This window comes from Onychomys torridus, chromosome 9 (assembly GCF_903995425.1).
Source record: "Onychomys torridus chromosome 9, mOncTor1.1, whole genome shotgun sequence".
Lineage (NCBI taxonomy): Eukaryota > Metazoa > Chordata > Mammalia > Rodentia > Cricetidae > Onychomys > Onychomys torridus.
In genome coordinates this window covers 69630810-69774988 of record NC_050451.1, presented here as the reverse complement: position 1 = coordinate 69774988, position 144179 = coordinate 69630810, and positions in this window count along the sequence as shown.

The following is a 144179-nucleotide window of genomic DNA, read 5'->3' as shown; positions in this document are numbered from 1 at the left end:
CTACTCTTGCAAGACTCCTGAAAAATGCTTACATCCTTCTCCTGCTTGTCAGGTAATATGATATCCTTCTGAGGTCTTTGATGTGGTTGAAGACTAGATAGATATAATTTCCTCAGTTATGATAAAAGATACGTTAGATATAAAACCTTAGACTCATAAATATAAGATAGATAGGATATCTTCTTTAATATTGTAACTGTAATTCTTGCTTGATAATTGTTTTGTTATATGTAATTGTACTATGTAAAAGTTAAAACCTTCCTTAAAAAAAAGAAAAGGGGAAGTGCTGTGGATATCGCTCTTTGTAAATAAAGTTCTGATTGGCCAGTGGCCAGGCAGGAAGTATAGGCAGGACAAGAGAGAAGAGAATTCTGGGAAGTAGAAGGTTGGAGAGAGACACCACCAGCCGCCGCCATGAAAAGCAACATGTAAAGACACTGGTAAGCCACAAGCCATGTGGCAAAGTATAGACTAACAGAAATGGGTTAATTTAAAAGAGAAGAAGTAGATAACAAGCAGCCTGCCACAGCCATACAGTTTCTAAACAATGTAAGTCTCTGTGTGTTTTCTTGGTTGGGTCTGAGCGACTGTGGGACTGGCGGGTAAGAGAGATTTGTCCTGACTGGGCCAGGCAGGAAAACTCTAACTACATAGAGTAGTCTTGATTCTGAGACAAAGTGGATCAGACAGAGCTCATGAGCATTGTGTGGGATGAAAGCATGTGCAGAGCAGTGTGCATGTTGAATACATGACCAAGGCTGTAGAAAAGTCACATGAAACAACATGGGTGAGGCTATGCCCCAAGCATTTCATTTTCATTGTGTTTGACTGTGAATTAATTTTTGGTTTTTGCAAATTCAATGAGCTTACAGTTGTCAGTTCTGTTTCACAACTTCCTGTGATTTAGAATGTCTGTCTGTAAGGAAATAAAAATGGGAGGGTTTCATTTGCAGCAAGAGTAATTTGTCTGCCTTGGTATCAGTCTATGCCCCTCTACTTTGCAGAACCCTCATTTGGAAGAATGGCTGTTTTACATTTTTGAAGGGAACTATACTGATTCTTTTAAAGATAAGACTGCCCTATCTCCTAAAACGATTTTATGTTTTATTAACTTCTATTTTATTTCAATTGGTATTCTTCCTTTATATTGTTTCCCAGGTATTATTACATTAGTACTCTTTCTTTCATAATGTATATTCTTCTATATTATCTCCCAAACTCCTATGGTCATGACCACCATACTTGGGAATATTTGAATGAATATTTGAATAGTCTTCCGAAGACTATTAGTTCTGACTGAAGAAGCTGCTTCATTTGAAGTTGCCTGCCTCCTGCCACTTCAAATGATAATCAACTATCAAAAGACTCCCTCCAGGAATGTCATTGAGATGAACAGCTAGATGCAAGGAAAGTTTCCCGTACCCTCAGAATAACTGATAGACCTGAATTTAACTCACAGAATGATGACTCACTACCTTTGGAGAACTAAATCATCGTGAAGTCCCCATTTCTAGATGAGAGCTGCAATTACACTTGCAGACTCCACAATCACAGTAGTTTTCTAGATAACACAACAAAGATAAACATATAGGTTTACTACAATTAGTAAGATACTTAGAAGATAACCACGAAGGATTTTTTTTCTTAAAACATCAACATAATAGCTTCCTTTCTCCTTTCCCTTTAGAATGTAGAAAAGGAAATAAATATTTTTTTTAAAAAAAGCACTGTGTTTCTCTAGGGGAGCTTAAAAGATCTCACCAGAATGGCTTCTGGCACTGTCGTATAGATGCACAGAAAAAAGTAACTGAAATTCTAGAGTATGTTGTAGAGTTTCACTCACTATTGAGTTTTGCAAACTTTGTCTTCGTTCTACAGGAGCACAAAGAAGTAAACAATGTTCCTAGAATTTCTCAAGATCATCCACATTTCAAAGTATCAAGCTGAGGGAAAATAATACATTTTAAATGATGTCTTTTGTCTAATGGTTCTCAATCTAGCTTCATATTAAAAATCACCTGTGACATCCTATACATACTGCCTCTAATGCTGTACCTGAAGAGAATCTAGTTTAAGATGTCTCAGGCATGGATTCTTTTTAATGGAATACTTTGGTTGTTCTTAATGCACATCCACGCTTAAGAAGCATTGAGTTAGTGAATAACTTGGGAGATGTTCAGTCTTTTCTTGATTGAGAACTTTAACTTAGGACAGGTCTTGGTCCCATTGCCTGGGGGCCTCCCAAACCGTTCAAGTTAATAAACTGTCTCACTTATCCAGAGGGCCTGATCCAGTTGGGGGCTCCTTAGCTATTGTTTCATAGTTGATGTGTTTCCACTAGTTTGGCTATTTGTCCCTCTGCTTTTTCCAATCATGATTTTAACAATTCTTGTTCATACAACCCCTCCTCTTTCACCTGGGGCCTATGCAGGGACACTTTGCACAGCGTGGACGAAGGGAGGAGGGGACTGGACCAGCCTTGATTGAATCTACTAGGCTGTGATGAATTCCCGGGGAAGTCCTTGCCTTGGAGGAGATGGGAATGGGCTTTGGGCTGCGGGGAGGGCAACAAGGGAGCTGGAGGAGGGAGGACAGGGGAATCCATGGCTGATATGTAAAATTAAATTTAATTATAAAATAAATTTTTTAAAAAAGAACTTTAACTTAGTATAGTTTATTATTTATTATTGTATTTGGATTCAAGTATTATCATAAATGATAATGTGTGAAACCTGACTTAATTCATAAAGCCTCAGGATATAAATATTAGCTTTGCAAAGACTACTGCATTCTTTTTTTGCTATTTGTATTTAGGTTGATGGATCTTTGCCTTTCCTGATCACCTATCTCAAGTAATTTAATTTTTCTACTTATAGTTTTAATATTAATAAAACATATCCTGAGTAAAATGGTATCAGCCATCACATGCCATTAGGAAGAGATTTAGAGTTTGTTTCTTTCATGGCAACTTCCAAACTTTGATCATAATGGTCTCCCTGTGCTCCAACCAAACGTCCTTCCTAGACCAGATAGCTTTGTGTCACTCATTTATCTAATACTGACCACAAAAAAAAATTCTCTTTCTCAGCATTCTAGTGTGTGATCAGTGCCTTCCTAATGGGAAGATCACTTGCAGTGACGCAGAGTTCTCTTGCCCTTGGATTCAGCAGCACACCACTTTCTCCATCATGTTTTTTACCTAGTCTTAACCTGTAGGAAATAATCATGTTTCTGGATGTTTCACTTGCCCTTTCTAGACATTCTTTACCAGGCCAATTGTTTCTTCCTTAGGCCAAGACTTATTGCTTATACTACTGTGTTCCACAGAGATGCTAGCTCGCCTATTATTTTGTCTGCTTCTCACCTTCTATAAAGGTTGATTTTCAGTTGTGTTTTCAATTAAAAATTACTGTCACATCAACACATCTATGCCTCCACTTACTTGGCTACTATACAGTTGCCAGAGTTTACAAAATATGCCATATGTGCTAACAACCTTCAACTTGAGAGTCCTAAAAGCAGTGAAAGTGTTCAAACAAAACAACAGTCTTCTTTAAATGACTCCGTGGAGATCAGACAGGCTTTAATCAGTAAGTCTAAGCCTGGAGCATCCCAAATGCCTTCCAGGAATTTGTCTTTTTCTTGTTTAAAATTAATTGAACTTGCCAAACATTGTACTTCAAAATCATAAACTGTCTTCATTTATTAATGTTTATATCATTGACCTTTAAATAAAAATTTGAGGAAAGCAAAGGTATAAATTCTAGAATGTGTCTGTTTCTTAATTTGAAAAAAATACTTTGTTTCAATATTACAGAAGGAAGTTAAATTCATTCAGCCTGTTGGAAAGGTAAAATATAAAATAAATATATTTACATAAATTTTTACATTTATTTTCTATGCTTTTCCAAGTAACCACACTAGGATTCTTTCTATAATAAACAGCATCAGAACAACAGCAGTCATCACGATAACTCACTAGCCAATTTTACATATACTTACTGTGGGGTTTATGTGTGTGCTCATATGCATGAAAATTTATGTGTGTGTGTGTGTGTGTGTGTGTGTGTGTGTGTGTGTGTGGTGGATCAGCACATAACAAAGAATGATTTAAAATTCATCAATTATAAATAGAAAAATTAGCAAGCTACATTTTTTTCAGTATATATACTGAGTATGACACATTGGCTATAACCCTTGACTTCTGGTATCTTCTAAAAATACACTAAAATGAAAATACTCCCTCACCCTTTTAAAATATTTGATTCATATTACTCTATTCACAAAACTCTATATGCAAATATGTTGTGTGTTGAAAAATGTAATTAAGTAAACCATGGATAATCATAATATTTCCCCACTGATGAGCCATTATACTCTAATATACTACAGTATCAAGTTATTATCACTGAAATAAGAATTTAGCAAGAAGAAACCAAACATGGGTTATGGAATAATCAAATAGATAATATTAAACTATTCTGTCTCATCTTCCAATGTAATTTACTGAGTTTTCTGATAAATATTAATATTAATATTGGCTTTCAGACTTAATGATTTCATTACAATAGTCATTAATACAACATTGAAATTCACCGTGAAATGTAAACTTGATTTAAGATATTCAAACTGCACAATTAGCCAATTATTGTTCTTGAAAGGACATACATGCAGAAGGCATATTTTGTCACTTCCTCTTTGTCTTATGAAGACCCACATCTTTATCCTAATGTACTGTGTCTCTTGTCATCGGTGTGACTGATGCAGACTTAGCAGGACTCTTTACCCCTTTGTATTTCACTACTGCTATAAAAAATGACTCGTGAACACACAAAGCTTTCTAATTTTCCATAAATAATCAAAGTGGTGCCTTTACTCTGTGATTCCCTTTATACAACATTGCAGGTGCCTTTCTAATTGACAATGTGATGGCTAGGAGGTATCTGTCAATGTAGCCTGTGAGATATAATGTGTAGACAGATATTTAATTTAATGACTGCTAGCTTTCTGGCTGTACATCCTAGCAGTCTTACTACTCAAAATAAAATTTAAAAAATGCTTTTTTAGTCAAATGCATTTGCTGGCATTTCTAGGTAGTCATTATTTCTTGACCAAGTCAATTGTTGCATTTACACAAGTGCTTTCCCTGGAATGATTATAATCTAAATCTGCCTTCCTGGTTGATGGGCTACAATTACTTTTGGTATTTGTAGACATGTATCTAGAAGAATTTTTTTCATTACTTTTATTTTACATTATGTTATGTGTATTGATGTTGTACCTTCATATATGTCTATGCACCACTTACATGCTGATAACTGTGAATGCCAGAAGTAGGGAATCAGATACCATGGGAGTTTGATTACAGACCATGATAAACTGTCATGTGGGTGCTGGGAACTAAACCCAGGTCCTTTAGAAAAGCAGTCAGTGCCCATAAACTCTGAACCATGTCTTCCACCCAGAGGAGTTTATTAGTTTGGATATTCCTAAAGTAAATTTCACTTCAGATGGTGTAGATTATTCTTGCCTGGCTAAACAATTATTTCTTTGTTATTTTCTAATTCTAGTACATATGCTGATGAAAGTACCAATTTTTATTTGTTTAAATACCAAATTAAAAAATAACACATGAATAATTAATAAGTAAATGAACACCATAAGCGTATTCTTTCATAGTTCTATTTTTTATATCAGTCTTGAAAACAGGGTATGTCTTGCTGATTGATAAAGCAAAGTCTTAGCATGTGCAAGGTCCTGGGTTCATACATATATATGCCCACACAGATACACACACACACACACACACACACACACAATGAAACATCTTCAGGAAACAACTATTTGATCTCACAAACTATCTGTAGATCTTGAAATTGTGGTTTTTATTGTATTTATAGATACTATTGTTAAATAATCTATATTTTGTATTACAGAGTCCCTACCACATGGTGCCAGATGCAGGATTTGAAGGCAGAATGGTGCTCAAAAAAGCAGTTGAAAATTTATGCTTTGGGTAGCATTGAGGAAGCTACTGAGGTACTAAGGGTACTAAGGGTAAATCTCTGGACATCAACAAAGTCATCACTTGGAGGGACTCTGGCCAGCTCAAGCATGGCAAGCATGGATCTTGCCATCTTTACCCTTATCTCACATACCCCCTACCTTGCTAAAAACCATTAAATTACATTCCTAAAGATAGCCATCAAGGTGTATTCCCTTATTTGACCACTTCCTCTTCCTGAGGATAATTACCAAGTTCCAGATATCAAAGTACTGAAGTCCAGCAATCAAAAGCCACATTTGGTACATTTAATTAATATGCCCAATTAAAATTAAACACCTCATCTCATCCTAACAAGGGCTTTCTCATTTTACCTTTGTAAACTTCCATTTGCCTATATGTCATGTCTGACTCCTCTCTATCAAGGACAGTCTTTGTCCCTCTAGGACAAACACCTCCCCCTCCTTTCTCTTGTCCAGCTTCCCTTCTCCCTCATCCCCTATCTCCTTTACCATTGTATCCTAGTCCATTCTAACTCAGACCCCCCCCCCTTCTTCTCTTCTTAAAAATTACATCTGCAAGGTCCTTTGCTGCTGTTTTTCTGCCAGAGTCAGAAAGAAGCCACTTTAACTTTTCTTCACTGCTTAATAAATGATTTTGCCTAGAAAACAGGTGTTTGTGTGGTTTGTGTCTAATCCACAGTCTGGGAGAGAACATCTGCTGTGTAGGAGTCCCCTTCCCCACTCATTCACATCTAGGAACTGAAATCAGTCCGTGGCCTCTCTTGTCAAGATTCATGTCCAGTAAATATTTTATTCATGCCTTTGTCTTAGGAAATGGTGGTGTTCTCTTCTGTCTTCTCATTCAGGATGCTGTTGTTTGCCTGATTTGTTTGAATGTTTGCTTTATAAATACCAAAAGTCTTTCCAGTATCAAATGGGGGAAAATATAATAACTGGCTTTGGTTACTGTCAAGCACACCATTCTCTTGCAATACCATAGAGGGAAATAGAAAACACCTCAGTTTGAAGCCATTGCTACATGTTGAATAGTAAGCTTGACTCTGGCAAACCTTTCTGCTAGTCTCTGTTGTTTTGAACAAATTGGAAAAAGAATACTAAAATTGTTTGAAATTATTTATTTTTATTACCATTCTTTAAGTTCTTACAATTTTATAAGAAAAATTAAGTAATAAGGAAATGTTTAAGAAGGAATGAGCCTTTTCTGAAAATTAAATTAGTTTAAATCATTACAAGTTATTATAGCATAGGTGGTGAGTCTAAGGTCAAGGATTTCACTCTAGCTGACACATAGGACTATGATGATGGTAGTCTGTAAAATATTCCTATCTGGGAGTCTGCAGATAAGGCCAGAATTCACTCCCACCCTCAGCTCACTCAGATTTGCACTTGAAGATGGATGGCATTCCCCAGGAGGATGGGTTTATTTTCTACTTTGTCTACTCAGAGAAGAAGCTTTGTGGCAAAACATATAAATACTCCATGTATTTATTTAGATCTTTCTTTACAGTCAGAATATGAAAATGATTATCAACCATAAATGTACTAAGATTTTCCAAATAGTCTTCAAAAATACCTACACACACACACACACACACACACACACACACACACACACACACACACACTTGTGCGTGCATGTCCATGCGCATGTGTGTGTGTGTTTCTTTTGGAACAATCTAACTCTCCAGAAAATCAATAATAGCCACATTTGAACTGAGAGTCTTGGTGTGTTTAGAGTGGATAATTTTGTGTGAGACTTTGTAAAGTAGAAATGTTGGTAGTTCTACTACCCTCTAGACTGGATCATATATGATCTTTAACCATGTTGCCATCCTTATTACTGTAATACTTAAAGCTACAATGGCGATGATTTGAAACTACCATGCTATTTGATGGTTAAATAAAATTTTCATTTTTGGGGGGCACCTTGTCATGTACCCTTGATTAGCTGTGGATCCTTGGAACTTGCTCTTTGGATCAGGGTGGCCTCAAACTCACAGAGCTCAACCTGCCTCTGCCTGTGCTGAGTGCTAGGACAAAATGTGTGTACCATTACACCTGGCTTAATTTATTTAATTGTGCATAATGTAGACATACATGCATGTCTATTGCTGAGAATTTATATATTTCATAAGCATATGTTTTATACATAAAAATATATTCATGTGCACATGCATATATATATATGCATATATATATATATATATATGCATGTATCTAGGATAGCTGTCTCTGTATATAGATGTATATTTCTCTTGCAATTGGTATTAGTGGAAATCATGCTATAATTCTGTGTCTTGTACACTAGCATGAGGTATCCCTTAAATGAAAAATTAATCAAAGGCTACAGAGCACAAAATAATAATTAGACATACACTCATATATAATCAACATGTTTCTATTAGGATGCTTTCCTCTGAAAAATCAATTCTTTCAGTCATAGAGAGAAATTCCATGTTTAAAATAGATATAGTATGTATTTTAAGAAAGATTCTACCTAAATATTCTACAAAAGTAAACTACAGGTATCTAATTAGAACAACTTAAACAACAACAACAATAACAACAACAACAAAAAAAACCTCTAACATTCAAACCACTTTGAATGATAGCTACATTTGTCTAAATCCCCTAATAGACAGAATGAATTGATGGCCTTATATGAATAATTTAGAAATTATGTGAATTTCTGTAGAGTAATCTTTTACATTCGTTTATTTTGCAGATGCTGAGAACCAAACCAGGCTCATGCTCACGTTTTTAAGACTAATTATGGTTTGTGGTATGTGCATGTGTGAGTGACTGCAGGTGTTCATGTGTAACACATGAGTGTCTGATAACTGTGAAGGTGAGAAGTTTATGCCAACTATCATGAAACTGGAGTTCCAGGAGGAGGTGATGAGCCAACATTTGGATGTTGGAAACCAAACCTTGGACCTCAGCAAAAGAAACAAGTGCTCTCAATATCTGAGCCATCACTTCAGCACCTTATATTTTCACCATGAGCTCTAGAGTAACTGATACATAAACACGAACTATCTTTGTCTATATGCATACCTACCAAATAGTATATCATACAAAATAAGATCTGTGTTTAATTGACAGGATCTTAGATTAATTTACAGGAAAAGCTGAATTTACATTCTCAACTTCATGTAAAGTGTTGTAACTGTAGTTAATTACAAAAGTTGGTTCCACTGAAAATACCATGATTCATTTAATACATCAATCAATGATAGGAAGAACTTTAGAAATGTTCTGAATAAATCCAAGTAGAGAAAATCATAGCCAATCATGCATAAGGAAAATCTGCTCCAATCATTCATGAATGTTAAATGTCAACAGTGATGGATATTTATACACAAAGGAGGGAAAGGTGGAACAGTGGTATTATGGATCAGAGTTTTTGAAAGTGACATTGATGTGTTATGACAGATGAAAGAAATAGTAAAAAAAATTGAAATAGGTTAAAAAGTTAAAAAAAAAAAAGAACAGAAGGAATTTGCACCAAGTTCTCTAGGCAAAAGCAAGAAGGTCAACAGAGTCATTTCTTCATGAATAAAAATCATTTGTCAATTATACAGAGCCCTGCTTTCCATGCAATATCCAAGGGATGAATGCATAGCCCTGGAGGAAAAATACTGTTTCCAAAACTCCACCAGTCAGTTATTTTAACTAATCATGTACAACAGAAAATGACTAATTTTTGACAATCCTCTGGACATGATTTCTAATCAAAGCTATCCCTTGGGTTAAGTCTAGTTTGAAAATAGATGCAATTTTGCTCTTCTAAATTATTCAAGAATATTAATAAATTTATAAGAAATGAGATCATACAGGAATCAGCACAATTTAAACATATAGGAGTGAAGCATAACCATGACACTCCTGACCTCATATTTTTGTGCTTTATTCATTATAACAAAGGATAATATTCCTAACAGTATTAAGGGAGATCAGAACACTACAAATACAAAGAAGATAAAATAAACTTATAAGAAGCATCTTCCTCCTTATGCTACATCTCATTCTGAGAAGGGACTGAGTAAATCTGAATAATTCACAAATCTTTATGTATCATATATACTATCATTTTTTATTCATTATAAATAGTGGTTGTATAAGCTAGAAATTGTTCATGGCATGCTTTTTAAAATTAGCTCACTCTCAAAACACCTCTTGGTGGAACATATGATTGTGTATGTGTGAGATATTTATACCTTTGTGAATTAAATTCAAATTTTGTGAGTTTCACTTACTGGACAATAATTTATCAATAAGTAAGTAGCAGAAATATATTAAAAACCTATGATGCTGTATATTATAACATACTAAAATAGTGCCAATATCACAATCTCTAAAAGATTAATTGAGAAGAAAGGTAAGTCAAACTCATGCATATTCACTCAGTAAAAAAATGCCTTTCTGTTGGAAAATGATTACTTTTTAATAAACCAATCAAAATAACTAGAAAGGCTGTGTGTCATAAATTTTAAGTAAATTAAAGAATTTTTTACTAAGTTTACTAATTTAAACTAAGATGCAATTCATATTTTGGAAAACTTAAATTTGAAAGAAAATAAAAACTGATAGTGTAATTTAGTTTAGCCTCTGGGACTTCAATTCACTGGTGCCTTGTGCTAGCTAACAGTATCCACCTGAGTAAGTGGATCCTTTGGTAAACAGTGCAAATCAAGTGTCTTGGAATATATCACTCACCTTTCTATGGACATGGTGAAGTACCATGACCAAGGCAGCTTACAGGAGGAAGAGTGTGCTAGGTTTGTGGGACAGGAGGATGAGAGTCCGTCACCAACATAGCTGGGATACATGGCAGCAGGAAGACATGGTAGTTGGAGCAGGAATAAGTGGGGAGTTCTCATCTTGAGCCACAGAAAAAGGAGTGAGAGAGAGAGAGAGAGAAGAGAGATAGGAAGAGAGAAAGGGAGGGAGGGAGGGAGGGAGGGAGGGAGGGAGAGTATGGGAGGGAGTACACTGGAAAAGATTGGGACGTTTGAAACTTCAAAGTCCCACCCCAAGGTGGTACTTCCAATGAGGCCATACCTGCTAGATATTCCCTAAAGGCACTACCAACAAGGGGCCAAGTGTTCAAACACATGGAGTATTCCTACACATGGAATATTCGATAATAGTCAAGTCATATAGCAAAATTCCCACGTAGATTCCCCTATATGTTTCCATCAAGTAAAAACAATCCACTTGTCTTTACATCAGGAATCCATTCATTTCCAAGAGAAGGTATAATCAATATTACCCAATAGCTTGTGTCTAAATATACTGGGGACTGTCCTTAAAGACCTAAAACTACTTCTGAATGATTCAAATAAGTTTATTATGTCGTTCTGTCTACACATTGTGTTCTAAGGATAACTGCTTCAACTCTCATATCACAACAGGCAAGTAGGTTTTCCGTAGATGTGCATTCGCTATAGGGTCTTGCCTTGGGAAGTGAGCTGACACAAAGAGATGAAGATCATTTTCACCAAGGTAGTGTTGGAAGCCGACCACTGCCTTGTAAAGTGAAAGGGGTTAGATCCTGCTTTCTGGTTATAAGAATGCAGCAGCAAAGGATGTTCCCTATATATGGTTCTCTGTAATATCCAGGCCTCATCATCAAGAAATCCAAGTTTGGGAAAAAAAATTATTTTAAAGAGGAAATATTCTAGGGCTGGTAAGATGGCTCAGCCAGTAAGGGTGCCTGCGACCAAGTCTGACAAGCTGGGTTTGAACTCAAGGACCTACGTGGTGGAAGGAGAGAGCCACCAATGTCTACAAACTGACCTCTGACCTCCACACACTCCATGGTACATGTGCATGCACACAAATACATAGATAAATGATTATTTTTAAAACTTGAAAAGAGTTATTCCATCGACTGCAACATTTTTATATAGGGATGTAGCCTAAATAAGTCTTTGGAGGTACCCAAAATGTTCTATTTTCTTCAAGAAGTAACATTACGTATTTGTCACATGTAAGTCAAAATGATAACTCCCTAGAGCAACTGGAACTTGAAAATATGTAAAGGCAGCATGAAAAAACAGCACTTACAAATGTGATGTTCAGAGGAGGACACATTCTGGCACAAACTTGCAGCATCCAGGTTGCATTGCCTTTGACCTCTGACCAGCTGCTGGCCAGCCTCTCATGGTTTTCAGGTGCTTTCTATTCACAAAGGACTTCTTCATCTGCTCTCTTTGTCATTTGTTTTCAGCAGGATCCCCTAATCTTTGGTGCATCTAATGTATACATTCCAAGAGGTCAGGATTGTCAATGCAATGGTTCTGCTAAGTCTGGGGACCCAGTATTTTAAAGAAAACTGCTAATTGCATTTCTACCTGATGTAACCAGCAATTACAGATTACTCAGCAGCTACTGAAAGTGTATTTTTTAAAAAGCTCTTAAAGGTTGTTAAAAGAAAAAAAAAAAAAGCAACTTAATGAAATAAGGCAGTTGTTCAAATGTTTTTCAAATACTCTTTCTCTGAGTATCCATTATGACAGATTCAGATGCTGACAAGAATTCTGTGCTGCAAAGCCATCAAGGGTGTTATCACTTTTCATAGATCTCGTTGAAACTTTGTAGTCCATTATTGCACTTGGACGTGTTTCATTATATCCATTTTTGGGAGCAACAGTCAAGGGAATTGAATACAGCTGTGAGAAAAACCTCTTTCTGTGTCAAAGCATGAATCCCATGAAACCTGCTTTGTGACCATCACAATCAATACCATGATTATTAGGTGAGACTCTCAAGGCAAGTCCTGTTTTCCTAAAATGTTCTTCTGAGATGATTCTGGTAGCTTCATCTAACAAGAAAACTTGAATTAAAATCATATCTCTGGGTTCCTGACAATAAAATATTCCTGTACAAAAATCAGTGGGAAAAATAGTAGTGGTGTATCAGTAAATGGCTCTCTCTTACTTGCATCTGTGACATGGAAAAGTAAGTATATCTTAAATTTATAATATTGCTCTTAAAATACATTAATGAATTCTCCCTCAGTGTGAAATCATTCTTCATAACACTTGGCTCCAGCATAGGGCTATGATAAAGTACCATGGATGCATACACAAATATTTTTGTCCAAAATCAATCCCCAGAATTAAAACTTCCACAAATATGTAGATAGGTATAGATAGTGGATATTATTCTATATTGACAAACTGTTACAGTACACAAGTTGGGAAGAACAAGCATGGCAGATGAGGATTTTATTGACTTACTAGTATTTAAACTAGTATCTTTTGATTCCCTCTGAACCTATGGAATCATAAGGTAAGGCATTATGTATTGTAAGCACTAAGCATATCCTTTGTAAATAAATTATTCTGACCCTGTCCCCTGTATTTATCAATTAATGCAAAGATAATAAAACAAAGGGAGAGAAGCAGGGAGAGAAAACTGAAAATTTCTACAGCAAAAACTTAATAAAATCTAAATTACAAGTCATGTTATATTTCTTTTAAGTTAATATGACAATGTGAATAAACAAGTAAAAATAGAATGGCGATGTGAGCAGGTTTCAACCCAGAAATGGCTTTTTTTGAGAGGGGCATGTACTTCCAGTCCTTTGTGGAGCTTTTTTCTAAGACCAGATCACCGGATCATATGATGCTTGCTGGGATTGCATACACTTACCCCAATCTGGATTCTTTCTATATCCACAGCACACTTGTAGACAGATCTTACTGCTGACACCAGCTTTCTCCTACATGGTGATGCCTCTTCCCTCATCCAAGCCCTAAGTTTTCTATCTTAAAAGTCCCTCCTTTTACTAATTTTGCCATAACACCAGACTCACAACTTTAATCTACTAATAGATTAATACATATATACTGGTTTGATTAATTCTTGTATTTCCCTTTCCTTAACCACTCTAAAAGAAAATTTTTATTTTAATAGATGTGTATATATGTGTGTATAGTAACAGGTTGAGATTCATAAGAACTTGATTACTGGAAGTTTAGATTTTAATCCTTTTCTTGTCTAGGGATTGGTTTATAATCATTCATAGTAAATTAAGGACAAAAGCAGACAGCAAACCATTGGAACCTTTTACTGCAATTTGAAGAAGTAACACTGTATCCATTTTATTTTTTCAGAAATACTAAATATTTTTAACAGAGTCTGGTGTTCTGTACATATCTTTCTTCATTATTTCATGCTTACAGGAACTAAACATAGTATGTGTATTCAGATTTCCTCTAGAAAGAAAAGCAAAGAGAGTTTCTGTGCATGTCTGTGGATGGGTTCTGAAGTTTACTGATGGACTACTAGTGCTGAAGTATGCATGTATTGTTCAAAATATCCTTCCTGAGTGGTCAGGTCAGCAGTATATTTCAATGTGTTTTTTTTTTCTGTTCTGTATATGTGGGTGTATATAGAATCCTGTTTATTGCAAGGCATTGCATGGTAACATACAGAGACCTAGTCCCAAGAATTGCAGGCAGAGTCAGCAAACTAAGGACCAAGGGCAGCTGATAGCATAGTGTGTAGGCCACATGGATTAAAGAAGCCCCACTCACACTTGGGAGATATTTGGCTTTACTCAGGCTAATGATCTTTAAAACGTTATTTCATCCAATGTTAATAAATAAATATATAAAATAAGGAGGGAAAACTTAACAAAATTTGCTTTCAAGTAAATTGACCATTTAGCAAAGACATTTAGAATAACACATTAAAATAAGAAATATAAATCTCTATAGTTTACCCATCACTCCTGGAGTCACTGTCCTTTCTTTGTTTATATGTGATTGTCTGACTCATGCTGGTTTTATTCTAACAAGCTTCTTTTAATGCTTTTGCAAAACCAGTCTTCCTGGAGCACATTCTTTCAGTTTTGGTCGTCTGAGAAAGCCCTCAGTTCTCTACTAATTGTAAAGGTTGATTTCATAGAGTGAAGAAGTATAGACTGATATTTTATTTTGTCATTATCAACAATTAATTCTCAACATACTACTGTCCAGCTTGCATGCTTTCTGGGAAACAGTCAGAATGCTCTCCTCTAAAGATCATCCAGCACACACATCTCCCAGGTTCTTTCAACACTTTCCTTACCTTTGATTTTCTGAAAATTGGAAGTATCAGGTTTCCAACTTTAATCCTGCTCATATTACCTTAGCTTCTGGTAGACTATGGTGTAGTGTTTAATCTTAAGTTAGGAGAAATTCTCTTCTTACAGCTTCAGATATTTCTTACTTTCTCTACTCCTCCTTCTCTTCCTGTTTTGTGTATTTGCCCATCTGATAATTGTCTTAAATTTCTGGGTATTCTGTTCTGTATTTCCATCTTTTTCTGTTGGACTTTAAGTTTAGGGACTTTCAAATAAGATATACTCAGAACAAGAGATCAGCCCCTCAATAGAGTCAAGCTAATACCCCCATCAATGGCATTCTTCATATCTGTTGTGCTGTTATTTCTGATATTTATTTTTGGTTTCCCAGCACTTCCATCTGTTTGCTTACACTGCCCATCTGTGCTTGCATGCTGTCTACTTTGCCCGTCAGAGCCCTTAGCATATTAATCACAGGTGGTTTAAACCCCCATCTGATCATTTCAACAACCCTGCTTTTTCTGAGTCAGGTTCAGTTGCTTTCTTTGTACCCACAAACTGTGCTTTTGGACTTTTAATGTGCAGTGTTATTTTTCTCTCTGGAGTTGATGGAGTTGCTGCACACTGACCTCAGTATGAAGTTGTAAGAGTCCAAAGAGAAGAATCATTCTATAAACCTGTTATCAGGTTTCAGTCTTCTAGTGAGAATTTGCTTTGGACTGTGAGCCTCACATCAGCTTCTCAGAGCACTCCCTACCTTTAGGTGAGAGAGGATGGCCACAGTGGAATGGGTTTAGATATTTCCCTTCCCAGAGATCAATGCTACTCTGATAAAGCCCTAGCAATTTTGCTCTGCTAAACTAGCTCCTCTTGAAGGCACAGTTCCTTCCTAAGAGGAGAGATTGTTCAGTGGGTGGGTGTGCACTTGCTGTTCTTGCAAAGGACTGATATTTGGTTCTCAGTACCTACCTGGTGGCTCACAACTATCTGTTACTGCAGTGCTAGGGAACCTGAATGGTCCATTAAAAATATCAGCTATGAGTTCCATCTTGTGGAACAGACTTTACATTCTACCAGAAATTATTTAGTTATTCCTATAACTCTCATGTCACTATCTCTCCAGTGGATGCATCTTGCTGGGTTGGCCATTACAGTAACTCACAGGGTCCACAACTGGAAATGACTGTGTATTCCTTTTCTCCCTCTAGTAGCAGAAATAGAATCATCTGGCCTATGAAGGCTAACTTGAGGATGATTCTTCCAGATTACTGACATCTTCATCTCTTTATGTTCTATGATGCAAGTATGTGGTGTCTTTAGCAAGAGTGCTTTATCATCAAGGTCTGGAGGGTAAGCAAGAGCAAGGACAATAGACTTTGATGTTTTTACTTGGGGAAAGGTAGTATGGGACCCAGCTGACCAACAACACAAAAAGAGGTTGCTTCTTTGAAAGCCCATGGTGTCTGAGAGACATTATAAAGTAACTATTTTAAAGCTGTTTTTATGTATGTATTACATATATAAAACCCATTAATATTATATATGTAGATATTTTATTGAATTTCTATGGCAGTAGGTTTCCCCAAGGCTTTTTCAAAGGTCCTTAATATTGGTAATCCCTCCCTGTACTCCTTTTTCTACTCTTCCTTTCCATCACTCATCTATTTAACCCTTCCTGTTCCATTATCCTCCTTTTCCCCTTCATATAACTTATGCTTTCTTCCATTGAGTCCCACCCTCCCAGCACCAACCCTTACTAATTTTCTGACTTCTGCGGGCACTTAACTTAAACACACATATCTAAAATCTCAAATTTAACATTCACATATGAGGAAAAAATGTGGTAGCTTTCATTGTGTCTGGGTTACCTCACTCAGTATAAATATTCCTAACTCTATGCATGAGACCTAGGGGAGAGCTGTGAACTTAATATTGATTCTCTGCAGATTAGCACAGTATTAAACCATCCCCCGAGTTCTTATTATAATATTCATAGATCAGTGTACTTCAACTTTCCTTCATAGGAGCTTCTCTCTCTAGAAAATGGCAACTAATGAAGAGACCTACCACTGGTCAAGTGCAAAGAATAAGGGACTATGTAAGGCTCAGACCTGAGTGGGATCCTCAATATATCATACCCTCTCAACAAGGAAAGGGGACCATAAAGATGGTAAGAACAAGGAGAAATAAACATCTACAGAGAAACAGTGTTTTCTGAACATGATAGATCTGCTATGCACATGCCATTACAATGGCTATGACTGCATGCCTACAGTCTACAAAGGTCTACAAAAGATCAAGCCAGCCAAAATTCCATCATGGAATGAAAAGGAGATCATGAGGCCTTACTCTTATTTGGGAAACTACTGGGAATTGATGGCTGCTAGGGGAGTGGGAAAAAGTTTTGCTCAGTGATGCAAACCTTTTAAGTGCTGCACATGTTCCAGAAGATTTATGTTCCTACATTTATCAGGTGGCACTAAGTAGACTCTGTGGTGTGTGTGTGTGTGTGTGTGTGTGTGTGCGTGTGTGTGTGTGTGTGTGTGTGTATGTGTGTGTGTGTACAGGGAGAGAGAGAGAGAGAGAGAGAGAGAGAGAGAGAGAGAGAGAGAGAGAGAACATTGTTATGACATAAATGTGTGGTAGGGTTAATACAAGAGGAGTTAGAGAGGAGGCCATAGAAGGTGGATTTGATTAAACACATACTATGCATGCATAAAACTCTCAACAAAAAAGGTGAGGATGTTTTGATGTATTTTAGAAGCTTTAGTTCCCTCTATTCTTTGACAGACAACAAGAGGATATTTACCAACCATTCACTGTAAAACATGCCAGAGTTCCAGATCACAAAGCTCATGTTGAGGGATAGGGAGGATCCTTTCTGACTAGGTTTTCTTCAAAAATTGAGTTATATTATTTTTTTTGCATTTCACATCTATCAATATCGCAGTTGTGGTCCTGATTTCATGGAAAGTCTTGCTTCAGAGCTCTGCTGTAGGAAGGTTTGGTTTTCAGTTCCTGCCTGTTAGTGTCTCCAGTTAAAGAGAAGCAGCAGTTTACCCCGCGACCTCACTTTTCTGAAACCTTGAAGAACTGTGGGATTTTCCACTCTTGCCTCTTTTACTTGTTTGGGATCAAAGGAGATTTCATAGCTTCTTGTATGTCAGACCCAAACCAGAAGCTAAAAATGGTTTTTGTGTGTCAAATCCAACTAGACTTGAAGATTGAATATATGAATTTTAAGCAACTAATATTTGTCAGATACTATGTCAAATCTATGAGTAACAGAAGTATTTAATTCATCCTTATAACTAAACAGTGAGGAAACTGGCTTCACTTTACAATTGAGGATATTAAAGCTTACAGTATCAACTCATATATCAAATGACAAAATTATAATTTAAATTTAAGTCAAAATCAAACTGTTAGTAAATTGTCTTTTGGCTGTAAGAGAAAGAACGAAAAGAAGAGTGAACGATGCAGAAGAAGAAAGGGAGGAGGGAAAAGAGAGAGTAGGTTTCTTTAAAAAAATATTTACAAACAGCCATTGATTTTATTCCATGAAAATAAAGATATGATTATCATGTTTTCAAAGCCAAATAGAGTTTATTCCAAACTTTTGTGTAGTGCACATCTTCTTGTAGAATAGAATTGTGGTTATCAGTAAATATATGAAAAACTTTGGGAATTTTCTTCTCTCAGACTGTGAGAAAACAAAAGGACATTTCATGTTTGAGTTAGACATGGCATTGTCCCAGTGATGTACAATCTTATCACCAGAAATGTGATGAGAAAAAAGCGCCTGTCCTCCATGCCTTCCTGGTTTAACGTTGGAGAGCTGGTGTTTTATCACCACTCCAAGATGGTGTCATCATTTATGTATATAAGAATTACTCAGGTAAATGTCAGTCCAGTTAAGGCCAAGAGGCCTGTACACTCTATAAATCATGGAATAAACGCTCACCACCATTTCTTTACCTTGAGCAACATGATCCCTGAAAGGAAGGGGAAAAATAGCTGTAAAGCCAGGAAAATGAAAAGAGACAGTTGAGTGAAAATGCACAGGCAGTTTCTGCCAATCTACTTTATTGTGAGTCATTTTGTAATGTTTTATTCCCCATATGTGTTTGTTGAAAGTTGCATATAACCAGTGCTCTGCTTATCATCAAGGCAGTGAATATAGTAAGAAAGCTATCTCAGGCTAGCAGGGTTCTAAATGTTGGAAACAAAATCTGTTTAAGGAAAAACATTATTTTTGAAGTTTGTCCTCTGCTGTTAAAGCATTAATAAAAGTGGGAATACACCTCACTTATTTAAATCAGAAGAGTACACAACTGTCATTCCAATAATGGGCCATATAATTATATGGGAAAGATCATATAACAGAACTCAGAAGTCACTGTGCAATTTCTCTCTGACCAAAGAAGAAAAAAAAAAAAAAAAACTGTTTCAATAGAAAAACTAACACTTGTTCAAACTGATTGTGTAATGGGAAAGTAGGTTAGGTTAATAGCTGCAATTATTTAGAGACAACTGTATTGGGTTTTTGACCCCTTATATTCACATTTTTTGTTTTGTTTTGTTTTGTTTTGTTTGTTTTTGTTATATATATATTTTTTAAGCAGGTTTCTCTATGTAGCTTTGGAGTCTTTCCTGGAACTCTACTTTCTGTAGACCAGGCTGCCTTTAAACTCACAGAGATCCGCCTACCTCTGCCTCCTGAGTACTGGGATTGAAATATTATCAGGATTACAAAGCAGACACTTAATATAAGTCATATTCCATGAAAATGCTTTTAACTACTAAATGACAGATGTTGAAATATATCCTACCTAATGCTTAACATGTATAAACATACATCATCAGCTTATTTCTAATACTAACTTTCAAATTCTATTAACTATTTTTAAATGTTTCTTTTGCTATGTGGTTATAAAAAGACATACAAAGTGAATATAAAGCCGATTGGTGATAGTGCATCCCTTTAATTAATTTAAGAATTAACTCTAATTTTTCTTAATCATGGCTGTGAAGCCTTACAGTGATCATGGTGGCAAGTCAACTGGAGAAATGATACACTGTAATACCATTTCAGTGATAAAGTTCAGGTTATTTTCTTATGAATGAAGAATATATATTCTGAAGGTTTTTCAAAACTTTAATAAGTGAAACTTCCCTCAATGAAATTCCGAAGGAGAGAAAATATCCTGCCATGTCTTAAACTAGAAAACATATGAGAAAAATCACATCCAAATAACATTTTATGGTAATTTGCCATATGATTTATTTTATTAGTTGTTATTGTTGTTAGTTTCTTCCTGTTCCTAATTCATGCATTCAGTTGCATCATGTGTGTATACACATGAAAAGAAGGTAATGCATATTACAAATATATATATGAATGTGTGTATATATATATATATAAAATCTCAGTATTTTCAAAAATATGGTTGAGGGGAGTCTTGGAAATGATCTCCATAAATAAATGAAATAACCATAATCAAGTTTCACATACCAAAACTAAAAATCATTAATCATTTCAGATATAAACAGGAATGCACATAATCTAATAAGCATATTATAAACATTTTAGTACTTATATGGTTTAATAGTATTAGATATAATCATGTTAACTTCTACAAAAAAGACAGGTAATTAAGCTGTTCATGAGGTTGTGTGGTAGATGATGTCCTCTCCATGCTTATGAGAAAAAAAGCTGGCACTTGTCTATAAAACTGAGTAAGTAATACAAACTATATCCCAAACATCATTTGAGATAATCTATATACAGACATAAAATGAAAACAAACATGAATATTATATACTACATTGGCATGAATATAAAAATTACTGCCCATGAAACTGTCTATCATTTTTAAAATAGTGAAACAAAGTATAATGAACAGAACCATGGAAAATGGAGGTTTACATATGAACACATTTAAATAATTTAAATGTGTAGGATAAACCAAAGAGCTTTGAAACTGTTGGCATAATAATTTATGTATTTTACAAACAACCATAAGACATCACTACACATTTCATAAGGATGGGTGGAAAAATTATCAGTGGACACTGAAAAAAAAATAGCAATGAAGTATCAAAGAAACAATAAAGTTAACTAGCATAGACCGGAATTAAGGCCTGTGACCAACTCAATTTGTTGCATTACAATACAAAAAGAGAGTTTTCAACAGACTTTGTCACAACGTACTATGTATGTTTCAATGTGAAAACATAGTTCAAAAGAACTATAATTGAAATAGTGATCACTGGGACCTAAGAGTCATAGTTTTGAAAGATGAAATTGATAAATTTGGCTTCTTCCAAATCGCATGATTAAAGCAACTACCTAACTTCAAACAAATGTGTTGTGTTCATTGGCAACATTCAATTTCTCCTGCTGTTATGATAATGGGTTCTGAGATTTATGGGCTTGGTCATTAATTCTTTATAACAAGAGAGGATTTTTTGTTGTTGTTGTTGATGTTTTTGTTTGTTTGTTTCATCTCCTTTTTACCTTTTCATGTCAGTAAAATTTACTCAAAATCAATTAAAAATTATTTTTTATTGTGATATGCCCTCCCAGTCAAGCTAGATGCATCAAGAAGAATCTGATTTGGAGGAGAGAAGATCTAATTCAGTTCATCAGGCTAATTGTACGACATATTATTTTAACAAATCTCTACAAATGAATGTAAATGTATCACAAACCCACACAAATTCTCACAAACTTAATTAAAAATTCATAGGACAGAAATTTCGAAGTAAGACTCTAGTCTGTGTATTCTAACATTTTATTACAATTGTTATATATTAATAGTGGAGTATTACCCTTAAACAGTGTGAATCACCACACACAAACTGTTGAAAGCTCTTAACTGGTTGGAAAGAAATTCTGCACTGTCTTCTAATACTTGTTTCTCAACCGATCCCATATTTGTCCCTTTCTTCATACTTAAATAGGTTTCAAATTAAGACTTAGAAGACAGAAAATGAGTCTCATATCTACTCTATTGATGTTTCCTTTAGTTTAACTATGCTTCTTCTCTGATAATTAAATCCCTGCTGTTGTTTTAAACTTAAGTGCTTCTACATCTACCTAGAAACAATTATGTAGTTGAAAGTCACAAACTCTTATCTTGTGCATATATCTGAATTTATTCATAACACTTCTGTTAAACAAAATATATTGTCCTTGTGTTGCAGACATGAAAATATTTATCTCTACTTGTTTATAGCATTTTAACACATTATTATGCAGAAACTGTATGTTTGTAAGTCCTGGATAAAATTTTCTTCCATCCTTACCTCTTGATTTCTTTCTTTGCATATCATAAATTTACTGAATAATAGAATGATAACAGTTTAACATTGTAATATCTCACAAATATACCTGTAAATTCTTGTTAGTTGTGATAGTTTATATGTTGTAAATTTCTCCTTTTTGTTATGTTAAGAATGAGATAGCAAAACTTGTCAGGGACAAAATTTAAGATGGTAAATAAATTAATACATAATGAAACAAATAATAGAATGAGAGGAATTAGATAAAGATAAAGATAGATAGATGATGTTAGATAGACAGGCAGATAGATAGATAGATAGATAGATAGATAGATAGATAGATAGTTATCCATCATCTATCAAAGGTAAGAGTAGCAACACAGAGGCATCAATACAACAGAAACCACACCTACAAGTTGGCATAAACCCTGGAAAGTTTTCATAAAGATTATGAATCAGGAATTGTGGTATATTAGGTACTTGCACTGAAGAGTACAGTTCATTTGAAACTACAAATGTATATTATTTTATCCCCATTTTTTTGAGATTACAATAAAATTATAACACTCCTACTTTCATTTCTTCCCTTTCAACACTCCCATATACCCTTCCCCAATCTGTGTCAAATCCTTGGCATCTTTTTCCACTACTTGTTATTTCATGCATATATGCATGTATATATACATTTAAATTCCTAAATATAACCTGTGGAGTGCATATACTGTAACTTATATGTATAATTTCTGGAATGGTTATTTGACACTAGACAAACAATTGATGTGTTCTTCCCTGGAGAAAACCACCTCCCAGCTTTCTTCAGTTGTCTATAGATCTTTGTATAAGGTTTTGGGCTTTTCCTTGTCTACTTTGGTATGTTCACATCCAGTTTACAATTGGACATGCATAATGATGAGACTTTTGGGATACAGCTTCTGATATTGATAGCAGACAAAAAATCTCACATCATACTCTTGGATCCCCTTGCTATTACATCTATCTGCTCATCGTTCTGCAATATTCCCTGAATCTAGGTAAGGGAGTTTTGGTAGGTGTAACCACTAGGACTAGGTTCCACAGCTCTACATCTTACTTGTAGTTTTCTGTAATAGTCTCAATCTGTTTCAAAGAGAAGTTTCTTTGGTGAATGTTGAAGACTACAGTTATCTATGGGTATAAGGATAAATGTTTACAGATTGCTATTGGGAATGGTGCTAGGTTAGTAAAGTAGTGGTTGTAGAATCTTCAATAACCATTATTTCAGAAGCACTGATTAAATAGCTAGGTCTAAAGAATTATAGTTTCCCTCTTGTAAATCTTGTCTTAAGTTGAGATTTCTTGACTATAGCCAATCACGTGTGCCACTACTGCATCCTTGGGGTTACCTTGCCATGTTGCTCATTGATGTGGCTCATAAGCATCAATGCTAGGTAAGACCCTCATTTAGTCCTTTTCAAGTAAGACAAAAGCTAGGTTTCAGAGGGAAAATTTCAGCTCGAGAGTCTCTGGGTCATGTTTTATCAGTGTGTGGTGTCATCAGCAATAGAGACATGACTTCTATCTCTGGGCACAACCAAGGGCAACAACAATAGGCTGTATGTTTTGTGACTCTCTTTGACACCACTGGTCATATACTCCAAAAAGTGACTTTAGATTCATTCAAGTAGGAGAGATGATTGAGTATTTTCTTTTAATTTGTCATACACAAGTGAACTGGAATTCATTACATTGTGAATGCAATCTTTACTTGATAATTGTTCATGTTGTGTACAGTCTTACTGTGTTAAAGTTAAAACCCTCAATTTTTTTTTTTTTTTTTGGTTTCGATGAAAAGGAGAAATGTTGTAGAATATGATTTCAAGGTGCGTTACTTTTGTTTATGCTCTGAAATATTTGTTTAATGATGCAAAGATGTGTTTGGTTAAATAAAATTAACCCGTGGTCAGGAGGCTGCATCAGAAACTAGCTGACAGCAAGAGGTAGGGAAAAGCCAGGTGAAGAGTCTTTAAGAAGGGGCTAGGAGATGCATGAGGGCCTTTTGGAGGACATGAGGTTGGGAGCTGAGCTACTTGCCATTCAGCATCTCTGAAGAGCAAAATCCCACCTTAAAAAAAAACTCAAAAGAGTGTTTTTCATGTCTATTGTTTGTTTGTTTGATTGAATGATCGTTTTAGGTGGTCATTTGCTCTTGAAGGAAGCACTATCATCTCAGATAAGAAAAATTCATTAAAACTGTATAAATATGATTATACAAGGAATTACTTATCCTCTTTGTATACGTGATACAATGTAGTAGGAATCTTAAAAGTACTTGTTAATGAAACTCAAACCCGAGGCCAGTTATTGGGGTGAATGCTGGAAGATCAGAGAAGCAGAACAAGCCACAGCTATCTCACCTTGCTAGTTCCTCAGGTGATCCAGTTTCCTCAGACTGGAAGCTTCTGAGTCCTCCTCCACATGAATCTCAGCTGAACTGTGTTGCTCCAAAGCTTAACTAACTATATGCTTTTTCCCCTTTACTTCCTGGTCCTCATGCCTTATATACCTTTTTCTTTCTGCCCCCACTCCCTGGGATTAAAGGCGTGGGTCACCATGCTTAGCTGTTTCTAAAGTGTCCTTGAACTCAGAGATCTGGCTAGCTCTGCTTCCCAAGTGCTGGGATTAAAGGTGTGTACCACCACCGCCCAACTTCTGTTATGGCTTACTCTTCCCATTTTCTAGCCACCATTTTTGGCTTTGTTCTAGTGGCTGTCTGTTCTCTGACCCCAGATATGTTTATTTCAGGGAACACACAATATTTTGGGGAACACAATACCCACCACATTTCCCCTGTTTTTGTCTAAAATTAAAAAAAGGTTATAACTAATACAAGAAAAATCATATCCAATAAGTATATACAATATACACAGTCAAGATTACATTAATGATGTCTAGTCCATTAACATTTGACAGATTCAGGTGAAAAACAACATTATCTATAATAATGTCCAGTCCAGTAACATTTGATAAAACTCAGACAAAAATTTTTCATTACTTATCCTATCTTTTCTTTTCATAATAGATTCAGTAGTCTACCTTTTGTCATTTTTATATCTTCTCCTCTTTTTAAAGTAGATTCAGTGATCTACCCATTTATCCTATTATTTCTTTATCTTTTTTCTCAGGGTAGATTCAGTGATCTACCTCATATCTATTTTCTCTTTTTCCTTTTCTTTTTTTTAACAAATCCTCTGAATCTAATTTTCATGTTCACCTTTTTTCCTGACCATTAACAATTAACAACTTGTAACCAATCATCATAAACAATGACAATATCCAAAACTCATTAAACGACCAAAAACTTCCCATCCCACCTTTTGGAGATGTGGGTGTCGTCTTCTTAAAATTACTTCCATCTTTAGGGGATCCTGAAAAGAAAATTTCTGGGTTAATTGTCAAGTCCTGTATCATTTGTCCCGCCACTGCATAGTGAGAAAGTGCAGGGCTTTGTTTCAAGTCCTTGTTCAGGAGGTCTGTCAGGCTGGATCATCTCAGACAATCATCTCAAAATTGTCCTGAGCAGTTTGTAGTCCAGAGTCGATCTTTCCATGGTGTTAATGGCTTTACCATAGTCCATGTGGCATCATCATTGTGGAGTCCCATCATCCTTTTGAAGGTTTCAAAGTCACTGTTAGGCATGATCATGGTTCCCTTTAGATTTTTTTTTTTTTTTTTTTTTTTTTTGTGCCTCCTCTGTGGTTTGGAGCAATCACAGTCTGATAAATGTCTGTCTCTTGGAACCATGAACGTTCTTCCCTAGAAGAGAAAATCTTCACAGCAATTTTTTCCCCAGCATTTCTCTTGCCAACCTTTTCCAAACTGACCTTTGTCTATGCTTTCTTGTAACAATACAACAAAAGACAGAAAATTTCTAGTGGCCTAGATCTTCAGCTAAAATTACTTTCTTATGCCAAAAAGTCTGTTGAAAAATGAGTAGCAGAAGAAGGGGCACACTTGAAAGAGGAGAAACAATCCTGATTTGAGAACTGAATTTAAAAATGTTAACAATCACAAACTGATAAAAGGTACAAAACGTTGAAAACCTTAGATGAGGATTGTTGGCTTAAATCTTCCAGTTCTCACTCTGTCCTGCACATGAGCATGGAGATAGATAAAAGATTTAACTTAGGTTTAGAGCATGAAATGCATTTGATGGGATGTGAATTACACTCTTCTCAACCTACTTAGCATATCAAATGAAGTAGCCTGGGATGACACTGATGTTATACTTTCCTTATAATTTGGTCCATAATTATTCAAGACACTTGACAGTGAAGAGTAGAGAAATATTTATTTTACTTTAAATCAAGCCAGTGTTGACATCACACCCTGAATTTCCAATTATTTCAATGGAAGATAGGCATGGAATTAAGTTGATTTCATAGTTGATTACCCATACACTCAACAACCGATGTTCCTTTTCAACCAGGCTGTCTTGTTTTCTCATTCCTTAACCTTGACCAAGAGGGACAATCCTCCTTCCTCTACTTTATAAGTATTTTTAATATACTTTTTTTTGTATTTTGCCCAGAGGATACATGTTTTTTGATGAGATACTAGCCAGCTACATCTGTTACTAGTATTTTGTAGTGCTGAAAACTAATTGACTAGTAAAAGAAGTTGGATTTTTGTACAATACTGATGTGACTAGCTTTCAGTCCCTCTTAGTAGCAGTAGATAGTCATGATACCAACTGTCTCTCACACAATAGACTGGCAGACTTCACTCTCCCATTAGCACCTTCTTCATCTTACAAGAGACCAATATTCTTGGTTATACATCAGAGTATTTATTTCCCAGTGATGGAGTCACCTTGGAGATTATGTCCTTAGCTTTGTTTCAAGGTAGTTACAACTGCACAGGATTTTCATGATTACAAATCTGCTGATGTATTTTTTTAAACATTTTTAAAATTATATTTGTGTTTTAATTTTACACATCAGCCATGGGTTCCCCTGTCTTCCCCCCTCCCGCCCCCACCCCCACCTTCTCCCATCCCCTCCCCTTCATTCCCATCTCCTCTAGGGCAAAGACTCCCCTGGGGATTCATTTAAACCTCATGGATTCAGTACAGGCAGATCCAGTCCCCTCTTTCCAGACTGAGCAAAGTGTCCCTGTGTAAGCCCAAGGTTTCAAACAGCCAGCTCATGCACTAAGGACAGGTCCCAGTCCCACAGCCTGGATGCCTCCCAAACAGTTCAAGCTATTCAATTGTCTCTCTTTTCCAGAGGGCCTGATCCAGCTTGGAGCTCCACAGCCTTTGGTTCATAATTCATGTGCTTCCATTCATTTGGCTATTTGTCCCTGTGCCTCTCCAATCTTGGTCTCAACAATTCCCACTCTTACAGTCCCTCCTCTTTCTCGACAATTGGACTCCTGGAGCTCCACCTGAGGTCTGGCTGAGGATCTCTACATCCACTTCCATCAGTTATTGGATGAGAGTTCTAGCATGACCGTTAGGGTGTTTGGCCATCTGATCACCAGTTAGGTCAGATCAGGCTTTCTCTCGACCATTGCCAGCAGTCTACAGAGGATGTATCATTGAGGATTTCTGGGGCCTCTCCAGCACTCTGCCTATTCCTGTTCTTATGTGGTCATCATTTATCATGGTCTGTTATTCCCTGTTCTCCCTTTCTGTTCTGGATCCAGCTGGGATCTCCTGCTCCCCTAAACTTTCTTTCCCTCAAACCTTGCCCTTCATTACTCCTACTGTCGTCGAGGTTGTTCATGTAGATCTCATCCATTTCTCTGTCATTGGGCAATCCCTGTGTCTTTCCTAGGGTCCCATTTTCTAGGTAGCCTCCCTGGAGTTGTGTAGCAGTCTAGTCATCTTTGTTTTATATCTAGTATCCTCCTATGAGTGAGTACATACTATGTTTGTCCTTCTGAATCTGAGTTACCTCACTCAGGATGATTTTTTCTAGATCCATTCATTTGCCTGCAAACCTCATGATGTCATTGCTTTTCTATTTGGAGTAGTACTCCATTGTGTATATGTACCATATTTTCTTTATCCATTCTTCAGTTGAAGGGCATCTAGGCAGCTGATGTATTTTTGTTTTGTTTTATTTGCTGTGTTTTGTTTTTCTTATAGCATTTAGTTTAGAAAACTTACATTCTTTCTTCTGAGCTCTTAAGTCTTCTTGCTATGTTTTAACAGTGTTGCATCCAGAAATGTCTTCCTCAAGGACTTGGGAGCTATTCCTTTGACCTTCAAAGTCTAGGAAGATGGTGTCCCTGTCTCAGTCTCAGGGTGGGTAGGTGCCTAATTGTAATGGTTGCAATAGCCTAACAAATCAGAAAGATCTGCTTCCTCCTAAAATCCTCCATCATTGTTTTCCTTATTTAATCTATACTAACTTCTACCTACTGTTTCATAAAAGTTGAAAATCATCTTTCACCTATGTGTCAATAGCCTTGCCTTATGTCTCACATGTCTTTAGAAAAATGCTTCACATTCTTCAGTCTGTCCAGAGCAGCTTTACTTTGACTCTTTGAAAGTAAGGAGGAAAATGGACTACAGTTCTTAATATTTTATGAAGAAATAGAAGACAGTATATCCTTTGGTGTAAACAGAGACTATTCTCACACACATACATATGCAAACAAGTTGATCCTGATGGGAAAGTCAAACCCAAGTTGCTTTGTTCATTTCAGTGTCTGCCTGCATCTGTCTGTATTTGAATTTGTGACCCTGAGTTTATACTTTTACAAAAGCCAGAAGGAGGTTATTTTCAAGTACCTTCTGCTTTAGGCTCTGAAAGGCCCCTAAGGCAAAGAAACACAAAAGACTTCTTAGAACAGAAGGAGAAAATGCAGAGCACAAACCACATTGAACTCTCATTCCTTCTGATCACTCCTCAGTGGAGTAAAGAAAACACAAATGAATTTTCCAATAAATGATCCTGCCACACAGTGTTTGTGAAGTGCCATACTTTCTGCTCATCTTTGCCACGCAAATGCCTGCTTGTTAATAATTCACCAAGAGAGATTCATTACCCACTTTTCTTCTGTTTTGTAGTTTTTAATAAAGTTAGGATGCTGTGCTTTTTATTTTGAATTGTGGGATTTCAATTATCAGGATACTTTTTTCCATGAAAATCAATGTAAAATGTTTTTTAAATGCCCTGAGATCCTCCAGTGAAATGAATGAGATAAAAAATAATTCACTCCATAAACAGTTGATACTTAAGCTTTTGGGAGTTCTTCAAATGTCTCTTGCCCTTAGTAATCTAAATGGGAATCCTACCCACTACTTTCCACTAATCTTCTTTGTAGCATCATTGTAAATTACACCTGTAGCAGAAAAAGGTGCTCTGTGGAAAGGAATGAGAAACCACAGAGCAGTTCTCTAATTTATCATACTCATTACTCAACTTCACTGTTTCCAACATATGGAGCCCTTACTCACAGTTCCAATTCAAAATTGATTGAATTCTTCACAAAATAATAATTTCATAATTTTTATGGAACATGATTTAGTTATTATATGTATGTGCCTGCTGTTTGCCTGAAGCAAAAAGTCCTTTACTGCTTTCTGTCTTCTGTATTTAGAGAAGAATGCTTGCTTGGAAGGCTCAGACGTGGAGATAATGTCCTATTCCTCATTGGGTTTTGTTTTATTAAACCTCAGCTACCCTTCCCCTGATGGTAAGTCTTCCCAATTCAGATTCACATCTACAAAACAAAAGGTTCTGAATTAGAGGATCAAAAAGATCAGTCTTCTCTTTCTTAAACTTATTATTAAATAATTATTTGTGATTTAGCATTGTCATTCATTCAGCACATAAATAAGAACTCAAATATATAGCAAATTTTATATATGAGAAATGGTACAAAATTGACACTATCTTTTTATAGTTTGCAGAATTTGAATTCAGGAAGTAAATTCTACTTCATAGAGCCCAGACTGTCTAAATCATTTGCTTTTGTTTGTTTTGTTGTTGTTGAAAATACCAAATATTTTAAACTGGCTGGTTTCAAAGGTAGCATACTCTGACAAAGAGACTTCTTAGTCCTTAAATGTTAAAATTTTTCTTAAATGAGAGTGTGAATGATAAGAAAATGGGAGCGTTGGTTTTTGTATTTATTGTTCTATTGTAGTTTTCCATTACATCAATGAGAGACTTTGAAAGAGTTGTTTCTTTAACAGGTTCGAAAAAAACAACTGGATTTTAGCTATTTGTAGCTGGGGAAAAATAGGGCAGAAGAAGAGGGAAGGTAAACAATAGAATTTTATTTTCAAAACTCCAGATGCATCATATTACAATGAAATACAAATGAAGATACTTTACTTATAAATAAATACACATAACCATATTTGTTTACACTCCACATACTTTTAAAACTTACTGTATCAAATTAAATTTGACAGTGGGTATTATGTTATAGTTAGATAGGAAAAAAATGTTTGAGTGTACTATTGAACTGTGAGGTAACCATAGATAACTTGCTTGCCTGACATTTTAGAACATGTTAACTTGTTTTCTTAATTTCTGTACATTGAATATGAACTGTGTTATCTTGTTTGGAGTGTTTTGACAATTGACTTGGGACACAGATACTTGGACATTCCAGTATCTGTGGTGAACTTTCATAGACATTTCCAGACAGGATTTATTGTAAAACAATCTAGGAGTCCTTTGTGGTAGCTACAGTAAACCAGCAGCCATCAATTTCTGATACCCAGGTCAAACAAATAAGGAAGAAGAGAAGGGCTTGGCCTGGCTCTGTGGAACATGGGAAACCCCATTGGTAGCAAACACCGGGAAAATGAATATTTGCCTTCTCTGCATGTTTCAGAAAAAAAAAAAAAAAAAGATTCCTCAACCTATTTTATTTTGCTATAGTTTTGTTAAAGAAATCAGCTGATTGGCTTTGAAATGTGCTAGTTGACTTCAGAGCAAACCATGGACAAATAAAATCAGATCATTGGCTACTTAAACTCAGACTTCCTAAATTATTGAGCACATGTGTTTCATAGCATCTTAAAATCTATATATTACCATTAGAAAGGAAATAATTCAGAGTTCACACCTACCAAATTTCTTTATTCACTACTTAATGTCTAAAACTCTGTATCTTATATTTCCCCCTCCAGCTTCTTGATGCTGATGGATTTACTTATTGCTGATTATTCAGGCTTCTTCCCAGCTCAGTGAACCCACTGCTGAAGTAAACTGGTCCTGGCAATGTCAAAATAAGCATGCTCAGAGCTGACTCACAGCTGTCTTCCTGGCAGGGAATCTCTCTTTCTCAATATCCCCCTCCTCACCACGCCCAGGAAGATATAATCACATATTTCTTTTGAATATCAAAAGCGAATAAAAAGATAAGTTCTTTGGCTTCAATTTTCACATTTGCAATTATTTACACAACTCAATATGCGAAATCCTTCATGATACCTCATTAAATAAAAATATTGAGTGAACTGGTTATAGTTCTCCACAAATATAAATATTTCTGAGCCCCTTTATAATGTCTGACACAGTAGATAATTATTCACAGGATTGACAGTTCTCCATATGCTTGTGCCACTTGAAGGCTCACAGTCTCAAGGCAGTTGCTATGAATCCCCTTCCTAACCACACTTGGCATGGAATTCAATGAGACTCTTCAATAATTACAATGATGATCATAATAATAATTGCTTGATCAGTGTCCCAGTCAGAGAACAGATGGTACATTGAAAAGAGACCCTTGAAGATGGTTTAGTAAAGAGATGATTTACAAACCTATGTGCTGGTTTAAGGAGATCCACCAAAGACAGAAGACTGGAAATGATTACATCAGGAGAGCCCCTACATCCCTACAAATGAAAGGAAAGACAAGGGAAGAGGCAGGGGAGACAGTACTTGACAGGACACCAAGGTCTCCCTGAATTGAAGCATAGTCATTGGGAACAGAAATGGGATAATGAAGATTTACACCCATTTCTTATGTTGTCTCCTTCTCCAATTGCACTGCCAATGCCGATTAGCGGCACTGTGTCCCTTATAAGGAAACCTTGTACATTATGCAGTTCCAAATATTTTCTTTACACATAAATGTACAGACATTCTCAGTACTCACCCAAAGTAAGATTACATTGAGAAAAATTTAAAGCTTACTTTAAAGTATTGCCTATATCAGGATTCTTTCTAAAAAATGTCCACTGTTTCTGTTTATAAATATCTATATTTCAACCCATGCTTAGAAAAATCTCAGCAGTTTTCGTCCTATGCCCTTATATTCACATGTAAGTATAATCCCTACCCTTCATCAAGGAAACTTCTTCATGTAACAGATGGGGACCATCACACAAAAACACAGCCGATCAAATTTCAGAGCTGTGTAGCTCAGTCCCAAGGAGTACAACTATGAAACACGTGTACCCCTAAAGATAAGGTCACATTGTAGACAAGGTAGCAGAAAGACTGAAAGTCAGAGGATCGGGGATTTTGCTGGGAGATTGTGTCTCTTGGTAATGGTAGAAGCTAACCTCTTAAACTCTCACCAACATGACAGTATAAATATGAGCTGAATAAGGACAACAGCAATTAACATGCTAAATTAGATATGGGATAGCCCATGAAACTTAAGCTGTATACAAAGAACTAGAGTACGGAATACTGAGAGTGGGAGAAACAGTTTCCTCCAAGGAAAGCTACATCCAGTGATTATCCCACACCAAATCATCAGCTCTGAAAACATATGTACAAGTAAAACCATAAACTTAGAAGCTTGCATTTAGAAATACATATTGAATATACATATATATGCCTGTAATAATAATTTATGAACAAATTGGTCATATATTTAAAAACAAGCAAGGAGGTATATGTGGGAGGTTTGGAAGGGAGGAATTATATAATAATAATAATAATAATTATTATTATTATTATTATAATAATTATAATAATAATAGGAGAGACATTATATAAATATAATCATTATCTCAAAAAGAAAAGAAAAAGTTAGAATGCATATCGGCACCATTTTAAGATCTGGGTATGTTCTGTACTGTCTTGCTTTGATGTTTCAAAGAAAAACACATTTGTTTCCAGAGTTTGTCCTATTTTCTTTTTTTTTCATTTTTTACCTTCTCAATGCTGATTTTTCCCTTGTTCCATATTCCAGTAGCATCTCAGTATTCATTATAAGGTCCAGTTCAAACCCTAAACATAAAAATTATGCCTGCATCTTTAAATCTTTCAGGAATGGGCTTCTTAGTAATTACATCTTTTGCATAATACAGGGGCAAGGAAGGAAATTCAAAGCACAAATAAGAAAACCCATGAACCTGGAATGATTAAGCGGCTAGATTATTCTGTTATTTGTTCGTTAGAAAGAATATGGAACTGAAGTCAATAAAACTAGTCTCTAAATAGTTTGCTTACCACTACTTTATCTGCAAATTGATCAATCACATGTCATCCAGGGACAGACTGGTAAATATTCAAGATAGTATCATTGATCCTCAGAGAATTTTATGAAGATAATATGAGACAAGACATATAAAAGAATTATAAATAACAAAAGCAATAAATGTTCTTAGGCATTACTGATCATAAATATTATTATCCTCTTTGGGGGAACTATTTATTTTGCTTGGAGCACAATACCGCTTGGTTCTTTTTCTACTTTATTTTACACAATATCAAGAGATGACTACTAATCATTGGAAAGAATCAAAATGAAGATATGCAAAGGGAGATTAGCTAGAGAGATAGAAAGAGAGAGAAGGAGCAGATAGATAGGGAAGGTGGGAAAAGGAAAGTTATTTCTAGGTTTGCACACGAATTTATGGCCTAATGTATGTGTTATTGAAAACATGTTATTAAGTTGAATGAGCTGTGTGCATATGCTGCATTGCTGGAAGCAGTCATATGTCACATTCTGACAATTTACATGTATTTAATGCAACTATTTATTTTTTTATACAGGAGAATGAATAATTTCTTTTGTAATTGCCCATCATATACTCCCTGAGATTCATGGTATCTTCTTGGGGAAATACATTTACCAAAATGCCATGTGAGCTTATGCATATTTTGAAGCAAATTTAGGAGAAATATGCTAAGAGCTCCCGGGTTCCTTCCTGATCTTTGGCGATGACAGGCTGTAGTTGCATTTGTTATGTTTTATTTATTTATTTTTATAAGATTTGAAAATTTTAAATACATCTTACAATTCAATAAAATTTACTCAGCTATAAAGGATCTAAATATATACTCGATGCTTTGAGGCGAGTAGACAATAATAAGATCAATAATTCTGCTATGTTCTTCATCCCTTTGGGGTTCAGGAAGACTTATTAAAATCTATTTATTTGGCTTCATGATCACATAATATAGTTGATCAAGTGAAGGGATTTGACTGTATAACATTTTATCTGTGCTGGTGGGTGGACTCCTCAGTTAATATTTCACCAGAAAAATGAACACAAATCCGTTAAAAAAAATTGAGGAATCTAAAATTATGCATGAAAATTAACTTAATTCTTTTTTTAATTTTATTTTTTTATTTACATTTTTTAGTCATTTTACATATCAACCACAGATACCCCTCTCATCCCTCACAGCCTCTCCCTTCCACCTACCCTTCATCCCCTCCTCCAAAAGGGTAAGGCCTTCCATGGGGAGTCAGCAAAGCCTGATACATTCAGTTGAGGCAGAACCAAACCCCTCCCCCTGCATCAAGGCTGAGCAAGGCATCCCAACATAGGTAATGGGCTCCAGAAAGCCAGCTTATGCACCAGGGATAGATCCTGGTCCCACTGCCAGGGGCCACACAAACAGACCAAGTTTCACAATTGTCTCCTGTATGTAGATGGCTTAGTCTGGTCCCATGCACGTTCCACAGCTGTTGATCTACAGTTTGTGAGCTTGGTTCAGTTGTCTCTGTAGATTTCCCCCATCATAATCCGGAGCCCCCTTACCCCTACCTGCTCATGTGATCCCTTTTCCCTCTATTTGACTGGACTCCCAGAGCCGGGCCTGGTGCATGACTGTGGATCTCTGCATCTGCTTCCATCAGTTTCTGGATGAAGGCTCTATGATGACAGGATATTCACCAATCTGATAACCAGGGTAGACCAGTTCAGGAATCCTCTCTACTATTGCTTGTAGTCTAATCTGAGGTTGTCCTTGTGGATTCCTGAGAATTTCCCCTGCACCAGGTTTTCCCTAACCCCATAATGTCTTCCTCTAGCAAGATTGCTCTCCCACTCCATCCCTCCCAAAGCTCGACCATCCCATTAATACTAGTGTTTCTAGTGCTGTGAAAAAAATCAGTAATTAAATATTATGAGCCAGGTATTTTATAGAGTTCTAATCTGCATTGAGTGGGGAGATAAGGTAATATATAGTATTTTTCTGAGGGAATGTAGCCTTTTTTCATCTTTAGTGATCTTCATGTTGTCTTCAGCATTTAGATAATATGGCAAAATGTTTGTTAGAGTGATTTATTGATCTCAAAATGTTAGCTTGTAATATTATAAGAAACATTCCCCCTATCTTTTTTATTTTCTGAAGAAAATTTTAACAGTTAGTTCTTTTTTTTTCAAAGTCCTTTGAAATACTTGGCTGAGCTTCACTGAACTTCAGTCCTTCATTTTTATGCCTGATAATAAAATAAAAAAAAATTGATACAATAGTTCTAACAATAGATTCAAGGGCATTTAAAAACAGCATTCCTTACTTTCCCACTTTTTACCCTTGTCATAAAATCTTATAGCCCATTGTTAAGTCTTCATTACTTTTAGAGACTTGTAGGAATTACGGTACATTCTTAACTATCTCAATAGTCTAGAAAGAATAATTAAAACAAATGCAGAATTGTGGCGATATTTTATTTGTGCTCTAACAAATAAACCTTGCCTGAAAATCAGAAGGAAGAGCTAGCCACTAGTTAACCATAGAGGTCTGGAGGTCTATATAGACAGACAGGAAGTGATAGAGCTGGGTGGAGAGAGGAAGTGATAAGGCGGGGTGCAGAGAGGAGGATTTCATAGGGGTAAGAATTAGTGGCTTGCTACTTTGCCTCTCTGATCTTTCAGCTTTTACCCCAATATCTGGCTCCGGGTTTTTTTTTTTTGTTTTTTTTTTAATTAGTTAAACCATTTAGCCATTTATGTTACACAGAATTACTTTCTTAATTACAATATCAATGCATCACAAAAACATAATAAAACTTCGTTAGTTATGTATATCCATAGTTTCTTCCTGACCTTTACACATGGAACAATATCAAAGGAGAATCTCACAACTGTTAACTGTCGTCTATTCAAATATAAAGTAGTGATTGTTCAAGACTGAAAACCATTCCTCTTTGTATCAGTGATCACAAAATGATTCAGGCAAGAATACTTTAGAGTGACAGTGGCAAGAAGAAGAACCTGTTCAAACATGATTCTTCTCATGTAGCCTTCTTTTCTAATCAGTCATGTTGACAAACATAGCTAAGCACTTAAATATATCTAGATGCAGAAGAAAATAGATTTTGCCATTGAAAGCATTAACATCAAATAAAGAATTGTATCTCCTCCAAATTAAGATACATTTGAAAGTTGTGAGAGATACTAGAATCAATCCATGCTATGGACAGTTATAATATGAAAATATTAATCCCTACTGAAAAGATCAGGCAGTCTAGACTATAGTTAGGTAGGAGACAGAATGAAAGGAGAAAGAAGTTTTTTTTGCAAGTGAGGAAGGGTAAAAAAAGTAAAAACCATCTATATGGACCAATGCAGAAAAATTGAGAAAGATATAATTTAAATTTGCTGACTTGATTTGATTATTAGCATCTTGCAGTAGGACTTAGAACACAATGCTACTTGATTTCCACCATCTGTGAGTAGAAATCGCTCTTCCACAGTTTTCTATGACATGCCAGTGAGTGATACACAGCCAGAGGGAAAAATCAAGAGCAATTTAATTTAACAAGTCTTTAAGGGCAACTTTCAGAGTGGCCACTACTCTATTATGATGAGTTAGCAAATGAACAAAGAATAAGATGGGCTGGGTGACATGCCAATAAATGTAGACTCAACCATGGGTGCACACTATATTCTAGCTTATAGCATAAACAGTAAGCAGTGAATTAGCTTAGTTATTGTCTTCAGATTCTGTGAGTGTATATATTGTATGTGTACATGCATTTATATTGTCTTTGAATGTTTTCTCTCAGGTACGGTGTTGAGTGTATTTCTAGAATTCTGAGTTATACTAAACCAGATATGATCAAGCACCATATAATAGTGTTTTAGATGGTCTTTGTTTATGACAGTGACTCAAAATATTCTATTGCTAGAGACATCCTATCAGGTTAAGCACACTCTAAGTTGTTTGCAGGATTCTAATGATGCATTCATTAGGATAGCATCCCTTCACCAAGTGATTCAAAGCTATTCTATTTAGACAAGAAGATGAACCCATTTGCTATCTCAGTGTTAATACACAAGAAGTTACCTAGAGAAATTCTTCTTGCATGTTTGTATTTCAGGTCTAGCTGGGTAATAAATTCACAAGAAAAATGTTCCTTTTCATACTGTCATTGTTATGACATTCTCATACAGCAAGTATTAGTTAAGGGATCTAGGGTGAAGACCAGGGATTCTAAAGCAGGGACAGTACCTTATAATATGAGAAAGGTCATTGTAAAGATAATTATAGGTTGGAAATCTGCTATTACATAATCAAAATCTCTCCATCAAGAAAAATGTAACTAATTAGATAAATTATTTCTGCATGCCTTGTTAATAAAATTTGGATATGGCCAATAATGCTTTTATGTAATACATTATTCCAAAGACAGAATATTACACTTTTTTCATGTTCTAGTAATATTTGCTAGGGAAGTTCTTGAGTACTGGCTAGGGAACGACTCTGAGGTGGTCCAGCCTACACTCTAGGCACTCTGAAATGAATGGTAGATGTGGAAACATTAGGGCCCAAGTCTTGTGTACCCTCATTATCTGAAGCCTATTTCTTAGATAGTTTCTAAAATTTGGCAATCTTTATCTCATTTTTTATTGAAATTTATGTTTATTTAAGCTTACAAAAACTGTGAATAACATTAATCATATTCAACAAGATTCCCTGAAATGCAACATCAATATGTGCACACCACATGAGCTATTCTTTTGATTCGAAAGCAAAAAGTTACTCCCTCAATTCTTTTAGAATGCCAAGTGTTAATTGTGGCCACCATGCTGTAATATCCTTGTTAAGACATTCCTTTTGTCTTATTGGACTTCTTTTCTTTTTGTCATGAAACATAGTTACCTACTACCAACTTGACTTCTCAGAGTCTCCATAATGGCAACAAAGCACATGCGTACAGAATGTCTTCCACTATGCCCAGTTTTGATTTTTTCTGGTACCAGACATGTTTCCTCACCACATCCAAAATACCAGTATCATCACAGTTGTTCACTATTTATGGAAACTTCCTATTTGTAAAACCTCTTTCCTTTTTTGTCTGCACATATTAATCTAACACCCTTTTTAAGTTTTCACAAAACTATTTTATTTTTCCCTTTTCTTTGTGCATATATTTATTGAAAACAATTTTTTCACACAGTATATTCTGATCATGGTTTCACTTCACGCAGCTCCTCCCAGATGCTCCCCACCTGCCCAAATTTATATCCGTTCTTTCTTTCTAGGAAACAAAGAGGAAAAATCAAAACAAACAAACAAAAATAAACAGGAAAAAGAAGTCAGAACAAAATGAAATCAGAAAAAAATATAAGAAGCAAAACTCACAGAGACATTTACTTTTTTCTTTTTCTTCTCTGTCTCTCTCTTCTTTTTTTTTTTCCCTTGGCTTTTTAAGACCAAGTATTTCTGTGTAGCCAGCCCTCAATATCCTGGAACTCTTTCTGTAGGCCAGACTGACCTCAGACTTACAGAGATCCACCTGCCTCTGCATCTGGAGTGCTGGGATTAAAGGTATGAACCACCATCACCTGGCTTGTTTTGTTGTTGTTTTTGGTTTTGGTTTTTTTCCTAGTTCAAGTATAAGGTAAAGGCTTCTTTCTTCCTTCTTAATGGTGGATTATTTATAGTCAAAAACAGCACAAACAGTTTTAGCCTGATTGTACCAGCATACTGGAGAGCAGGGTAATAATCTTTTATAAAAGAATACAAAGTTAATTAATATTTTTGATTTAACATGCTGAAAATTGCCACTCACATTAAAAAAAAAAAGCCAGTGCTATGTTTCCAATAGAGTTCAGTTATCTTACCACAGCAGGTCCTGAATATTCCAACATAGTTGTAGTATATGAGAAAAACTTTAAAGCCACATGAAAACGATAAAGTTCCTTAAAGAAGAAATTAATAAATCTTTTAAAGAAAGCCAAGAAAAAAAAAAAAACAACAGTTGAAGAAAATAAAAGTGTTCAAGACATAAAAATGGAAATAGAAGCAATAAAGAAAACAAACTGAGGGGAAAATGTTAGAATAAAATTCAGTTAACATGAATGATTAAGTTTGTAAACAACTGGCTATGATTTGGAAATGTTCTTAAAGGATTGTGTTAATATCGTGGTCCCCACTCTATGGCTCCATTAGAAGTGGCAGAATATTTCAAAGTGAGGGACTCTTGGGGGATGTTAAGTCATTGGGATTTTGTCCTTAGGGTGGATGTTGGGACCTTGGCCCTTTCCTGTCTCTCATTTTCTGAGGCATATCAGCCAGATGTGAACAGGTGTCTCTCATATGTGCTTCTCCAATAATATCCTGGCTTTGCACCCTCCCAAAAGCATTGGGCCAAATTTCTGTTGCTTAAAATCTTGGAAATCATAAAACAAAATAAACCTTTCTCTTTTTTAAATTACCTTTGCTCAATTATTTTGTGATATCAATGGAAGCATAGTTACTTAAATTGCAGCAGCATGTGTTTAGTATTATTCTTATCACCATATAAGTTGATACTTTGCATATTATTATGTGTTAGAGTAAATAAGCACACACATAAAACTTCATTTTCTAATAAGGAAATAAGATTATGGAATGGGAATTGGGGTTTTTAATAATGTTGGAAATGTCATCCCTATTTGGTTAAATTCTGTTCTATTGGAGGATAATGGGTGGAGGATGTGGGGCAACACTACACAGCAGGGAAAGAAGTGGGTGGGGACGAAAGGAGTCTATAGGGAGGGGAAGACTAAAGAGAGAAGAGGAGAGAGACATCAAGATCTATCTTTAAAAGTAAACTTCTTCCTAGCTATGAACTTAAGTTTGATATCTTTAAAGTATATATGTTCTTTTTCCATTCAAAACACTTGCTGAAGACTAACAAACATCTTATATACTTTGAAACCTGTAACACAGGCTGAAAGGAAAGCCTTTCCTCTTTTTCCACCCTCAAACTCAAGAACCTACGGAGTGAATATTTCATTTTTTTTTTTTTTTTTTACAAAAAGACATTTTATAACGTTCTTATTTGAATATAATTTCCAGTAAATTCAAGATTTGGTCTGCCATCTACACTTTATGGTGACATTTTCTTAAGTCTTTTCTTTTACTTGTGTGTGCTCATACTTGGGTTTTTGGTATCTTAAATTTACCACTGAGAGATCTTCATCAAAATTAATGAATCATATGCTTGTGAGCACATGGATTTCTGAAACACGTTTTTAAAAGAGAAGGCTTTAAAAGTCAAGAACGATAAGGAAGAGGATCAGCTAAGCACCACAGCCACCAATTTCATTCACTCCTCAGTGCCTCTGAATTTATTAGCTGGGTTTCACTACACCTGAATTACTTGAATTACTTTGGCTCAGATAAGTAATTCCAATAGATCAACCCTAGAGATAATCGTCTGACTTTAAATTTAGATGCTCTGAAAAGTCTGCTCTCATCAAAATATCATTTCGAGGTTGAATATGTTGTCCTATGAAGATCTGAGGAGCTTTAAGATGAGAGGCACATGTGATGTTTTACATCACATGCATAATATAGATTTGACTTACTTCTCAAGGTGTCACTTTTTTTTTTATCAAGTTACACTGCTCAAATACAATTCAAGGGACTTCTCATTACCCTGGTTTCACTCTAAAGGGAAATGGTTGAAATAATAGTTATTGTAATGCTATGCTAGCAAAGAAAACTAATTAGCTTAGGTCAGAGGCTATACAAACAGAACAGTAAGCAGATTTTGGATAATTATAATTAAAGAGAAAGGATGATTGTGTGAAGGAAGAGACTGCAGAAATAAAACTGAGACTTGGACATGTTCATTATTAGCATCATTCCCCTGAATTCAGTGAAATAGATGGGGAATAATTGCAGTGAGTGATTTCCTTTATATCTGACATACCATCATTTCTACCCTATGATGATTGACCAACAATGCATAAGTAAAAATCATTATTAATGTAGAAGTAGAGTACATAACCAAACCCCCCCAAAAAATCCTGAAACAAGACAAACAAAAATATGTTCATGACTTTTCCCAAAGATGTAAATAGTTTCAAAAAAGTAACAACAAAAGTAAAATTTCTTAACATTAATTGAATTGTTTTAATAATTAGTAATTTTTTTTCCTCTTGAATAAAATTGACAATGAATTTTCAATAGCTCAAAAATCTTTAGACAGGGTATTGTTATGACAAATACCCCTCATCACAAAATTATGTGAAATCTCATTTCTTAAAATTTAGACATTTTATTTTAGGTCTATGTGGGAGTATAATAGCACAAAATAAAATTTGAAGAATTTTAATCCATATATGTTTATAAATGATGACTTAGTCAGAAATATCAATGTACCCCGAATCTTCACTGCCCTGGCCCATAGATACACATGTCCACACCCAGGTACTGAATCATTGTCAAGATTGCACTTGCAAAGCTCAGCAGTTTTGCCTAAAGTAACCTTGCTCTTTCTCACCCACCAGGGAGAAAGCACATTTATTCCTTTTATTATGTCTTCCATACTCTTGGCCTTATCCACATACCTATTTTTATTATGCCATATTTGTCTGCTCTGCATTTTCAGCATTCGATTAAGGGTATCTACAAACGCATCTGAATGGCTACTCTGTTGCCAGGGTTTCCCTGTTCTACTCTAATGCCCAGAGCCAGAAAGCAACTGAAAACAATGTTCTAAGCACAGAAAAGATTACTGCATTACTGAGTTGCTATAGAGCCTCCCTGCTTTAAGAACATTAATGAGTCTCCTCTGCTTTCAAGTTCATATGCCCTGGTCAAATACATGAGCTCCTTCAAGGCCAGAGTGTAATTTTTCAAACTTTTCTTCACATGCCCCTTTATATTATATCTATTAACCTTTCATTCTACAACCCTTTAGTGGCCTTTTTTACCCCAAATAAATGCCTAAACTGTGTAGCCTCTGTGTCATTATTGGACATCACATACAACTTTTCTTAGAAGATTATCTCATTTCTCCTACACTGTAATTGTCGCTAAATTTTGTTAACCACTACCATCAAATGTATCATTCTTCAGAGTAGTCTGAACTCACTATGCTTTTAGTACAATGTCCAGAGCATTAACTTTAATAAGTATGGTGCTGTAAATGTGTAGAAGAACAAACTATGGTCTAATCCTATAACCACCCATACTGATTATAACTTTGAGGGATAATGTCACTACACATGATTGCTTCAAAATCATACATTGAAGAATGCAGCTAAGAGTTGGCAGTGAGTCTCCTTGCTCTTGGATTCTCAGCTTCATTGAAATTTCCTGCCCTTGAATTTCTACCACTGAATTTCTCTGAAATATACATTTAATTGAGTATGGTATTTATGGAAGATTTGCTACCCCCATGGCAGTTACAAAGATACAATGGGAAGACATGAGTGACATGTCACTGCTCAGGTAGCAAAATGATGAAAGACAAGCATCATTTTTCATGCTCCAACTCAGCCTTAAATTATGGTGGGAATGCAGAGAGATTCTACTTTGCTGATTTCATTCAAATACAGTCCTGTCCCTATGTAGCAGGCAGTTCAGTTCAGACTCCCCAAATTAATATTGTTATTATTATTATCATTATGTTTGGTTTTTCAAGACAGGGTGTCTCTGTATAGCTTTTAGCCTTCCCTGGAACTCACTCCATAGCCCAGGCTGTCCTTGAACTCACAGAGATCCACCTGGCTCTGCCTCCTGAGTGCTGGGATTAAAGGTGTGCACCACTACCCCCTGGCTGGACAAGTTAATATTATTAAAGAATAAGCCAGGCGGTGATGGCGCATGCCTTTAGTCCCAGCACTTGGGAGGCAGAGGCAGGCAGATCTTTGTGAGTTCAAGGCCAGCCTGGTCTATAGAGCAAGATCCAGGAAAGGCACAAAGCTACACAGAGAAACCCTGTCTCAAAAACAAAAACAAAAACAAACAAAAAACAAACAAAAAATGAGTTCTGAATGATGAAAATATAATAAAAAAAACAATTCAGAGTGAAATATGTTCATTATTTTTTGCTTTTATGTGAACAGAAGAAGTTGCACACATAAATGTCTTGCGAATAAAGGGTTATTATACATTTACACTTATCAAAAAGGGCTATGATATAAACAAAATCAGCCACAGAATGAATGATTATTTGATCACATCCTTTGCTTATTGGCATAGTACCACTAAATATTGAAAGAATAATTTATTGACTTATTCAAATTTCTGATATGTATTGAAGCCCAAATATATAACTTCTATTGTGGAAGATGTCAGAAATAATTAAGAATACTTCTCAGATTTTACTGGCAATGACATAAGTGTTGATAAGGATCGAACATAGGAGATGTTCAGTAGATCTCATAAAAGTAACCCACCCCTTTTTTTGGTTATTTCTTTGCTTGTTCTGTGGGGTTTGTTTTGATTTATACTTTCTCTTTGGAATGTAATTTTTGGTTATCAGAAAAGGAAAATTCAGATAAAGCTCATCCATCCTTACCCTATTCAAATACAGTCTTCTCTGTCATCAGCATCCCTCATGAGAGAGATATAACACCTCTGTTATAACTGAGTAACCTACATTAATTATCATGATCACATGAAGTACAGAGTTTTCCTTAAGATTCCATCTTACTTGCTGTGTATCTTTGAAGTTTCACGCAATGTATTATCCCTGACATAAACTTCTGTGCTTTGCTCTGGTTAAATATTTCTAATTGCCCCTAAACCTTGGCAAGCCCAAATAGTATCTTATTCATAGTTTTCCCTTTCAAAGAACAGCATATGTCAGAATTAAATATCATTTAGTATTTTTATTGGCTTCTTTTATTTCTATTCTTTTTTTCTCCCTTTTTATTTATTATATTTCTGTTTTAATTTTACACATCAGCCATGGATTCCCCTGTCCTCCCCCCTCGCACTTTCTCCCCAGCCCCTCCCCTCCACTCCCATCTCCTCCAGGGCCAAGACTCCCCTGGGGATTCAATTCATACTGGTGGATTTAGTACAGGCAGGTCCAGTGCCCTCCTTCCAGGCTGAGCAAAGTGTCCCTGTGTAAGCCCAAGGTTCCAAATAGCCAGTTCATGCACTAAGGACAACAGCCTACAGAATGGGAAAAGGTCTTCACCAACCCCACATCTGACAGAGGGCTGATATCCAGAATATATAAAGAACTCAAGAAATTAGACATCAAAATGCCAACAGTCCAATTAAGAAATGGGCTATAGAACTAAATAGAGAATTCTCAACAGAGGAAGCTCAAATGGCTGAAAGACATTTAAGGAATTGCTCAACATCCCTAATTATCTGGGAAATGCAAATGAAAACAACTCTGAGATACCACCTTACACCTGTCAGAGTGGCTAAGATCAAAAACACAGAAGACAGCTTATGCTGGAGAGGTTGTGGAGCAAGGGGAACTCTCCTCCACTGCTGGTAGGAATGCAAGCTTGTACAGCCACTTTGGAAATCAATATGGCACTTCCTAAGAAAATTGGGAATCCATCTCCCGCAAGATCCAGCTGTAGCACTCTTGGGCATATACCCAAGGAATGTTCAATCATACCACAAGGGCATTTGCTCAGCTATGTTCATATTAGCATTGTTTGTAATAGCCAGAACCTGGAAACAACCTAGATGCCCTTCAACTGAAGAATGGATAAAGAAAATATGGTACATATACACAATGGAGTACTACTCAGCAGAGAAAAACAATGACATCATGAGGTATTTTTATTCTTTTTAATAGCTATCTATGTCATTTGATTTGTGTCTAATAACATTCTAGGTTTGGGTGCAACACCATATATTTATCCATTTATCTGATAATTGACATATTGATTTTTTTTTAACAAGCTTTGGCTATGATGAAGAAGACTCCCACATCATTCAAGAGATGGTTATACTGCAAACACAGGTTTTTAATTTTATGATGTCAATTATAAGTCACTTGATTATTGTTTTTCATGCTAAGACTATGTTTTGTTGTGCAAAAAACTTCCAAACTCTGGCATGCAGTAGTGTTTTTTGTCTTTTCACCACAAGATGGTTATGAAGGTTTCTGTTGTATATAGAACTCCAGATGTTAGTTCTTCCAATAGTTCATGCAATTTACATTTCCATGAAGACATAAATATGCTACATATTTTCAGATATTTATCTTTAATTTTCATTGGTAATGTATCTGTTGAGGTTTTTAGATTATTTTTTAATTAGGTTGTTTATGTTTCTTGTTGAGATTTAAAGGTTCTTTGTGTATCTAGAAATACAATCTAGATGAGCATGCCACTGTGAATGCCTTATTTCTTAATTTTTCATTCTATACATTTTTGTTTAATTTATTATTATTGATATTGAAAAGGAATAGTTGATAATAAGAAATCTTCATAGCAGGGAGTTGACTTATGATTAAAAGCTTTGGCTATGGGATGGGGATTAAGCTCAGTGGTAGACCGCCTGCCTAGCAAGCACAAGACCCTGGGTTCGGTCCTCAGGTCAAAAAATAAATAAATAAATAAATAAATAAATAAATAAATACATAAATAAATACATAAATAAATAAATAAAGTACCTCACAATCTATAGCCGGGCCTTTAATCCCAGCACTCAGGAGGCATAGCCAGGTGGATCTTTGTGAGTTCAAGGTCAGCCTAGTCTACAAAGCGAGTTCCAGGAAAGGCATCAAAGCTACACAAGAGAAACCCTGTCTCAAAAAATAAAAAAAAGGTGGCCTAGCTTTCAGAAGATCTGGTGTGATTTATGATTTCAGGCATTTACATGGCAGCTAAAGTCTGTAAAGTTCCAGGTACAGACAGGCACAGCAACCATACACACTCAAAATAATAGAAGGTGAAGGAGGGAATTTACTCTTTCTGTGTTAACCTAAAAGCTCAAGTTTAACAGAAGATATCCTGATGATATCCACAACACATTTGCAAATATGCATTAGCAAATGGAAATTCAACTCTATTCCTAGTTTGCTGAGGTTGCTCTTAATATATAATAATTAGTTTTGGGGTTTTGTCAAAGTTCCCTGTGTCAGTGATATGATAATATGATTTTACTGTTTTAGTTTGTTGATGTGATGGTCTACATAATTTATGTTTTAAATGCTGAACTATCTTTCACGGTGAAGTTAAATTTCATTTTTTTCTCTCCTATGTAAAAAAATATTAACAATAATTCTAATGCTTTGATGACAACAGTTGATCAGAACTTTGTAAAGGATGCTGATAACTGGCAAACACACAAGGAATGAATTTCTGATTTTCTGAGATTTTATGGGCTGTGAACCCCATTAAGAATCTAATGAAAGATCATGCACTTTGAGAAAAAGTGTAAGTTGATTAAATCAACACACTTGCACAGAGAAAGTTCTAAAACAGCAAGTACAACAGAAGCAGAAAAGTCCTCAAAGAGTTAACTTTTTTAATGAAATGGAATAAAAGCAATTACTGCTCCTAGGAAATTGATATTTGTTAAATAAATTTATGACTATTAATGGAAGGAGTGATCGCCTTGAAGATACCAACTAAAATTGCATGTCCTGTATTAATTTATAGAAATAGATATTTACAAGTTTTCTGGTGACCACTGTAACTACACATTATACAAGCTTGAGCCAGGCGGTGGTGGCGCACACCTTTAATCCCAGCACTCGGGAGGAAGAGCCAGGCAGATCTCTGTGAGTTTGAGGCCAGCCAGGGTTACCAAGTGAGTTCCAGGAAAGGCACAAAGCTACACAGAGAAACCCTGTCTCGATAAACACTCCCCCCCCCCCCAAAAAAAAGCTTGCACTAGAGAAACATTTCACTTTAAAACTGCAAAATGAGTCATATTCCCATGATAACCCTACAGGCCAGGCACTGTCACTTTAATTATTTACCTATTTGCTCATTTATCACTGATATGATATTATACTATTCCTTACATAGCTATTTCATGAATACTGAGGCTTGTTAAAAATTCTGAAAGGTAAGTGAAGGTATGCTTGTGTGTATTTGTCCATGCTTTCTTTTCTGGAATATTCTGAGGAAGATTACAGTAATGTAATCCTGGGTACAAGACTCGGATAACACAATTTACCTCATCAGTTCTTCTGAGACATCAGATAGACTGTATCACTCAGTTCTCTGTACTCTTTGTAGGTCCAAATAGCAGAACCAAGCAGGAGCTCACTCATTGAAGTTCTGTGGTCAATACTCTGATAGATTGTTCTTTAAGATAGGAGCTTAGTGTTATTTATTTTTCTTCACCCACAGTGTAAGTCAGAGAAGCCAGCACTGGAGTGTTTACTGAATCAAAACATGTCATTGTTTACCTCTACAAGTGTAACCATTTCATCAATGGCATTTAAGGGGAACTATTATTTGCAGCTAATTTTTAAGGGGTCAAAGCAGCAGAAAAGCCATATTTATCCAATGCACCAATTTAAAATGGATACTGAAGTTGGCATCTGATATAGATAATCAATAAATAATGCGGTGTGACTTTTGAATCAATTAATTCAAGTGACCACGAAGGACATCTAAGGAATATATTGCTCCAAGGAAACTGTTTTGTTGTTTGGTGCTGGCAGTCAAACCCCAGTCCTTGTCAGACAAATATTTCTCTTCTGATTCTGTGAATAACATCAAGGCATCACTTTCAATCTATTGTCCAGTGCTGCCTTTTGTTTATCCATCATACTGCTTGTGAGGATTCAAAAACAGTCCAGAGTACTTTACATTACAACTGTTGAATAGGGAAAGAAAGAAAACCCAATCACAGGAATTGGTGGTAAGGGTAACACAAAGGGATAAGACCACAAGGAAGGGCATAGATCAAGTAACTATGCTCACTTAAAAATCAAGACCTTTGGGGGGGGAATATCTACTCAGAGTAGAAGCTTACTGGTCATTGTATGAGACTGGCAGGAAGCCACTGGACAAAGGTGCAGAAAGTCCTGGGAAAATAGCTTGTCATAAGGACAGAAATGAAAAGCACAGAGAATTTCAGACACTAAAAGGAAAAGGAGATTCTGTAACCTCTACTTACTGCGCCCACATACACTAGACGCTTCCATTAACAGTCTTTTTTCCCCAATATTTCTTGACTTCAAATTTAAAACATCAGTTAAATTCAGCCTTTAGAGCCATACTTCATCAGCGAGACTTTCTCTCTCTTTTCTGTTGGTTATGCTCTGTTCTGACCAGGCCGGCAAGGTTTACCAGCACCAGAGAAGCCAGGGTTCTGTGCTCCATAACCTAGTGTCTGATTCCTTTCATGTAAAATTGAGAGGAGACTGAGAGACAGAGACACAGGCAATGAAATGGATGGAAGAGAGAAAGCATGACCAAGCACTCTGGCTGACCTGTTTACAGTCTGGAAATTTCCGGCATGAAGGATAAGGGCCAAATTGTTAATAGAACAATGGGTTTTTCTAAAGACATCTTGCAAAGACAGTAAATAAATCATGTTTACTTAAAGCCAAAGATGATGGATAACCTTCAGGTTTCTAGGACACCCTCCTTCCTCTTAATCTAAGCAATAACCCTCACAAATCCACCTCACAATTTTGTTTATAGAAGAAAAATCATCTTTACTTTTTACCTTGTTGTAAACATCATTTCATCTCGCAGTGATGTTTAAAGGTGGGGGTAGGAAGCTGGTTGTAGAAGCCTTTGGAGATATAAGCAGAGAGCCTGCATGTCCATTGTAAAGGTTCATAAGTGTTACTCTCCCTTGAGAAGCCCACACCCTTCCACCAGGTATGTTTTCTTTTCTTGGGGTGGCCTTCACTGTCCTTTTAATAAATTCAGTTTTACAACATATTAGCAACATCTGAAATTCATTTTCCCTTGAAGCCATGAATCTTTTTTGTCTGAATAGAGGTCTCCAAGGGGAAAAGGAACCCTTCAGGATGCTGAGGGTTAGGGGGAAGGGGGATTCCTAGAGTTGTGTATCATTCTTACTGCAGCAACAAAACAAATCCTGTAACAAGATGCTGGTGTTTACACTGGCCGGAATGAATTGTTGGTGGATTAATCTAAAATGAACTGTTATTTTTTATCTTTCCTGTTTATTGTGATGCTTTTAGGTATTTATAAATGCAAACATTTCTACATCCTTTACTCATTTAAACCAAGGGTTTCCAGTGCATGAAAGACAAGGACTATCTATAATCCAATGTTCTTTATCAAAAAAAGTTTGTAGAATTTGGCTTCAAAATCCCACAGAAGCTTGTGCTGAAAACTCCTGATTTCTTTTCCAGAATTAAGAGCCAGGCATTTTGCAATTCCTTGAACAGAACTCCCATTTCCCCTCTACTTGTCCTTTCCTCAGATACTCTCTACTCTTCTTCCCAGTGCTCCTTTTAATAGAGTTAATTCAGGATACTTTAGCTCTATACACACATGGGAAAAAGGTGAGTTTCACAGTGTATGTAAACAAGCTTGTCTGTTGGATGTTTGGGAAAATAGTCTCCTTCGGATCGATGATCCCAAGGCAATGCTTCTCAAGGCCCTAAGGGCGCTGTCAGACTCCATCCTTCCACTGCAGATTTTTCGGCATTGTCTCAAGTCATAGCCTTTATAAAATTGCATTTTTAAATGTTGTATATATTTGGTCTTATTTTTGGGGGGTAGAAGTTTATTCAATCAAGTGTGTATTTATATTTGTAATCAAATGGTGAAGTATTGTCTTCCAGTTGGGGTAATCATCTGGCATAGGTTTCCTCAGAGAAAACTAAAAGACTGAACAGGAATATATTTCTGGAGGCTCAGCATTTGATTCCCTTTCCAGCATATGAAAACTGGCTAAGCTCTCAGACCTTCACAAGGCATGATGGTACTCATAAATATGTGATAAATTAACATGGCACAGTAGGTAAATACACTAGACCATTATTTGTTTCTATTAAGAGTGAGAATATAGTCACTTAGCAGGTAAAGGCGCCTGAGGGGCAAACTGAGTTTGATGCCTTGAACTGATGCAAATGTATGAGACAAGAGATTCCACGAAGTTGTCTTTCAACCTTCACAGGTATACAGTGACGAAGGCACTACTGTACTCACTAGCGAGCTTCCTGATGGACCCCTCTCTTCCTACTCTAAAAATAAATGACTTAACAAATTCTTTCACTAAATTTTAAAAAGTACTGTAAATTCTGCCAACCACAGCCAAGTGGCTGGAACTGGAGTTCTTCTCAAATGTAGAAGTTACAAACTAAAGCTGTGCAGAATATAGCTGAGTAATTTTTGTAGGTTGGGTAGGGTAAATAAAAGAAGCAAGACTTGTTTGGGTTATACTTCCCATGTGTTGAAATATCACTTTGAAATCCATTATAGGAAAAAAACAATATATAAAGACCATAATGTCATATTAAGCATTTGTTTCTCTAACTGTCATTTTCTTTTTGGTTTTTGTGTTTTATGAGACAGGGTTTCTCTATGTAACAGTCTGGCTGTCCTGGAACTCACTTTGTAGACACTGGCTGGCCTTAAATTCACAGAGATGTGCTTGCCTCTCCTTCCCATAACAGTATGCAGCTATAATTCATTAACTTCTAAAGGTCTCTAATATCATAAAATTGGACTGTAGCCACATGATCCTTCCCTTCTTCCCTTCCTACCTTCCTGTCTTCCTTCCCTTCCTTTCTTTTTTCCTTTCTCAGATGCCAAAATGTTTTATGTCATTTGCTATTATAATTATTAAATAATGTTATTGGAAGATAATAATGGGTTTCACTGTGCCGTTTCCATACGTGAATTAATTGGAATTTCCAGAATTGTGTCTCCAGGTGATTTAAAATCTATACATCTTGATATTTTCTTTGGCAATTATACTTTGAATGACATTATCCTTATTTAATTTTAGAGAAATTTAAATTAAATTTCTTTTATTTAATTTAATAAATAAAAGAAATGCCTGAGAATACAATCCCTTTCCAAAGTCATGTTACCCTAGCAATCTGTCATTTAATTCACCTGCAATCACCAATATGTGATCTATCCAATATTCATTCAAATTCCAAAATATTATCAAACAAATCACTTGCCCTGCATATAATTATCATGTTCCAAAGTGCATATGTTTTGTTTTGTTTTTTTTACCTCTCCAGGGTCTATAGAACACTCAGTTATTGTGTGCCTCTTCATATGTAAATGTGTATGTGTTTGTTTGTGTGTGTGTGTGTGCATATGTTTATTTGTATAAATATTGAGATATTTTTCAGAATACATACTTGTATACATTGTTTTACCTAGTTGAGTGATGATTTATAATACTCTGTATATGATTTTGAGAATTATTTCAGTTCAGAAAGAATTTTTGTGGTTGGGCAGAGTAGCTCATTACATATTATGGCAAATAGGAAGCCAAGAGCAGTAAAACCTCATTATGTCACCAAACTTTTAATAGTCTGAACCATTCATTAGACCAGAGCCCTCAAGTTTGTCTGTTGAAACACCATTAAATACATAAGTATAATTCACTAAGCTTCTAGGAACTTCTTGTCCAACTATTTTGACAATTAAAATTTACTATCCCATGTAGACACTGAATATCTTAAAAAGAATAACAGGTAGATAAACATTATAGAAAATACACCTGGGGCCAACCATATCATCAAACTGTTGTGAAGCAGGGATGTGGAAATGTTGGATTACATGAATATCATTATCAAATTTTTCTTTTATGATATGTGCATATTCAGTAAAAATGTAGAAAGTACCAAAGTGTTGTAGTAAATTCATCACATATGTATGTTGTCTCTTTTCTATTATAAAATCAAAGGTACTCTTGATGTTCAGTACAAACAAGGATGGTTTCATATAGCTCTGTCATTCAAACAAAACATTTGGAATGAAGGTTGATCGAATTGAGTTAAAATGAAATGAATGCTTTAAATTCCAATAAAATTTATTTAATATTTAAAGCCTAGAAGTAGTTATCCTTAGTAAAAATTTGACCTGAGAATTTACAGTACTTAATAATTTACATTTTTTCCTAAAAATGAAAAATATAGGTTTCCTTTAAATTTAAAAAGGTTTTCTGGAAAAAAATAAGGTTATATAAGTGGATAATGATTCAAGTGTTTTTATAAGAAACAATTCTGTTCCTTGGATACTGTAATTCTTGATTCTGTGGGTTTCAATCTCAGTTGTAGCATATATCAGCATGATGTTTAGCAATTAATAAAATATCTAGGGGGAATAAAAAGTGGCTTCTTATAGATTTTTGGCTTTAAAATATTTAATTTGTAAAAACAATATTTGCTACTCTTTAAGGTTGGTCAAGATCGTTACCCTCCATTATTCTACAGTGTTGGGAACTCCCTTCAATGCAACTAGAAAGTCTAAACTCTCCTTTCTTTAATATTTTTAATGGATCACACTCTTTAAACTGTTACATACCAATTATTTTTGCTTGGAAACAGAGTGGGAGGTTTCTGGAGACAGAATTCAAGCCTCGTGCTAATTATCTGAAATTCAATTTGTTGTCTACATCCCTTTAGAAATGTGAGCTATGTAGTATGCAATATTCATAATATGACTAGGTACCTCATATGAGAGTAATTTAATTGTCAGTGCTGCTCAAGCAGTGTTTAATGAATTCCTAACAATTTGAAAGGCAAGCTGTTATTAAATTTCATATTTGTGCTTTAGTTTTCTTTACCATTACTTCATCTATTTATACTTACAATAACATTAACTTTTTTAAAAAAATAGAAGTTTGGCATAATCAAGCCATAACTTCTTAACTACTTGCAAAATAAAATAAATTCATTTTAAGGCAAACTTGGGACAGGTCACAGAATAATGATTACATGAATCTGTAAGATACAATACAGATTCATAAAACAAAAGGAGTGATTATTCATTAACTCATTCAGTAGCAACAATAAAGAATGATCTGTTAAAACACAGAAGAGGAATTCAGGTAATTACAGTAAAAACTAATCTTAGCAGTTAAATAGGTTAATAAATTGTGACCATAACATCTAGAAAAATCACACAAGGCACACTTTATTTATATTATTTATCACAGGAATGAACAGAGATTATTCTGTGATAAATTGTTGAAATTCTTCAAGATAAAATAAAAAAAAAATGTGTGGGTTTATTTCCCAAAGAGTAGCCAAAAGATATTTAAAGAAGTTAATTAGCTTGATGAATGAAAAAGACAAAATATAAGGTACACATTTCCAAATTTCCATAATCATGAATGCTGACTTATAATCCATTTAAATAAGAATTTCAATTTATGTGTCTTTGTACATGTCCCTGGTCTCTAAAGCATCATGAAAAAAGATCTACGTATGATCTCACTATTGTCAAGAAAATCATAATAGTGCCATATTGTGAATGTGAGCACTTCCAGAAAGTAGAGAAGGAAAGGCCAACATTGTCCAGGTTCTGGAGAAGGGTTATGGTTATTAATGAGGAGTTGCTTAGAATGCCATAAATTCAAAACTGAGAGATGGAAAATAAAGAACAATCAGAAAATTTTCTGAATGAATAGATTCAGGCACATTTAATAAAATATATCAAGTCAATGAGCATTTGATGGAAAGGCAGTTAAAAACAACAACAAAAGAAAACCTGTAGCCCTAAGTGAAAGTTGACCAGTTATCAAGCACATCAAAATGATGTGTGTGTTGGCTTTGGGAACCATATTGGATCCCCCCGACCTGATCTTCAATACTTAACTTGAATTCATTATGTAAATGTTACCCAGGAAGGTAGAATGACAGCAAAGGACAGTAAGCAAAGTGTGTGTTTCAGTGATACTCAGATATGTGCTTTCCTGATTTCGATGCAGGTTGAAATTACTATCTCAGACCATTTTTTACCATGTGTTACATTCTGTGATAGTCTACTTTCTTGGTAACTAATAATCCTTCCCAATGTTGCATGCAACAGAGCCCATTCTCCTAGACACATATTGCCCTTCTCATCACCTCTCAAACTTTACTCCCAACTTTTAAGATCAGTTGGTGCCTTGAAATCTGAGCATAGGTAAAACACTCAAACTTTTATGCAAACTAGTTATGAATGAGACCAGACACCTGATACCTATGGTTGGGAATCTACATGGCATTAAATTCAGACATACTGAATACATAATTATGACAAAAAGCAAAGTCTTACAAAGAACATGATAATGAGCATGTCTACCACAGTTGATATTATTACCCCTTCACCTATTTTCTGCCTAATGTCTCCTTCTATCCTCTAGATCTTTGATGAAAACTGTACATGATATCATCTCATTGACTGAAGCAATATGCACAGGGCCTGCTCAGGTCTACACCCGGTCCTCTGTGCTTTTATTATGGTTTCCAATTTAGTGTTCTTATGGGAATCCTGAGTTTGCAAATGAGTTGGTCTCTGATTTTTATGCTTTTTTTTAATGGGGCCCCTCTTCCTTCTGTTGGTTTATCTTGTCCAACTTCAATGAGAAAGATTTTGTTTTATCTTATTTTTTTTATTTTGTTACCTTTTAAAATATATATAAGTGAATGGATAATGCATGAATGAATGGATGAGTAAAAATCTAGCCACTGGTGTAAAGGTTAATAACTGAACTGTAATTTATACCTGCTGAGAGAGAGAAAATAAGTTTTCTTCAAAGAAATGACAGTGAGTATTACAGGGCAGAGCTCATGTTCAAGAGTAATTGAACAACATAAAATGGACTCCACAGTTTTGGAGCTGCTTTTATTTGGCTACAGCTTGTTTTTTTTTGGGGGGGGTGGGTGGAGGTGTTTATTTTGTTCTTTTGGTTTTTCAGGATTTTGTTATTGTATTGGGCTTTTGTTTGTTTTCTGAGATTTCAACTTAAGGTTGAGTAGTTAGGGAGGCAGAGAGGATTGTGGGAGGGCTTTGAGAAGGGTAAGAATAAGATCAAGATATATATAAACATAAAAATTATTTTAAATAATAATAAAAATATAATAAGGAAAGAGAAAAATCATCTCATTTAATCTTCACATGATTTATGAATATTGTATCAATTAAATTTAGTTTAAATTATAAATGAAACAGTCCATTAGAAAGGCCAAGGAACTGAATTAATGTTTAGATACAGTGTACTCTGAAGTCAAGTACCTAATTGTTAAGGCATGTTTTCTGATCTTCCTGTAATTCCAGTGAAAATTAGCCTGTCATTTAAATCACCCAGATAATCTTGTCACTTCTCCGGTTTCGGTACATATGTGGCACGATTTCACTAGGTGAGATCTTAGAACCTTCCAAAATAAAGCACACTGCAGCATGCATAACAATGGTCTGTGATCACAAGATTGGGAGATGAAAAGCATCTCCATTCTGCTCATTTGTTTTCAACGGATTTTGTAGAGTCGACAACAATTTGGTAGGGAGCACTTGCATCTTCAGAATTTATAAAATGAGGAGTGAGGAATAGTGACACTGCATTCTCCTTTCAGCCTACACCAAGAGTTTTTGGAATGAGTATAATATATAATAAATGCCTCTGGTAAGGGAAAAGTAAGTTGTCATAAATTTACACAATCTTGCAAAGAAAAAAAAAAGATTATTTTTAGTTGAATGTAGAACTGAATATTTCCAGTAGGAGAAGTGGATTCTAAGGGCGGGACAAAAGGACCACATAGTGGTCAGTGACCTTAGTTCTGGATCTAGTTTTTAAATGCTCTTTAGCTGTCTCTACTTTTACAGCATGGCATGTTATTTGCAGTTAATTTTCCCAGTCATCTTTTGGGTTGGTTTTGGTATCCTTTTCTTTCTATATATTTTTGAAAACAAAATTTAAAAACCATCTTTGGAGAAAACAGTATTCTTTTCTGCAGCTGTCAAGATGATTTAAAGTATGAACTTTCAATCAATGGGCAGTGGCCACTTTGTCTCTAAATGGGTTTTTTTTTTTCTTTCTGATTCTCTTTTGTCTTTTGTTCCATAAATGTGCCATTAAAGTAGTGCCTTTGAGTTGTTCAAATTGGCCCATTTCTTGAATTGTCTTGTCTTTTCAAAGTTTCACTTAATGTCTCTCTAATGGTTACTGTCAGAGGCCCTGCAGAAGGTGTGACTATGAGTTTATGTCCTCACTAATGCACATAATCTTGAATATTTAATAATGCATGTCTTTGAAAGGATGCAGTTTTATCTAATTGCAGGCTCATTTTCTTGTCCTTCTCATGAGATATGTGCTGTGTTGTGAATTTCCTCTTGGTCGTTTTTAATCTTAATTTTGACTTCATTAAAAAAAAAGGTTATAAAAGACATCTTTACTAAATGTCAAACATAATTCTACCTTCAGTATGCACTGAATGTGAATGACAACAGGAAGGAAACAAAAACTAACAAGCATTATTATTATTATTATTATTATTATTATTATTATTATTATTGCCAATTTTCTATATTTATAACATTTTTACCTTATTTAATACTTCACACAGCTTTATGTGATTTGGGCACTATTCAGCAAATATAAATGAATAAGTATGCTTAAAACTTAACTGTTGCTTTTTCCTGAAGCTCTGAACAGAATCCTGATGCTGGTTCACTTTGCTTATCTGAGTGATTCTAGTCACACACCTCTGCAACCTGCTGTCTCATCACCACTAGACGCTCTCATCTCTGTGGTCAGTCTTCCACCTTTGTTTAGTTGTTGTTGTTTGTTTTATTCTTCGCTCATATATTGCATTGCTACCATAGTTTCCCTCCCTCGCCACTTCTTCTCTCCCCTAGATCTACTCTTCCTTTCCCTTCAGAAAAGGGCAGGCCTCTCAAGAACATCAACAAAATATGGCATATGAAGTTATTAGGAATAGACACATTTCCTCATACTAAGGCTGGATGAGGTAACCCAATAGGAGGAAAAGGGTCCCAAAAGCAAGCAAAGGAGTCAGAGTTAGTCCCCACTCTCATTGTTAGAGGTTATACAGGAACATCAAGCTAAACAGCCATAACACATATGCAGAGGTCCTATATCATACCCACGTAGGCTCCTCCAGTGTTGGTTCAGTCTTCATCCTCAGGATGCAACCGGGTTCTGCAGATATCTGGCTCCATAGCTAAGGACTGGTAATCCTGTAATGGTAACTGGTTAAAAGTCTGGCTAGAAATATTTTGGATCTGTTGTTAAAGAAATCTAGACAGGAGGTTTACAAGTCAGGGTGCAATTAGTAGGATTAAGTAAAAGAAGAGGGGTTGGGGATTTAGCTCAGTGGTAGAGCGCTTGCCTAGCAAATGCAAGGCCCTCCCTGGGTTTCGGTCCTCAGCTCTGGAAAAAAAAAAAAAGGAATAAGAATGATTGCATTCAGTTCTATATCTGACTATTAGTGATCCACTGCCTAGAGGTATCAAGCTGTTTCTGGGCTTTAAGATCCATTTGGAATTGGTGGATCTTATTTTTCACTCTACCTGATTGGTTGACATAAAAACAACATTCTTCCCCAAGAAAGAGACAAATATCACCTCTCTCTGCTGTGAGTAATTCTAATATAAATTATTATTTTTTTTAATTCAAGTTTAAATTCCTTCTGTTATTTGACCTTTTGGACCTCACATCCAATGCATGAATGCATGGTTCCTTCTCTTCAGGCTCTTTTTTTTTTTTTTTTTTTTTTTTTACGATTTCTTTATTTGTTATGTTTACAGAAGAGGGCGCCAGATCTCATTACAGATGGTTTTGAGCCACCATGTGGTTGCTGGGAATTGAACTCAGGACCTCTGGAAGAGCAGTCAGTGCTCTTAACCTCTGAGCCATCTCTCCAGCCAATAATTCTAATCTTCTCCATTTTGTAGTACTATGATGGCCAACAAGTCTATTAGGCCCTGAAGGGTAAGGATAGTCTGAGTTAACCATTGGAAATTCTGGATGAATTGCAAGAAAAGCTGATGGTAAATAACTAGGGAAGTAGTCAGTCCTGATGTTCCAGTGGCTACACCTGCTAGAAAGGGTATTACTTAGGTGGCTCATTTGTCATGCTGTGCTGCTATGAATTTGGCAATGGGAACTGGCAAGGGTTCTTCACCAAATACCATCCCTAATTTAGGGAACAGGAACAAAAGGATACAAGTCCTAGCATGTAAGCAGTGATAAACTTAAGTACCAGAGGGAATAGAGGAATTGTGACTGTTTGGACATAAGGACTAATGATATTATTACAGTCTGCAGAATCCACAGTAATCACAAAGTGTGTTCCTGGGGAGTTAAAGCAGTGTATAATGCCAAAGAGAAGAATATGAGAGAGATAAGAAGTGGTAGTGACATTTGGCTTAGAGGAATGAACAAGTGGTGAGGTGAGAGAATCTAATAAGACCATGGGTGAGGCCAAAAATGGTGGGTGCAAGTGTGACCCTGGAGGGACACATACACATCATTCTTCAAAGCAGTCAGGCTGAGCATTGTTCAATAGCTGACATGCAGTAGTTAGGGTCTGAAACAAGAGACAGTGTAACAGGTGAGATCAATATCATCAAGAAAGGGTAATATTAAGGATATAAGAGCCTTCAAAGAGCTTTGAACCACTTCTTTTACTATGTCTATACCTAGGGATTGAGAAAGTGAAATGTGTACCATCTGTATTTTGAGAATATCTGGTGGGCAGGTTTGATCAATGCTATGGTAAACCTTCCCAATGACTCCCATTTTCCAGTTGGGGTGACATGGGTCCTTAATTAGGATGTAAAAGATTCCCCATTCTTCATAATAGGTAGGGTATTCTCCTGAATATACATTATGCCTCCAGCAGTCTCCAGACCCTACCACATGAGTGGTCTGGTTGAACTACTAGGCATATGTCTCCTGAATCTCAAGTCTCCATATATAGAGTTTGATCGCAATATAGATGAGTGGGGGAAAGTACAAGGAGAAGACCCAATAGGGTGGGGCTCGAGTCCTGACATGTTTGAGGTCTCATTCTTCTAAGGCCAGAGGCAGGCTGGTATTCTGTATATACAGTTTTATGGATTGTCCCTTTGCTAATTGACAGGCACCAGTAAGAGCTATTTATTCAGCCTGTTGATTTGTGGTATTGGCAGGAAGGGCTCATGTTTCAACCACTATGGTGTCTGAAACAATAGCATATCCTCCTTCATATACTCCTTCATATAGGAAGGAGCTGCCATCTCTAGAGCACGTATAAGTGACCTGAGGTAGAGCTCCTTCCTGTATATGCATAAGATAAAATAATAACTCTTCTAGGGTCTTGGTGCGTGAGTGTGATGTGGAGTATTCCAGGATTGGTTGGGGGAACAGATTTGAAACGTTAAGAAGTAGATATGGTTGAAATGTCAGTGTTGTGTTCCCTACCAGTGTTACCTGAAGGGAGAGAACTCAGGAGGGAAGTAATGTTTGAAGGCCCTTGTGTGTTAAAAGGCATGATGGGTGGTGAGGAGAAAGGACAGTAATGGGTGACACAAAGGTTAATTTCATAAGGAGACGCTTTCCATCTGGGGTCTCAGGATCCAGTTTGCTATACTGTAAGAAGGCATCTGTAAGGTAGTTGAGGAACTGAGATGGGTTTTCATGTTTTTCCTGAATGACCTCTTGGACCTTTTCATAATTTACTGCCTTAAGGGAAACCCTGAGGAGACCAGCTAGGAGGCAAGTTATAAATTGATTCCTTGCTAGGATGTCTCCTGGAATATTGTAATCCCATTCAGACTCCTGATCAGGGACTGCCTTAGCCCCCACTGGGTAGGTATTAGTCATTTGATGGAGTTCATCTGTGTGGGTGCTAGCCTGATCACAGACTCACCTACACTTTTCTGGGACAAGATTGTTGGTAAAGATCGTATAAACACAGTGAAAAGTTAGGTGATATGATTAGGTAATGTACTGGAATTCTTTAATAAAAGTGGAAGAATTGGCAGTATAGGACCCTAGTCTTTTTTTCTACTTGGGAGAGGTCAGATAATGAAAAGGGGTTATTTGCCCCGACTAAACCATCCACCCCATCAATCTCTCAAAAAGGGAGAACTGGGGCTGGTTTAGATCAGGGAGATAGAGGAGGTCCCAAGGAAAAGCACGAACAAATAGCAGGAGGACTAGGGGCTGTTGATGGGCTGAAAGTGCATGCCAGTGAGAGTTGACGTGGCAGATGACCTGTCACTGAGGAGAGAGAAAGGGAAGCTGAAGGATCAGAAGAGAGAGAGCAAAATGTGGGCTTTGCCTCTAATGGGGAGGCTCATTAGCTGGGTCAAAGGAAATAGATTCATCCTGTTCTGACTTCATAACTAGCAGGATCTGGGGTATGGGGGAGCAGGAGCCACAGAGGGAACGGTTTGAGTGAACTTAAGAGGAAACTTGAACATAGAGGACCTCTTTCCATTTCCTTGATCACTCACAATAGTTGTAAAAGTCCTGAATAATATTGGGATCTAGTGTGCCCTTTGGACAGATTATTTAAGGGTTTTTGTGAAGACAAATTTGATTGCAGAAGGAAGTAAATTTGATGTCCTTCAGGTCAGGTGTCAAGTGGGGAGGCTGGAGGTTTTCTAAAAGGCATCCTGATGGTGAATGGGAGGGTATAGACTTCTTAGTTCCCATGGTTGAGAGAGGTGAGGGCAAAGGTCACTGCACCCTGTAGTTGCAGGTATCCCCTGGATTTGGGGAGGACCGAATGAACGAGGACCAAGCTGTTCAGAGGATCATCACCCAACTTAACAGGAGTCAAGTGTAGCAAGCTTAACTTGGCTAAGCCAGTGGAAAGACTTGGGTGCCTTTTCAAGGGCTTCCATAGAGGTGAGGAGGCGAGAGAAAAACCAAGCTGTAGGGGGAGGGTCGCATCTAAAGGAAAGGACCAGAAAAATTAGCCTTTTTTTTTTTTTTTTTGGCATCTTTTTTTGTGGGGAAGACAGGAGAGAGCACAGGAAGGGATGCAATAACCCAATAACTCAATTGGTCCTGAGGAAACTGCCTGATTGCAGCCCCAAGGGTGGGGGCATGTGGTCAGGTGAAGAGGGCCAGCTGTAGCCTTAAAAATTGTTGATGGGGGTACCTCTGCTTCCAAGTGTCCTAGATGGGTGCAGGCCAGGGAAATGTTTACACCAACCAAAGGGAAAACTTACTTTATCTAATTGATTCTGACAGATGGGGTGCTGAGCGATCAGTGAGCCATAAGTCTGTTGTGGGTAGATTGGAGAAGAGGGATAGGGTTCCAGTGCATATTAGACCAGGAGAGACCATCTGAGTCACAACACCAAATGTAAACATTGCAGCTTGAATGGAAAGGTATCCTGGCAGCTGGAAGCCAAGGAATACCACAAAGTCATACTGCACAACAAACCTCTCAGAAGAGATTTATTGGGAGGGGAAAAACCAGCAGGGTGGCTGCCTCTGCTCAAGCAAGAAACAGCCACATACTGAAGAGGATAAAGGGCTTATATAGAGCTTTGGGGGAAGGGGGTGGAGCTTCTCAATGTGGAGCTTTCCAGGGTGGAGATTGGTGGGATTTCATGCCCCAAGGTTGGGCTTTTTGCTCTGCAGGGTGGGGGCAGTGTCCAGCAGTAAGGACAGTTAGAGTTTCTATGGGTGGAACCTGGCAGTTGGAGGTCTTCAGAGGGAGGGACCTGGCCCCTTGAGTGGCTCCAGGGGCTTACATGATGTTTTCCGTGGGCTTCCTGGAGCTTTGCAGTGCCTAGTTTAATAGAAACTCACAGGGATAGATGAGGGTGACCCTAGCAGAGATTCCATGTAATGGGGAACACAGAGCCTCAACCTGACATCTTCTCTACCAGGCAAGGATTCCAGTGGAGGGTTTGAGACATGCACCTAGCCACAAACCTTCCAGCTACAATCTTTCCTACCTGCAAGTTATGCTAGGGTAAAGATGGCGCAGAACTTTTGGGAGTGGCCAACCAATGACTAGTCCAACTTGAGAACCATTCCAGAACAGGGAACCCACACTTGACAATGACTAGAAGGCCCGGGACCAGAATCTGGATAGTCCAGAGACCTAGACTAGAACCAAAAACAACCAGATTTTAAAAAAAATCAATGAAATGATTCCTAATATTTTTCTGGTATACTCGTAGACTAGAGCTCAGCATAATTATCAGTAGTGACGCTTCATCGCACAACTCATGGAAGCAGATGCAGAGACCCACAGCCTTGTTTAGTTTTGGGAACGATCTCCTTGCCCATCTCCTTATTTTTGCTTCACTTTCTCTTCACTAGGTTGTAGGTAATTTCTGTAATCATGACCAGAATATAAAGAAAAATAACTTTCAACCAATCTTGAGTCATCTTTCCAAGTATATCCAAAGACACTTAACATGAAATCCTATAATCCCTTCACTTCCTCATGATTTATAAAACAAACCAATCACAAAGATCAAAAGTTCACAAAGAAACTATTATATCTGTATGTAATTAGTTTTCAACTATGTTGCAAAGGCATAAAAACAAATAGCAATGACAAGATTGGATATTTTCATTAAAATAATTACATACTGTTTTTCATATCATATGTACATAAGTTATCTTGTAGCTGTGATAAAACACTACTACTAAGACAATTTACATAAGAAAGTTTCCTTGGGCTTATGGTTCCAGAGGGACAGTTCAAAATGGCAGGGAATTTATCATAGCAGGAATACAGAATAGAAAGGGGACGAACCACATCTTAAACCACAATAGGAAGTAGAGAGTAAACTGGAACTGGTATTTCTATAAACTCTCAAAACCTACCCCCAGTAAGACACTTCCTTCAGGAAGCCTCCACTTCCTAAAGGCTCCATAAGCTCCCCAAACAATGTAATTAGCTGGGGATCAAGAATCCAAATACATGAGCCCATGAGAGGCATTTCTCACTCGAACTACCAAATATGCAAATAATTAACCAAAAGAGGATGACACATAAAAATCAGAACACTAAATGTGAACTTGTAAATTAACACAGACAAGAAAAACTCAGTGAACCTTATTTAGATGCAACAACTAAGAAATAGTACATTTAAAACTATGTAAATCGGACTAATTAAAAATGAACCTTTGGTTTAAAATGTTTAAAAATTCTTAAACCTGTGGTTTAAGAAAAAGAAAATATAAACCACAGAGTGGAGAAAAACATTATGAAGTAGAGAGCTGATTGAAGACTTGTGTTCAAAATATGTAGAGGCTCTTTAAAATTTAATAAGAAAATAACACAAGTCAAAACTGAGCAAATCAATAGAATATACATTTTACCCAAGAAAATATGTGGATGACTATTGAGCACATGTAAAGAACTCATTGTTAGTAATCATTAGAAAAATGCAAATTAAAACATCAGCAATACCACTTTAAGCCCTCTAGAATAACTATAATTAAAAAGATAAGACAATCAATGTCATAGGCAAATTGACAGGAAGATTCAGCTAGATGTTATGAGCAACAAGGTACAGCAACACAACAGACTATGTTTTATGTAAGTTTACTTTCTGTACTGGCCATCTTTATCCTATATCCACTAGTCCACAGTAAAACATGGGTCACAGGAGACTTGAACAATTACATATAAACCAAAGAGAGGGGAGGGGAGAAGGAGTGAAGGATGGACAGAAACAGGGAGAGAGAAAGAGAAACAGAGACAGAGAAAAAGAAAACATGCTCCTGGGAGAAGGAAACCAGATAAAAAGATGGCATAATGCATCAAGTGTCCAGTAAGAACCAGTGGCAGGAAAGGAAACAGTGTGGCTGGCTGGGCAAAGGAGCTAGAGTTGAGTATAGCTGCTGACAGATTCAATACATTTCACGATATTGAAATTTCTAAAACTGGATCATTATGGTTATACTGTAAAATTTACTAAAACTAAAAATGTGTACTTAGACTCAGCTTTATATTATATCTATGAATTTTATATGTTGGTTACAACAATCTGTCAAAAAACAAGTGGATTCAAACAATACAAATTAAGCAGTAAACAACCTCTACTAGGTGGAACATCTGGGCTAAGGTGAAGGTGCTGACAGCTGTGTTCCTACCTTCCAGGGGGCTTTAGGGAACATTGCCCTTCCTATTTCCCAAGTAACAGAACTGGAAGACAACGTGGGTTTCATGTTGCCCAGAGGACTCTATCTTCCTTTGCAAGCACCATCTGCATCTCAAAGATAGAAAGGAAATGCACTCACATCATGGACATTCTCTCTCTCTCTCTCTTCCTGATGTTGCCTCCCATCTTTTTCAGCCAGTATAGTTTTTGAACATTAAAGGCTCAAGTTGTTAGCTTTCATCCTGGAGATGGCCTCATCATTTACAGATTCATAACCTCATATTCATCTTCAAAAATCTCCTCTATCATGTAAAGTAAAACATTCATGATGTAAAAAGTTAGAGCATGTATATTTTGGAGGATCCATTATTCTACCTACATAAAGAACTACATTTTAAATGCAAATTTTTAAATCAAAATCATGTATTGGACATGAAAATCTCAGGAGAATTGTTTTAATTTTATATGGAGAACATTGTTTTATCTGTGTACCCAGACTGCATGGTTTCATTACTTTTTATCTAATCAAATATCTATAGTTTTATTTCTTTTTGTTTTCTTATCTCTTGTATCCCCATAACCTCACACACAAATAATATTTTAATGTTATCAGACCAAAATGTCAAACCTTTTTAACTCATCTAGCCTTCCCTCAAGTTCCTCAATGAACTCAACATTTATCAATGAAAACAAGCCTGGTTCTTCATATCTTGCTATTTTCAATCTCTGAAAGTTTTCATCTGGCCTATTCCATTGTCTTTATGATATATCTACTTCTGCCCTCCTCTACTCTCCTCATCTAGTATTCTTTTTATTTGATATCAGAAGTGAGTGAAGGTCACTGTTTAGAGAGTGGGTCATAATGGCTATGTACCATGATTTGGGGAAATAATCAAGACTCACTCAGTGTTAGCAGTTTCATGAATGTCCTAGATGAATTTACTTATCTACTTTTCAAACTACGGTTATGAAGTACTTTTATTATTTTCCCAATTTTCACATATACAGCTAAGAAAGCACTGAAGAAACTTAATCTATAATGAAGAAGACAGCAACTTCAGTGACCAGCATTCAAACACAGGTTAGTTATTCTAAAGCCTAAGCGCAATGCTCATATTGCACCCATCATTTAACAAGTATGATTAATGCAACATTTGTCTTGTTCTACTGACCTGGTTGTTCTTACAGAATTAAACCATTCCCCGTTTCACCCTTGAATATTGCACCAGAATTCCAAGGAAAATCCCAAAATGCTTCACTGGCCCTGTGAACATAAGTATATATACTGAGGGATACATGGCACTCTCCTCACAAACGATAGAGAGGCTGCAAAATAATCATGGATGGGGCTACTGTGGGAACATTTGGTTTCTTTGTTGAGTCTCTGGGTGGTAAACTTGTCCTCCCTTCCTTAGCTTTTCTTAGCATGGAGAAATCAACTCACTTAGAATGATGGCTGTTTGGCTCTCTTGGAGCCTATGTACTGATGCTTTGGCATCTAGGGGTGGAGGGAGGTGAGAATTTACCTAGGAATCAGAATTCTAGACCCATAATCTAGACAATAGACCTCAATAAAGGTCCATATGCTGTGCAGGAAAAAGCAAGCAATGGGGTGCTTGCTGTCCAGAGACTGCCCAGCAGCGGTGTAACTTGGAAGGCGATTCCAGCACAAAGGCAGTGACCAGGAGCCATTTCAACTATTCTCTCTTTATTGCCTCTTCCTCTTCACTTGGCAGAGGGGCATAGGAGGGAGAATTGTAAAACAGTATTAAAACATGAGACCATAATTTTCAAAACCTGAGTGGGCAGATTGCAACAAAGTACACATCAAAGGCATCATTTCAGAATATAAAGGTGTGTATTTTCATTGATAATTAGCACTAACCATCACAAACATATTGACAGGCTTTGCATATTTCATGATTAATCTCAGTTATGATGAGACTTTTGATCATCATATTATTAAGCTATAGACCCTCTGGGAGTAGACTCATGCCTCCTCATCCCTGTTCTTTTGCTTACCATACACTAGATACAATTTGTAGCCTCAGGATGCTTGTGTAGGTGCCCTGCACTGCTTTTCCCTATTAGTTTTTCATAACTCACCTGTCAAGTTTTAAGTCTATCCTGAGGAAGCTTTCTAAAAGTTGACCCTCCCCTAGACCTAATGACCAAATTATTTTTATTAGCATATCTGGTTCACTGTATTCATCACTTTCCAATAATAGAACATTTAGAATGAGTGAGAAGCTGTTCTATTAGTTATCAAATTCATCAAGGCATATATAGTGGTTCCAGTTAGGAGATTGGTCTAGAAACTTAAAAATTATCTGAGATTGTCATTCTTCTGCCTGCCACACAGACTCTACACACCCCAAGGCTAGCACAAGAATCCAGGGGCCTTTCAGGAGGATGATAATCACACTCAAAGAATTTTGAAGTTCTTGTTCCTTTCTCTGTTCAGGATCCATGTAATCTTCCTTTTCCATTTTCTACTGCCTTTTCAGTTCCAGCTCTATTTCTCTGCAGTTTGCAAGATATGGAAAGTATGACTATCCACCTACAGAAAAAGGATGCAAAGTCTCTACTGCTTCTGTTCAAGAGGAAGTTGTGACTGCATCCCTAGTTTACTAAGCCAGGGAAAATCTATTCCACTCATATCTGGCCTCACTGTTGAAAAATATCTACCTATGTATCTCTTTCCCAGGTGCTGTGAGTCAAATGTTAAAAATGGTATTTGGAAAAAAAAGATTGCATGCTTTTGAATGATATCCAACACCTTCCCATTAATTCTCGTGGGAGTGACCTGGTCATGTACTTCCTCTGTTCAAGCCGTCTGATTTTTAAAGATGTGCTGGTTTTCTCTGAAGCAAAGTACAACTTTAACGTTGCTCTGTCCCCATTCTTTGCGTCACTAAAAGGAAAGGGTTAAGTGTGGCACTGAACCTCCAAACCTTAGTGTCTAAAGATTCACTCCCTCATGGAAAGCACTGAAAATATGAGTTCACATTCTGGAGCTTGTCCTTTCACAGACCATGGATATACAGAGCCAAATAGCATGTTCCTGCTAGAAAGCAGATGCAAATTCCACAAAGTACAAGAAAACAGAATCATTATTCTTTCAGACAAATGAATGTCTAGAAAGAAACCCTGCTGCGCATATGCAATTCCTAGTTAATATGTTCTTTGCAAACTAATCATTTAACACATTTCTGTCTACCCATATTCCTCACTAAAAAAATCAAAGAAACTTGGTTGATTTCCTAATTCTGTTCAACTAGAAAATTAAATTATTTTATGCTTTACTTCTCCATTTTCACTAACAGTTCAGAACCAAAGGCAGAAATAAACAATGCTATTGAAAAAAATGTGTAACTTTTGTAGCACTTCTAATAGTCAGTAGAAAAGGTGGGATAAAAGGCCAAACAGATAATTGTGAGAAGTAGTATTCATTATTAATACCAAGATGAGTTTCATGCCTAGAGATTTTCAACAGAGTTTTTACCTGGAGATACTTAGCATGGAAACCTGAAGGGAAATGAAATAATTGTGATGATTGATTCTTCATGATGTGATTTAGAAGCCATTACAATATGATCTTTTCTATTTTCAGAGTCACCATGTAGGACATAATTTATCTTCCAACAAATAGAGGTAGAACTAATGCTAACAGATGGTGAGGGTCTTATCCAAACAACTTTAAAAGATGGTGATTGTAATGAACTCAATTATCTGTGTTTGATATCACAGATAATGTGTGTGTGTGTGTGTGTGTGTGTGTGTGTGTGTGAGTGTGTGTGTGTGTATGTGTGGTGTGTATGTAGTTGGTCAGTTTGTTGACTTTCGGGGATAATTTTCAAATATCTCAGGCCCAACTCAAATTGCTTATCCAATTGGCTTACCCCTTCCCCAAGGGCTGATATTACAGGCATATGCCACCACACTCAGCTTTCTACCAGTGTATTTAATGGTTCCTTTGACTTCCATGTGTTTCCAGTTGCATGTTAAGCACAAACATGAATAAAGTAGATGAGCTGTAACACTCAGAGGCATAGCCTATTATCCATCAGTAACATAGGATCAAAACAACAGATGATTACTTTTGTAGACATGCTTATCATACAGTTACATGGAATAATGCACACTGTATACTTTTGTTCCTCTAACCATGTACTAGGTGTGTCCTGAGTAGATCTCATAGTGACTACTGAGACAAAGAAGAACTTCTGTGTCCAAAAGATCTAGAGGAAATAAAAACATAGACAAATAAAAACATATGTGACAAGGAGGTAGCACATTGCGTATTGGGGTGCTTTGTGTTCACCCCTCCTGTGAGGCTGAAGGAAATCTCTGTAGGATGACATAGGGCTCAGCAGGAAGCTAAATTAGCACTTTATATGTGGAGTGACTGGTAAAGTTCCAGGCAAAAGAAGTGACATTTAAAAAGCATGAATATATAAGACTATATATTGTAATAGTTGTTTTAAAAGTATCTTATCTAGATTAATCCTAAGCAATAGACATGTCCTAGAAAATATGGGAGTGCATTTACCTGAAATGCAATCAAGATTTTAAAATAAATTACTTGTTGCTTACCATTTAATTGATGTTAAGGATAAAGCAAAAAGAAAAAAAAAATGTTAGACACATTTCTATCACAATAACTAATACCTAAGATAACTTATAAAGAAAAAAAAAGTCTTTGATTGAGTCACAATTTCAGAGCTCCTAGTCCTTGATTGCTCACCTCTTGAAAGGTTATTACTTTATGAAAGGGGTTAGCAGCAAATACACAAGCTTCCAAACTTCACAGCTATAAAGCAAAAGGAATGCAGAGAAAGAGACAATCCCTCAGCTATGCTGTAATATCAGTGATGTCTCCATGGCCCACCTTTATTCTCTCAGTTAACATCTAAACCACAGCAGATGGCACTGATAATATTCTATGTTCTCACACTATAGTTGCAGATCCTGTATAGTCCCATAACCCAATCTAAATTATTGCATTGTGAAAAATGTTATGAAAACTAACATAATCAAATTATAAACATTTATTAATTTTGTTCTTTCTCTCTCTCTCTCTCTCTCTTTCTCTCTCTCTCTGTCTCTCTCTCTCTGTCTGTCTTTGTGTTTCTCTGCCTCCTTTTCTGTCTGTCTATCTGTTTCCCTATTACTCTCATTAAGAGTAGCATTACTCAACTGTAACATTATTAAATTTTTAGTGTTTTTATTTATTTATGAGAGTCATGTGCTGTGATAACCTGGACCATTACTTCAATTCTAACTACTAAGGACTCTTAATTTTGTGTTCTTCTCTTCACGCACTATGTTGTACTTCTGTTCTGTACATACACATGATGTAGCATAATCTATGTACCTTCATATAAGACACAATAAGTAGTCAGCTTCAAGCATGGAGACAAGACTAAGTCCTTCTATTTTACTGACAAAAACAAATCATACTTTATATTCTGACCAGGGTTTCCTCTCCTCCAACTCCTCCCAGAACCTCTGCATGCTCCATTTTCTGTGCCCCTCCCTCTCTTTCTTTCTCTCAAAGCCAAAAAAGAAGGAAACAAAAAATACAGAATTATCAAAACCAAGGGGAAAAAGCTGTACACATACACACAACCTAAAATCAATGAAACCAAAAAATGAGAAACCATAATATTCAAGCAAAATGCCAGTAACACAAAAACAAAACATATTCAAGCAGAACCCTATGAGGCCAAAAGTCTACAGAAATACCATTGAGATCATTTTGTGTTGTTCATCTACTGGGAGGCACGAGGACTACCCTAAGTGTTTTTAATATATCCATTGAAAATCCAATGAAGAAAACTAACTTTCCCTTTCAAATCATATGTAATTGCTGACAGCTTCTTGTTTAGCGATGGAAGCTCATGCCTATTTCCCCCTCCTTTTTTTTTTTTTTTTTTTTTTTTTTTTTTTCCGAGACAGAGTTTCTTTGTGTAGCTTTGCACCTTTCCTGGAACTTACTTGGTAGCCCAGGATGGCCTCGAACTCACAGAAATCCGCCTGGCTCTGCCTCCTGAGTGCTGGGGAAAGGAACTTACTTGGTAGCCCAGGATGGCCTCGAACTCACAGAAATCCGCCTGGCTCTGCCTCCTGAGTGCTGGGATTAAAGGCATGTGCCACCACCGCCCAGCAAAATGTTATCTTTTTTTTTTTTAAGCTGAGGATCGAACCCAGGGCCTTGTGCTTAAGCGCTCCACCACTGAGCTAAATCCCCAATCCCTTTATTTCCCCCTCTTAACACTCGTACCTCACCTAGATTGTACCTGTGCAGGTGCTGTCCATGCTGCCTCAGTCCTTTTACGCCCAGAAGAAAACATCTTTGGAGTCATCCTTCCCCTCTGTCTCTTACAAGTTTTCTTCCCCCTCTTCTGTAAGCTCCCTGAGTATTGAAGGGGTTTGGTGAAGACATCCCAACTGAGTGTTCTATAATTTCTCACTCTCTATATATTGTCCCTTGTAGGTCTCTGTACTACTTCCCATCTGGACCACTCTTAAATGATTCTATGATCCGTGATACCTTATGATAACTTCATTACAAAATGAACATTTAGTAACACCAAATTTCCTCTTAACAGTAACCATTCTTCAGTATATTTCTACCAACATAGTGTTTAGACTGTCAAACGAAAATATCAGGACTTAACTAGCAACTGAAGACTAATTTACTATTCATACATGTGCAAAGCCTAGCAGGGAGACATAATTATTACAAGTAGTAAGGGATTTTCCTTTGTAGCTTTTCTTTCCTTTCACTGCCTTGCATTAGCTGCTGCCATGATTTTTTCATGCTAATATACAATATCTTAGAAAGAAGTTAAAACCTTATTCTGAGGAACAGAAATGTGAGTCTTGTGGATTTCATAGATGAAAAAAAAAAATCAAAACATTTAGACACCTGTCTGTCTGTTGATGTTTAATGCAGTATACATAAAAAATAAGTCAGTTTAGTATTCTAAGAAAGAAATTTATTTTTTCTTCCTACATTTTTTATGGAAAATCACGTTTTGTCTGGAAAGTTATGGACTGTAATAGACGATCTGATGCTTTTAGACCGTGTTAATGTATTACCACACAGAACGGGCATGCCACTCAGCACTGCTCAGTAGCTCTTTAGCCAATGTTTGGTATCCACATTCCTTTTTCCTACCCACATACTCAGCCCACTCCAGCTTCACACCTAGCAGCTGTTTCAGCATCTTGCCTCCATCCATCCTCCACGTGTATCCAGCTCAGTGAAGCTGCATTAAAGTGAGCAGGGCTTTGCTGTACTGAGGTTGGCTGCCTGCCAGGACTTCATTATCCGTGATCCTTCTTACCGCTCATGTTTCACGGGCTCTTGGGTGACACGGAATCAGGTTTTCAAGAAACTTCATCGAGAGCTGTGGCAAGCCCACACTTCACTGCCTTCACTCTGCAGAGGCCAAGCCTGACTGCTGACAAGTCTGTCCCTTGCACAAAGAAAATGCGTGTGTAAATAATACATAAATTCTGTACACTAAGGTGACTTGGCATGGATGATGGTGAATGCATTTATTTGGAAGAAAATACATCTCCACAATACTGAAAGATATTATGTTAAACCATACTCACTTCAACATTTACTTTCCACTGGAAATTATATGTATTGGTGCTTCACCATAGCTAGTAAAATCTGTGTCCTAATTCCTTAGTTTAGCAGTCAAGAATCTTACATTTTAGTAGAACTGTGCCTTCTTGGGTGATAATGGCTTACATTTGCCATCCAATTTAGGACTAAGTCAGGCAAATACAAAGTTGAATACAAATAAGAAAAAAGAAACTGTTATCCAAACTTAGGATTCTGGGAGAGGAACTAGAAGATGGAGTAGGCTTAATAGGGGTGTGGAGTAGGTAAGGATGTGTGTAAGTGGGGGATCATACTGTGTTACGTATGTGGATGAAATTGTAGAATAAATAAAATGACATATGAAACCAAAACAGAAGTTTTGGATTATTTTCTTTCTCTAAATTTTTGTCCTATAAGGAATAATGATTCGGACGAAGATAGTCTAATCTTTTCTCATAATTCAATTGACCCTACAAGTCACCCTGGTGACATTATTTGAATAATGTTCAACTTGAAAAATACTTTGGCAATAACTATTCTAAATTTTTTTATACATAAAATGAGGAAAAAGTTGAACCATGTATTGTCTCCTATAGAAGCAATCCTGATTCACTAACTCTATTTATTCTGTCCCACTGGAGAAATGGACCCTTTTGCTTCAGAGAGAAAAGTCCCAATTTCTCTCTTTATTATCCATGTTTATTATCCACACACAGTTATTTCTATTTCCTTCTCAAACACCACAAGTTCTCTTTAGTGAAAAGCCTTATTGAGAACCCAGAAGAGTGAACCAAGGAATGGTGTGTTTCCATTGTGTTTGGTTAGATTACGCCAGCACTAAATGAAACTGGTTGATTGAGCTTCAGAAAACTCAGCTACCTCCTCTCTCCCCTCCCAGATCAAGACAACTGTAGAAAGAACATGACATAAGAATAAGATCACGGCACAAACGATCCAGAAACCCAGGTCTTTGTGTCAACTATTTTATTCACAATATGGCTATATGTACAGGCCTTCTTTTGTGTCATATATAAAATATAAGTGAAACCACATAGTTTTTAAATGCATTGCTTACCAATTTGGAACATTTACTCAGAAAAAAATTCATACTACTTGTGGAACTATTGTACATTGGTTGTTATTGCTGTAAGCAGTATTATAATGAAAATAAAAATAGGTACAAAATCCTATCCTTACAGCAGTTTATTCTGGTGGATAAATCAGAACACAGTCACAATAAACATGTGCGGCTTATAGGATGTTTGGCTACAACGATTGTTGTGGGGAAAATCAAAGCCAACAAAGGAGAATGCAGTGTGCAGGGTAAAAAGGGATAGGTTAAGGGGAAGGGTCTAGGTATGCTTTAATGAGAAGATGACAATAGCAATGAATCAGAGTCACTTACATAGATAGCAGGAACCTGACAAGTGCCCCCAAACAGAATATTTGATGTGAAGATCTTAAGATAGAAGTAGGTTTCATCTTCTGGGAAGAGTGAGCAAGGTATGAGGAATGGTGGAGACAGATAAGAAGAAGATTCTGTGGGATCCAGAGCACATAGGCCCTTTATGGAATTGTAAGCAATTATTTGATAACTGAATTAATAGATAAATGAAATCTTATCAAAACATGATGAAAGCATTGCCATTGATTGGAAGTTCTTTCATTGGTGTATTTTTGAAGTAAATCGGGAGGATTTCCTAGCAGCTTGGATGTGAATATGAAAGATATAATGAGTTGTGGTATCAAGCGTTTTGGCAAGGAAACCCAGTAAAGCCAACCAGTAATGGAGATCAGCCACTGACGGCATAATTACTGGAACGTCCTAGGCTTGGTTTGAACTTGGAACTCTCAGCTGCCCAGAAATGACCAAGCAATTTTGAGCAGATGCTGAAAAGGGAGTCCTAGGTTTAAAACAGAGTGTAAGGAGATATAATTTGAGAGACATTCTCTTGAAGATTGTATTTTAGAGCATCTGATACGTTGTGATTTTTTTGGATTAATTCTCTGTATTCTTCTGCCAGATTTCATGAATAAACTATAGAGTACGTATGTTCTGCTCATGTAGAAATATGGTGTGTTTTATAACTTTGACTGTAAATTTATTTTAAATAGATTTGTCTGTAGAACTATTTTAAAGACACTGGGGTAGCACACGCGCACGGGGGTTTGGGGGGTTGGGAGGATGGGGGGTGGGGCCGCGTTGGCGGTGGCACATGCCTTTAATCCCAGCACTTGGGAGGCAGAGCCAGGCAGATCTCTGTGAGTTCAAGGCCAGCCTGGGCTACAGAGTGGGATCCAGGACAGACACCAAAACTACACAGAGAACTCTGCTTTAAAAAAACAAAAATAAACAAATTAATTAATTAATTAATTAATTAAAAAGACTGATGTATAAAACATTTGGTTGAACTATGATACACTTTTGAAGTGATATGGATTAAAATAAAATGAAGATCTGTTTTAGATGTTTTCTGTTTTTATTTTTGAAAGCATCTATTTATGTGCAACATTGATATAAAATTATTCAAATTTGTAATAAGCAAAATAATTAATAAAATACTGATAATGAATTGCATAAACTTCTGTGCTCTGACAATAATGATAATGATAAATTATACAGTAACTATCATTATACCAGACATGTTAACAATCTGTAACATTCTACAAATGGAAATACAAATAATGTACTCTGATGGCAATAAAATGCAAATAAAAAGCATTAGCACAGATAAAATTCACTTTTAAATCATGCTATCTATACCTTAAATTACACATTTATATAAAATAAGAATATATATGCAAATATGATTTACAAAGAAGTATAATTAATGTAATATATAAAGGGTAAAAGGTAGCAACTGTAAAACTTAAATATATAAATAACATATCGCAACCAACAAAAGCTTGGAGAAAATATTTCTTTAAAAATATTTACTTTAAAGAAGATTAGGTACTAGTTTCAAAGAGTTATAGAAGTATATTATTTGGATCTCCCAAATATCCTTGTAAATTTCATCCAGGAATCTCAGTACAAAATCCAAACTTTTCACTAATAGGCTTATGCTATTAAGTTTCTCATCTTGTGAGAAAAAGTTATGAAGAAAATAGGTAAACAAAGTATCATATTTATATAAATAACATGTTGTGAAAATGGAATATTAGAGCCTATTTGGATTTGCACATGCATGTTTGTATATATTAAGCATGCATGTGTGTATATATTAAGATACATACAAAGCACACATATGTGCAAATGCTGCTATGTGTATGGATATACGTAGATGATATACTTACAAAGGAGAATACAACTGAGGGAAAGCTACCATTACAAAAGTGAATATTTTGTCAGGAATTATTTAATATATTTAGACTGAAGAAAATGCCAAATATAAGTACATATATTAAAAGATTTGTTCTTATTTTTATTTGTTTGGATGTGTGTGTTTAGGTGTGTGACTGTCATGTGAGTGCAGATGCCCAGAGAGGTAAAAAGAGGGTCATCAGATCCCCTAGAGTTGCAAGTACAAGTTGTAGTGAGAAACTTTGCATGACTCCTGGGAACAAAATCCTTTGGAAAAACACTAAGCATTCTTAACTTCTGAGTCATCTCTTCAGCACCCAAATAAATGGATTTTTGAAATGATAAAATAATGTTCCATATTCGCACAGATAAGTGTGTCTTTCACCCTTCAACAAAGAATCTCCTTTTGGAAACAGATGGGAACCATTACAGAAAGCCAAATTGCTCAAACTGCAGAGGCCATTTAACATCAATTAATAAATTCTTAACACAATGCATACATATAAGGCTCAGGGAACATCTAAAATGGGGGCACAGGAAGATGGTAGATCCAGAGAGCAAGGACATTTGCTATGGGTTAGTGTCTTCTAAGAACAAATAAAATACAAATAAAGAGTATAGAGTAGGTGAGAGAGTTGGGAAGAAAGGTTGGCTATGGGAGAATAGGGGAGTAGGTCTATGCAATTGTCAAAGAATTAGTAAAAACATTATATTATTAAAAATGTATTGAAATTAGAAAATAGAATATAAAAAATAATATACCAAGTGCATAAGAGATTTTGGCATTAGAAAGTTTTGCTAATTTCTTTTTTTCTTTACAGTTAAATAGTATTCCATATTTGCCATATTATTATTTTCCATTCATCAGTTAAAGGACATTTAAGTTTCCATTTCTTAACTATTGTGAGTATACTATAAGAAACATGACTGAACAAGTTTCTGTATCATAGAGTGTTGAATCCTTTGGGCAAGTACCAAAATATAGTATTGATGGGTCATACAGTGAACTTTCGTATTTTAGTTTTTTTGAAGATTCTCCACATTGATTGCCAGGCCAGTTTGCAATAACAAGAATGAATTGAATGAGGGTTCCCTTTTTACCCACATCAGCACCAATATTTGATGTCAATTGTTCTCTTAATCTCAGCCATTCTGACTGGGATAATATACAATCACAAAGTTGATATTATTTGTGTTTTCCTAATTGCTAAAAAATGGCTGGAACTCATTGGATCATTACTTGATAATTAAAGCAGGTTTCATATGGAGTCTGAAACCTCGGCCCAGGACTGGAGAAGTCCTAACACATTTGTTGTAGCCAAACAAAAGAGATGAAACTAACAGCGAAAGGTCAAGGAGGGACTTGGGAGGATGACAGTGATCAAGCATGTGAGCAGAGGCCTTGGGTACTGAGGTGACATTTAGGTTTAAATAGAGGAAACACTGGAGCAGGTGGTGAGAGGAATGTATAATTGAGCAGTTGGTGTCAAACTGATGCAATGCAGTGACTATTTTCCTGTGAGATCCTTTTTTCTGCAGCATTGGGGCCGTGATGGTGGTGTGTGTGTGTGTGTGTGTGTGTGTGTGTGTGTGTGTGATTTTCTGTCATGGAGTAAGTGCTCCCATGGTAGGTGACTTATCAAATCTGCGAGGTGCCACTGTTTGTAGAATGCAAAGTGGCTTCAAACTGAGGCTATTGACTGGAGAATTCAAGATGCCATTTCACAATTAGGATCTTACAAAAACTTGACAGGAGACACTCCCAGTTATCCTTATCGTTATGCTTTCAGTCCTGATGGGGGTGACACAGGTTAAGTGTTACCAGCTTTTAGACAGACACTCCTTGAACAATTAGCATGCATATTTGTGTAGTTGAGCAGGAATTGGATCCAAAGTTTTTTTTTTTCGTTCTTTCTTTTTTTAAACATAAAAAAAAGGCAGAGAGAGATATCAAGTTCACCCTGCTTTTAGTTACCTATCAGGTATTTGTGGGCCCAAATGAGGATCCAGGGCCTTTTAGTAAAAATATTTTCTATTTTCTAATTATAGATTAATTTAATGATAATAGTCAGAGTTATATCTTGGCTGAATATGCTTGATTTTTTTTATACAGTATGTCGAGTGGAAGGAATAATTTCTTTTTCAAAATGTAAGATAATAATCTCCCAAAACTGTATTTTATTTGGGAGCAGAGCTTTAGAAGCTTAAAATGGCTACATATATTACCAACATTTGATTCTCATGTTTTCAATCAAAGGAAGAAAACCAGAGTAAAAATTTGTTTTCCAGTTTTGTAGATAAACATGCATTTTCAAAGGTGAATTGACTAATAAGTGCCATATCTTAAAGTGGTTCCAACGTTTTTAAATTTTTACTTCACTTTTTGACAGCACATTGTTTCTCTCAAAATGCCGAGAAATCCTAGACTGGCCTAACACAGAGACAATTCCTGGGGCCACAGTGCTTCACTGAAAGAACAAAGGTAATAGATGCCACCAATCCATGCTAACACACCGAAGGGCAATGTTTAAAGACTAAATATATAATTCTGTTAAGTATACAGAAGATGAAAGTGTTTTACATTAACATAACTATACAAAAGATTAGTCTTTTACATTTTTCATATGTTCAGTCTTTGGGCAGGGGAAATCTACAATGGTAGCTCCCATCTTTTTAATGTTGCTATATTTTCAGATGAAAGATAATTCCAAGAATCTTAATGAATAATGCAACCTTACTTACAATAATCTTTGAGAAGCTATGTAAAGTGTACCAAATTACTTATGCACTCCGGGTCTCTCCAAGCCCTGTCAGTCCGACAGCCCATTTATAAAATAAACACACAGATGCTTATATTATTTAAACTGCTTGGCCATTAGCTCAGGCCTACCATTGTCTAGCTCTTACGCTTATGTTCAGTCCATTTCTAATAATCTATACTTTGCCATATGGCTTGTGGCTTACCGGCACCTCACATCTCCCTTGTCATGGCAGTGGCCTGCAGTGTTCCCTCCTGCATTCCTGTTCTCTCAATTCTCCTCTCTCTTAGTCCCGCCTATACTTCCTGCCTGGCTACTGACCAATCTGTGTTTTATTTACCAATGAATCATCCACAGCATTTCCCCTTTTTCTTTTTTTTTTTTTTTCAAAAAGGAAGGTTTTTAACTTTAACATAGTAAAACTACATATAACAAAACAATTATCAAGCAAGAATTACAGTTGCAATATTAAGGAAGATATCCTATCTATCTTATATTTGTGAGTCTAAGGTTTTTATATCTAACTTATCTTTTATCATAACTAAGGAAAATTGTAACTATCTAGTCTTCAACTACATCAAAGACCTCAGAAGGATATAATATTACCTGAGAAATAGGAGAAGGATGCAAGCAACTTTCAGGAGTCTTGCGACAATAGACAGAGACAACTGGCAGCCTGGACAGACACCTAATGTTCTTTTGTAAATTTGGGGTTTCTGTCTCTCAGTCATTTTTCTCTGTGTCCTGTAGAATGTCTGGCAGTTTCCTCTGAGAAGCAGGAACCTGAAGGACCATTTTGCCAATCAAAGTTCAGTGGTTACCTTTCTATGGGTCCTACATGTCCAGTTGATCAAGCAGTCCAAGCAAAAATAGTTTCTTGCCCAAATGGCTATTTTTGCCAAGGTGAACATAAACTCTGTATAGAGTGTCTTTGATGCCCATCCTCCTTTCTGAAGTAAATTAGTGCTGCCAGGAGCAGACATGTCTTACTGCCCAGAAATTCTACATTTTTAAAATATTTTAAATGCCATATTTTGTAGATCTTTGAAGTATTTGAAGATTACCTATATATTGAAATATATCTATGTATACCTAGAAGACTTAACTGACATAGCTACAAGTATGATTATCATAGATGACTAATTATTAATCTATTTTTAATTATCCATTACAATTTTAAATGAGGTAAAACATAATACCTTAAACAAGAGTAGAAATATACACACAATATAACAAAATTAACTTTAAGTTTGTATCAATAGACTAAAATCTATACCAATGTAAAACATTGTAAACAAGTTGTTGTTCTTAAAAGTAAGTTCATTAATCTACCCTTTCATCCTATTACATCTATATCATACGCCCTTTTCTTCTTTAGAAAGAGATCACATTTATAATCAACATGATTTAAATAAAAATATTGTTTTGTTTTTTTTTAGTAATATGTCTGGGTTTAGAGAAGGAGTCAGTCAATTCAATCTCCAAAGCTGGCTTGATATATTTGGGAATTTGGGAGTAGTTTCTCTTACTTCTTCCTGCTGGAGGTGGGTGCTGTATCTTATGGGGACATAAAGAAAATTTTAGGATTATGGCGTAGTCCGTGAGGGTAAACCTCTGAGCCAGTTGCTTTGAAACCATTCTGGATGTTGGATCATCTGGGCCATGGTGTCATAGGAGACCTTTTAGGTGGTCTTGTCATAGGAGACCTTTTAGGTGGTCTTGGCTGATCAAACCTGATGTATCTTAATCTGGAATAAATCCACAGCCTCTGGCTTTCTGTAGAAACAAAACCAGAGCCTCTTTTCCAAAGCAACATATCCTTATATCCAAATTTTGAAGTCAAGGTGTCTTTAAAATATACAGATTGGCTTCACTCTGCTGCCTTTACAATCAAATATCTCTCTTTAGTTAAAAATCCCAAAGACAACACAATCCAGATTCTCTGTGTAATATCCATATTTACGTGACTTATTTTTTATAGTACCTTTAATGTATCTTTAAAGATTTTATTTTTAAATACTATCTATTTGTTTATACAACTGTATATCCTTCTCACATTTTCAGAAATACCTAGTGATCCATTCCACCTAGTCTTCTGAAGATACACTGCAGCAGCCAACACAGTTGAGGCCGTGTTTTACCTTCTGTGTGACTACTTTCATAATCCTATCTCAGAGTCAGACACAGTAGTTTCCAGTGCTCTGCACAAACTGTGATACAGACAGCATGATCTACAAATAATGGTGTGTTTGATGTGACATCAGAGGGAGTCAGTTCCTAACATATTGGAAAATGAACTATCCAATTAACAAACACCCATAATGATGGATAAGAAAGGAAAACATGATGGACAAACCTGCAGAGACGACCAAACCATACTAGTGGGAACTCATGAAAGTTGGATCAATGGCTATGATGCCTGCATGGGACTATACTAGGCCCTCTACAAGGCGAGACAATTGTGTACCTTGATTTGCTTGAGGCGGGGAGATAGAATCAGAATCCATCCCTGGTGCATGAGAGGGCTTTGGAGCACACTAACTATGATGGGACACCTTGTGCAGCCTTGAGGCAGCAGGGAGGGTTTGGACTTGCCTCTATTGGATGCGCCTCTATATGGGAGGCCTTGCCTTCTTGTGGGGGGAAGGCTACAGGGTGGAGGAGGGAAGAGGGGGAACTTTGATTGGTCTGTAAAATGAATGAAAAATTTTCTCCATAAAAAAAATGAAAGAAAGGAAGGAAGGAAGAAAAGAAAAAAGAAAGAAAGAAAGGAAGGAAGGAAGGAAGGAAGGAAGGAAGGAAGGAAGGAAGGAAGGAAAACACATCCAGGCATGGTGATGCATGCATGCCTTTAATTGCAGCATTCAGGAGGTAGAAGCAGGTGGATCTCTGTGAGTTTGAGGCCAGCCTGTTCTATAGAGTGAGTTATAGGACAGCTAGGGCTTTTATACAGAGAAAATCTTTCACAGAAAATATCCAAAAAGAAAAGAGGAAAAAGAAAGGAAATCCCAGAATGTGTAAAATTAGGTATATACAGAGATGGCTTAGCATCTCCTATAAAAGGTTCTTACTGTCAAGCTGTGGATAGCAATCAAAAGCATTGGTATCAATACTTGAATCATAGAACATGGATAAGTAAAGCTGGTGCTGGCACCAACCTACAAACATTATCAATCCCTACTAGTTTACTTTCATAATATTGGAAGGTGCTATCTATGCTATAATATATTACTATATTACTATAGGAAAAGTAATTTGCTATCTTACTCAGCTGTGAACCTTGTTGTCTGCAATAATGACTGGCATAAAAAGACATGTCCACTGGTGTAACTGTGGCATGAACATCTTTTGAGTAACCAACCACTTTTTGATTTAATTTAAGTCCTGGTCCATAACATAAAACCCATACCTAGCACCACTGTCAGGTCAATAACCTATTGCTAAAGATTTCATATGCCCTAGTGGAGAACTATTGTCATTCTGCTAAATGGAAATAATACTAAAACTATTACTAATTTTTTGACATTATACATAGGCATCTTCCAGACATTATTAGAAAAGCTTTTAGTTGTAGAATATGGTGATTAACCCAGAGACCCACAACTGGCCAATGCACAGAGACTACAGACTGCAAATTACTATCCATAAGAGAATGTCTCCTTATGTTTTCTATTGCTGTGAAGAGACACCATGACCATGGCAACTCTTATAAAAGAAAACATTTAATTGGGATGGCTCACAGTTTCAGAAGTTTAGTCCATTATCATCATGGCAGAAAACATGGTGACATGCAGGCAGACATGATACTGGAGAAGGAGCTGAGAGTTCTACATCTTGATTTGCAGGCAGCAGAAAGTGATCTGTCTGTACCAGACTGACAGTAGCGTGAGCAAAGAGACCTCGAGGTCCACCGCTAAAGTGATATGCTTTCTCCATCAAGGCTACACCTACTGCAATACCTTCTAATAGGGCCACTCCCTTTGGGGGCCATTTTCTTTCTACCACATAGAACTACCACATGGAACATACATGCTGTACCCCCTCTCAAAGTATCAGCGATCATTGAGAACACAGGCAGAAAGAGTATAAGAGCCAGGGACAATGAGTGGCTACAAAGTATTGTCATCTGGACATAGAAGGATAGAAGCACATACTAACCTGTAGCAGTTGTGACAGAATGAACAAAATCTGTGCAAGCCATACCTAATCCTAACATGCATCGGGTAGTTGGGCATGAAGTCCCATGGCTAGCCAAAGAGCTATTGGCAACTGATAGCTGTAGGGGGTAGAGTAGATTTTCGCTATGAGTATGTAGCCCATAGTAACACAACCAAGCTCTGGTGGAAAAACATATGTTTAAGAATATTTAAGGAGTATAAATTGGTATTGAAATAGTTTTTCAGAGAGCACAAAGTTTGGTGGGTAGGAAAGAAGGGTGGATCTCTAAAGAGTTGAATGAAGAGTAAATATTATCAACATGAAATACTCAAAGATGTAATAAAAATATTTAAAAGGAGTGTTGTTTTGGTGAAGTTGTCTTCCCTTTCTTGCTAGTTATGCTCATATAACTGTATTTCCTGAACATAGAAAGGTCATTTTAAGGTTGTGTATATCTTGAATAATTGTCAAAGTATTGTCTTGTTAATTGACATTTGATATCACTGAAGAAAGCTGTGGAAACCCAAACCCACCTGAGTCTAGGACCAAGTAATGTTTTTCATATCCTGGGCTGAGAAATGCTCAGTGCAGAAGAAGGTGATTTTTATCTTCTTAGTTATCAGTGAAAGAGTGTCACTGATGTTAGTAAATTATAATTAAAGTGAAGTTGCTATATTGGACGAGACTATAAAACTGAGAAATAAAAAGTTAAATACATAAATTAGAAATAGAATTTAAAAGCTTAACCAGGTTGATGTAGAAGCAAGACACTTTCATAGTAGAAACTAAAATTGTTCATACATATATAACTCATATATACATTCATAGGTATACTTTAACTTACTTGAGAATTTTATACATGAGAACTGTATTGACATAATTCTACTCCTCCCTCTTACACCTCCTCCCTTGTTCAACCTACACCCTCTCCAACTCATGACCCCTCCTTTAATTAGTGCTACATTAATTACTTACTTACACATACACACACACACACACACACACACACACACACACACACAGACACACGCACGCACGCACACACACATGCTGGCTAGTTTTTAGTCAACTTGACACAAGCTTGAGTCATTGGAGTAGAGAGAGTCTTAGTAGAAGGAACTTCTTACTGGTCCTGGTAGTTCTGGATTCTTTAAGAAGCAGAATAATTTATAAAGGTAAAGGCAGTAAGTAGCATTTTTCCACTGTCTTTGCATCAGCTCCTACCTCTAGGTTTCTACCCTGTTTGAGTTCCTGCCTTGACTTCTTTCGATAATAAAGCGGTGATACAGAATTGTAAGCAAAATAACTGTTTCTTTTCCAACTTACTTCTGGTCATGATGTTTCATCACAGGTATAATAAACTTAAGTAGGACAGAAATTGGAACCAGGATAATGGAGAATTGCTATGACAGATCTGACCATGTTCTTAGGAACATTGTGAAAGGACTTTGGGAACTTTCTGCAAGAAAAGCCAGTGCATGTTCAAAACTTTGTGTTGTAGTTTGAATGTAATTGCCCCCCATGATTTCATAGGGGGTGGCACTATTAGGAGATGTCGTCTTGTTGGAGGACTTACGTCACTGTGAGGGTAGGCTTTGAGTTTTCCTATGCTCAGAAAACAACCCAGTGTCTCAGTTGACTTCCTATTCCCTGCAAGAAGTGACACTCTAAGCTCCAGTCCCAAGTCAGCCTGCGTGACACCATGCTTCCTGCCAAGTTGATAATGGACTGAACCTCTGAAGCTGTAAGGTAGCCACTTTAGCTAAGTGTTTTTCTTTGTGAGTTGCTACGGTCATGATGTCTCTTCGCAGTAATAGAAACCCCAACTGAGACACTTGGTGAGCTGTTCTATGAGCTCTAGGAAGATAAGACTGTTAAGAGAAATGGACTATGGAGGCCTGGGTTGTGAAGTTCCAGAGGAAAATTTGAGAGTCACTTAAAGTCTCTCTTGGGGTCATTGCATATTCTGAGTTAAGAATCAGTGGATCTGGATAGCTGGGGAAGAATCAACTGTGATTTAGAAGATGCAAGAAACACTAAAGTGAAAACTTTGCTTTACAAGGATATTTAATACTGGACAGCTAAAGCTAAGAAATTTTGTTCTATCAGAGAGAACTGGTATCTAGGTCAGGTGTACAAACTAGCCTTGCAGTAGAGAACACACAGGGAAATTGTCTACCACAATAATTAATTATATAGAAACACCCAGTTACACACAAACATGTATAAACAGGAATCCTCCAAAGGGATGGCAGCCTCCTTATGTTTTACTTAATGGCTTTCTATGTACACATGCCAAGTGGTGGTGGCGCATGCCTTTAATCCCAGCACTCGGGAGGCAGAGGCAGGCAGATCTCTATGAGTTCGAGGTCAGCCTGGTCTCCAAAGCAAGTTCCAGGAAAGGCACAAAGCTACATAGAGAAACCCTGTCTTGAAAAACAAAAAAAAAAAAGTACACATTTAAGTTATTTCAAGTCATTCCATGGACCATTTGAACCTGGAAGATTTGGAAGAGATACTAGTTACAGTAGCAAGTAACAATTTTAGAATTTCTATATAATCTGTTCAAATAGTTTCCTTTTTAACACTTTACTTTTGAGATGATAATGTAATATTTCTCCTGACTTTTTTCTCCCCCTAGGACCTCTTGTACACCCTTCCCCACTCTCTTACAAATTTATTGACCTCTTTTTTCACTAATTGTTTTTGCATGCATATGTGTGGTGTGTGTGTGTGGTGTGTGTGTGTGTGTGTGTGTGTGTGTGTGTGTGTGTGTGTCTAGACATTTATATTCCTAAACAACATGCTTAGTCCATATAATGTTACTCCTTTGTATGCTTTCAGGGTTGACCCTTTGTCGCTGGACAACAAATTGATATTGATATGCTCCTCCCTCCCATGCTGGCCTTGAACTCACAGCGATCTGCCTGGCTCTTCCTCCCGAGTGCTGGGATTAAAGATGTGGGCCACCACTACCCGGCCCAGTCTCAGCTTTTTTCAGTTGCCTATAGTCTTTGTATAGGCTTGAAGCCTTGTGGGCACTTTCCCACCTACTTTGGGATGTCCATTGGTATTATTCTTGTTTAACTCCTGTGGGTGAGAGTTTGAGTGTAGCTTCTGATATTACAAAGACATTTTCTAAAGTTATTCAAACTCAATTTTTCTTACTTCCTTGTCAAGCTTTAACAAATACTATGGTAACTTTCATATTGTTTCTTATGCCTAGTGAATAATGTAATCTCTTACCATGAATAGAAATAATCATGTTTTATTTGATTTTTAAGATTTCATGATTCCAAAATTGAGAAATTATAAGCTCCAAGAATAGTTGGTATATTAAATCACTTACAAAATCCTTATAAATTTGCATGTAACTGGAGCTGTTCATATTTCATTTCCCATTGTCCCTTTCCTCAAAATTGAGGGAAGGAGAATCACAGTGCTTTCATGGAGATGGCACTTCCTAGAGGTGATTGCATTAAGGATAAGAAAAATGAGGCAGTAATGTGTGACTTTTCTTACAGACACTAATTTCTGTTCCTTTGTCAGGATTTACAAGTATAATCTTCCATTCTTAAATCTTAAATGCAACTTTACTTGGTATTCTTTACTTTTTCATCCCATGCATTGAGAATTTAATCAACAAACTTAAATTTCTAGTATTTTTTTTTATCAATAGCTATGTAAGTAAATGAAAATACTGTACATCAGTATAGCAGGAGACTGGGGATTTTTCCTTGTACTCTCTTTTGTCTCCTAAGGACTGGTGATACCACAACCAGCTAAACTGGAACAATTTGAGGAGGCTCCTGGGGGGTTAAAGTCTTCCAGATTATTGTACACAAATCCTACACACCAGTTTTTATTTTCTGTTTTCATGACTAACATTAGTAGCATATTAATTTGCAGTACCAATGCCTCATATTGACTCTTTCAAATTTTTACACATGCATTTCTTAAACTTCTTTTCCAATGTCATTTTTCTTCATACTGTTCTCTGTTAGCTTTCATCTGCATTATTCAAATGTCTTCTCAATTGCCACATATTAATTTTTTAGTTTTTGTTTGTTTATTTTGTATTTTATTTTTATTTTATTTTATCAGAATTTATAGTCTTAGTCTTACCCCCGCAGTCTATTATTCACTTTGGTCCCTTAGCAATCTTTCATATTTGTGCTTGGACTCTCATAACAACATGCCATAGACTGGATGGTTATTTTATGTTAGGCATTGTGAAGTCTTCTTAAACTTAACATCGAGGGAGATAGGTAGGAACTGGGAGGAGCAGAGGGACAAGAAACCATAGTCAGAATATAGTATGTAAAAAAAAAAAATCTATTTTCAATGAAAGGAAAAAAATAAAATAGTCTTCAAGTCAAATGAAACAAAGATCTTTCCAAAAGACTTCTAGCTTTCCCATATGTCCATGAAAATTATTTGAGGAAGCCTGACCACTCAACCTGAAATTAGCTAGAACAGTTAGTTCTCAAGTGTAAATGCAGCATCACTTTTTCAGATTCAAATGTGATTTCTCTATAATTAATATTTGAAAATAATATCAGAGGCTCATGAGTAAACACTTATTTACTATAGTGTTCAAAACTTTTAAAAACTACAAGTCACCATGTACTTAAGGCAGACTTTAAAGTAGGAACCCTATCACATTTATTTTGATTACCCATTAAAGAACTAAGCAAGGTGTGGTGACACTTGCTGACACCAGACTCTTAGGTCTGAAGTGAGAGGACTATGAGATCAGGATTCATCTTCATTCTAGTAAGATTCTGTCAAAAACAACAAACAAAACCACAATAAAACTTAACAAATGTATTGATGGGAGCTGGTATATGCTTAATAAAATATTTTGTCTTCTTAATTTATAAAACAAGTATAAAGTGATCAGGGAAAGTATGTTTATCCTTATTTTAATTTAAATAATTCATGTATTCAGTAACAAAAAAGCCAATGGACTAAATTTATCTTATTAACAACTAAATCTTTTTTGATTGGTGAAGTATTTTCTTTACAAAAATACTCTGTACAGAAGCCACTAGTTTCTTCCATTTCATCCCAAATAGTCAGCTCTTCCATTGTTGTTAAAAGTTGAAGGAGAGTCAAGGGAAGGTAAAAGAAAGTTTCATTCCATTTAACTTAATTAGCGTTCTTTTCCTTAAAATACTCAAAAGAGGGTCCAAGAGATGGCTTAGCTGGAAAAGTATTTGCTTTACAATCATAAAGACCTGAATTCCATTTCCAGAGCCAAACAAAAATTCCACACATTGTGGTTCATGTGTGTAATTCCAATGAGAAAGAGAGAGAGAGAGAGAGAGAGAGAGAGAGAGAGAGAGAGAGACAGAGACACAGAGAGAGACAGAGACACAGAGACACAGAGAGAGACAGAAACAGAGAGACAGAGAGCAGAGAGAGAGGTTCTCTGAAGCTCATTGGCTGACCATCCTAGTCCAACTTAGAGAGTTCCAGATCAGTGGAAGACCTTGTATAAAAACAATTGGACACTGTCCCTGAGTATAATACCCAAGAATATCTATCCTCTGGCCTTTTCACTCAGGTATACACAGGTTCATACAGGTTCATATACATCTTCATGCATACAAGTACATAAACATGCAAATGCACAGATTTAAAAAACATTCTGACAGGTCACAGGTAAGCATCAGTTCAGTTTCTAAGACAGGCAACCAGTGGACCTCCTTCAATGTAGTTGTCTTACTTCCAAACTACCATGCCAAGTTTTACAACTTTCGTTTCTTAATCTGTAATCCTTTATTCATGGCTTACTTTCAAAGCAAACTAGAGCTCTGTCTAAGAGAGCTATGTTACTGATTGCCTTCTTGTCTGGTTTTATCCTAAGTATATGCTTCACTAAGACTGTCTTAAGGGCCATTATATTTGTCTCAGACTTGGGAATCATATTTGCTTATTTATTGTTCATAAGGTGTAAGAACATTTAAAGAACCTTTGTTCTTCTTAAGTAAGTACAAATGCCCTCCCGTGTTCAGAAGTGTGATATCCTAACAGAAATGCATATTGTCTTTAAATGGAAACTTCTTAGAATGCTTAGCTAGGTGTTGATGGAAGCTACATGCAGCTTTCCATTATGAACACTGTGTCTTATGATAAATTTCCAGCTGTGTTGTTTTTTCTTTTAAATCAGTTAAATATAGCTGTCTTTGTATTTCTGACTTTTTAAGGTTTCAAAGGCTATAATTTGGAGTTCCAGATAAGCTTTTAATGTGTTTAATTTAGTTAGTAATCTAAGTTTCTATTGGACTTTTCAATAACAATGCAATGATGGGGTCACTGAACACAGCTCCATTTAGCCTCCATCTAAGAGTTTTGAAGAAATTGCTTGAAAATTAATACCTAAGTTAATAAGCATGATGGGGCCATGTATAGACTTTCTTTGAGTTCAACTTGACAACTTTTTACTGTTTTTCTGATTTCTTGTGACAAATAGAACAAGAAGACACTTCAGGGACAAGAATAAAAATTTGACAAGCATTTGAATAACCTCATACACTGTTATTCTCTGGCTCTTTCACTCTCTTTAATATAAGAATATGTTTAATTTTATACAATATTAAGCATTGTTATATGGATATATTTTAAAACAAAAAGCCTACTACTTTAGTAATATTCCTTCCCTTGTAGTTACTGTAAAATTGAAGATGAATATCACATATCATTATTGGAAATCTAACCTTCACATGTCTTTTTTTAATAACATTTTATTTCTGTTACCTTTTTTTCATTTTTCTATATTAAGAAATTTTCTACTCACTCCACATACCACCCACAGATCCTCCCCCTCCCTCTTCCCACCCCCAGCCCTCTATCCCAAGCCACCCCACGCACCCACATCCCCCAAATCAAGGTCTCCCATGGGGAGTCAGCAGAGCCCAACACACTAATAATTCTATAAGTGTTGTCTGTACCGTAAAAATCTTATTTATGCAGTTACTGTAAATTTGTGGAGTTCTTAAGACAGTGAAATGTAGCACTACCATCTTAATCAAGCCAATATTTTCAAACTTCAATTCTGACTAATCTGATGGTTACTGTCTCCAAGCCTAGAAATTCTTTAATTTTTAAGCTTGTAGTGTGGTGGGTATTGTGTTCCCTGAAATATTGTGTGTTCCCTGAAATAAACATATCTGGGGTCAGAGAACAGACAGCCACTAGAACAAAGCCAAAAATGGTGGCTAGAAAATAGGAAGAGTAAGCCCTAACAGAAGTTGGGCAGTGGTAGCACACGCCTTTAATCCCAGCACTTGGGAGGCAGAGCCAGGTGGATCTCTATGTGTTCAAGGCCACTTTAGAAACAGCTAAGCATGGTAACCCATGCCTTTAATCCCAGAAACCCAACCTTTAACCCCAGGGAGTGGGGGCAGAAAGAGAAAGGTGTATAAGGCGTGAGGGCCAGGAACTAGGGAGTTAAGCATTTAGTTAGTTAAGCATTTGGCTGGAGAAGTATTCTGGCTTTGGAGCAACACAGTTCAGCTGAGATCCATGTGGAGGAGGACTCAGAAGCTTCCAGCCTGAGGAAACAGGATCACCTGAGGAACAAGCAAGGTGAGATAGCTGTGGCTTGTTCTGCTTCTCTGATCTTCCAGCACTCACCCCAATAACTGGCCTCGGGTTTTTGTTCTTATCAATAAGAAAGCTTTAAGATTCATGTTACATTGTAGTTTCAAATGACAGTCTTCTCACATACTGTTAAATGGTTACATTGTTTCTATATTATAGCAACAATATATGTATCTATACATATTCATGGTGGTCTGTGTGTTTATGTATGTGTAGGAAGAATATTCTGGGCCATGATCCATATTTTCAATGTTGTTGGATGCATGAAATTAGATTGGTCACTCTGAGTCTTGGTTTTGTTACTTGTGAAATCAAAACAGATGGCTATGTTTCAGTGTTTAGAAAAAAGAGGGGAACACATAGCACTAATAGCAGATAACTGATATTCAGTAGAAGGACTGTGTTCATAAAAAGAAATAGTATCCTTTCTCTCTTTTTTTCTCAGTACAAGTGGCCTACTCCACCAAGAAAATTCATGACAAGCTGTGTTTGAATTTTATAATTTCACAGTATTATTTTCACTCCTTTATTTTTTTCTCCTAGAATTTCTTATGTCTATCATAAAATTTGGTTTATATAGTAGTTCAGTGGCCATTTCCCTTTTGAACTGATTGATTTAATTACAATAGTTCAATTTCATTTCAAAACTTTTGTTTGGGGAAAATATGAAATAGTATGAGGAATCCTCAATTGTAACATAGGTATGATGGTTGCCAGCCTGGCACAACTCAGGAACTTTTAGTGGGCTTGTGACTAAGGCATATTACAGGGAAAACATAGACACAATTGAGGGAGCAAATGAACCAAGAAGTCAAGTACAAGCTGTCACTGTTACCCCCTTTTAACTGAGGCATTTGGAGGCGTGCTCCGACTCCCTCCTTCCAGCAACCGTTGCAGATGCCAACTACAGAAGCTCACGCAGTGCTTTCTGTTGGTGCTTTCTCACTCATGAAGGCATACGGTGATTAAATTAGTAGACTGTATACTCTTCAACTCCCTACCTCCCACTCTCATTCCCACTCCGTCATGCTTGCCTTTCACATTCCCAATCCTCTACCTTCCCACAGCCCGGAAGAAAACAGACACTCAAAGCCTCCTTAAGACAGAATTAGTTTCCTTTGGCAGAAGCCAGGTCTTCACCCAGAATAGAGCCAGTTGGTCAAAAGACTGTCTTAAGTCCAGAGTTTGGACAATTCAGAAATGTTCTATTAACTTTTTTTGCCTAATATTACAATCACATGACAATACACTTAAAATTTCCCTTTCATCTGTTTCCTAGTCCATTAAATTGCTCTGAAAACAGGAAAAACAATCTCATCTGCTGATGCATCCCATCAGTCCCATGTGTGCACCTTCCTTTTTGATAAGCTGATGTGTATACTGCTTGATACCATATTGCATAAGTAACACATCTTAATTCCCTGTATTCACATAAGCAACATCTCTACCCTTTTCACTATATATTTTTCATTTAATTACAGAACAATAATTGTCAGAACCATCTACTTAAATATGATGACATAGATTCAATGATTTACCTTAGAAATGATGTTCCTATGTTTTATATTTGTGAACATTTGAAAACAGTCTCCATTTTAAACTTCAACAATTTTAAATGCAATTATCATTTCAGAGTCAGTTTTGATAGATAACCTGAAATGATTGTGCTAACACTGAGTCACAAAAAAATGTGATAATGATATATTTTTATATACTGGCAACATTTAATGGAAATAGAAATATCACATATTACTCTGAAGTATGTAAATCTTATCAAGGACAATTTTATATTCTGCTCTGTATTCATATATAGACTGAATTAACAATATTTATATTTTATTTTCCCTGTGTATGAATTTTCCTACAGAAGCAAATGAAAGCATTGCTGCAAAAGGCCTTGTAATTAGGATCTATCTGAATCTTGAACCATCTGTGGGATATAAGCAACTAAACCCATCCAAAGCTGTGTGCAGGCTCGATCAGTAGAGGTAATGGAATACATTTTCTATGAACTGTAGAGATGACCATGAGTCTAATTGCAGGGAATTCTGAGAACACAGCTTCATGGGGTTGTGTAGGATCCTGTAAGAAGTATCTTTGCTTGTAAAGACATGATTTTTCTCTAAATAAAACTCTGGGAAAATGTACTCTTGTTAAATATAGCAGAATCACATTTCCAGCTAATTTTAGCTAGAGTGTGAAGAAAACATTTCAAGCAGATAAGCTCACACTGTCTTCATTCCGATGACAATGCTCGGCCATGTTGTATGATCCTGTGGTTTTTGTAATGACAATGGAGTCTTAGTTTTTCCTCATCATTGTCATTTCTGACACAAGAACAAGTCATCAGCATTTTAATAGCCTGTATATATTTTCAGTGGTTCTGACTACGCTAAATTGCCAGCAGCCTACATTATTGTAATTCTGCTTTGCAAGCCTCCTGGCTGCAGACTTCTTGTTCATGACAAGCTTCCTGAATGTATTTCCTCTTGTTGGAACTTCTTCTACAGTGGCTGGCTACCTGTGGCATATTTTATGAATCTTTAAAGAAATCATTTACAGACTTTTCTACTTTCAGATTTTTTTTCCATTGTGATACTTAATATTTATCAGATCTGTGCCACAGCATCATCACTGAATTCTAAAGACTTTATACAGAGCAGGTGTTGCCTTTAGTATGTTCTTAAACAGTATAGGAGTTTAGCTTCTCCATAGCTGGATAGTGAATCAAGTTATAAATTTTAGTTCTTTCTCTTTTTAACTTTTGATTTTTTAAATTAATACATGACATTGTTTCTCCCTTCCTTTTCCTCTCTCCAACGTTTCCAATGCACACATCCACTTTGCTTTCTCCTAAAATCATAGTCTCTATTACTTTAATTATGGCATATATAAATATGGAATGTGGTGATATTTCAATGAGGTACATTGTTGCTTTCCACTTGCTGTTGATCAGCTAGGCTCAGTTAGTAACTAAAAATATTAGTTTATGTCACATACCAATGTATGCTTAAAGTATTCTTTAATGACTTTGGTTGTACATTTCTAAGAAGAAGAAATTGGGTATTTTGTTATGAATCAAACAGGAAAAATATTAAGATGTTCCATTTAAAGCAGTGGCTCTCAGTTTTCCTAATACTATGACCACTGAGTAGAGTTCCTCATGTTGTGGTGACACCCCCCCAACCACAAAATTATAACTTTGCTACTGTTAGAAATCATTATGCAAATATCTGATATGCAAAATATTTGATATGTGACCTCTAAGGGTGTCATGACTCCCAAATTGAGAGCCCCACTGGTATAAAGGCTCATTATTTCTAACATTAAATAAAGATTTGATTCTCAGGTAAACATCACCCAATATTCTTCCCTTTTACATAAAGGAGAAATACTGCTCCCTTCAAAGGCTCTCTCGTTGGCTCTGACACATGGCTTCCATATTCAAGACACATGCTGCCTTCTTTTTCTGTTTTGTCCAATTTCCTAACACATAGAAGCTATCAAAACTTTGGACACACATCTTATGTTTATATGAGGAAAAAATTTCCTTAGTTAAAAAAAAAAAAACTGAGGCTGTTACAATAACCTTCCTACTTGGAGAGATTACATGAATACTTAAAAATTATTTGCTTAATTTATTGGATCTGACATGTGTGTTCCTGAGTGAATATGTATGTACCACATATTTGCTGGTGAGCTCAGACCTTAGAAGAGTCTATCAGGGATGCTAGACCTGGATTATGATTATACAAATGATTATGAGCTATGAGATATGAATATTGGGAATCAAATCTCAGCCCTCCACAAGAGCAATGTGTGCTATTAACCACTAAACCATTTCCACAGTCTCAATGTGGTGATATTTTAAAAAAATGACGTATTAAAACTTTAGTATAATGAACTTGTACATAGAAAACATCACAGATCAAAACTAGTCAAATTCAAAGTCTATACATTTCAAATAATTTTCATACAGTGAGAATGGCCATTCTAAATCTAGTGGCAGTACATTTCAAAAAGATTATCAGATAATTTTAAGGCTCAAGGAGTGACAGGCTTTACCAATTACAAAGGAATTTATGTATCACCCCATACATAATTTTCTTAAAATTTTTAAATCAACAATGCACTGAAGGAATAATTAATAATCAAAGAAAGCACAAATAGATCCTGGGAACCTACATAAATACTAGTGGGTATAGCAATCCAACTGCAATTCCATCTTAGAAAAGCAGAGACAAGGATCCTCAAAGCTTGCAGCTATGGTCACTAATCTGATTGACGAGGTCTGGGTGCTATTGGGAGACCCTCCTTCAAAGAGTGCTGGTGGCCATGTCAGAGGAACTCCAGTCAGCAATGAAGCTTATGGAATATAACCCTGTGGATAGCAAAGGTATGGTGGGTCTTTTTAGGGGCAAAACCCTGGGATATTGTTTTTAGAATGTCCTCTGCTTCTGCTGTGCTTCTTCCTGCTTGCTGCTACTGTGTGCCTATTGTATTGGTGTGGTATGATTACTATATGAAAGGATCCCACTATATCTAGCGTAGAGTGATTGTTTCATGGAAAAATCACACTCCTCATTGGGCAACTTACTTACATATCATATTGAAGATAATTTTTATAAGAGCAATGATGCTTAGTTGAATCAATGATTGAACTGAACTTTCTGAGTCAGCCTAAAAGACACGGGTGGCTAAAACAGTGATTAGGGAAATGGTTTAGGTTATTCTGCCAATTGCTCCAATAAGAGATACAAAAATGGCAAACATAGGCTAGACATCACCTTTCCCTTTGTTAGATGTGAGATTTGCAGAGAATAGAAAATAAGAACAAGGAAGTTTCATGAATTAAAGAGCCATGAATTCTGCCTGTGGATAAACAGGCTGATGATCAAAGAAGACAATTACGTTTCTACACCCAATGTTAGGCCTGAGTTCCTTAGTTATGTAGCTTATAGAATTAAACACAGGTTTTAGTATGCACCTTGAAAAAACAAAATTGTGAAAAAAAATTAAATGACTCTATTATGGGTAAAGAAATAGAGATGATTAGCTGAATACTTGTTTAAAGTTTTTGTAGAGTAGAAACAGGATAGGAATCTGCTACACAGAAATCACAGACAGCTGCCAGCCAGTATAAAAGGAACTGGCTGAAATATACATAACTTGCATAAAAGTTTGTTAATCATTTATAAAAGAATCTTTGGCCTTGATTGAAGATGTTATGGTGGGAAAATTAATATAAAGAAAAATGTTTAACTCTTTGTGGACTTCCGAGAAAAACATATAACTTTGTCATCATAATGTGATGTCTTCCTTGTGTAAAGATTTTAATTTGTTTTTGGAAAATATGTAACTTGTGGTTGTGTTGTGAAGTAATCTTTTCTTGTGTAGAATTTTGAGTCTTAGGAAATATAAAAGGATAAGAGAAAAATAAGAGAAGAAGAAGAACAGGGAAGAAGAAGTGGGGAAAGAAGAAGGAGGAGGAGGAGGGAAGAAAGAAGGAGAAGAGGAGGAGGGGAAAAAAGGAGAAGGAGGAGGAGGGGGGAGGAAAGTAACAGGGCAGGAGAACAGAAAAGGAGAAAGAAGAGAGAAAGAGCAAAAAGAGGAACCAGCCAAAGTGTTTCACCAGCCTTCTGAGAGTTTAAAAAATCCTTCCCATGTCTGTCTTAATAAAGTTCAGAATTGACTTCCTCCATCCTCTCAGCGGTCTTGAATAAAATATCCCGTGTTGTTTGTTTGGCCTTTGCTAAATTTAGATTTGACAACTCTTTGGAAGGAGACTCTGGGGAAAGGAGTCTCTTGTAAGCCACTTTTAAGTGCAACCACTGCCTCGGGAGAGATGAAAAGCTGACTGTGAATCTCTTCTTTGGCAGCAGGCCTTGGTGAGTTCAACAGGAATGCTCCTGAAGCATATGGAACTGGAACTTAGTCTGATAGTGTTTATTAGCAGACTGATATGCTCTTCTTCTTAAGGGAGAGATTAGTTCACATAGACAAATGAAAACTACAACCAAACTACTACCTGAGTAATCCTTACTGTTCCTACTTCTCTTAGAGCCCCAGACACTGGAGAACAAACAGAAGAAATAAGGAAGGGAGCATGAGAGAGCAGAAAAACACAGCATTGTGTATTTCACTGAGGAGATGGAGCCATAGACGGTGTTAACCTTCAAGACTGCCAATTCTGAAGGAATAGCATTATGTCTCAATAATAAGATCATATTGCTTATGTATCAAATTATTTGAAAACTTATATGTAGGGATATTTTATTTGTGCTGAAATGTGGTGATATTTTATTTGTGCTTTGCTAAATAAAGCTTGCCTGGAGATGGGGGGTGGGGGGAAGGCCAGCCATTTTAAGTAAACAAAGTCAGGCAGCACACACCCTTAATCCTGATCACTTAGTAGGCAGGACCTCTGTGTGTTTAAGGCCATACTAGGGAACAGAGCCAAGAGTAGTGACACATGCCTTTAATCCCAGTACCAACCATAGAGACCTGGAGGTCTATACAGATAGGCAGTGAAAAGGAAGTGAGGTAGGTAGGCTAAGATAGCCAATGAGAGGTCAGAACAGTAAGGCAATAAAGGTGTGGGTAAGACAGGAAGTAGCTCATATTTGGAAGCTGCAGAGTTGGTGAGGTAAGGTTAGCTGGTGGCTGCCCCTATTCCTCAGATATCTCTAAGGCTTTCACCCCTATGTTTGGCTCCATTGTTTTTTATTTAATAAGACTACTTAGAAATTCATCTATACTTATAAAATTACATTTATATGTTTTAAGTGAACCTGCTACGTGGAGAAATGATTACTGTTTAAGTCATCTAATAGAGGACTCCCTTAGACTCACCACATTGATTTTGATCCCATACATACACAATGTCTTGCATAATGAGTGTTTATCAAGCATTGTGTAAAATTGACTACTTGAAAAATTGAAGTTGAAAGTTTTAGGAGGCAATGATCTGATTGTTCTCCCAACTGCTACAGCACTAACAAGTGGATGGTGGATGGTATAGTGGAATAGAGAGCCTTCTACTGGTGAATGATGCCGAGATAACTATTTTGATAGCCTAAGCTGAGGGAGAATCCTTTGTTCTAGCAACTACTGAGTCTCGAAGAGAAAAAACCAAAATGGTAGAAATTACCAAGATTTCAATATAAATAATTTGACAGAAAACATGAACATTTTATAAAAGCAGTTAATTGTCTCATGATCTAGAGATGTTCCAAAAGGGGGGGGGGGGATCTCTGTCTCCAAAACAGTAACTGAACTTTGTAGCTCTTTTCTCATAAATGATGCATTCTTAGACGAATATTTGAATATGAACGTGTTTATGTATTAAGTCTATTTCATAACCTTTCTCCTAAGTTTCTTTACCTATTCCTGTTTTGAGGGTGGTGCTTCAGACCTACACAAATCTTAAATGTAGTAAAGCATAAAATGCCTCAGAGACCATTATTTAATTTTAAAAACACCTTTATTGGATCACCTTGTGAAACAATGAGCCTTGAAGTTGCAGCCTCTAATTCGAAATGTATCTATAAAAAAATACCCAACCTTTCAAGCAGTGCTTGAGCTTGTCCTTCATCTAAAAATAAGGACACAAATGCTCTTCTCTTTCACCAGGGTGCTCAGAGGAATAACTAATTAAAATGACAGTAGCATACTTACGTTAGAATGGAAGGGCTATGCAAATACTAAATAACAGGAAGGGTCATAAACACACTACCATGCCTGAGTTAATAACAAAAAAAACTGGCCAAAAATAAATGGTAAGTAGAATATCTCCTTACAAAAACTATATGTCTCTCAGAACTTAGCTCCCCATGTTCAAGGGAGATTCATATTAACTTCTTTTTTTCTAGACTAAAGGAGTCTAAAAGGATTTCTAACTGAAAAGATTCAGTGTTTTGAGTTGTGGAAATAACTAGCATATACTGTGATAAAAATTAAGAACTATTGAATTTGGCTCAGATGAATCATCAGATAAATTAAACTGTCCAATATGATCTTATTCTCTTTATCACACACATAAATGACAGCAGGAGTTCCCTTTGTATCTGTACAGACAACAAAATAGAATTAATTTCCTTGTATGAACATAAAGTCAGTTATGGGTAGAATGAATGTCTTCATAATTCAAGGATGGTTTCTATTGTAAAATGTCACCATGTAAGCTGCTTTAGGATCCTTTTCCTGTATTTTTAAACTTTGGTAAATAGAAATTCTGTTACCATTTAATAGCTGCCACATTCCTCTTCTTTTCTTTTCTTTAAATAATTTTATTTGATATATTTTAATCATGTTTTCCCTCCTCAACTCACCCAGATCCTACCCATCTTCTTACCCATCCAAATTTATGTTCTTTCTGGCCCTCTTTAGTAATACAACAACAACAACAACAAAACAAACAAACAAACAAAAAACAGATTAAAGCAAAATAAACACATTAACACATTATTTATTCTCAAAGGAAATGAAATTGAATCACATCATGTGTCTGTTGGGGTTTTCTTTTTGCACAACTTCCCAAAACAAAACAAAAACTGGGCTGGTAAAAATAAACAGTTGAATTATGGGACATATTCTAAAAGTTTACCTTTAGCCCTAGACAATAATACAGTATTATCTAGAATAGGACATAGTAAGAGGAGGTTATGAAGAAGAGAAGTTATCTTAAAAGAGAAGGCAGAGCATCTCAGAGCTTAGATTCAACCCTCTGTAAGTTGGAGGCTATAGCCTCTTGGTAAAGATCTTGTCTGGTATGTGTTAAGAATTGAGTCACATCCAAAGCAAAATAAAACAAACCCAAATCAAAATTCTACCAAAAACAAGTCTTCTGAAACAAACAAACAAACAAAAAAATCTGTGGCATAGTTTTGATACCATAAAAGCAATCACCAGTTTACCTTGTCTTTTTTTCTGAGTATCTCAAGACTCCAAGTGCCTTTAGAAAGCTCCACAGGACACCTCTTCCATGGGAACATGATACTAGAGGGCAATCTTGTACCTTCACTCTTTTTTTAATAGTACAGAAAAGTTTTCATTAAAGAATCTTTTCTATGTATGACCAACCTGTTCAAAAATAGCTCCTGTGACACCTCCATGCCTTTTCAGTCCTGAACCTATGCTATGTCTTCTCTCTTCCTCTTTCAAGGCTCTGAAATAATTGGAAGAATATTTGTATTGTGCCATCTTTCTGGAAAGGAAAGCTGGGATAGTATAAGAAGGGCCATTCTTTCTTGTAGTATTTTTGGCCATGACTCAGGGTGGGATGCTTTATATGTGTCACAAGAAAGATGGCCCTCATTATATTTACACCCCATTTGCACAGGCACCAGAAGAGCTCAAAGGAGATAGTTCAGTGTCCTGTCAGTCACCTAAAAATGTCTGTCTTTTGACTTTTGTCTTTCACTTTGTCTTATACAGGCATTTTTTTTCCTTTTTGTTAATATTCTTTAGTCTTCCCCCCTCTTTTCTTTTTAACTTGAATGCTTTTTTACATTGAGACTCTTAGTAGCCTAGCCACAGGCCTAGGACCATTTGCAATTGTATAATAATAGTAATAACCCATGTGTGTGCAGAATGTTTCCCTCAGGAGCCCAGAGAACTTCATAAATGCCCTCCTGTTAACCTTGGCAACTTTCTGATTGATAGGCACATAGCTTCTTTGGTCCTCTAAGCTTGTGAATTTTCAGACTGGGAGCTGAGAGGTTCAGAAATGTACATTTGTTCATCCCCATCAATGCTGTGGCAGCTTGGCTGTGCAGCACTGTGGTGCTACAAAGGAACTACGAATTTAAACAACATGACCTGTTGTGGGTATCATTAGTATTCTTTTTATAACTATGTCTTTCTTTTTAGACAGATTTTCCCAATACCTTACCAACTGTTAATTAGAAGTGTTAATTCTGCCTATTTGACATAATCTCTGTAATATTCATAGACATAATCTCACCTGGAATGGTCTCTTTTCTTTGTAATAGATATAGGGGATATGGGTGCATGTAAATAAAAAGTGAAGAGGATATTAGCAAATTTGCATATAGATATAATTTAGTTACTATTAGGTTGAAGAGCCAAGTAAATAATTCAGAGATCATCACTGGTGTGAAATTTGCACTTGAGAATATTTAAAAATGATAAAAATAGTAGCTGATTAAATGTTAGTTGTCTCATATTCAAATGCAAAAATCATAAAAAAAAAGTTGTATTAAGAACCAGAAGCTATGTATATATTTGTGTTTTGTATCTTTCTGTTAACAATTTGTCCTTTAGCCTCATTAGTGATGTCAGTCTCTCCTGGATCTAATTCCTTCTTTAGACCATTAGGTTGTTTAAAATAATGACTAAGAGAAAAAGTTCTGGAGCATGATTGACAGGAGCTTGTTTTAATTGCTCTAGATTACCTTTTTGTTGTAATGAACAAGATATTGTGAAATCTTTTGGAGCCATGGTCAGGAGAGGAAAACAAAAAGGCATAACAGAACTACCCTGGTATCATTATTGGGATAAAGTATATACCAATGATATCAAGTTCAAGTCTCTGTCAAGAAATAGTAATCTTCTTTGCATTAGTTACAGTGCTTCGGGTTATGACTTGAGTGTCCTTTTATCAGACTCCATCAAAGGCTCTTCCCCTTGATGCTCTCACCTGGTAGTTCTCCTTTGAGATTTCATTGCGATTTGCTGTGACATTAGGATGTTTAGTGTCTCTAGAGGGGTCACATTAGCTAGTTTGTTTTTCTTTGATGAGGTACTGAAAATCAAGTGAAATGTGCAGAAGTTTAATGTTGCGCAGCTTACCACTGGCCACATGGTGCGTGGAAAGAATTCTGAAAGCCATTTTTTGCAGTAATAAAACTTATAAATGGAAGAAAATTTTATATAATAAAAGTCTTTCTGTAATAACTAAGTGAAGTCTCAGGGACTAAGCATGTGTCTGTTTTATCAATCAAGTCTTATTCTAAAATAAGACAGCAGAGAAATATTTTAAACAAACACATACATGTATATTGTTCTATATGTTATTTGTTACTTATTAACTAATGTCTTAGACATTTTATACCAGGTTAGAATTACTAAAGTGAGTAATGTTTAAAGAAATAAACTTTATTTCTGTTAAGTCAATATCAGGTGTCTGTCATCTGGTGAGGGTTGAATACTCAAAAAGAGAAACACCATTCTCCGTTTTAAAATTTACCTGTAAAATGTTGCCCAAACACTGTGTACTAAAGGAGTGGTTCCCATCTGATGTTCTTTGGGAGGTAGTAGAAATATAAGAAGAGTCTAGTGGAGATAAGTTAGTCACAGGGCTTGCATATTTTTACCTATGTCTCTGTCATTCACCACTCTTCCTAGGTGGCATGCAGTGTGCAGTGTTCTTATGCTTTTCTTTCATATGTTTCTGCCTTGCTGAATATCAAAAGCATTGGAGCCAGCTCACCATTGGCTGAAATCTCTTAAATCTTGAACCAAAGTGAACTTTTTCCTCCTCTTAAATAGTTTCACTGGGGTATTTGTCACAATAACAGAAAAAAAAAATTAAAAAAAGAAAGAAAGAAAAAGAAAACCTGAAGGAGTGAATTATTATCTAGAAGTGGAGCCATTTCTGTAAATGTACCTGACAATGCAGCCCAGAGGAATGTGGAAATTTTTTAATGCAGGGCTTTAGAAAAGTTTAGAATGTTTGCTAGAAATGGCTCAGAATGCTGCAAACATAGCTATATAGATAATTGTGACGAGAGCTCAGAAGAGAAGAATGCTCACCCAGGATGATCAAACCTATGCCAGTGGTTTTCAGATGGACAGGACAATTCTACTCAGTATGTTACTTGAGGTCACTCAGGTTGTTTTGAAGAAATGGGTCTGCATGTTGTTCATGGCTTTTGGTGAATCTAGGTTAAATTCATTTAACCACGGAGAAAATATTAAGGAAGCAAAACGTTCAAGCTGGGCAAAGTCTTCTGCTTTTAGACAGAATTACAGTGAGAATTCGGAGCAAGAGCAGATGAGGGAAAATTGAAGACTTCCAGGCTGTCTCTGAAAGAAACACAACAAAAGCATGGAGAAGGGTGCTGGGATTGCTGATTAAATTAGCACCTGGGACAAAACAGCCAAAGAGCTTCCAACTGGGGCAATAGGCAAGTTGCCTTGCAAGCACCACAAAGATTAGCCAGACCACACCCATTTCACCTTCAAGTGTAATTTGTTTTGAAAGATATTTGTTGGAGAAGAGAATACCAGGATACTTTGTTCACATAAGACCAGTGATTTTTTTCTCAGACTTGAGAGATGGCTCAGTCTACAATGTGTACACAATGCTATGCAAACATGAATACCTGAGTGTAGATCTACATAAAAATCCAAGCAGGACTAGGCGTGTCTACAATCTAGATACTGGAAAAGCCAAAACAAGAGGATTCCTGGGCCTAGCTTTCCAGCCAGTGTACTAAATTTGTGCGCTCCAGGTACAGGGAAAGATATGGTTTGAAAATTAAGTTTGAGGAACTAGTGAAGGAGATACCTGACACTGACCTATGACTTCCACAGGTACATGCACATGTGTGATAACATACTAAACATACCCATGGCTACCCACAAATGCACACATGTGAACACATACATACATGTGCACATGTGCAAAGAAAATAGTATCTCTAGAATTCTTTCAACTATGCTTCACTGTTCAAGCACCAGTACGTGTTTAAGCATTGGTACTCTACTGAAGCTGTGCTCTAAGTCCTCACGGCTGCTTGAATTGTTCCCAGGCCTAGTGTTGTATGTGCTCCTTGTTCTGTAGGCATGAAAATGTAAAAGTCGTGGGGTGACGGAAAATTCTACCTTGAATTCAAAGAATAGCCTAGGAGGCTAAGTAGTGTATGGTAGAGTCAGAATCTAATGGTAGAGCCCCTGAGAATCTGATGCATTACCCCAAGAGAGTGAATTTGAAGCTTCAGTGGAGATTCTAGCATATTAGGAATGGGAGGGGTGTGGAACAATTGCAAGAGAAGCCCTAGCCTATGAGTGAAGCCAACCTAAGACAATATCAATCTGTGGTTCAGCCAGCATGGTAATAGGGAAAAGGCTGTCAAAGATATCTGGAGCTCATACTTTGCAACCATGTGTCACAGTGGATGGACACGAATTTGCTTGTTTGTCCCATTGGATTCCATATTGCTTTGATCCCATACCTCCTTGACATATTCTAGAATGAGAATGGGAATGCTTATGTTATACATTGAAATTGTAACTGGCTTCTACTATTCCTTTATCATTTTCAGATTACCACCAGATTGCCTTCGGTCTCAGAGGAGACTTTGGGTTCCAGTATTCACCTGGAATTGCTTGCTTCTGGTGAACTGAATGCACCTGCATTGTGAGACTCCTATGAGTCTTTGCAGGGCAGGGGTGGAGTTTCATTATGTAGATCTTAGGGCTTTCCCCTGCCAGCAACTTCCACCATGATGCTTCTGCTTTACCATGGGCCAAAAGCAATTTCAGACCATTGACTGAAAGCTCTGAAGCTGAGATTAAATAGACCTTGCTTACTTTTATTTAGGTACTTCTTTTTTTTGTTGTTGTTTTTTGTTTGTTTGTTTGTTTGTTTTATATGTCAAATATCTTGTGAGAACAATGAAAATCCCACACTGTCCCCATATTGCTAACAGCAGAAGGGTGAGAGAGTTCAGTGTTACTTGAAACCTCTTTAATTAATAAGGCCCTTTCTCTCATTCAGGAGGGAAGATTCTGGTAATTCCCTCTCACATGTCGCACTTTTTTTTATTGTGCCCTGGTTAAACTTGACTCTGGTAGGTCACACAGTCAAGCCTTACATTTAGATATTGAAACACTGAAGAGTGAAAAAAGTATTTTTTTGAAGAGGTAGTAGTTGTAGGGTAAAGCTTCTACCTAGGGGCCAGAGAAGGGGTTAGAAACCTGGAAGCTTCCTAGGAGAATTCTACAAAGCTAAACTTTGGAGTGCTAAGTAATGGGTACCACCTGTTCTTATTGTTATGTCTCGGTTCAGAAAAGAGACTCATGGAGCTCTGAGCTAGAGGGGTTGTCTTACAGTGACATCTATGCAGAATCTGCAATGTGGCTGCTTCTACAAGTGCTGACAATACGAGAATTTGTTAATAACTAGAATCGATTTCCGATGCCAAAGTAAAGCAACATTGTCCATAAAATACAAACAGAGGCAATACATAAGAAAATAAGCTTTATTTTCTTTAGCCATTACTTCATTCTCTAGAATTCCTCATTCATTCTCTAGAACTGCCAATTGACAGACACATGGGAGAGCCAAATGGACAAAGAGGAATGTAATTGAGAGCAGCAATCCCATCATCACAGATGGATGAAGAATGGATTAGAAGGTGTATGTTTTATGAACTATAACGAACAGTTAGTGTGAATATTGAGTATACCACGAAGCCAAACGGGTCAACCTGCTGGTAGATGTCAAAGTGACAATTGAAAGTACATCTTCAACTTCAGTTAAACTCTGTGTCATGTCTTAGACAAGTGAAATCATGTCAAATGAGTTTTCCATTGCTCTTGTAGCATGAATGTTAAAATCTTTTGCCCTACACAACTTTATTTGTACCTTGACTTCATCTCACTTAATCTGTTCTATGTCTTAAAGGACTTTATCACGGTCTGTTCTTCCTTGTTCTCCCTTTCTGTTCTTGATCCAGCTGGGATCTCCTGCTCCCCTAAGTTTTTTTTTCCCTTGAACATTGTCCTTCATTACTCCCGCTGTCGTCCAGGTTGTTCATGTAGATCTCATCCATTTCTCTGTCATTGGGTGATCCCTGTGTTTTTCCTAGGGTCCCATTTTGTAGGTAGCCTCCCTGGAATTCTGTAGCAGTCTAGACTGTTTGGAACCTTGGGCTTACACAGGGACACTTTGCTCAGCCTGGAAGGAGGGGACTGGACCTGCCTGTACTGAATCCACCAGATTGAATTGAATCCCCAGGGGAGTCTTGGCCCTGGAGGAGATGAGAATGGAGGGGAGGGGCTGGGGGGAAGGTGAGGGCGGACGGGGAACCCATGGCTGATGTGTAAAATTAAAACACAAATATAATAAGTAACAAAAAAAAAGGACTTTAAAACTAGACTTTAATCTCTCACGCTATTTTTTTTTTCTTTTTTTAAGTCAAGAATTGTCTGAAAAAAGGTCGGACAAATTTAAATGGATTTAACCTTCATCAGAAGAGGTTACACTTGGCTGTAGACCAGGACTCAAGAGTACTTGCTCCCAGAAACATTGTCTCATAAAAACCTTTAAGATTACCTATTTATTGTTGGCAATTACCATCCATCTTCAAGAGTCTATCCACTTGTTCACCCTCCATTATTATGCTCTATCTGCTTCTCATACTTCTGTGCTCTTAGTTCATATGACTGGCATTGTGGGTCAGTATCTGAAACTATGATTAACACCACCTTGCACACATATGCTGTTTTCCAGCTCCTCTGCTTATATTTTAGTGTTGACCTGTTAGTCTAAACCATCCATTTATGATGATAGTAATACAAGATTTATGTAATGACACAAACAGCAGTGGTTAAGAATATGACTTTAGAGGTGTTATTCCCAGATGGGAATGTTAGTTAAAACACATATTTACTATGTGACATTTGTGATATGGAACAGAAGATCATTCTTCAGTGACAGTGTCCTGAGAGAGAGGACCAGAAGATGAGAAGATAAGGGGATGAAGTTTGGAGTCAAGGGGTCTTACTGATGCCAAGCAAGTTTCTCAAGATGTACAGCAGTTTATACACTATTTGCAAGAGGAAAAAAAAATGGGACAGAGTCACCAGAAAGTTATCTTACAATAGGATAAAGTCAGCATGAGGCCATTCAAGCAATGTTTATCAAGGGAGACACAAAATATTTCAAAGACATGAGGAACAAAGTACACAGTGAACTTGGAACTAACAACTCTAGTCTCTTCAGGCAGACAAGACAAGCTCCCAGGAACCAAAACCTTAACTAATTTAAGGCCCTAGCCCTAGCCCTGGACATAGAACTAGTCAAGGGCATAGAACTAGCTTCCCTTTGTCCTTTCACCAGGATCTCTGATAAAAACCTTGGATTGATCTGTCTCTCAACAACTTTGAGTAGCCTGGTTGCTTCACTGTCTTCATTTAAAGCAGTGATTCTCAAGCTTCCTAATGCTGTGACCCTTTAATACAGTTCTTCATGTTGTAGTGACCCCAACTATAAAATTATTTTTATTGCTACTTTGTTGCTATCTCATAACTATAATTTTGCTGCTTTTATCAATTGTAATGCAAATAGTTTTGGAGATAAAGGTTTGCCAAAGGAGTCTCAACCCACAGGTTGAGAAAAACTAATTTAAAAAGGTTTTTCTTTTAATACAATTTTTTTTATTTATTCTTTGGGAATTTCACATCATGTACCACAATCCCACTTATTTCTCAGTTCCTCCGTATCACCCTTCACCCTTATAGTATTCCTTCCTAAAATATATTTTTTAAAATGATTTAAAAAACAAAACAAAACAAAAACCTTTTCACTCTGTCTTTCCTGCCTTTCCATCATCATCTCTTCATTCCTCTTAGTAGCACTGGAAGCAGCAATGTGTCAATCACTATACCCTTTTGTCCAAATAGCTTTGCAAATGTTCACTGTAATGAGTTGTTGGTCCAGTTCAAGGCCTCCAGCTTCTGGTACATGATCAATACTAGAACCTTACCAAAACTCCTTGTCAGACATCCCACTGTTGCTCTGAGTCATGGAGATCCTGGGACTATGATTCTACAGGACTAAAACTTCACGTTTTCCAATAAGTTATAGATGGGGAACATGTTGGGGTGGGCCAACTCAAGGCCTTTGCTGGGACCACACCCTTGAGGTGAAGGGTGGAACCAGCTCTCCTGAGCCCACACCATCTGGACCAGCTCTCTCATTTCCTTGGTGAGGAGTGGGGCAAGCTCTCCTGAGTGCAGGGCCAGCTCTCCCACTGTAGTGGCTAACAAGTATCAGTGCAAGATCTCCCAGGGCAGCAAAGGTTGTGGCCATCTCAGCATGGCCCCCTCAGATTTCAACATGCATAATTTGCATAACCCTGGGTGATAACACTGGCCACAGACACCAAAACAGATCCCAGTTACAGCAGGGTCTCAGACCCATAAATGGTTTTCACAAGCAGCCAGGGCCCAGATGTCACTATGGTCTTGTGTGACAGTAAAGGTCACTCAGATTATTACTGTCCTGGTGGCAGCATGGCCCTCAGACACCAACATGGTCTCAGGTGGTGGCCCAGACTCCAGAGATCCTCAAAGCCCACAATGGTAACAAGAGCCACTGACATCCACACAGACCCTGGCTGTGGTAGAGCCATGGACCCAGCATGGCCCTGTGTGGCAGCCTGAGCCCAGAGGTGGCCATGTCTCTGAGTGGCAGCACAGCCCACCAATGTCAGCCTCACTGTCTTTTTCCACAGCAGGTGAACTGGTTGACTTCTCTTTCTCTCCTATTTCTCCACAATGTATTTGCTCACTGTAACGGCACATTGAGGCACTAGGAAAACCTGTAGGTGTCGTCCACCTACTTCATTTAAAGGTTCTTATGTTTGCCACTTACTGTGTGGATTAAAAAGTTAAAGTATGGCCGGGCGGTGGTGGCACACGCCTTTAATCCCAGCACTTGGGAGGCAGAGGCAGGCAGATCTCTGTGATTTTGAGGCCAGCCTAGGCTACCAAGTGAGTTCCAAGGAAAAGCTGCAAAGCTACACAGAGAAACCCTGTCTCGAAAAAAATCTAAAAAAAAAAAAAGGGGGGGGGGAAGACATTTTTACATTTCTCTTTACTGGTTATCTGAACTGGCAAAACTCACTTGGTTTTCTTGAGGCTTAGTACCTTCACCTGCTTAAGCTAATGCTTGAATCTGAGATCATATCGCACATCAGGTTAATATAATCAAGAATGTCCACACAAGAAGATAAAATTCTTGAAACAAGCTTATTCTGCTAGGCAAATTGGGAACATCGCATGTTTAATTGCATAATTCATTTCATAATTGTTACTTTAAATTTATTTAGTTATTCATTTCCTTATGTATTTGTCATGTGGATATGTGTTTCATTGCCTTAGTTTATATGCAAAGTGCTTGTAGGTGCCACTAGGGGCAAGAAGAGGGTATCAGGTCCCCTGGAACTTGAGCTACAGGCAGTTTTGAACTGCTATGTGTGTCACTGGGAACTGAATCTAGGGCCCCTGAAAGGGCAGTAAGCACTGTTATCTGCTGAGCTATCTCTCCAGTCCCTGTAACTGCTTCTTAGAAGTTACTTTTGTTCTCTAACCTGACCTGTATCTTAAATTTTAAATCTTTAAAAAAATTAATTACAGTGTTCATTTGTGGAAAATTCTGTATTGTTAGAGGTCAGTGTATTGAAATATCATCTAGCTATATGTTTTAATTTTCCCAGAATCCAAAAGCAAAGTATGAATAAACCTGAACTTGTCCTTTATCAGTAGACTTATCAAGATGGTATAGAAAGCCAGATGAAAGGAGAGAATACAGGGAAAGCCCGAACAGCAGTACACTGAGGAACAACAGCTAACATATGTGGGATGAACTCACTGGCCATTCCACTCAGGACCCATTTATGTATTTCCATTTTTCCCTTCCCAACTTCTCCTATCTTTGAAAAGATGTAATGGCAACATTGATAGATCACCACTATGCAGTGTGAAAACCCTGTGAAGAGTTGGTCCCCACCAGTGGTGTAAGGTCTCCTACTGCTAAGAAGTGTAGAGGCTCCAAAGGAAGGTAATGACCGTGTTTGGAGTAAGGCTTCACAAAACTGTCTATTTACAAAACATCTTACCAGCATATCAGGGTTCTCAGGGAAGAGCTATCTTGGAAAAATATGCAGAAATTTGTGTTGTTGTTATTGTTGAGTGGATGGTTTCTTTGGTTATGAGTCAAAATTGTACATTTGCACAAATGTGCTGTGAATCTCACAATTTAATATCATTCTAAATTAAAATATTTCCTCTTGTAGATTCATGGGAGTTTCCCTTGCATCAGGTTTCTACCTAACCCCCAAATGCCCCTCCCATCAAGACATCTCTTTCATTACTCTCCCCCTCCATCTACCTCCCCAAACCAATCCCTCATGTTCCCACCCCCACTGGCCCCAATCTACCCAGGAGATCTCTTCTATTACCCTTTTCCAGGGAAATTTATGCATCCCCACACCCTCTGGGCTCTTTTTGTTACCTAGCCTCTCTGGGGTTGTGGGTTGTAGCATCCTCTACCTTTTAGCTAATATCCACTTATGAGAGAATATGTATCATTTTTTTTTTCTTTCTGGGTCTGGGTTAACTCATTCAAGAAGACTTCTAGCCATAGTGGATAGGTAGCCTAAACTGGCCATCTTCTGTAATCAGATTGGTAACTATCTCAATTATCATCAGAGAGCCTTCATCCAGTGACTGATGGAAACACATACAGAGATCCACAGCTAAGCACTGAGCTGAAGTTGGAGAATCCTATTGATAAAAGGGAGGAAGAATTATATGAGCCAGGGGCTCAAGGTCATCACAAGGGAACCCACAGAAACAACTAACCTGGGGTCATAGGAGCTCATAGACTCTGAACCTACAGTTAGGGAGTCTGCATGAGACCGACCTAGACCCTCTACATATGTGTGACAGTTGTGTGCCTTGATCTACTTGTAGGACTCCTAGTGGTGGAAGCAGAGCCTGTTCCTAAAGCTTTGGCTGGCTTCCAGGAACCTATTCCTCATACTATGTTGCCTTGCCCACAAGGGGAGCAGGTTAGTCTTACCTCAACTTGCTATTCCATGGGAGGTTCCCCTTTCTGAACAGAAACAGAGGAGGAGTGGATGAGGGGAGAGGCCAGGGGTGTGTGGAGGAGGGAATGTGAGGAGAGGAGGGAGAAATTATGGTCAGGATGTAAAACAAGTAAATAAATTTAATTAATAAAAAGGCATATATTTCCTTTTGCATAGTACATTAACAAGAGATCGGTATCCCTCACTCCAAAAACACTTGTCATAGGTATCTATTTAAAACTCTTAATCCTTTCATGTATTACAGAAACAACATAGACAAAATATCAAATATTTTTGTTTAGAGTATAGTAATAACCTCTAAAAAGTAGCCAAAAAGAAGGTTCATTACCCAGGTGAGTCCTAGACTAATTCCATTATCCTCTATAACTTCCCTGTTGAATTCATGAATATATCGTTTTTTAAAAACCCACATGCTTTACCATTCAGCATTACTTAGGGACCTGTGGGAAACACTGGTTCTTGGCTGTACACTATTACTACTAAAACAGAATCTTTATTCTAGACAATTTTCTGGTGTGACCCTCATTATTCTTTGAGAACCCAACCTGTGCAGGCCTTACTCAGCCTGGCAAATTGTGCCTTACTAGAAAAGAGTATCTTTATTTTAAAGAAAGTACATTCTGTGATGTTTTAGGTGGAAGATATTCAATAACAGTGGTCAAACTGAATTTAGGACACCTTTGTTACCCATGTGAAAAAGATATTTGTAGCATCTTATGGAGTAGCATCTTATGGAGTAGATTGTAAAGGATGCTGCTTTATATCAAACACTGTAATCAGAAAACTATTAAGAGAGCAAGCTCAGAGACGGTGCTTTCATTTTTAGTAAAAGGCATTATTGCATATTTACGTCTTAGAAATAAAATATGCACCTTTTAAATACCAAAAAAAAAAAAAAAAAGAAACCTTGCCAACTTTCTCTAGGTAAATGTTTTATGCCCAAATTAGATTTGCTGAAGGGTACAATACATGATATCAAATATTTAATTACAACTTTAATGTAAAATTTATACAGTATATGGAAACCAGAATAGCCATTTTACTTGTAAAGACTTTAAAAATATTTTATTGGCGTTCCTAGAGTATTCATAGTAGTGCAGAATTGCGCATGCACTCTTTTAGCTTATGTCCATTTATCATTTGGGTATATAAATATTACTGAGAGAAAGAGAGAACCAGAGAGAGGTGAAATAGTCCTGAGACTATTTTAATGAAATCCATGTAAATTTATTCTGAGTTGATTTATCCTGTAATGTTTGCTAAACGCCCTCTTCTTATCTGATAACCACTCTAAAGATCATTCTTGGGCTGCATTTTCTAAGAAGTAACCTGGCAGTTGCACTAGTTCTTCAGCACATAATTGTTTAAATGTAGCATTCTGGAATCTTGTATTTATAACCACAAGGTGACTGATGAGGGAAGATTTGTTAGGTTTACCTTTATATTTTAAGTACTTTATAAACCTATTTTCTAGCAATTTTTAGTAGACTTCACGGCTGTATTGTATTCCTATTAATCTTGTGTGTACTATACAAAACAAATGAAATTAACACTTTCAAACACCATTTATTTGATGTTCTGTAAAAGACAAGCATACAGAAAGATACCTATAAATTTTTAAGTACTGATCCATGTGTTTTTTATGCAATACAGAAATAAATATATAAAAACTTTCAAAATATGGAAATAGCCACAATAAACTGAGTTAACATGAAAAAAGCAATTCAGTACTGACCCACATGGAAGATATACTTCCCTTTATACACACACACACACACACACACACACACACACACACACACACAAATATATCAGGTAGATCCTATGCACTAGTAATGTACTTCCCACAGGAAGAATGCAATCCTAAATTGAGAATAATTTGTTACCATGGAACTTATATTCAAACGAAAGGCAAATAATAAACTAGGGAAAATAAACCAGGCATATATATATATATATATATAGTCATATATATATAGTCATATATATATATAGTCAGAGTAGGAAAGACTTTTCTTAATAAGTCACATAAAGGATAGTCACCAATCTGATTACAGTAGATGTCCAGTTCAGGCACCCTCTCCATTATTGCTAGGAGTCTTAGCTGGGGACATCCTTGCGGATTCCTAGGAGTTGCCCTGGCACCAGGTTTCTCTCTAATCCTGAAATGCGCCCCCCCCCATCCATATGTCTCTTTCCCTACTCTCCTCATCAGTTGACCCCCAAACTGCCTCCTGCATCCAGCCTCCCAACCTGATCTCTCAAGGTCCCATCCTCTCATCTCCTCCGCCCCCCACCCCCAGTTGCTGACTTACCTAATTGTCACCAAAGAGCCTTTACGCAGTAACTGAGGAAGCAGATGCAGAGATCCACAGCCAAGCACTGTGCCAAGCTCCTGGAGTCCTCCTGAGGAAAGGAAGGAGGGACTGTAAAAGCTGGGGAGGGGGGGGTCAAGTTATTGATGGAGAAACCCACACTGATACAGGTGACCTGAGCTCATGGGAGCACATGGACTCTGGACCAAAGTTAGGGAGCCTACATGGACCAAGCTAGGCCCTCTGCATTTGTGGGACAGTTGTGCAGCTTGGTCTGTTTATAAGTTTCCTAGCAATGAGATCAGGACCTGTCCTTAGAACTTAGCTAGATAGAGAACCTGTCTCCATGCTGGGATGCCTTGCTTTGTTCAAGCACATGTAAGACCAGCCCCTTTCTGAATGGAGACATATGAGGAGTTGATGAGGAGGAGGGTAGATGTGGAAGGGAGGGAACAGGAGGAGAAGAAGGAGGGGAAACTGTGGTCAGTATGTAAAATAAATGAAAAAATTAATTAAATAAAATTAAATTTAAAAAATAAGTCATATAAAAGTTGACAAAAAATCTTTATATAGAGACTGAGAATTTTTGAATATGGGAAATTGTTGAACTGAATTATAAAAGAGTATCAGTCAAGTTGAAGTTTAATACTATTCTCTGAATTAGCTGTAAGAGGCCTTGCCAAACACAGAAGCTTGGATTTCACTTGAAGAATTCTCACCAATTATCAAAGCAGATTGATAGGAAATTATTGAATTTGTATTTTAAGATTTTTCTTTAGATACTGAATGGAATTAAGGGAAGATAAGCAAGAAAGAATAAGGCAGTAAACTTGAAGATTTGAGATTTAAATAGAAAGGTAAGTTATCTTCAATAAATGAAATAAAATTGATCACTTTTTATTTTAATTATTTGCTATAGTTTTGGTGTGAAAACACATTTAATAAGTTATTAGTAAGACGTGTCTACTTGCTATATGGATTTTTTGAATTTTAGCCATTTACTGTTTTTAGATGCAAACAACAGAAACAGCCATACTGAAGAAAACAATAAGTTAATTTGAGGAGTGTAAAGTTGTGTTTATAAATACAAATGCCTTGGAAATATGTCAACATTATGGAAATGCATTAAAGTACAAACTTTTCACTGACCTGGTTTCCATAATCAAATTAAAACACAATAATTATTTTACAATGTACATTAAAATTAAGTCTCCAGCAGAATATGAAAGATTGATTGTGCATTCCTTTTTACTACTAAAACTTTGAGAGATAGGAATTATGAAAGAAACAATGAAAATCAGATGTACTTCATGGTGAGAGCCAATACATACCTTAAATTACACAGAAACTATCACTACATGACATGAGGAATATATTATTCCCTAAAGGAGGATGGATACCAGGAAAACCCCAATGTGAAAATGTCCATAAAATAATATGAAGCTATCTGCTCTTTGCAGTTGTGAAGATGCCTAACTTTTAATTATAATACTGATTAAATGAAATATAATATGTTGCCTTAGACTTGATCCAGAAAGACATAGTCTCAAGAAAGTAACATGAATAGATTCATAGTGCATTAAAGGGTGATATCTATTCCTTGATGGTATACATCTCCTCATCACGTCAATATGGTTTACTGCTTTTCACCTATGAGTATTGGTGTTTGGTTGGCTGTTGGTTGTTACTCAATAGGAAAATCTACTAGAGAGTTATGTTATCAGAATAAATTAATTTGGCTCCATTTATCACACATTTGTCAGTTCAGTCCAATTAATGTATTAAAAATCAAAATGATTATCAATATTTTAAGCTTTTCTATCACCAGTTGAATTTTCATATTTATCAAATACTAACAAAATTATGTTAATATGTTAAAGTAATACATTTGAATTAATAAGAACAAAGAAGCAGGCATATTTTACTACTATCTATCTTTAAAGACATATCTGGAACAAACATTTGGGAAGCAAAATCAAATATATATAACCCACTTGGTTGACTTCCATTAATTTTTTTGTTGTTGTTGCTATGATGAAACACCAAAATCAAAAGTGATGAATGGAAGGCAGTTTACTTTGTCTTATGGTTCAAGAGTGGAGTCAATAGTGGTGAGAAAGGCAGGGCGGTCCAAGTAGAAGGATGAGAAAGAGCAACATGTCCTATAGGAACCTGAGGGATGACACTGAAGTGGGTTGAGTCTACCCACTCTTAAAGCACCCTCCTTCTGTGACGCCCCTCTTCCTCTAGCAAGGCCCTACCTCCTAAAATGTATAACCTTCCAAAACAGTGTCAACTGGGCAGTAGGTGTTCGCATTCCTGAGCCTACATGAGACATTTCCCATTCAAACAAATGCCTTCAACTCCCTAGCTCATATAGGATCACGACAATTTCATGATAGAAACTGTATTCCAACTTTAAAATTTCCCACAGTCATTCATAATTTAAACTGAAAACTGTTTAAAAGTCCAAAGTTTATCTCTCCCCAAGACATAAAGGAATGTCTTAACTGTTAACTACTCTAAAATAAAACAAATTTTAAAAAGTACACCCATCTAATATACAATAGCACAGAATTTGCATTTCCATTCCATATATGGAGGAATGGCTACATAATGAGGAAATACTGAACAAAAGCAAGAGTAAAGCCAAGCAAGACAAATGCCAAATCCTACCCAGTGTTTGAAACTACAATTTCAAATGGCTTAAACGGTTCATTCCATCTAGCTTTGACATCTCCAACAAATACCTCACTCCCAGGTGGTTTCCTTTCACTTCATGTACCTCTCCTTTACAAATGTCTGATGTTTCTGCCATCAACATCTTGGAAGCTCCATGACAATGTAAGCTTCACTTTCATACTTTTACACAATAAGCTCTCAAGGCCCTTCCACAGGGACTACCCTGCCCTGCATTGCCTATCTTCAGTGATTCTCTGAGACCCCAGAAGAAGAATCCATTACCCAATGACTCTTACAGGTTTCATGCCTCTAAATTTAGTTCTGCACAGACAGCTCTAGCAAGCTTGGCTGCTAATATGAGATGTGCCTTTACCTCACATAGAGTACATTAGCAGTACCTGTGGTATGTTATTTATTTTCCTAGGAACAGAAGACACTTCAGGCCTTCTCCCTTTACAAGTTGGAAGCTTAGCTCAGTCATATGGTTCCCTTAGGTTACCTTTTCTATGTTTCAGTGTAAAGCAAGAAGCCTTTTATTAATGGTGCTAATCTCTTCAGCAATTATATCCTCTTTTTCAGCTCATCTCTTGACTGTAACAATGAACTTCCTAGTGCATTTTTCCTTACCAAACTACATTTGTAAATAGTTTTGTCCAGGGTGTTCTTTTCCATTATAGTCTTGCAGAAGAGCTATCAGTATCAAGCATGCCACAGACTCAAGGCAATGTCTTGAAATTTACTCAAAGGCATTAATCAATCTTACATGAATAGCCTCCAACCCACTTGCCAGAGAATCCTTGTTTCCTTCTGAAACCTCATGGGCGGGAACTCCACTCTACTGTCATCACTCTGCTAGGCATTTGAACCCCCACACGTGTCGTAAATAAACCACCACAACAAAACAAACAAAAATACAAAGACCCCCCACCAATGCCAAACTTCTTCCCTGTATTGCATGGTATTTAACAAACATTATTTCTTAATTTTGACAACCTAGTGGTACTTTATTAAATAGTGCTTCTTGAAGATTCTATAAAATCCATTAAGTATAGCAAAACAAAAATCAGTGACTATATATTTGTAGAAGAATATCTGAAGATCAATATTATAAGGCAGCATTTAGAAGGGAGTCTTGCACTATGATCGTGAGCCTGGGCTTTCCACACAAAAATGGTGTCTTACTTATTTTCCTATTTCCATGACAAAATATCATGACTAAGAAAAGTTATAAAAGGAAGCATTTAATTTGGGGGTTCATGTGTCTACAGTGTTACAGTCCACGGCTATTAAAATGAGAGAATGGAAACAGGAAGGCAAACATGGCACTAGAGCAGTAACTGAGAGTTGACTTTGTATCCAGAAGCTTAAGGCAGAGAGAGAGAGAGAGCTATGGGAAAATGGTGTGGGCTTTGGATACTCCAAATCCCACCTCCAGTGTCTTTCCTCCTCCTCTAACAAGGCCACACCTTCTGACCTTTCCCAAACAGTTACATCAACTGGGGATCAAACACTCAAATATATTAGTCCTTCTCTCTAAGTCACATTTGTGTGTGTGTGTGTGTGTGTGTGTGTGTGTGTGAGTGCGTGTGTGTGTGTGCTTACAAAATAAAATAAACAAAAATATATAGAATTGCTTTGGGGAAGTAAGTTTATTGACTCACATATATCCAAGTGTCTAGCAATTAATGTTGAGGACAATAGTGACTATCATGTACAAATAAAGGCATATTATAAGACTAGAAGAAAAGGCTTGTGTAAGACTACAGCAATCCCAAGGATAATGTGTCAGTCAGAGCACAGAAAAGTAGCAGAAATTAATGGAGAATCATAGACCAGGATAAAATCCTTTCTCAGAAAATTCTTGAGCTTGTCAGTTCATAACTGAACTTCAATGAACTTGACAAAGTTCACTTTTTTCCATCATATTAACCTTCCTTCAGTCAAAATTATTAAGGCAAGTGATAGGATTCCTGGTCATGGGAAGCTATCAGTGCAGCATTGAACTGCTAGTTATCAAAGGTAGCTGAGGAGAATATACAAGTGGTAATTTTCCTCCTGGTGAATTTAACAGCATGAAATCTCAGATAGTCTTTCCTACCATATCCAACTTCTTTAAAAATAAAATAAAGTAAAATTGTAGCCTGCCTATTTAATGAGTGTGTAGAATGCTGTCCACATTGCAGAATAATCCTCTTTCGGCAGGAATACTGGGTATAATTTTCTACATAAATGGAAAAAAAAGTAATCTTATCTCCAGTATATCCCTTTTCTGTGATATGCTGGGTTATGCAGGCTAAAGCTGTTGACAGAAAATTCACCACTCGGGTGAGAAGCAAAGATGAGAAAAGGCATCCCAATGGTGTCAGGAAACCTTTATATAATGAGGCAAATCCCAGAACCTCAGGGATCTCATTCACTATGGAAAACATTTCATGTTTCTTTCATTATAGGAATGATATGCTGTCTATTAAAAGTACAGAAGTGAGATTGTCTTGACAGTTACTTTAATAGAGTAACTTGCTTTGGATTGTCTTTTGGTTTTGGCAGATAACAGCACACAAGCCTTTTTTTTTTCCCCTCTACAGAACCATGCATCAAGCAAGCCCAATCTATCACAGTATGGTAGAGTTAGAACCTCTTATTATACAAAATTGTCAGGGCATTACAATATAAACAACACATTCTACACAGCTGCAAAACACTTATTCAAGGAGTCCATTTAGTTTCATAAACTTTTTCTAAGTCTCTGACACCTTAAAAAACTATGACAGGTGTTGATATTATATGCCAAACAAGAAGAGTCACTCACTATGTGACTACCAACAAAAGAAAAGAGTACAAGATAAATAAACTCCAATGGGGAAAAATATCAGATATATTAATAATCCCTGTTTCTTTGCCTGTCATCAAAGCAAAAGACAACAAAGGATCAAATTTAGCTCAAACTCAAAAATCTCTCCCAACTTTGATTTTACATAATTTACTCCTCTTGGTATTGGTGCTGTTGGGCTGTTTTTTGTGAGCTGTTCTATTTGATGTGATTCTATTTAATACTAGCATATGTATGTAAGTATAATCTGACTGAAAACATGAATATTTATTTGCTATTTACAACTTTCTCACTACTGTGTGTGTATATGTATGTGTGTGTATGTCCATATAAAACAGCAAGTAAAATAATGAATCAAGGCATAGTGTTCTGGGGCTTACACATCTACTTTCTTTAGAGTAATTATTCCTCTCTAAGCTGAACTTCCTAACTGAAGCATGCCCTAAGGCAATTTTGTATCATAACACTGTGGTTTAGAGAAAGGCTTCCAATTTCGCCCATCCACACAATTTAGGAATCTCTACAAGTGCTGCAAGAAAGAGCCAAAGCCAGCCACAGAGGGATGCAGGCTTATAGGAAGAGAGACAAGTACACTTTCAAGGGACTGAGATTTGAAATATTGATATAGTCACATTAATTGAATTTTTGCCTTGAGAAGTGATTACAAAAATGTTGCTCCAATATTAATTTGTATCTGCTTTGGATAAGATTAACATTAATTTCTTCACCAGTCCCCATTACTCTTTTATTATTCATTAACATCTCTCTTTGCATGTGTAAGAGACCTTGATGAAGCATGTTTATTCATAGCCTAACCTTTTTAAATAATTCTAACAGCTCTCTAACAGTAACCTTCCTGGCATGCTGAATATTTCTTCTTTGTTTCATTATTCACTGCTTGCACTCTACCCTCCACTTGAGATGCTGAACATGAATCAAACCCCTCTTCCTGTTGCTCTCTTCCTCCCCTAAAATGTCCTCTGCAGTCTGTTCCCACCGGAGAGCCCTGCTCACAAAACACACAAAGTACTCCAGCAAAATCATGCCCTGGTTGGATCAGGGACAGTATAATTTTCAGAGATCCGGATTGCAATTATTGATTTACGTCTCTTGTAGCTCATTACAGATTTGTTACCACATTTTGGCTTATTGTTCACATATCTTTTGTTAGAATATTTAGTTTGAGTCTGCCTTTGACAAAAGCTCTCGAGGTGACATTTTATCTTTTCTTTGAACGTGTAAGCTCTCAGCTTATTTTTCTGAGCAGATAAAATGGACAAAGTGGCAAATGAAAGGGAGGAAAAGAAAAGAGGAACTGTTGAATAAGTGAGGTTATTTTATTTTTTTCTACCAGCTGCAGTATTGTTTTTGCTGGAACTTCATAATCACATATAAAATACACAAAAGCAATATTTGCCTTTCAAATACAGATTTATGTTAGATACATATCTTAAAATAAAATTTGACTATAAGACAAATAGCTAAACGGTCTTATTAATAACAAACCTGGAGCCAGAAAAATGAAAGATCAGAGGGATAGGACAAGCCACAGCCAACCTCACCTTACCAACCCTCAGCATCCAGAGCTGCTTCCTGTATACTCACACCTGTATCCTTTCTGTGCCCTGCTGTCTCACTTCCTCTCTCTGCTCAGCTGCATCACTTCCTCTTTCTGCCCATCTCTATCACTTCCTGTCTGTCTGTACAGACCTCCAGACCTCTATTGTTAACTAGTGCTAGGAATTAAAGGTGTGTTCCACCACGCCTGGCTCTGTTCCCAGTATGGTTTTGAACTCACAAAGATCCGGATGGATCTCTGCCTCCTAAATGCTAGGATTAAAGGCATGTGCTACCATTACCTGACTTCTATGTTTCATATAGTAGCTGGCTTTTTCCTCTGATCCTCAGATAAGCTTTATAGGGGTGTACAAATAAAATATCACCACATTTGATTGCATCCCACTTAAAAATCAGCCTGGAAGGAGGGGACTGGACCTGCCTGTACTGAATCCACCAGGTTTAAATGAGTTCCCAGGGGTGTCTTGGTCCTGGAGGACATGGGAATGGAGGTGAGGGGCTGCGGGAAGCTGTGAGTGGGGTCGGGAGGGGGGAGGACAGGGGAAACCATGGCTGATGTATAAAATTAAAACACATAATAATAATAATAATAATAATAATAATAATAATAATAATAAAAGGAGAATATGGCTCATGAAAAATTACCATTTTCTTTTCTTTTCCTTTTTTTGGAGTTCTGTCATTTTTTTTTGGGGGGGGTCAGGAATAGACAAGCATATTTGTTTATGTGTTTCTGACTTTAAATATGTTTTCTTTTTTATGACATGAAAGGGACATCTTATAAAATTTTGGCAGGAACACAGAGTACTTTATCATTGATAAAAGAATAATTATTTTAATATATTTTCTGAGTTTAAAATAGATAATTATATGTTCTCCTATAATCACTCAAATATTTTCACATGGCTTCTAATTTGTCATAACAATGAACTGAAAAATAAATCCCTTCACTAGAGCTGATAAATACTTTGTTGGCTCTTTACAGCCTACAGAATTAGGCTATGTGTTTTCTTATTATTTTTCTTCATAAATGTATTGAATATAAGCTTAGTTTGCAAGAAAGTCACTTAACTTCTATATGCTTGGGTAATTCATTACTAATTGTTAATTTTATAACATTTCTATTTTAATATTATGTTTAATCCTTTGCTACTAAATTCCTACAGGAAGGGTGATACATGTCAAGTGGAATTTTATTTTGCTGAATGTATACTAATGTAAGGAAATTCCTTTAAAAGACTACCTGGGTCTGTAGGACACAAAATAAGTCCTAGATTGGCTTGTTACATTTCAAATCAAATAGGCTGGGTGGGTCTTAGAATTCTTCACAGTATAATTAATTCAAATTCACTGCAATTGCAAGTGACTTCACTTCATTCAGCTATAACAGAAATGTCTGTGGTTATCATGGATGCAGCCTGGACTATAACTCAAAAACCAAAACAATGAAAATCTGTAAGCTACAAAAACAGTTAAAGACAAATCACACCAAGCTGTGCACACACTGCAGAACAGAGCAAAACTAGTAAAAGAAATTTCCTTTTAGGAGAAAGTGAAGGTGCCCATTCAGTGGTACTGGTGAGGCAGAAGCTCTCAGGAGGGTTTGATATCTTTCTATGACAGAAACAACACTCTAAGGTCATGAGCTTATCAACAAATCTCACTTGTAAAATGATAAGAAGGAAAATAATCGCAGTTCAGTGATAACAATTCCAAAGGAGGATAAGTTTGAACACTGAAGTCTTGTATAACTTAAGAAAGTAGATGGAGCTGGATGGTTGTGGCACACGCACACCTTTAATCTCAGCACTCTGGAGGGAGAGCCAGGCAGATCTCTATGAGTTCGAGGTCAGCTTGGTCTACAGAGCCAGCCAGATTCAGGACAAGTACCAAAACCACACAGAGAAACCCTGTCTCGAAAAACAAACAAAAAAGAAAGGAAGGAAGGAAGGAAGGAAAGAGGGAGGGAAGGGGGAGGGAGGGAGGGAGGGAAGGAAGGAGGGAGGGAGGAAGGAAGGAAGGAAGACAGATAGAAAGAAGATGGCTAAATAAACTAAATGAGTGGAAAGAAATCGTTAAAGTGACTCACAAGATAACGTTGTTTTGCAGAGGACCTGAGTTCTGTTCCTGCTAAATCACAACGTCTTGTAAATCTAGCTGTAGGAGATCAAACACTCTATCCTCTACAGGCTCTCACACATGAACGTACACTTACTGGGTTCCCACCCTTCGAACATACACAATTAAAAGAAAACAAAATAAATCACTAAGATACATGCCTGTCAGCTTACATGTGTATGAATGTATATAGAAATCTTAGACAATTGAACAAACGTCTCTGAGATGTCTGTGTTTATATCTTCATGATGAATTATTAGAAGTAAAAGAAGCACACGAGGGAAGTAACAGCTTTAAACACTTACATAAAAATGAGTATTTTTAATTTGTACTGATGAGCATCTCTGGAAAGTTTAGTTCAATTTGCAATCTCCTTTAGTATTTCTGAGTTTAGCTTACTCTCAAATCTCCATCAGACTCATTGGACCATTATTAGTAATCATCACAGGGTATCTGACACTGCTTTTAAAGTTCATAACACAAGAAACGACATTTTTTAACGCTATTTGTTTTCCTATTTCATATATATGTACTTATGATTATTATTTTCTCACTTAATGTATGTCAAGTCACTGATACATTTTAAGAATTGACATGAGATAGTATATGGATTTCTTCTTTACTTACTTTCTCTTGATGATTATTTTTGGGGCAAAGGTTAGAATTAATTTTTTATCTTGTTTGAGTAATTGATTTAAAGACCAGAAAGATCATTTTTTTGATTGAGGTAATGGTAAATTGATAGATTCATTTGAGATAAATTAGCTTCATTACCATGTTAAGATTATTCATCCTGGATACTTTTTATATTTACATTTTTATAACAACTAAAACCATCCTTTTAATAATTAAATACATTTTACAGTTTAAAATTATTTAATACTTTTAAATACAGTAAGTACTTTTAGAAACAGTTTGGAGAATTTTTAAATGATTTTTTATTAAATATTTTCACATATCTTGATCACATAATTTCCCCCACCTCAACTACTACATGATCCTAGCCATGTCCCTCCCTCCCCAACTTCATGTTCTTTCTCTCTTTCTCTTCTCTCAAATTGCCCCACCAAAACAGAAAAACAAAACAAAAAAATCAAAAATCAAAAGAAACTAATTACAAAAAGAATAGGAAACCAATAAGACAAAAAAAAAAAAAAGGAAAGTAAGAAAGAAAAGAAGGAAGGGAGGGAGGGAGGGCAGAAGAAAGGAAGGAAGGAAGGAAGGAAGGAAGGAAGGAAGGAAGGAAGGAAGGAAGGAAGGAAGGAAGACTGAAAGACAGGAAAAGGAAAATGCACAAAATAATCCTGGAGTTATTTTGTGTTTGCCAAGTGCTCCAGCCAATGAGGCTAGAGTACAGTTATGTGCTCAGTGGCACTACATTGAAAAAAACTTATTTCCCCCTTTCCAGCAGATATCAATTGCTCATAGCTTATTGGTTAGGGACAGGATTTTGCTTCCACTTCTTGTCAGTGCTGGAATTTTGTCTGGTTTCAAACTGTGTAGGTCCTGTGTGTGCTGCTGTATTCTTTGTGAGTTCATATGTGCATTAGCCGTGTTGTGTCTGAATGACTTTTCCTTTGGGGTTACCTACCACCTCTGCCTCTCAAAATCTTTCTGACTCCTCTTCTGTAAAGAACCACTATCCTTGAAGGGTGGTTTTTGATAAAAACATCTGATGTAGGGCTGAATGTTCCAAAGTCTCTCACTCTGCACAGTATCTTGTTGTGGGTCTCTTTGTTAATTGCCGTCTACAACAAGAAGCTTCTTTGATTAGGAATGAGAGATGCTTTGCTATAGGGGCATGTCAATATGTCATTAAGAGTCATTTTAATTTTATGTTCCTTTAAAAGAATAAGATTACATTTTACATGAGGCTCATGATCTATCCAGTTTCATATCAGGTTATCAGCTACTTTAGTCGTGTCATATTTGAGTTCCGGGACGGTAGAGTGAACAATAAATTCAATTTTTAAAAAGTGGTTTGTTACTCCCATAACATACTGCCACTATCACACTGTAGAATTAAGATTAAAATGTACCTAGAATATAAATACTAATTTGCATCTTTTCTAAGACATATGATTGATATGATTGAGTTATCCTTTTCTTTTTCCTTGTTTATTATTTGTCTCTTTTCTTCCTTTCTGTATTTAATTGGACTTTCCAATTACATGTAGGAGAGAATATTTTCACTTTTTATATAAGTGTTCTACTCCAGACTGTGGTAGATTTGCCTAGACTATTAAATTTCCATAAATGGTAACTTGCTGTGTTCTACAAGATACTTCAAAAGCATATATATTAGTCTGTCTCATAAAATATATATTTATGACTTTTAAAATTTAATCTTAAAATTAGTATAATATATTAATATAAAAACAGATTTATATATATGTGGATTTATCTTTTTATATTGCTTTTTCATCTTAAATATTGTTTTGATAATTTGTTTCAGATTTTTAACATTATTGTGTATCTTCATTGTGAAGTTTAATAAGCACTGTCATGTAGCTATGTTTTATTTTATTTTATTTTTTCTTCATAGAGGCTTGAACAAACCCCAGCTAGCTTCCAGTTTCTTAAGTAGCCAGTGATTACCTTGAATTCCTGAACTTCATGCCTCCATCTTCTTAGTGGTAGGATTATAAGGCACATACACCATGCTTGTTTTGATGTCGAGCTGGGAACTAGGGTTTATGCAAACGTGAGTGTATGTGAGTGTATATTAGGTGTGTATTCTACTAGCTGAGCTATATTATCAACCTATAAAAAATCTTATTAAATCCCATGACATTTTACTTACACAATTTATGAGTAGTATTAATAGAATTTGACCTATTTAATAAATTCTCATTGTGATAAACCTATCTAAATCTGAATTACTTATAAATAAAACACTCCTGAAAAAATTAATTCTTATCAAGAAATTTTTTAGGTTATACTAAAATTATGATTTTTTCCATTTAGTTAGTGGAGAATCTTTTAAAAAAGTCTCTTTCTTTAAATTTTATAGTACTAGATGAAGAAAATTAGCTTCTAATAAGAAAACCATCATCACTGACTTACTCTTCTGCTTTTTTACTTTTTTAAGTTATTTGAAAAATTAATTCTTCTAGTTGCTTCATTTGCATGCAGATTTCTCTGTCATTTTTTTAACGCTGAGTAATGCTCTATTTGTGAATGTACCACATTTGCTTTATCCATTCTTCAGTTAAGGGACATCTATGTCTTTAGCATGAATCTTAAAAGGACTTATTAATACTAACAAACCTGAAGCCAGATATGGGGTGAATGCTGGAAAATCAGAGAAGCAGAACAGGCCACAGCTAACCTCACCTTGCAGACTTCTCAACTGATCCTGTTTCCTCAGACTGGAAGCCTCTGAGTCCTCATCCAAATGGATCTCAGCTGAACTGCTTCTCAAAAGCCTAAAAGTTTAACCAGGCTATAGTTCCTCATCCTCACGCCTTAAATACCTTTCTGCCTCCTGCCATTACTTCCTGGGATTAAAGACATGAGTAACCAAGCTTGGCTGTTTTCAGTGTGGCCTTGAACTCACAGAGACCCAGGAGGTTCTCTGCCTCTGGAATGCTAGGATTAAAGGCGTGAGCTACCACTGTCTAACCTCTATGTTTAATATTGTGGCTGTTCTGTTCTCTGACCCCAGATAAGTTTATTAGAATGCACAATATTGTGGGGAACACAATACCACCACATTTCCCTTTTTTTGTCTAAAATTTAAAAAGCTTATAACTAATACAAGAAAAACTATATCCAATAAGTATATACAATATATACAGTCAAGAATTATATTAACAATTTCCAGTCCAGTAACATTTGATAAACTCAGACAAAAAAAAATTTCTTTACTTATCCTGTTTAAAACAAGTAGTTCCTTTGTTAAAAGTAGATTCAATAATTGACCTTTTATCTTATCATATCCATATTCTCTTTTTCTTTTCATAATAGATTCAGTAATCGACCTTTTGTCATTTTTATATCTCCCCCTTTTTCTTTTTAGAGTAGATTCAATGATCTACCAATTTATCCTATTATTTCTTTATCTTTTTTCTTAGAGTAGATTCAATGATCTACCTCATATCTATATTCTCTTTTTTCTTTTTTTTAAACAAAAACTCTGAATCTAATGTCTTTGTTCAGCTTTTTTTCCTGACCATTAACAATGAACAACTTGTAACCAACCATCCTAAACAATGACAATATCCATAACTCATTAAACAGCCAAAAACATCACACCCCACCTCTTGAGAATGTGGGCGTCACATTCTTAGAATTACTTTCTGTTTTCTGGGGTTGAAGACGTCTTTAGGGAATCCTGAAAAGAAAATTTTTGGGTTAATTGTCAAGTCCTAAGAGATTTAGCTGTATCATTTGTCCATTCTCCAAATAATGGGAAAGTGCAGGGCTTGTTTCAAGTGCTTGCTCAAATTGTCTGTGAATCTGCATCATCTCAGCTAGCCATCTCAAAATTATCCTAAGCGGTTTGTAGTACAAAGTCCATCTTTTGTTGGTGTTAATCAGCTTAATGGCTTTATCATAGTCCATGAGGAATCGTCATTGTGGGTGGACTCCTGTCATTTTTTTTGAAGATTTCAAAGTCACTGTTAGGAGTGGTCATGGTTCCCTGCAAACTTGTATTTATTTTTTTATTTTTTTATTCTATCATCCTCTGTGGTTTGGAATAATCACAGTCTGATAAATGTCTGTCTCTCGGAACCATGGATGTTCTTGCCTAGAATAGAAAATCTTCACAGCAATTTCTCCCCACCATTTGTCTTGCCAAACTTTTCCAAACTGACCTTTGCCGATGCTTTCTTATAACACTATGGTCCTGGCAATTCTTCTCTGAACAAACAGTAGTAAACACTTTGTCCCAGGTAGCAGCATCACCGCAGTCACCAACACAATGAGAAGGAGCCAGCAACTTGGAGCAGCAGCTGCTGCCTCTATGGCCCCACAGATACCATTTGTGACTGGGCTCTGGCCACAGCTTCTGCTTAGCAAGGCTCCCAGGCTGGCCTCAAACTTGTGATCTTCCTGCCTCTGCCTCCTTCAGTAAATCCAAACAGTGCGCCACCACAACTGACAACATATAACTCGGGTTTGAGCTGGGGCCTGCAAGTGGCTATTTTAAGAATTCATACCACAAACCTTGGGCACCAGATGTAGCATGAATCTTAAAGAGTCTTATTAATAAAAATAAACCTGAAGCCAGGTATTGGGGTAAATGCTGGAAGATCAGAGAAGCAGAACAAGCCACAGCTGTCTCACTTTGCCGGTTCCTCAGCTGATTTTGTTTCCTCAGACTGGAAGCCTCTCAGTCTTCATTCAAATGAATCTCAGCTGAACTGTGCTGCTCAAAAGCCTAAAAGCTTAACCAGCCTAGTTCTTGGTTTCCATGCCTTATATCCCTTTCTACTTTCTTCACTTCCTGGGATTAACGGTATCAGTCATGATGCTTGACTGTTTCCAGCATGGCCTTGAACTCACAGAGACCCAGGAGGTTCTCTGCCTCTGGAATGCTAGGATTAAAGGCGTGTGCTACCACTGTCTAACCTCTATGTTTAATATTGTGGCTGTTCTGTTCTCTGACCCCAGATAAGTTTTTTAGAGTGCATAATATTTTGGGGAACACAATACTACCACATATATCTTTTCTAGGTTCTGGCTATTATGAATAACGGTGCTACAAAGATAGTTGAGCAAGTGTCCTTGTGGTATGATTGAGCATCCTTTGGGTATATTTGACCTCCATTGGATGTGAGTTGCTAAAATGTCTTTCCTATTCCTCACCCTGCCTCTTTGTGTGATTAATGGTGTCCTTTGCCTTACAGAAGGATTTCAGTTTAATGAGATCCTGTTTATTAATTTTGTTCTTACTGCCTACACTGTTGGTGTTCTGTTCAGAAAGTTGTCTTTTGTGCCAGTGTGTTCAAGGCTATTCTTCCACTTTTTCTTCTATCAGGTTCAGTGGGTCTGGTTTTATGTTGATGTCTTTGATCCACTAAGACTTGAGATTTGTGCAGCATGATACATACAAATCTATATTCATTCTTCTACATACAGACATCCAGTTGGACCAGCACCATTTTTTGAAGATATTTTCTTTTTTTCCATTGTATATTTCTGGCTTTTGTTTTTATCAAAAATCAGATGTACTTATGTGTGTGGATTTATGTCTGGGTCTTCAAATCAATTCTGTTGACCAACATATCAGTTCTATGCCAATACTATTCGCTTTTTATTTCTATAGCTTTGTAGTATAGCTTGAAATCAGCTACAGTGATTCCTCCAGCAGTTCATTCTATTGTTCTTTCAGCTATCCTGAATTTTTTACTTTTTTCATATGAAGTTGAGAATTGCTCTTTCAAGGTCTGTAAATAATTTTGTTAGAATTTTGATGGCAATTTCACTGAATCTGTAGATAGCTTTTGTTAGGGTGGCCATTTTTACTGTTATTCCACCAGTTCATAAGCATAGAAGATCTTTCCATGTTCTGATATCTTCTTCAATTCTTTCTTTAAAGACTTGAAATTTTTATCATACAAGTCTTTCAATTACTTGTTTAGAGTTACTCCAAGAGTTTTTTACATTATTTCAGGTTCTTGGAAAGAGTGTTGTTTGCCTTTTTCTTTCTCAATCTGTTTGTCATGTGTATAGCTGAACTACTGACTGTTTTATAGTTCATCTTGTATCTAGCAACTTTGCAGAAAGGGTTTATCAGCTATAGGAGTCCCTATACAATTTTTTTTAGTTTCTTTTTTTTCTTCAATTTCTTATTATTAAGAAATTTTCAATTCATTTTACAAACAACCACAGATCCCCCCTCCTCCTACCCTCTCAAGCCACACTTCATTTCCACCTCCTTCCAGTCAAGGCCTCCCATGGGGAGTCATCAGAGCCTGATATACTCAGTTAAGACAGGCCCAAAGCCTTCTCCTGTGCCAAGACTGTGTAAAATGTCCCATCATAGGCAGTGGCCTCCAAAAATCCCACTCATGCACCAGGGATGGATCCTCATCCCACTGTCCATGGGCCTCTTAAACAAATCAAACTATAAAACTGTCTGGCCTATGCAGAGGGCCTAGTCCAGTCCCATGGAGAATCCACAGCTATTGGTCTACAGTTCATGAGTTCCCACTAGTTTAGTGTGGTTGTCTCTGTACATTTCCCCATCATGATCTTGATGCCCCTTGCTCACAGAATCCCTCTTCTCTATCTTTGTCTGGACTCCTGGAGCTCAACCTGGTGCTTGGCTGTGGATCTCTACATCTGCTTCTATCTGTTCTAGATGGAGGCTCTATGATGACAGTTAGGATATTCACCAGTCTGATTACCAGGGTTGGCTAGTTCAGGTACCCTCTCCACTACTACTAGTAGTCTAAGGTAGAGTCATTCTTGTGGAATCCTGGAAACTTCTCTAGCTCCTGGTTTCTCCCTATCCCCATGACATGTCCCTCTATTATGGTTTCTCTTTCATTGCTCTCCCATTCTGTCCCTGTTCCAGCTCAACCGTCCCATTCCCTTATGCTCTTTCTCAACTACCATCCCCTGCCTTCCCATTGCCCCCCTTACCCCCAGTTTACTCCTGGAGATCTCATCTATTTCCCCTTCCCAGTGTAATCCATGTGTCCTAGATGCTCCTGAACCAAAGAATAGATAAAGAAACTGTGTCACATATACACAATGGAGTACTCAGCAGTAAAAAACAATGCCATCATTAAATCTACAGGCAAACGGCCAGAACTAGAAAATATCATCCTGAGTGAGGTAACCCAGACTCAGAAGAACAAATATGGTATGTACTCACCCATAAGTGGATACTAGATGAAAGCAAAGGATAACCAGACTACAACCCATCGCTCCAGAGAAGGTAGCTAACAAGAAGACCCTAAGAGTGATGCATAGATGGCACTGGGTAGGGGAAATAGATGAGATCTCCTATATAATTTTAGGGTCACTTATGTGTATTATCATGTCATTGGTAAATAATGATACTTTGACTTCTTTCCGATTTTTATCTCCTTGATCACTTTTAGTTGTCTTATTGCTTTAGCTAAAACTTCAAGTACTATCTTGAATAGATATGGAGAGAGTGGACAACCTTTCTTTTTTTCTGATTTTAGTGGAATAGTTTTTAGTTTCTCTCCATTTAATTCAATGTTACATATAGGCTTACTGTAAATTGCTTTTATTATAATTAGGTATGTCCATTGTCTCTTTAGTCTATCATCCTGAGTGAGGTAATCCAGACTCAGAAAGACAAAGATAATATTTATACACTTATAAGTTGATATTAACTGTTAAGTAAATAATAACAAGCTACAGTAAATAGACCCAGAATTGTTAGATAAAGAGGAGGGATATAGAAAGGAAGCATGGGTCCCCCTAACAGGGGAAAATAGAAGAGATTCTGTGGGTGGACTATGGGCAGGTTCGAATGGGTGCAATCTCTATAACTCATTAAGCAAAACTTGGAAGGTTCTGTATTTTTTTTAAATAAAATTTAGTTTTTTTCTCTTTACATGATTTGAAATATGTTCTTAAATAAAAATTTCTGTTATCTTCTGATTTCCATTTTCTTCAGAGAATGAATCTGCACAAACCTATCCATTGAATAATTCATCAATTTCATTCCCATATTACTATTTTTGAAATATTTCAGATGCATAAGTTAGTTCATTCAGGTTTTGCTTTAACTGTTATAAAATACATAGAAATTAACAAATATTCACATGTTTGAAATATATTTCCAAACACAGAAGTTGGCACATGGGTATTACTTAGTGTCTTATTAGACATCTAATTATTAATTATATCATTCTAATTCATGACATGTCTGCCTCAGGGTAAGAAAAAAAGTTTATACTATAACTTTACAATCTATATCCATTTATTTTTCATTTTCTATTTTGTGTTCTCTCTGCTTTGTATACATTTTTATATAACCTGGAGTTTAAATGTTTATGTGAATTTAATCATCATTGTGAATTTTCCACAAATTGATGCAAATATAATATTTAAAAATTAACTTCTGTGTAAATGTTGTGGTTAGCTTTACATGTATTCCTATGATTTTTAATGTTTAAAAATCTGAGTGTGGACTTGGGAACTTTATTATAGTTGCCCTGCCGGTAAATACTGGTAGAGAAGAACACATGACAATTCACGGCTTTCAGTTTATAATTAATGAAATTACCTACTTCTTTTCTTTGTTTTTTGTTTGTTTTGGTTTGGTTTTTGGTTGTAATACTGCAGGTGGAATCTAGTGCTTCACACAAGCTAAGCAAGACTTTTTATTGTTACTTTGCTTGGTCTCCGTTGTAATTACACGTCTTCTTTAATATTTTATGGTTGCTCTTTTTGATCATTCAATATTCAGTAATCCTTTGTTTACTCAGAGTTTGCTCTTTCCTATCTACTTTCACTCCCAGGCTTCCATCTCTGGTTCAGGGGTTTAAAACTCTTGTCAAATAGACAATTTTTAGAACTAATACTTATGGAGCCTAACAAACTTCCCAGTGTCTATAAGTAGAGAATTTCTAAACCCAATGTTATTTTAATTGGTTTTAATCTTTTAGATTATAATGTAATTACACCATTCATACCTTCTTTTTCCTGTTTCTAAGCCTTCCCAGAGAACCTTCCTCGCTCTCTTTCAAAGCCATTCCCTCGTTTTTTATTGTTGTTGCACACACACACACACACACACACACACACACACACACAAACACACATGCTCTTAAATACATAAATAGAATGTGCTTGGTCCATATAATGTTGCTTTATGCGTATGGTTTTAGTGCTTTTCTGTGATTCTACTCACATGCTGTTATAGAGGTATAACACCAGGAAACTATGCTGTATTTGCAGTGTTGAAAAACTCAGTTGTATTACATAGTCTTATCTGCCTACAGTTATTGCTCCAAAATATCATACTCCTATCCTTGCCTCACTATTTTTACTGATTATACAGCATCATCTTTGATATTTTCTTAAATTGATGTGCTTATCATAGAATCTATATGCCTACAGACATATAATTTATTTATGCATTTATTCAATTTTCACAGGGCAGATGTGCTTTCAGAATGGTCAGGGTAATTGTTTTGTGTTTGTCTATATCTCAAGGCAAATGAATGTGGGTTTGAACTAGTAGAAGGATAAGCAAAGTTTCAAGGAGAAAATGTAGCACAAACAGAGCATATTTTAGTACTAATTTAGGATGCAATAAAGCCTAACTCTCTTTGAGCAGGTCTTAAGTCCAATTAGAGAGCTGTTGGCAATAACCAACAGAACCTGCCACTACCATTCCTATAGGGTTATCGTGCTATGTGGTCATTAATATGGTTCACAGGCAACATAGGCTGGCAAAAGTGTTGCTTGCCTCCAGTTCCCCCTAGGGAAGAGCACACTAACTGGTTATCCACTGCCAAATAGTCATCACTGAAAATATACATACAAATAATGTTATATGGATTCCATAAGTTATATATAGAATTATATATAATACATATATAATATATGTATATAAATATAAAACTTTAACATTGAGAAGCATTAACATTAATGAAAAAAGGCCAGAATTTTGAGGGGAAGTGGAGAGGGGCATATTGGAGTGTTTGGAAGGAGGAAAGGGAAGGGAGATACATTGTGATTAAAATTACAATCTCAGAAAATAAACAACAACAACAAAACAAACAGGAACTTAACTCTCTTCCCAGTTAACTCTTTCATCAATGCCACAGAGGTGTGCTTGTATAACTCTCCTTTATGTGTTTGTTAGGACAAATTAGTTGCAACTTACTACATAGAGCAAATGCATTCAATGTTCATGAGAAGGATTTAAATTTCTGCTTAAGGGAGATGGGCAGAGCAGGAAAGACACAGGGGTAATAGAACACTGGCTGGTAGGTACTATTAGAAAATACAGATGTTGAGAGCCTTTAAAAGTAAACAGTTCAAAAGCAAGGCTTCTCAAAACTACCTGAGATATACATGAGAAATGAAATTAAAACTTTAAGAGTTGATGTGTAAGGAATGAAAAAGAAGCTTTCAGCAAAGGATGATCAGCTACAGATGTTTACCTGAGTGTTGGAGTTGGAGGTTCTAACAGATCCTGGGATGTTAGTTATGTGCTTTGCCTGCAAGGTAAGACTGATAAGATAGCTCCAAAGGATCTTTTTAAAAATGTTAAGGAAGGTTATCCTCCTCAAAGTAACACGAAGACATTGGAAATGGAATCAGTGAGTAGACAGGAGAAAATGCATTTTATAAAGATCTAGTGTCAGACCCAAGCTTTATTTGGAAAGGAGCAAAAGACAGGGATATCAGTTAAAGAACAGTTACCTTTGGGGAGAGAGAAAGGTTCTGAGGGAGTGAGGAATGCGGGAAGTGAGTAGATTTACTCAACAATTAGTCATTTGAATTTAAAGACCAGAAACTGATAAGCTGATGTGAGAGAGATGGAGAGAGATGAGCTAGCTCAAGCAGTGAGTTCACTGGATTTTCTCTACTGTATTCCCAACCCCCCCTTTTTATGAGTGTGAAAGACAAATTATGTGAAGGGAATGAATATATGTAGTGCCATTAAAAACAGCAAAAGAACAGCTGGATGTGGCAACTCATATGTAGAATCCCAGCACTCAGAACTAGGAGACAGAGGCAGGAAGATGACCACAAGTTCAATGCAATTCTACTCTGCCTGCTTGGTAAGTTCCAGGCCATCCATGGCACCATAAAGGAAGAGACTGTCTCAAGAAAACAAACAAAAAGGAGCAAATAACCCATCAGTTTTATCCACAGTATTATTTCACCAAATTAACTTTACTGTGAGAAAATGCAATCTCATTAGAAATAACTGTTTTTTTGTTTGTTTGTTTGGTTTTTTTTGTTTTTTTGTTTTTTTTAATATGCTCTTTTACCTTGCTAAACAGGTCTCAAATAGTAGATTCTGGACTCATTATGTATTAAATGTTAAATGTACCCCATCACAAGTTCATATATTTGAGTATCTGTGTCCTGTTGTGGTCATGTTTCCAGAAATTATAGGATGAAGGTCCTAACTGCCAAACATAAGCCACTGATGGGGACTCTGGCCAGCTCTATCTGCTCTCCTAGTCCATGCCATGTGCTGTTGCCATAACCTGTCCTCTCTAAATAGGATCCAAAATTATCTCTTCCTGCCTTGAGATGCTGCTTCAGGCAGTTGATTAGATTTTTTCTTCTTCTTCTTCTATTTTTCTTTTGTTGAAATTACAATTTTTTTGCTGGGTGATGGTGGCACATGCCTTTAATCCCAGCACTTGGTAGGCAGATGTGAGTTTGAGGCCAGCCTGGTCTACAGAAAAAAACAAACAAACAAACAAAAACAAAAAAGCAAACAAACAATACAAAAATAGGGTTTTTTATGCAATATATTAGGATTATGCTCTTCTTAGTTCCTGCTCACCTCTTCTGCCATCCAGATCCGCAACCTTTCAGTACAAAACAAACAGACATCTAAGGAGTGATGACAAATAAAATAAGATAAAACAAAAACAAATAAACTGCAACAGAACTGAATGAACGAAAAGAAGAAACAGAGCCAAAGCAAAAGACTAAGAAATGCATGCAGACACTGAGGCATATATGTTCTCTGAAATAAAGAATGTAAAAATATGCCTACTGAGTTTATTTTGTGTCGACCATCTACTTCTGGGCATGGGGCCTGGCTTTAAGAGTGGTTTGTATCCCCAATGAGACTCCAGTGGAGAAAACAAGTTTTTCATATACAAGTTGGTATCAGTGGTAGATAGCTTCTGGATTGGGATGGATTTTGTTGCTCTTAAGTGATGCTTTTGTTTCCTTTGCTTAAGGTAGATCACTAGAAGATATTTAAAATTTTGATGACAGTTGGCAATATTGCCCTGCATGAAATGATTTTAGGTTATGAATTCAGAGCGATTGTCTTAAGCATTTAATAAGCAAGTTCTTTTCCTTCCTCCTCTTCCTCCCCTTCCTCCTCTTCTTCCTCTTTCTCCTCTTCCTCCTCTTCTTCCTCTTCCTCCTCCTCCTTCTTTTACTTCTACCTTTTGAAGACAGGTTTCATGACCCAGCATCTTCTGTTTCTTGCTTGCATGGAAGTAAACAATTATTGATCTATTATGTCTACACCCACTTTTCCCCTTACAGCTTGAGCTGCACTTGTTTTTGTATAATCATCTACATACAACTGAACCAAACCTATCATGCTAGTCCTCACTGACTACTTCCCTCAGTGTAGTTTTATGTCAACTTTCAGACACTATTCCCTTTTAGCCAAAGCTTGAGTTTTCAGCATGTTTTGTATGCAAATATGTAAGAAAAGGGCACTTTAGGAGTAAGTTCATGGAATTCTTTAGAAGTGTAATTCACTGAAATTTGGAACAAATTTTTGACTTGTCTTGTGCCAGTTTAATATGCCAATAACAGAATATTCCTTTTTAGACATAATGCACAGATTAATTTCTTTGGTGCTCTCTTCCATACCCTATTTTTCCTTAAAGTCAACTATGAATTTAAGCTACCAAAATAAAAAAAAATAAAAAAACTAGTAATTCACATTTTAAAAAGAGTTTTGCCACAGGCCCATGACATTTTGTTTGCCTGGGAAATTATATATAGTTCTTGCCTCAAAATTTTCCAAAATCTTATCTCTCACACTGAACCATCTAACCCAGTGTTTCAATAATGTGGGGATTCAGATCCCAAATTCTAGTCCATTACAATTCTGAAGTTTGAGAGATTTTTCTTACAGCAGGAAAAGTGATAAGGTATGCAGAGACACAGATAAACCAGAAGACATGATATCCCTAGCCAGATCTAGGGAGATCCTAATTTTTAATCAAGGAAACTGAGACTTTCTAATAAATCCACCAATCTCTATAAAGGAACTTAACATATCTATAGAGTTTTGAAAATTAACCAGAATGAGGTAAAAGGCCCATAAACTTCTATATTTCTACTTTGATAAAAGTAAAACTAAACAAGCTAGGACTGCAAATTCACATATGCCTGTGCCTTCTTCAATGGCTGGCATGATAATCGCACTGACTATACTTACCTTTGCTGTTGATAGTTTGCTCAAGAGAGATAGAACTCCTTCTCTGATATTCTCTGTTGGAGCATTACTACTCCATGACAAAAGTCGTTTCCTATGTTAATCCGTGCTTTTGAGCTGCTCTCCCCTAAGGTGAATAAAATCATGCAGTTTTAGGAGTTGGAAGCTGCTATAAGAGTTTTTGTTTGTTGGTGTGTTTTTTGTTTTGTTTTTCTTTTTTAATTTGGTGTGTGTGTGTGTGTGTGTGTGTGTGTGTGTGTGTGTGTGTGTGTTTAATACGCATTCTCTTTCATCCATTAGTCACTTCTTGAGAGTTTGTCTTACTTTAGCTAGTCCAGTCAAGATTACACTTTCTATTTTTATATCATCCAGTTTAATTCATCCTGTCAGTCAAAGATTAAAAAGTCAGCATTTCCTTTTCATGAAATCAGTTACAGCATAATTGAGACTCAGTTATTCTCCTATTGTAGCTAAAGAGCTGAAGTTTTCTCCAGTCCTGCCCAGCACCACAGACCCTGCAATTGCTTATAAAATAATCACTCAGAAGCTTATATTAATTAAACTGCTCTGCCATTAGCTCAGCCCTACCACTTACTAGCTCTTACATTTAAATTCAGCCCATTTCTGTTAATCCTTATGTCACCATATGTTCCATGGTTTTACGTGTTGCCTTTACATGCTGCTCCCTGGACAGCAGGCTGGTATTTCCTGACTCAGCCTTCCTGTTCCCAGAATTCTCTTCTCTGCTTTCCTACCTATACTTCCTGCCTGGCTACCGGCCAATCAGCATTTTGTTTATAGAGAACAATATCCACAGCATCCTCTCATGCTTATGAACTATGTAATGACTTTACTTCTGCAATGGATTTAAAGCATCCCAAAGCATGGATGGGGAAACAGATTAGAAGGACTTAAGGTTAGCTGGTGAGTTCTTGCTTTTACTGCCTTTTTACTTACTACTGCACAGTCATTTCCATGGTTCATTTCCCAGCCATCAAGATCAAATCAACAATCTTGGTCTCAACAATTCACACTCTTACAGTGACTCCTCTTTCTCGACAATTGGACTCCTGGAGCTCCACCTGTGGCCTGGCAGAGGATCTCTGTATCCACTTCTATCAGTTATTGGATGAGAGTTCCAGAATGACTGTTAAGGTGTTTGGCCATCTGATCACCAGACCAGGTCAGATCAGGCTTTCTCTCGACCATTGCCAGCAGTCTACAGTGGATGTATCATTGTGGATTTCTGGGGACCTCTCTAGAACTCTGACTATTCCTGTTCTCATGTGGTCTTCATTTATCATGGTCTGTTATTCCTTGTTCTCCCTTTCTGTTCTTGATCCAGCTGGATCTCCTGCTCCCCTAAGATCTCTTTCCCTTGAACCTTGCCCTTTATGACTCCCACTGTCATCCAGGTTGTTCATGTAGATCTCGTCCATTTCTCTGTCATCTTTGATCCCTGTGTCTTTCCTACGGTCCTGTTTTCTAGGTAGCCTCCCTGGAGTTGTGTAGCAGTCTAGTCATCTTTGTTTTACATCTAGTATCCTACTATGAGTGATTGTTGAGACCAAGATTGGAAGAGCACAGGGACAAATAGCCAAATGAATGGAAGCACATGAATTATGAGCCAGAGGCTGTGGAGCCCCCAGCTAGAGCAGGCCCTCTAGATAAGTGAGACAATTGAATAGCTTGAACTGTTTGGGAGGCACCCAGGCAGTGGGACCTGGACCTGTCCTTAGTGCATGAGCTGGCTGTTTGGAACCTTGGGCTTATGCAGGGACACTCTGCTCAGCCTGGAAGGAGGGGACAGGACCTGCCATTACTGAATCCACCAGGTTTAAATGAATCCCCAGGAGAGTCTTGGCCCTGGAGGAGATGGGAATGGAGGGGAGAGGCTGGGGGGAATGTGGGGGTGGGGGCAGGAGGGAGGAGGACAGGGGAACCCATGGCTGATGTGTAAAACACAAATATAATAAATAAAAAAAAATAAAAAATAAATTCTTAAAAAAAAAAATCAAATCAACAGACTTTGGCCAAAGAGGGTGCACAGAGATTTGTCTCTGTCTTCATGTTCTGAGGATAAAGTGCTCCATACATCTCATATGCCTTATGAAACCCAATGTTGATGGTGCTGATGGCCATACTTGCTAACACAGGAAACAGACTTATTTATCTCCTAAGTTATCAGAAAGCCATCATGTTCATCATTTTAAGCCAAGAACATAAATGAAGAGACATGGGAATGGTTACAGACTAAAATTAGACAAGAAGCCATTGAGAAGGCACAAGTGGTTTTGAGAAAGGTGGGTGGGGTCAAAAGCAGCATGTGACATGGAAGGGTAAGAGAGTGGGTGGGAAAGAGAAACGATGTGTCATGGGGGAGAAAGAGGACAGAGAAACAACAAAAACAAGTTTTATTTGAAAGTTACCTCAAGGAAATCTAATTATTCAGGAGCTAATAAAAAGAAATAAGATGACATTATATTTTAAAAAAAAGATACATATTTTTCCTTTGCTCTAAAATTGGCTTTCATGCCCAAAGTCAGGATGCCACAGAATTAGCACAGCCATCAACACCATTCAGCACTTACAGAACTAGTAGAGATGGATCTGAAGTTGAAATGAATTCCCAACATGCTGAGCGATGTGATCTGTCATATTAGTCTAGATGTCAGGTGTCTAAACTTTCTCTGGGAGAGGTATTTACGGAGTCTTTGCTCAAAAAGTCATAAAGAACATATGGGGGAGATGATTGTTATTTATGTTGGTGAATTGTAACTATTGTGAACTTTGTTTTAATAAAAACACCTACACCAATTAGTTCATGATTTTTATTGAAGTGATTATTTTCAAATTTCGTTTTCTCTAGTCATATCATTGTTTGCTGCAGACACAAGGCAGGCTGTCAAATGAGTGAAATTTCTTTTTCTAATCCTGATTTATTAGTGTAATTTTTCTCTTCAAATTTCACAGAAAAAAAAAACAAAACAACTATCCATGGAAGCTATAATTGGCTATGGAATGAGATGTTGCCTCTGGCAACTGAATCTAAGTCAGTTGGCTGTTGAATGGTGAAGATCTTATTCTTCATAGCTGGCTCTCCATTCTCATTCTCTCTCTCTCTCTCTCTCTCTCTCTCTCTCTCTCTCTCTCTCTCTCTCCCTCTCTCGACCTGTCCACCTGGCCAAGGTTCTTCAACAATCTGCAGTGTGAAATGAAGTCAGTGGTATTCTGAACTAGTATTTGGGTTCAAATTCATCATGACTAAGTGAGTTTGGAAAATGACTTCACTCCCATGAGTATTACTTTCCTCACCTGTAAATTGGTTACCATGCCACTTTGGTGAAGTGTCCAAGAAAAATTAAGTGTGATACATATTTTGTAACTTGCAGGAAAATATGTAATAAATGTATGCTTGTAGTTATTGGAATAAGTTGCTCTATTCTAGAAATAATAAATTTACTAATTTGAATTGTACATTCATAGAACCCTATATTCATTCCTAGGACATGACTGGGCTTATTCCTTAGACAAAATATTAAATGTTAATTTTAAACCATGAGCCAAATTTTATAGTGAGCTATCAACTCCAGAATATGGAGGTTTATAATGGAAATGCTGACAAATCTTTGATATTCTCAGAATGTAATAGGCTTCTTAAGGAACCTGACTTGCAAGGTAAGCTGTTTACTCTTTTCTGCAAGGGAGGCAATTATGCAGGCCTGTTGGAAAAGTTTATAATATGATTAAATAGTCAACATTAAATCAAATGGTGATTGAATTCCCAAGAAGCACTTTACCTTCACAGTACTTCTGAGTTACTGAGTTGTGTTTTCAAATGTCTTCGCACTGAATACAAAGAAGGCTTTTGCTAGTGTTTCTCAGAAAGTATGAAAATGCTTTCAGAGTGAGATGGTTTTAAAAGGCCCAAACTCTAATAATTACTTAAGAAAAAGTACCTCTGTTTACATTAAAAAATGTTCCAAAGAATAAATAAGTAGTCTCAACAAACTCCCAAATGCTTGTTCACATTAACTTCACTAACTTTACATTTACTACACATTAAAGCAATTCGTACTAACACTTGTAGCTATTAAAAATTCCCATTTAATTTGTATAGTAATTGAATTTTCATTAATTAAAATTGATGAATTAAGTCCATAATTCTTAAAATTCTAATACCTAGGACATTACTAGTTCTACAAAACATTAATGTTTTAAGCATATTTTATAGGAAGAAAGATTCTGTGTGTTGTTTGTAGAACATATATGTTAATCAGTAAACCAATCAGTAAATAATATTTTTATATTTAATATAATGACTTATTATTATTATTGTCTACATTTGAAAAATCTAGTCTTTAATTTTCAGAAATATATTAATAACTACTAGTAGCTTCTTTATCAGTGAATTCACATTTAAAAGCTTAATAAATGTATGAAATGTATCTTCCTTTCAAAACAAAATCTGCTCAATCTATTTTATGCCACAGGAACAGTCATGAATCCTGAGCAAGTCCAAGTCAAGCTAATATAAAGCAAAGTAAAACTAAATGAATCAATAGAGAACTGTTTAAGCATTTAATAAGAATTCAAAATTCTGATTATAATGAGATAGATACATATGGTAGTTTGGGGAGTGGCGCTATCAGGAGGTGTAGCCTTATTGAAATAGGTGGCCTTGTTGGCGGAAGTGTGTCATTGTAGAGGTGTGCTTTGAGTTCTCATATATGCTAAAGATATCACCCACTGTCTCAGTTCACTTCCAGTCACCTGTAAGATATAGGACTCTAAGCTACTTCCAGCACCATGTCTGCTTGGATGCCACCATGTCCCATCATGATGATAATGGACTGAACTTCTGAACTGTAAGTGAATGTCTTAGTTAAGGTTACTATTACTGTTACAAAACACGATGGTCAAAAAGTAAGCTGGGGAGGAAAGGGTTTCTTGGGTTTATAAGTTAGCATTGCTGGTCATCACTGAAGGAAGTCAGGACAGGAACTCAAACAGGGCAGAAACCTGGAGACAGGAGCTGATGCAGAGGCAATGGAGGGGAGATGCTTACTGGCTTGCTTCCCATGGCTTGCTCAGCCTACCTTCTTATAGAACCCAGGACCAACATTCCAGGGATGGCACCACCCATCAAGTTGACACATAAAACCAGCCAGTACAACTGACACCTTGTCAACTTTACACACAAACACATCACTATTAAGCCACAACCCTTCCTTTGTTATTCATCCCCAAGATCTTAAATAGCATTAAAAGCCCCACAGTCTTTACAAATTCAAACACATTAAAATTTAAAAATCAAAAGTCTTTTAACATTCAAAGTCTCTCAACTCTGGGTTCCAGTAAAATATGTTCTTACTTCAGGAAAGGAGAATCAGAGCATAGTCAAAATTGAACAAAATTCCAACCATCCAAATTCTGGGATCTACTCATGATCTTCTGGACTCCTCCAAAAGACCTGGGTCACTTCTCAGGCGCTGCCCTTTGCCTTACACACAGCTCATCCTCTAATCTCCAGCTCACTCAACTCCACTGCTAATGCTGTCTTTGTGGTCATCCCATGGTACTGGCATCTCCAAAACTCTGGAGTCTTCTGCTGGTACTGAGATGCACTTTGACCAATAGCCTCTTATAGGCCAATGCCAAGACTCAAATTCTTTGCTTGACCCCTTCAGTTATGGGCCTTCAACTCCCACTGAGGCTGTACCTTTGCCAGTGGCCTCTCCTGGTCTCTCACAGTGCCAATTCTCAGCTGTTTCCCATGAATCTTTCATGCCTCCCAAAACAGCACCACCTAGGTGACTCCTACACAGTACCTAGTCCAGATGCCAGCAGAAGGTATAACCTTGGCCACCTCTGGAACACAGCTTCTCTGTGCTCTCAGGAAACCTTCCCAGATTTCACCAGTGATGCTGGTATCTCCTTAATCACAACTAATTTCTTAGCTCCAGCTAACCAGCAGCAATGGTCCCAGCAAAGTAAGGTTTCACTTCAGGAGTTCTGGTATCTTGTTAGTCATAGCTGATTCTAAAGCCCCAGCTAACCATAACCACAGGATATTATTCAAAATAACAAATGACCCTGATAGTCTTTAAACTTCCCTCTGAAACTATGTAAGCCAGGCATCCATCTTCTTCACTAGTCTTTGTGTGTGTGTGTGTGTTTAACTTGAAAGTTGTTTTTTTTTTTTTTCATTTTACATGCCAGCCACAGTTCCTTCTCACTCCCCTCCTCCCACTAGCCCTCCACCTTCCTCCCATTCACTCCTCAGAGAGGGTATGGTCTTCCATGGGCAGTCAACAAAGTCTGACATATCAAATGTAGGCAGGACCAAGCCCCTCCCCCAGCATCAAGGCTGAGCAAGGTATTCCTCCATAAGGAATGGGCTTCAAAAAGACAGTTCATGCACTAGGAATAAATCCTGGTCCCACTGCCAGGAGTCCTACAATCTACTCAAGCTACATAATTGTCACCCTCATTCAGAGGTGACAATGGGACCTAGTTCTGTCCCATTCTGCATTTCTTTTAATATTGTTATCTTCCAAGTTTCCACAGAACATCCCACTAAGTTCTCAACACTCAAAGACTTTTCTAGCCCAATGTTCTAAATTCCTTCCACAATCCTATCAAAAACATGGTCAAGTCTGTCAGAGCAAAATTCCACTATGCAAGTACCAATTTGTCTTAGTTAGAGTTACTATTACTGCTACTAAACACCATGACAAAAAAGCAAGTTGGGGAAGAAAGGGTTTATTAGGCTTACACTTCAGCATCACTGTTTATCACTAAAAGAAATCAGGACAAGAACTCAAACAGGGCAGAAACCTGGAGGCAGGAGCTGATGCAGAGGCCATGAAGGGGAGCTGCTTACTGGCTTGCTTCCCATGGCTTGCTCAGCCTACCTTCTTATAGAACCCAGGACCAACATTCCAGAGATGGTACCACCCACCATGGGCTGGGCCCTCCCCTACTGATAATTAATTGAGAAAATGCTCAGGGAGAGGGAGTATGTACTCCTCCAAGATCTTTAAGGGGTCCCCATCTCTGGCCATGCCCCCATGGGGGAGCAGTTACTGGCTGTTTCATTAGGGACACAGACAACCACCCCTACACTAGAGCTCATTGAGGCATTTTCTCAACTGAAGCTCCTTCCTCTGATGACTCTAACTTGTGTAAAGTTGACACACAAAACCAGCCAGTGCAGTAAGCTACCCCCAATTAAATGTTTTTCCTTTATAAGAGTTGCCATGGTCATGGTATCTCTTCAAAGCAATAGAAATTCTAACTAAGACAGAAGTTGATACTAGAGACTGGGATATTGCTGTGACAGACCTGACCATGTGTTTTGTTTGAAGGAACATGGACCTTGGGACTGTGGATTAGAAAAGCAGTTGAATGCTTTAACTGCTGCATAATGGGCCATCCTAGTAGGAGCATGGAAGACAGTGGTGCTGAATGTGATTTGATGAATTGTGACAGCCTTCCAAAAGGTGTTTCAGAGAAGAAAAATATTAATATGTAGCCTAGAGATCATTCTTGTGATATTTTGGTAAAGAATGTAGCTACCTTTTGTCCTTATCTGAAGAGTTTGTCTGAGGCTAAAGTGAAGTGTTTTGAATTAATTCCATTGGCAGAGGAAATCTCAAAACAGCTTAATACAGACTATGTTGTATGGTTATTAGTATTTACTCTGATGAAGATTTATAATGAAAAGAAGCAAGCTGAGCAAGTAAAAATACAAAATTTATTGAGAAAAATTGTAGAAATACAAAAAGATTGAGAAAAGGGGCACCAGGAAGTGGAATGGAGCTAAATCCTGTGTTCAAGGAGATACACAGACTAAGAAATGGGATAAAGGGTGTGATGACCTCAGGATAAGATCCCACCCAGCTAAATTTTCAATTTGTGAAAAAGAACTAGATAAAAGCTTAGAGCCAGATGTGGTGGTATCTGCCTTTAATACCAGCACTAGAAACCTTAACTAAGACAATACAGTAAAGCTAATTTAATGAGTGATACAGAACAGTACATAGGGCCAAGGCACACTATTGGGTTCAAACCCTTTAGTTTTTCTCAACTTGCTTTGTGACTATGTTAACCTATGTGCTTCACTTCCCTTAGATGTAGAATAGGAAGTTTCTAATACCTCTGAAATTCATTGATAGTTCATATATGTATAAAATATTTCCAAGTGTTCTTAAGAAAGAGTGTTGAATTACTAAATGTGCATATATATATATATATATATATATATATATATATATATATATATATATTGATTTTTTGAGATGGAGTTTCTCTATGTAGCAGTGACTATCTTGGAACTCACTCTGTAGACTAAGCTAGCCAAGGATCCCCTGAGATACACCTGTCTCTGCCTCTTAAGTGCTGGAATTAAAGGCATGTGTCACCACTGCCAGGCTGTTTGTATATGTTTTTAT